This window comes from Aplidium turbinatum, chromosome 10 (genome assembly GCF_918807975.1).
Source record: "Aplidium turbinatum chromosome 10, kaAplTurb1.1, whole genome shotgun sequence".
NCBI lineage: Eukaryota > Metazoa > Chordata > Ascidiacea > Aplousobranchia > Polyclinidae > Aplidium > Aplidium turbinatum.
In genome coordinates, this window is record NC_137481.1 from 4,020,151 (window position 1) to 4,164,329 (window position 144,179).

The 144,179-nt window shown below is 38.4% G+C and overlaps 8 protein-coding genes across 11 annotated transcripts; 3 read left to right on the forward strand and 5 right to left on the reverse strand.

Moving 5' to 3' along the window:
* Positions 1-574: 574 nt before the first annotated feature.
* LOC145778359 (uncharacterized) lies at positions 575-33,882 on the reverse strand. 3 transcript variants are annotated; one of them, XM_082589832.1, is made up of 4 exons: positions 33,693-33,875; positions 2,371-2,479; positions 1,095-1,209; positions 575-804 (listed from the first exon to the last, which is right to left on the reverse strand). In XM_082589832.1, exons 1-4 carry the CDS (start codon positions 33,770-33,772, stop codon positions 746-748), a joined length of 363 nt encoding a protein of 120 aa, XP_082445958.1. In that variant the 5' UTR covers positions 33,773-33,875; the 3' UTR covers positions 575-745. The 3 variants fall into 3 exon arrangements, with proteins under 3 accessions (XP_082445958.1, XP_082445956.1, XP_082445959.1); XM_082589830.1 differs by lacking the exon at positions 33,693-33,875 and adding an exon at positions 3,569-3,725; XM_082589833.1 differs by lacking the exons at positions 575-804; positions 1,095-1,209; positions 2,371-2,479 and adding exons at positions 30,634-30,862; positions 31,235-31,346; positions 32,477-32,585 and having other exon boundaries at positions 33,693-33,882.
* Positions 20,167-23,270, reverse strand: LOC145778865 (uncharacterized). Its single transcript, XM_082590456.1, has 4 exons — positions 23,145-23,270; positions 22,177-22,381; positions 21,213-21,327; positions 20,167-20,425 (listed from the first exon to the last, which is right to left on the reverse strand). Exons 1-4 carry the CDS (start codon positions 23,210-23,212, stop codon positions 20,358-20,360), a joined length of 456 nt encoding a protein of 151 aa, XP_082446582.1. The 5' UTR covers positions 23,213-23,270; the 3' UTR covers positions 20,167-20,357.
* Positions 33,883-42,633: 8,751 nt separating the features above from the next.
* LOC145779125 (uncharacterized) lies at positions 42,634-45,282 on the forward strand. Its single transcript, XM_082590700.1, has 4 exons — positions 42,634-42,766; positions 43,647-43,728; positions 44,238-44,358; positions 45,064-45,282. Exons 1-4 carry the CDS (start codon positions 42,684-42,686, stop codon positions 45,117-45,119), a joined length of 342 nt encoding a protein of 113 aa, XP_082446826.1. The 5' UTR covers positions 42,634-42,683; the 3' UTR covers positions 45,120-45,282.
* A 9,005-nt stretch (positions 45,283-54,287) lies between these two features.
* On the forward strand, positions 54,288-56,704 carry LOC145777895 (uncharacterized). The gene is made up of 4 exons (XM_082589252.1): positions 54,288-54,420; positions 55,213-55,393; positions 55,819-55,939; positions 56,513-56,704. The coding sequence occupies exons 1-4, from the start codon at positions 54,338-54,340 to the stop codon at positions 56,551-56,553; spliced, it is 426 nt and encodes a 141-aa protein (XP_082445378.1). The 5' UTR covers positions 54,288-54,337; the 3' UTR covers positions 56,554-56,704.
* A 909-nt stretch (positions 56,705-57,613) lies between these two features.
* On the reverse strand, positions 57,614-69,894 carry LOC145778213 (signal recognition particle subunit SRP72-like). The gene is made up of 16 exons (XM_082589670.1): positions 69,761-69,894; positions 67,695-67,818; positions 67,119-67,239; positions 66,863-67,003; positions 66,594-66,781; positions 65,944-66,082; positions 65,282-65,413; positions 64,638-64,766; positions 64,289-64,387; positions 63,506-63,664; positions 62,565-62,668; positions 61,756-61,833; positions 61,155-61,328; positions 60,413-60,529; positions 58,383-58,472; positions 57,614-57,908 (listed from the first exon to the last, which is right to left on the reverse strand). Exons 1-16 carry the CDS (start codon positions 69,858-69,860, stop codon positions 57,740-57,742), a joined length of 2,064 nt encoding a protein of 687 aa, XP_082445796.1. The 5' UTR covers positions 69,861-69,894; the 3' UTR covers positions 57,614-57,739.
* Positions 69,895-75,716: 5,822 nt separating this feature from the next.
* LOC145778428 (haloacid dehalogenase-like hydrolase domain-containing 5) lies at positions 75,717-91,789 on the forward strand. The gene is made up of 8 exons (XM_082589907.1): positions 75,717-75,905; positions 77,784-77,984; positions 78,648-78,851; positions 79,328-79,548; positions 87,976-88,164; positions 89,029-89,119; positions 89,808-89,921; positions 90,299-91,789. Exons 1-8 carry the CDS (start codon positions 75,798-75,800, stop codon positions 90,452-90,454), a joined length of 1,284 nt encoding a protein of 427 aa, XP_082446033.1. The 5' UTR covers positions 75,717-75,797; the 3' UTR covers positions 90,455-91,789.
* Positions 91,790-92,009: 220 nt separating this feature from the next.
* Positions 92,010-103,734, reverse strand: LOC145777993 (dolichyl-diphosphooligosaccharide--protein glycosyltransferase subunit 1-like). Of its 2 annotated transcripts, XM_082589371.1 has the most exons (12): positions 103,475-103,734; positions 100,929-101,080; positions 98,142-98,352; positions 97,739-97,986; positions 96,990-97,144; positions 96,571-96,670; positions 95,971-96,109; positions 95,139-95,306; positions 94,722-94,790; positions 94,185-94,313; positions 93,103-93,273; positions 92,010-92,387 (listed from the first exon to the last, which is right to left on the reverse strand). In XM_082589371.1, the coding sequence occupies exons 1-12, from the start codon at positions 103,706-103,708 to the stop codon at positions 92,199-92,201; spliced, it is 1,965 nt and encodes a 654-aa protein (XP_082445497.1). In that variant the 5' UTR covers positions 103,709-103,734; the 3' UTR covers positions 92,010-92,198. The 2 variants fall into 2 exon arrangements, with proteins under 2 accessions (XP_082445497.1, XP_082445498.1); XM_082589372.1 differs by lacking the exon at positions 93,103-93,273.
* Positions 103,735-122,551: 18,817 nt separating this feature from the next.
* LOC145778204 (2-(3-amino-3-carboxypropyl)histidine synthase subunit 1-like) lies at positions 122,552-125,034 on the reverse strand. Its single transcript, XM_082589657.1, has one exon. It carries the CDS (start codon positions 124,984-124,986, stop codon positions 123,712-123,714), a length of 1,275 nt encoding a protein of 424 aa, XP_082445783.1. The 5' UTR covers positions 124,987-125,034; the 3' UTR covers positions 122,552-123,711.
* Positions 125,035-144,179: the final 19,145 nt, after the last annotated feature.

Sequence of the window (144,179 nt, forward strand, 5' to 3'; positions counted from 1 at the left end):
TGATTACGTTGCTGCAAGTTTTAATGTGAGACGTACAGGTTTAAATTTGCATTACAAGTAGTTGTACATTACAACTTGCATTACAATTTGCACCACAGCAATACGCTATGAGGCCAACAGTTCTACAGTTCTAAAATCAATACTAAGTCTTGGTCGTTACTCGAGCTCACTATAAGATTCTACAAGGGATTTTGAAGTTGTTCTTTAATTTGTGATTGTGTTTTTGTCTATGCGTGGCTGGCTCAGACCAGCCAAGAGAATTTAAAACGCTCCGTACTGGTGTTGGTCACTTAAGCAAAACATGTTTCACTGTTTGTTAATCTCACCAACCTGCGGTTGTGGCGAAACTCAGATTGCACTGTGCAGTTTTTGACCTGCAGGACATGTGGACGACATAGACCCTAACACTGAGACAGTGCGCTGGTTTCGGCAGTTGGAAGATGCTGCCTGAGTTGCAGCCTTATACGCAAGAAGAAGACTTAGCCATGGCACAATGAATTAGTTTTCTATCTCCAGGTGGCCTTTATTGTACTTATTTTGTTAAAGATTTTTGTTTATATAAACTCCAAGCATCTCTCGAAACATGTTTTATTAAAAGTTGTTATCCAGTTTATTTTAAACATAGCCGACCGAAACACGAAAATCGAACACAAAGGGAGACACTAGTGAATAACCGACAGCATACATTTCCAGTGATCTTGGATATACAATCGCAACAAAAAATGGCGGTTCATTCTTTGCTAGCTTATTCGATTTGTTGTCGTAATTCGTCGAGAGCATCAAATTCTTCGTCCATAGAGGAGTCTGGAAAAGTATAAAAACTAAATTGTTAGATTTTTATGTATGAGCAAAAAATAACACTCGAAGTTTTATTGTTTTCTTTTTCAAGACATTCAAACGATTTAAGTTTGCTTCTGCTCAGATTTAAAGAGATCCGATCGCCAACAATGCATGTAGACTATAATTGCAGCCTCCCATGGAGATTTGCATTCTTACTAAATTAGAAACGTGGTTATGACAATTTTCATGCGAAAACAAGGTTCAAGCATTCAGTTTTTCGGAATATGATATTTTTCTATAGTAGCCCACTTCACCTTTTTTCACTTGTTCGTTCAATTGCCCGAGTAGTTCAGCCGATGCATCTTTGCTGACGGTCTCTTGCAACATGGAATCCATCTCCTTCAAAAAAGCTTCGTATGTTTCGTCATCCTTAAAAAGAAAGATAGGCTATAAGTGAAAAGTATAAAATAAATCAACATGGCCACCTATCAGGCCGTCAAATTCATAACTGATAAAGCTGTCACTGCTCAGACGAGTGAAAGAGTTGATACGACACTCGAAAGAGCGCCGGTTCGACACCGCTCAAGAGCATACGGTTGTGTCTTTAGCAAAACAATTAAAGGCATTTACGAAGGAAGATACGAAGATTGGCTTTCTTGACTTCCGTCTATCTAAAGTTTCAACCAGTGGACGTATACCTGAATACCACGACGACTTATAAAACTACGTTAGATTATAGGTTTTGAACTAAAATTAGTCAAACGAAGCTGAAAAGTACGAAAATTGTACCGATGTATCGAAATACTTTGTCGTTTGTTTGAATTAATTTTTAAATCTTATTCTTGCGTGGTTCCCTAAAAATTTGTAATTAATACTTAAACAATAATTAAATCAAATATAGTTATTACTATCTGAACCCTTAACAGCCTATTTCACCTACACGGATCATCAGAAGGTCTTATTCAAATAGAATTATTCAAATATGATTCAAATTGGAATTATTCAAATAGGATTCAGATAGTAATAACTATATTTGATTTAATTCGCTCTGCTTTGCCTTTTTGCTTGGCATTGAGCACTTTTTGTAGTATTAATAGTTTTCATTGTTTTAAATAATAATTAATATTATGTAAAAAAAAGTAGCCTAATATTTAAAATATAGTTAATAATTCTTTAAAAAAAAGACAAATTATAACTGAAAATAGATACTTTATGCTTTTAAATGTCAGTTGTCTACAAATTTTATTACAGGAACTTAAGGGAAATTCAAAACAAATTTGCAAGTTTCATTGAAATCCGATTGCTCACTTGTAGCAGTAAACGGATTATTTAGATCAAATTTAATGTTATTTGACATTTAATTTAACTTTGATAGTTATTTTTCTAAAACAGTGATTTTTTTTCTTTTTTTACTGCAACATGAAATGTCTGATAACAATAAAACAATGCTTGTGGACTCAAAGTTTGCCAAGAAATATCAAACATTTCACTGCCACGTCAGTCTTTGTCTCTTGGGCTTGCAACTAGCAAAATTATCAATAAGTTATCAACTTCTTATTACTAACTTATTATCAATTAATTAACGCTTACCATTTCTCTGAGTTGTGGAATGATTTTGTCTGCATCACCACGAAGAATGCTGCTGAGCAAGAACCGTCCCCCGACCTTGGCCGCTGAGCCTAACTTTCGCTTGAAACGGCTGAAAAAACAAAAGTTTTAAAAATAGTCGTTTTTCTTATTAAATTTAAAACCTTATTTGTTGCTCTGCTTTAGAAATATCACGAGTTGTGTATCTTACTTGTTTTTTTTATCATTTTTGAAAAATGATTTTACACGTTGTTGTTCAGTATTGACAGCAATTTCAGTCAGCAAAATTCTTACATCATTACAATGTTTCGATGTCCATAGATGTATATTTGGCCGCCCTGTTACAGTAGTAAGCTCAGTGATTACGCGCCCGGCTCAAGATCACGCGACGCTGGTTCGACTCTCGGGGTGTGCTCTTGAACAACGCATTCTAAGGACTGCTCTCCATTTAGCGGCATCTAATGGATGGAATAATTCCCCGGCAACAAGACTTTAACAATCGGAAACTTCATTCTGTCAATCTCGGTAACCGGCCCTGCATCAAAAGCCTCTACAAGTATGCGAAACTACCAGGAATAACCAATCAAGGCTTTGTCAGTCCGAGGGTAAAGATTCAAAACCAACCAACCCACCAACATTACAACTTCCTTGAAAAAAGGAAAAAAAAGAAGTGTCCAATATTTAACGAAATAGTCTCAGAATACGTGACCGGGTATAGAAATTATCTCTCCTAACCCAAATAGCAAAATCTGCTAAAATCCGCTAACCAACAAGGCTTGGTTGATCAGGTCAGGTGGGCCACAAAAGGATGAAGATTTATCTTAGAAAATGATCAGTTTTGCTATCTGGGAAGCAAAACACAATGACAGTGAAGATTGACAGTTTTCTTGTCTAGTTCATACAGATTTCAATAACTAGATAACACCTTAGATGCAGGAAAAGCACAAAATATTATTCTATTTAAATAAGCTGAACATGCTATTACTATAGCGAAATCGATTCTTAAACAAATTACACTAAGTTGTTAGATTGTTGTGCAAATGCCAGCATTTGATGAATGCAAAATATCAGTACCATATTATCAGCTTCAGAAGTTTTTGATATTTCAACTAAACGCCATCATTTTTGCAGTGATGAAAAAAGATGGGTTTAGTTTAACCAATGTAAAAAGACTGATTTTACAATGTAAAATGAAACTCACCGCCACCCTCTTCTCCACCCGGCATCTGTGGATCCTATCACGAGGCAAATGCACAAGAGAGCTACCAAGAAAGCGCGCATGGTTGATGACTTTACAAAGTTTGAATGAATAAACCAAAACACGTTGATTTGAGCAATTTAATGAATGAAGTTAACCGCTCAGGCTCACGCTTATGTAGATTTCAAAAGGAAGTCAGGATGCTATCAGCTGTATGCGCTGAGTTTGTGCTTTTTATTCAAGCTTTTTACTTTTAAATGAATAAAATTCATTCAAAAATTCGACAGGTAAGCAAATTAAATTTGTGTCACGAAATTCTTCTAGGATGCCATTTTTCGTGACATCCTCTTCAACAAATCGTGAAGCGGAGCCCGTTTTCCGTATCTCGTTCGTGAAGGAACCCACTGTCGTCTATCGAACATTGTTTTCACACACATGTTGAAAATTTTAAGCTTCAAATCTAATAATGCCTTTTTGATACTTTTTAAACGTAAATAAATTGATAAAAAACACTTTTAAATGTTGAATAATAGTTATGAATAATTTATAAATAATAATGAATTATTAAATAATTAACTTTTTAATAATACAACAGAAATTGTGTATAATAATAATCAGTTTGCTATTGATGAAACCCATATTAAACCTACGCTTGCTCTAAATCACTTCTAAACTTCAAAGTCACATGAACCTCGCCTCCAGAACTAATGCCGAAAGAATAAGTTTTAAATTTTCACCAGGGCAACTCATTAACTTTAGTAGGCAGGCATTAAAATTGTCGTTTTAATTTAAAACACGCTTGTTATTTTTTACCCTTTGAGACAATAGATGTTATATCTATGATGGCTTATTCAAAAGCATGAAAATTTGATCACCGTAACAGTTTAAAGTGCCTCTGACAGGTAAATAAAATCACTAAACTTACCTAAGATACTAAAAAGATGACATTAACAAACTTCCCTCACTAGAAAATCGTAGAAAATATCAACAGGCTACTAAGTTACACGTTTGCAAACTTTCGTTGACATCGGCGAATCTGGCACTCATTCAATTGCGAAAATAAAAACGGTAACACCGCTGTGACGTCACCGTAAGCGGGAAAGATACATTCTTTCTCTGTGGTGACTTGGTAAGATATAGTACGGCTACTACAAAACGTGAATATGTGGGGCTCTGTTGGTCTAAAGCATGTGCAGATTAAGAACTACCTAAATGAAAAAGTGAACTTATTATTACTATCAGGTTTCGATCAAATAGGTTGAGTTGGTTGAGTTTATTTTTATCAAAGAGCATCTCAATTCAATGGAAATTGCAGTTTAATAGGGCTACAATTTTGATACTTTTTTATTTGTCCTAATCTGGCTATAGCTATTTGCAGAGTAACAACAGTATCTCACAAACAGTACCCTTAATTTATGGTTGAGGCAATGCTTACAAATTGCTGTTTATGTGACAGTGTCAGTGACAAAGACCGTGTGCTTTCTTTTCACGCTTTTCCACAAAACAAGGTGCTGAAAAAAAAATAGTCAAAGTTTTCTTCAAGTGTTCGAAAGTGGGATGAGCCATACAAAACTAGTCGTATATGTTCTCTTCACTTCACTGAAGATGATTTTGTTAATACCACTCAAGTAAAAATGAGCTTGAGCAAACTTTACATTTTGAAGAAATCTGCCATACCATCTAGCCTAAAGTTTTGTAATTTTTGTACGAAATTAGTTTTGGCTTGTTGCTCATGGCTTCTTGTTCTATGGCAACCTTGCCACCAGTGATACAAAACTCGACAATTGCAGAGAGCATATTGACTGCAGTACAGCAGTCACTTATTCAACTCTAGGTGGTGCGTTTGCCACAAGTGCCAGTCTATGCCCCAGCCCAATGAATGTGTATGTTCCCATGAAGTGCCACAGACGAAAGAACTTTTAAAGAAGGACGCCTCTAGTTGTGTTACAAATTTGACCAATTTTAAGGCACACTTACATCCTGCACTCCTGCAGTTCTGAGGACTTTGTTTTATGAGGAGCAGGAAGAACTGGAGAAAAAACAATAAACCGAAAAAAGAAAACGGAGACCTATCCAAAGAGTAAGGAAGGTTGCTACATTAGGCTAAAAATACCCTAAACGCTAAGGAATGCACACTAAAACAAGTGATATTATTTCCTTGCAGGCAGTATCAGTTACTTGCCTACAGGCATGTGTTGGAGTGGATAGCGTACTACAAGGTGATGCTCTCGGAAGCAACAATCGGAGTGTGCTGCCGTCATGCATTGTTTGGCGAATCCGAAACAATTTTCCAGATCCAGATGGCCGTTACACCGGATTTCAATGGCCAACTGAAGGCACATTATGAGAGAGAGAGAACTTTTATTTATGTTGAATAGTGATGATGAATTAAATATGAATGATGATTTGTACGATTTCTTAATTTTTCACTTCAAGTATATTTTAGGTTTTGTAGGAACGTATCCACTATCCAGTACAGTTTTATAAAACTGCAAAAAACAATAAATATTTGAAAAAAGCAACCGCTTGCACCAACCCCGACCAAACTGTGATCCACCAATTACATCTAGAAAACGTTTGTTCCATCCGTCGCGCTAACGACGCCCACTTAGGATGACGTAATACCACCAAAGTCGTCCCAGAGCAGTGAAATATGGAGTTTCGCCTGTGGTGGCGCTGCGGAACAGTCGTTTGATATAAATTACGCCCTAACCAACCGAGCTACGAGGTTAAGATTAAAAACTTCGCTAAGTATAATTCTGCGCTAGGAAATGCTTTAAAAAGTTACTATACTTGGATCCAACCTGTCAGGGGCACTTTAATACAAAAAGGCAAAATAAGTTATCATTAAAAGCAACGTTTGACCTCTTTCAGCCATATGCTATCTATTCAATGCAATAAAGAGAAGAATTCGTCAAAGAAACTTTGGAAACACTGGAGTACTCTGGAGGAAGAGAAGCCAATCTTTGTGTCTACGTTCAACCATGCCATCAAGTGTCTTGCCAAAGACACACCAGCTTGCTGTTGATAGGTATCGTTTCTCAGACAACAAAATGACATTGAGGCCATTGGTGAAGAATTAAAATTTTGTAACAATGTTGTTTTCGAGTGCATCTGTTGCTGCAACAAACGTCCCGGCTAATCCTATTTCACATTGTTTTCATCTGTGCAGACGTAAAATGGCGAATTTTGCTATCTGGGATAGTCTCGCTGTGGCTTCTTGGCTAAAGTCTGAAAGTATCATAACATTTGTCCAAGTAACCCTTTGCAAGACATTATGCAGCAATATGGATGTAGTACAATTGGAGATATCGCATCTGCACCGAATTAACCTGACGCTACAAGTCACTGTTACGCCACATGTACCTTATTACATGGTCTCGTCGTGAACGTGTTATGTTTGATGTGTCGTCGCCATTCCTTTTAGCGCATCTCCAGACAGCAAATTGATTGATTGTTTTTTACATTGACTCAACGTCCGCAGACGTTGTAAAAACAATCGATTTGCTGTCTGGCGCAACTTTTTACCAAAGTTAATATATTTTGCTGGTTAATTTCTTTGCGCCTGACGGTAATTTTGCATTATTTTTACTTGAAGGTATTCACTTGCGATAACTGACTGTAGTAGCACATGTTGCTGTTTAAATTTTAATACGTAAGGAGGGCTGCCACGGGCGACAGAGATATAAATTTGTTTGTTTTTGTAACAACCCGTTAGAGTGTATTTGGATTGGTAGCCACTTTAACAAGTCGAAATTCTGCCACTGAAATTGACTACAATGCAACCGCCAACCAATCAGAACGTGTTATAAGAGGCTACCGTCCAATTGTGACCCTTATAGCTCTCATCCAGAGAGTTAATGCTTGTTTTGAACTTTATTTGGAAATTACAGAAGAAAAAGAGCAATAGCAGAGCTGAGAATCGAACACGCGTCAATGAAATGACTACTTTCTGGCCCTAACCCTAACCCCTAAGCCAACCAGCTGACAAAAAATCCATCACTTAATTTGCTTTCTATGATCTTCTTTTCGCCATTTTTTACGTCACTTAAACCAGTGACGTTCGGTGGCTTAAACCGTTGGGAAAGCAACTTGTAAATATGCTGCAGCAAGGTAGTAGGCACGAAGGGCGTAACCTAACCGTCGGGCGAAGCCCGAAGGCGTGTTGCCGAAGGCAACACTTCCAGCGGGGGGTCTGGGGGGCCTCCCCCAGAAATTTTTGAAAAACACTTCCAATTTGGTGCGCTCTGAGAGCATTTTCAAAACAAATCAAACATAAAAATCTGTCAAATTGTGCTTCGCCTTTGTCGTGATCATACATCCATTTAATGTTTAGAAGTCATGAACAATCTTAATTTTAACGTTGCAGGACCAAAATCCAGTGTTAGACATGGAATAATAGTTGTCTAAATATTTAATTCGTCATGAATATTCATTCTGAGATATTCAGTTAGGCCTACACTACAAAAACTAACACTTAGGTCTAAACATTACTACCGCAAGCAATTTGTACAAAAAGCTGGATAAGTTTGCCTCCTGCGTATAGAAGCTTAACAAACTAAATATTGCACCCGCACCTGAACGTTCATTGGCGAAGTAACGTTACATCAACGCTGTAAAAAGGGCAAAGGCATGACTATGAAAGCTAGTAGGCTAAAGTACAGTACATGGCGAGGAGACATCAAAAAACAGCAACAATTATTTCGGCATTATGATGCTTGTGCGGTGTACCGTGACGAGCACCATTCTGACGAGTTAGTCTAGCCGCTCTAGCGAATGTATGCATTGACGTCACTGGGAAAGCAAGACTCACCTGGTCTCACCATAACACATCTGATTGGCTAAGCAGCTGGTGACGTTTTGCAAAACGAGTGATGATTGGATAAAACGAAGGCGTTTTTTGACATTTTTGAATTTGGGTAAGCAACTTTGATAGTTGCTTACCTTGGAGCCTCAGTGATTGTTTCTGACAGAAGCGTTTGCGTTAATTGGCATTTATAGGCAAGACATGCGGTTTGGTGAGGATTTAGACTACTCACTAGCGTTACGAGTAATTCTAGTCACGAATACAGTAATTTTCAAGTTAAAATAGACATGATAAAAATAATAAGAAGTTAAACCTAGAATTCAGTCATTATACTTTGCATAGTTTTCGCTCAGGTAAGCACTGCTTTCCTTGCTTTCCCTCACCGATCGTTTAAGTTAAACCGCAGCTTATGATTGGTTGGCGGTTTCATTCTAGTCAATTTCAGTGGCAGAATTTCGACTTGTTAAAGTGGCTACCATTTGGATTAAGGTAAATTGGTAACGACTAGAACATCACACAACTCAGGCGAAAGAGAAATTGAAAAAAGAAAACTAATCGAGAAAAATGATGGTTTGCGAAAATTAGAGAACTTGTATACCTGGGTCTGGTATATAAGACCCCCCCCACCTGAATTCTAAAAGTGGATAGAGCCCCTGCTCAACGTTCTTATATCTTTCAGAAATACCTCGTCTTCATTGTTGTCAACAGGTTCCCAATAATTTATTCCAAACATAAGCTAACGCTATGAATAAAACACAAAGCAAAAAGCCTTAACTGACAACAAATATAGCGTTTTAGATAGCAAATCAATACAAAAAACGACGATTGGTTTGCTGTCTAGATATTGATCTTTATGGAATTGCATCGAAAGTTAACAAGCTCGTTCCTTGCAAACTTATTCGATTTGTTTCCGTAACTCTTCAAACGCGTCAAACTCTTTTTCTATTTCCATTTCCGAGGAATCCATGAAAATAAACGAAAACTATTAGATTTGCAACCCACTTGCTAACGTCTACGCAGCGCAAACAGGGTAGTAGGAAAACCCACAAACTTGTTCAAGCTGTTCACGACCGTGGAGCAAATACGAGTAAAAACAGCGGTGGAATCGGTCAGGATGAGTAAATACAAATCCATTTGTATCAAACACAATCGCTTTCAAATACTTAAAAATAAAATACAGCATGTGGCAACTCTGCTTTTGTTTTGTTAACTTTGAATTTAAAGAACAAAAGGCAATAAAAGTAACGAATTATTGAATAACCTCCAGCGTAAGTATAAAATTATATTAAAGGATTTTGTTTTCAATTCAAAAATATTGTAACTTTTGAGGGGGTTTCAAATTGTACTTTCAGACTTTGAAAACTAACATGCGTCACATGTTGCCAAATTCTATCTGAAAACTCACATATCTCTCTCTCTGCTCATTTCCTCCATCGAAACGTAGCGCCTTAGATCTGAAAGGCGTCGGCACGATACTCGTGAAAAGCACATGAATGTGTCTTTGTGCCTAATACACTGGACAACCATGCCGTATTTTAAACTCAATATTCTATTTTGGTATCAAGCACATTATAACATTCGTGTTTTGTCGCTTTTACATTTTTTAAACCTCTGCTATGTTTGGCATATAATGTTTTTCGTCTTGATAGTCAGAAGTACAGTAAAAACAAACTAAATTGAAACAACCGACCCCATGACGTATGTGGCTTCTGCTTCCAGCTTCTATTTGTGTTGCTATTTTGCTGCTAAATTGCACTATATAGCCTATTGTTACAAAAAACACAATGTAAAAATGTTTTATTTTTACTGAATTTTCTTCGCTAATAAGTTGTTTCTCTATGCTGACAGAACCCTGCTAAAATTGTTCTTAAGTGTGCTGTTAAATTTTTGATCTTACCATAAACTTCTCGCAGATTTTAAAACACCATTTGTTTTTAGTTTTCGTTACAAGTCTGACAGTTGCAAGTCTCGGCGCTGGTTCGACTCTCGGGGTGCGCGCTTGAGCAACGCAGGTTAAGGACTGCTCTCCATTCAGCGGCATCTAATGGATGGAACAGTTCCCCGTCAACAAGACTTCAACAATCGGAAACTTCACTCTGTCAGTCTCGGTAACCGGGCCTGCGTCAGTGATTCAAAGCCTCTGCAAGTATCCGAAACTGCCAGGATTAAGCTCTTCAAGAAGCTTTCCCAGTCCGAGGATAAAAATTCAATCAATCAATCTTTCAAGTGGTCTAAAATCAATACCAAGTCTTGACCGTTACTGGTTTGGTTGGTTGGTTTTGAATCTTTATCCTCAGACTAACAAAGCTTTGATAGGTTATTCCTGGTAGTTTTGTATACTGTTTTTTTTTTTGTCGTATCCAGAGTTACACCCGGTGGTTGAAGATTTAGATTAAGTGGACGGGAAGGCGAGGAAGCCAATCTTCATGTCCACCTTCAGGCATGACTTTAAGTGTCCTGTCCAGACACAGCTGCATGCTCATGAGCGGTGTCGAACCGGCGCCCTTTTCGATTGCCGTTCCAGCGCTCTCACCACTCGGCTATGCAGCGACTTTCATATACTTGTAGAGGCTCTTGACGCAGGGCCGGTTACCGAGATTGGCAGAGTGAAGTTTTCCGATTGTTGAAGTTTTTTTGTTGCCTGGAAATTATTCCATTCACTAGGTGCCGCTGAATGGAGAGCAGTCCTGAAAGTGCGTTACTCAAGCGCACACCCCGAGAGGCGAACTTGCGCCGCGTGATCTTGAGCCAGGCGGGTAACCACTGAGCTAACGGAGCTGACAGCTAACGCAGCGGTCAGTCGGGCTCATAGTAAGATTTTACAAGGGATGTTGGAGCTGTTTGTTAATTTGTGATTGTTTTTGTTTGTCTATTATATGCTTGGCTGGCTCAGACCAGCCAAGAAAAGAATGAGTAACTTTAATCACCTCCTTCTGGTGTTGGTCGCTTTAAGCAAAACATGTTTCACTGTTGTTTGTTAATCTCACCAACCTGCGGTTGTGGCGAAACTCAGATAACACTGTGCAGATTTTTGACCTGCAGGACATGTGGACAACATAGACCCTAACACTGAGACAGTGCACTGGTTTCGGCAGTTGGGAGATGCTGCCTGAGTTGCAGCCTCATACGCAAAAAGAGTAAGAAAACTACTTTATTATACTTAATTTGTCATTTGTTCTTACAAACTCCAAGCATCTCTCAAAACATGTTTTATTAAAAGTTGTTATCCAATTGATTTTAAACATTAGGCGACCACGAAAAACAAACACAAATGGAGACACTAGTGGATACCCGACAACATACATTTCCAGTTATCTTGGATAAATCTTGGATACAATCGTAACAAAAAATGGCTGTTCATTCTTTGCAAGCTTATTCGATTTGTTGTCGTAATTCGTCGAGAGCATCAAATTCTTCGTCCATAGAGGAGTCTGGAAAAGTATGAAAACTAAATTGTTAGATTTTTATCTATGAGCAAAAAATAACACTCGAAGTTTTAATGTTTTCTTTTTCAAAACATTCAAACGGTTTAAGTTTGCTTCTGATCAGATTTAAAGAGATCCGATCGTCACAAAGCATGTAGACTATTGCAGCCTCCCATGGAGATTTGTATTCTTACAAAAATGGAGAAATGGTTATAACAATTTTCATGCGAAAACAAGGTTCAAGCATTTGGTTTTTCCAAATATGATATTTTTCTATAGTAGCCCACTTCACCTTTTTTCACTTGTTCGTTCAATTGCCGGAGTACTTCGGCGGATGCATCTTTGCTTACGGTCTCTTGCAACATGGAATCCATTTCCTTCAAAAAAGCTTCGTATGTTTCGCCATCCTTAAAAAGAAAGATATAAGTGAAAAGTATAAAATAATTCAGGACGTCAAAGTCATAACTGATAAAGCTGTCACTGCGTAGACGAGTGAAAGAGTTGATACGACGCTCGAAAGAGCGCCGGTTCGACACCACTAAAGAGCATGCGGTTGTGTCTTTAGCAAAACAATTAAAGGCATGTGCGAAGGAGGATACGAAGATTGGCTTTCTTGCCTTCCCGTTTATCTAAAGTTTCAACCACTGGACGTGAGGCTAAATACCACGAAGATTTATTAAACTGCATTAGATTTGAGGTTATGAGCTAAAATTTGTCAAATGAAAAAATGTCGAAAATTATACCGATGCATCGAGATTGTTTGTTTGAATTCTTTAATAAATCTTATTCTTGTGTGGTTCCCAAACAATTTTAATTAATAAATAATTACATAATAATTAATATTTAAAAATTAATTAATAATTTTCCAAAAAAAGACAAATCATAACTCGAAATAGATATAGTAATAAAAGGTTTCTGCAGACCCTTAACCTCAGTTCCGGCTTGTCGGTGTTATGGGAATTGCTAATCAGAGTTGCTAGTAGAAGGAAGATTGGTATTACAACAGCATTTAAACTGTCTACGGAAAGCTTCAAGTCAGCTTAAAATTATTTCAAACCTAGACTTTGTTTACATTTAATTTAAATTATTGTTTATTTATGGTTCAAAGTTTGAAACAAAGTAAGTGGAACAAAGTAAATGATAGAGTAATGAGTCTGCCTAGTTATGTGAGCAATCTGAATATATGCTATTATGATACCATAAAATTGTTACCATGTTGTCAAAATGCTTAAAGCATTTCCTATTTTGTTTGATAAGTCCATAGTTATTGTTGCTACTTTTACCATGTTATCTTGAAAACACAAACAGCACTATATGGCCCATGCATAAATTTTATAGATCTTTTCATGGGAAAATACCTTTTAATTTAATGCATTAAACGTAGTGGAAACATCAAACTTGAAGGTTGAAAAATGTATTACAAGTAGGCTATTCTACATGTTAAAATTTATAGATTAATATAGAATGAATTACAATTTTAATTTTTGTTTTTCTTGACTTGATATTGTAGTTACAGAAGGCAAATTTTTGCCTGTTGCTTCTGTAACTTTTTATAAATGTTATTTCAAAAAAGTCCCATCTATGACTACATGTACCATTGTCACTACTTTAAACTGTACTTTTTGTTTTATAGAAAATTGTTTGTTGATCTGTGTGGTGGAAAGCTTTCGCACAGCATAGAGCATCCATTGAGAAAAGAGGAAAAGCTGTTTTTATTTTTTTATTTTACTCATAATCTGAAGAATATTTACAACAATTTTGGAAAATGGAAACGGATGAATCTCCCTTGTGCTGGCCATGAGCACCTGCTTGGTCAGTCATGTATTGCAGAATTTCATCATGTGTCTCGCCTGTATGCTGTGGAAGAAGACACACCATTAAAGGTAGCAAACAAACTAAAGAAATCCTCATTAAATCCAAGCAACATTTCACGAACATCTCCACTGCATGCTTTCAGTAGGTTTTTAGTTAGCGTTCTTATAAATGGATTATTGTACAAATGTACAGTGGTAGAAAATGCATTCAATGTAACTTCTTCAAAAACTTGAAGAACATGTAATCAAGTGCAAAGAGCCTAATTCTGCATTACACAACTATAGTTGGTGAAAATTTTTTGTGTATTCATGTGCAAGGTTTGTGTTCATGTCAATGCTTTACTAGTTTTTTTGTGTGACCACAAACTAGTTATTTTTTGGCATGCAGGTGTTTTCAATGAATCAACTGTTCGTGGCTTGGAACAGCACAGCTTGTTCAGCATTTGCAGAAACTGCTCGATACATCAGTTTTATCACCAATGTTTGAAAAGTATTATCTGTTAAAACTTGTTTTAAAGGTATGTACATTGTACAGTCTGTGGATGTCAAAGAAACAAGCAGTACAGTGCAGATATGATAAGCCTATAAAATTTTGGTACTTTATTCAGGAGAGAAAGAAAGAGATCCTGTGTTCATGCTATTAAGCATCAGCCATGTCCTGGACGACAAGACTGCTGAGTGCTGAGTGACTGGTGATTTCCTGCCCTCCAATCTATCCTGAAAAGATCTGCTCATATGCCGATGATGAGCATCAGCCATGAACAAAATCATGTTGGGGTGCATTTTCATGAAGGAGGAAACAAAAATTTTGAAGATTTGTGGAACGTCTGGGCTTTTAAACAAGACACTCACAGCTTGCATTCAGTCCATGGGAGCAGTAGTTGAACTTGCCACCTACCTTCAAACCAATCATGGTATTGATTATCTGCTTTCAGGAAGATTGTGTGCAAGTGTTCTAAGTGCAAGTGATGTATAATCGCCAAGTCAGGTTTTTCATTTTAAGAAAAAGAAATTTTTTGTTTCAAAGTTCTAAAGATCCACATTTTCAACTGCTTCAAATTTTAATTTTTTGTCCTGAAAACACCAGGAATGGCATTTTAGAGCATATAAAAGTGCAAAATTTTCTGGGGGGGCATGCCCCCACACCCCCCTAGGAGGCTCGCGCCTTCGGCGCTCGTCCGTTCCTGCCACTCTATGACGTCACACTTAACATCATTATTTGCAGCGCCCCCATGAGCAAAAGGCACGAGCCGCCACTGGTTCAAACGTTATCTTTTGAAGTGTTACCTTGTACTTTATAATTGTTGCATATTCTTTTTTTAATGCTAATTTATTTGTGCTTTTATAGAGTACTGATGAAGCCGCCTTTACGGCGGCGAAAGCTCTACCAATAACTTTTTGTAGTTACCAAACCTGGTTGATTTTTTATTGATCGAAATTGATACTTTGAACTTTTAAATGTCAGTTGTCTACAAATTATATTACAAGAACTTAAGGGAAATTCAAAACGAACTTGGAAGTTTCATTGAAATCCGATTGCTCACTTGTAGCAGTGAATGGATTATTTAGATCAGTGGTTCTCAACCTTTTTGTCTTAGTGGACCCCTTTTGGTGCCTTCGAAGCAGTCGCGGACCCCTAAATATTTATATTTGAAACTTTAGTATATCGAGTCTCCTCATGGAATCATATGTTACATAAATTTCGAAGCAACACACTTAGAAGATTTTGCTGAATTCCCAACGCACTTGACGATTGATGAAATTATGTTATGACCTATATGTTGGCACACAGGATCAAACATCAGTAATCTATACTCATTTGATGTTTTTCTATAAATTTTATCAAAATTTAATAGAATACTTATGATCTTTACAAAGAATTTCTCTCTTTTTTCATTTGTAATCAATAATAATAATTCGTTATAATCAGTCATTGCAAAACTGTGAGTGGTAATAGACTGCTGACAAACGTTTGCATTTTTAAGTTAATCAATGATCAACAATCTGCTGTTTCAAAAGAATTAAGTCGAAGATACCCAACATTGCCTTATTAAAAGGTTTAACTCATTTATATGATATTTTTAGTTACAAGAAATCAAACCTTTGTGCGATGTCCTTTGCAATTTCAAACGACTCACCAGTGCGTTGAGACTTACAGTTTGAGAATCACTGTAGACTAATACATAAACAAAGCACAATTTTTTTTTATATTTTGTAATTTATCAATCATGCTGAAAACTCGGAAACGTTCACGGACCCCCTGAAATCGCTTCACGGACCCCTTGGGGTCCGCGGACCCCCGTTTGAGAACCACTGATTTAGATCAAATTTAATGTCATTTGACATTTAATTTAACTTTGATAGTTATTTTTCTAAAGCAGTGATGTTTTTTTTTATTTACTGCAACATGTTAAAGAAATGTCTGATAACAATAAAACAATGCTTGTGGACTCAAAGTTTGCCAAGAAATATCAAACATTTCACTGCCACGTTAGTCTTTGTCTCTTGGGCTTGCAACTAGCAAAATTATCAATAAGTTATCAACTTATTATTACTAACTTATTATCAATTTATCAACGCTTACCATTTCTCTGAGTTGTGGAATGATTTTGTCTGCATCACCACGAAGAATGCTGTTGAGCAAGTGCCGTCCCCCGACCTTGGCCGCTGAGCCTAACTTTTGCGTGAAACGGCTGAAAAAACAAAAGTTTTAAAAATAGTCGTTTTTCTTATTAAATTTAAAACCTTATTTGTTGCTCTGCTTTAGAAATATCACGAGTTGTGTATCTTACTTGTTTTTTTTTTATCATTTTTGAAAAATGATTTTACACGTTGTTGTTCAGTATTGACAGCAATTTCAGTCAGCAAAAATCTTACATCATTACAATGTTTCGATGTTATTGGATGTATATTTGGCCGCCCTTGTTAGCTCAGTGATTACGCGCCCGGCTCAAGGTCACACGGCGCAGGTTCGACTCTCGGGGTGTGCGCTTGAACAACGCATTCTAAGGACTGCTCTCCATTCAGCGGCACCTAGTGAATGGAATAATTCTCTGGCAATAACACTTCAACAATCGGAAAACTTCACTCTGTCAATCTCGGTAACCGGCCCTGCGTCAAGAGCCTCTACAAGTATGCGAAACTACCAGGAATAACCAATCAAGGCTTTAGTCAGTCCGAGGGTAAAGATTCAAAACCGACCAACCAACATTAAATCTTTCTTGTAAAAAGGAAAAAAAAGAAGTGTCCAATATTTAACGAAATAGTCTCAGAATACGTGACCGGGTATAGAAATTATCTCTCCTAACCCAAATAGCAAAATCCGCCAAAATCCGCTAACCAACAAAGCTTGGTTGATCAGGTCAGGTGGGCCACAAAAGGATGAAGATTTATTTTAGAAAATGACCAGTTTTGCTATTTGGGAAGCAAAACACAATCACAGTGAAGATTGACAGTTTTCTTGTCTAGTTCATACAAATTTCAATAACTAGGTAACACTTCAGATGCAGGAAAAACACAAAAATATTATTCCATTTGAATAAGCTGAACATGCTATTACTATAGCGAAATCGATTCTTAAATAAATTACACTAAGAGGTTAGATTGTTGTGCAAATGCCAGCATTTGATGAATGCAAAATATCAGTACCATATTATCAGCTTCAGAAGTTTTTGATATTTCAACTCGTAAAAGCCATTTTTGCATTGATGGGTTTAACTTCAACGTCTGCAGACGTTGATACAATGTAAAAAGTATGATTTTACAATGTAGAATGAAACTCACCGCCACCCTCTTCTCCACCCGGCATCTGTGGATCCTATCACCAAGCAAATGCACAAGAGAGCTATACCAAGAAAGCGCGCATGATTGATGACTTTACAAAGTTTGAATGAATAAACACGTTGATTTGAGCAATTTAATGAATGAAGTTAACCGCTCAGGCTCACGCTTATGTAGATTTCAAAAGGAAGTCAGGATGCTATCAGCTTTATGCGCTGAGCTTGTGCTTTTTATTCAAGCTTTTTACGTTTAAATGAATAAAATTCATTCAAAAATTTCGACGGGTAAGCAAATTCAATTTATATCAGGAAATTCTTCTAGGATGCCATTTTTCGTGGCATCCTCTTCAACAAATCGTGAAGCGGAGCCCGTTTTCCATATTTCATTCGTGAAGGGTTCCACTGTCGTCTATCAGGCATTGTTTTTACACACATGTTGAAAATTTTGAGTTTTAAATCTAAAAAGCTTTTTTTACTTTTTAAACGTAAATAAATTGATAAAAAAAAGTTTTTTAAATGTTAAATTAATAATTATGAACAATTTATAAGTAATAATGAATAATTAAATAATTGGTGGTTGGAATCGAACGCATGTCATCGAAATGATTGTATTCCATAGCCTTAACGCACTAGACCACGCTGGCTCCCATTGAACCTTTACCGATTTTACTTTCTACAGGAAATGTTTGCGTTTTTCTCCGTTTTAAGTGTAACTTTCTGATTGGTTGAAACGCTGTTCCTGTAACTGTTCTCCACTATAATTCAGCATATGCATATTGCATATGTTCAAAACAAAAAGGAAATTTAAACAAACAAATTTTACTTTGAAACGAAATTTTGTGTTGTTTGAAGATGTTTTCAAAAGGTGTTTTTATCCAATAACCAGAAGCTAACAAGTACCCGGTTTGTTATTATTATTAATATTTATTTGCGTCAGACAAAGTTGTCCATATCCAAAACAAAACAACGAAATAATACACAAACTGCAAATGCACAAAGGTCACAGAGAGCCACTTTGGATGTCGTCAGTTTAAAACAATTTTTCAAATTTTATAAAATTGGTTGTTTGGTTTTAAATCGTTATCTTCGAACTGACAAAGCCTTTGATAGATTATTCCTTGCAGTTTCGGATATTTGTATAGGCTTTGAACCACTGACACAGGGCCGGTTACTGAAATTGACAGAGTAAAGTTTCCGATTTTTGAAGTGTTGCTGCCAAGGAATTATTCCACCCACTAGGCGCCGCTGAATGGAATGTAGCTTTGAAATACATCCCGAGAGTCGAACCAGCGCCGCTTGATTTTGAGTCAGCCACTTAAACGCTAGTTAAGGAGAGCTTTTGTTCTTTTCAACAGAGCTGTGAAGACGGAGTCGGAGGGATTTTGGCATGTTCGGAGTCGGAGTCGTTAAATCAAGACCGACTCCGACTTGATACAAACGATGGACAGTCAAATTTTTTTAATTTTTTTCAAAATATTGTTTCTTTTTCTCTATTATGCACTCCAACATATTTCTAGAAAATATAAGTGTTTGTTCTTGTCATTTTATTTTTATGAAAGTCACCGTTTCAGTTTCAATCCCTACTTCAGTGAAGTAAAATTTTAAAAATAAAAAAAAACGTCAAAAATTTAAAACAACTGGCAACCCTTAATAATCTGGCAACACTGAAGCCGGATCGAAGTGGGCCAGTTATAAACTGAGGAGTTAGAGTCGTATATTTATCGCCCGATTCCACAACTCTGTTTGAACTGTTTTCTTGTAACTTTATTAACCAGGAGACCAACCTTATATAATTCCTACTAGGCCATTATCATGCAGAAGCCTTCACGAATTTAAAATTCTGAATTGGCGGCTTTTAGATTTTTGTCTGAAAATCTATTTCCAAATGTAAACTAGACCAATTGTAATTTTTTAATTTACATCAAAATTTCGTTAAATTTTAAGAAACATTCTTCGAATTTTTTTTAAAGAGATTTATACTAAAAATTTATATTACAATTCCTTGATAAAAGTATAGTCCTCGTTTCCATTCAAAGTAGGCTACATAACATCACTTTAAACATCATAATCTTTTGTTGCATTTTTCGTTTTTGCTGTAGTGAAAGTGTAGGCTATGAGTGGGATCTATAGCATGGTCTTCGCTGAGAAATCGATTACACAATTAACAACATTGCTTTGTCCTGTGCACGGGCACACTTATTCGTAATGGATAAAGATTTAGAGTTTAGGTTTTTAAACAATAAATACAATCAATACTAAAACAAGTGCTTAATGCTAAGCAAAAAGCCAAGCAGAGCTAATTAAATCAAATATAGTTATTACTCTCTCAACCCTTGACAGCCTGTTTCACCCTAAAAGGAGGATCATCAGAGTTTAGATTTAGGTACTTAACTGAGGACGAATTCCTCCCAGGGAAAAATTCCATTATTTTAAGAAAAGAATCGTTTTTGTTTCCAAGTTGACATTGGTTTTACCACCGAATACACCACTTCATATTATAGAGGGTTAAAAAATTTGAATTTATTTTTCTTATGCAATAACATATGTTGCTGGGTAGTTTAGTACGAAAGGAAGGCTGCCACGGGTGACTGAGATATGTGTTTGTTTTTGTAACAACCCGTTAGAGTGTGTTTGGACTTGGGATAAATCTGGCGATTTATTGCTAATAATAATAAAATTTGCAACTTTGTGCTGGCTATGTTTATAATAATAATAATGTTCTTGCAAAATGTGCGAGAAAGTGTCCAACCTCGATACCCCGTCTTGATTGTTGACAACAGGTTTACAATAATTTATTCCAAACATAAACGAACGCTATGAGTAAAACACAAAACAAAAAGCCTTAACTGACAACAAATATAATGTTTCAGGCAGCAAATGAATGCAAAACAACGATGATTTGCTGTCTGGATATTGATCTTGATTATGGAATTGTATCGAAGGTTTACAAGTTCATTCCATGTAAACTTATTCGATTTGTTTCCACAACTCTTCAAAAGCATCAAACTCTTTTTCCATTTCCATTTCAGAGGAATCTATGAAAATAAACGAAAACTATTATTAGACTTTTAACCGACTTGATAACGTCTATGCAACACAAACAAGCTAGTAGGAAAGCCCACAAACTTGCACAAACTGTTCACGACGAGTTGGTGTAAAATATGATATTACTTCTACTTTAATTTTTACTTAACTTAGATTCACTTGTCACTTGATGAAAATCTCAAATGTTCGTATAAAATGTGACGTAAGCAGAAAGTTTTCACGTGGGTGTTTAAAAAATGGCAGTTTGCCGAAGCTGTTTTGACGATAATGCGTTTCAGAAAGCCATAACAAACACTAAAAAGATTTAAAATATTTAGTTCAATGTTATGGGGGAGGGTTGATACTTTAAACCTTTCCATGTAGACTGCTATTCTGAACACAGATCACTGAAGTTGAAAGAAGCACTTTTACTGCGTCTGCTGTTTGTCGATGGGGAGGTTTCAGTTGAAAAAAGAAATAATGTTGAATAGATTGAAACATTTGGATTAAAAGTGGTCTAGCCTTTCCACGCATAATATGCTGTGAACAAAACAGCAGCCCACACACCTTTTTTTATTTATTTATTGATTCCTTTGACTAGGTTTAAAGAACCGTACCAGTTTGTTGTTACATGAATTTACAGTTTACATATTAATAAACTAAGCTGTAGCATAAGTGAATTTTAGTTTTTTAAACATTACAAAACTAATGCAAATGATTATGAATTTTAGCCTATGTTGCTCAACAATAAATGGTTCATTCTTTTAGGCTTTAAAATCTAATCAATTTGTATTTGACCTCTTTTCACTTCTTGGTCCAGTTGGAGCAGTATTGCAGCAGATGCGTCTTCGCTTACTTCATCTTGCAATACTTGGTCTAGATCTCTCATAAACTCCTCGTACTTTTCATTGTCCTGGACATGGAGAAATGAAAGAGTTAGTTTCCAGACAGAAAATCAATCGTTTTTTCCATTGATTTGTTGTTTTGGTTAGTGGTGAAGGAAGGAAGTTCTAGCTTCAGTAAGCTAAAGTTATCATTATTATACATTATAACAACGTAACCAAATATCAAAGATCTATACTGTTGCGATTCCGCAGTAGTAGCATTTACATTTGCCTTAAATTTTCTAACCAAGCAGCTCTTGACACAATCTGTCAAGAGCAAAATGTAATTTAATGACCCATTAAATCACATTAAATCACAACAAAATTGTGATTTAATGGGTCGTGTGTTTCCTGATAGCTTTGCACTTTTGAGTAATTTAACTTTTACCAACAGCTTGAAAGAGTGAAAGAGATTTATTCGCCTTTCAAATGCGTGTCGAGAAATAATGGACTACAAATGCAAAAAAATTAGCAACTGAGAGAATTGCCAGCATTGAACAAACTTGTCATTTTCTCATTAAGATACTGCTTGTCATTTGCACAAAAAAAAAGAATGTTATCAGGCTTTTATGATTATGACGTCAGAAACTTTAACTCCAATTGCTGTTACTTTGTATTGTTCTAACTCGAGAACGAGAGTGCATTTAAGTATTTTAATCCTTCGCATAAGATCCAATGTGAATTGACAACAAATTGCTGTGTAAAATAAAGTTAGTCTACGACCCAATCATCCATCAATTTGTTCCCGTAATAATTACAACGCTTGCAACACCAATAGCCTCTACAAATATGCGAAACTACCAGGAATAACATATCAAGACTTTGTTCAGTCCGAGGATAAAGATTCAAAACCAACCGACCAATCAAATGGAACTCACCATTTCCTTAAGTTTTTGCACAAGCCTGTCTGTGTCACCAAAGATTGCTCCAAGCAATTTTTTTCCAGCTTTCGCAATTCCGCCGGCCACCTTGCCGACAGTTTTAACTGCCTTTCCAGCCACCCCTGCTACTTTGCCGACAACTTTTCCGACAGCTTTTCCGACAGCTTTTCCAGTGCTGTGGTGCTCGCCATGCTCCTTGTGTCTGTAAGTGATAATCTTTTTTTAATGTTTTAAATTATTATGGTAATAATGTAAATAAAATTAGTAATTAGTCCCTTAGTCCACCTCTTAAGGGCGAGACTTAAGCAGGAACAAAACTGCCAATTTTTATAAGGTATTTGATATGACCCGACCGACAAAAAACCCTGGCCGACCTACAAGAATTATTATTGTAACTTGTTTTGTTCTTAAACAATTCTTCAAGGCAAAGCATGTACCTCATAAGTCTGATAAAACATTTATTTCAAGTAACGTATTTGTGCCTGTAAATAATTTTTTTACAGTATCCCGTACCAAAAGGCTACCAAAGCATCAGGATAAATCACAAAAGCGAATTCGCACATTCTCAATCGAACTTGAAGTAGGTTAACTTTGTTTATTTACTCAAAATAATCAACTTGCTTATTGATTTATGAAACTTGGCAAAAAAAAAAGTTTTCAGGTTAACAACACACTTTCGGTTTTGAAAATAAATTAAGGCTATAGATGCATTGCTAATCAAGCAGCAACAGCTAACCGGGTTCATTTTATTTCAACAGCTTCAAGCAGACAATTTTCTTGGGTTAAGTTCGAAGTACCAGAAAGGTTTTATGAGATAAATTTAGGCTATAAGATGGCTAACCAAGCAGCAACAGTGCAGCTTCATTTTATTTCAACCGCTTCAAGCAGAGGCTATTAACATTATTATACTTGAAGCAATATAATTTGCAGTAAAGTCTTAAAGTATTGAAACATATGAGACTTACCTCCACAACCATGCTTCGCTGAAGCCTATCATGAGACAAAGACATAGAGCAACAACAGAAGTTTGCATGATTGACAAATGTGAAAAAACTTAATGAAATTGTTAACGATTTGTTGACTTTAATTTATGAAATGGTGTGATGTCTTGCAAACTTCTAGTTTATGGAGTGCGGAAGCCAGGTAAGAGGAAGGTATTGTTTGGCTAATAGCTTATTGTTAGATAGCTTTTTTGCGTTCATTGTGAGTTTTTACTGAGTAAGAACATCATTCAATATTTTTGACAGGTAAGCAAAAAACGATTGTACCACGAAGTTATTCTTTTCCGAAATTGTGACGTCCTATTCAAAAAATCGTAGAGTGGAGCGATTTTCCTCATTTTACTTTGGCCATTGATTGAGATTCCAGTACGGTGTTTCTAGCGCTTACTTACGTGCGATTAAAGCCTTGTTGGAGAGCAAGCACATCAAATTGGCCGGATTTAGATAAAATTAATCCAAGAAAGAAACCGACCTAAATTAGAAACTTCCAACTTATGGCCGAAAACTATTGAGATTTCCGTTTGAGCCAGCAGAGAAATTATTTTGTCTAAATTTTGCTGGAAGCAAATAAGCAATTTTAAGAGCTAAAGATGATTTTTTTTTTCATTTCGATAAATACTCTTTGAAATTCAATTTTTGCGCTGAGAACATTTTTTGTTTAAATTTTGCTCGTAGCCAATATATTTTAATTAATTTTAAGTTAAAGTTCACTTTTTGTGTCTATTTCATTTTTCGAATTCGAAAAGCTTTAGATATGAAATCCGCCATGTATGAGATCCATCCAAGCCTGATGTCTGCTTTCAAGTCTTATTTCATTTATAGGTTCAGATTACTTTGAATTCATTTCGTTTCTGCGTATACTCTTAATCTTGAATGCATGTTGCCGAGTTGCCGAGTGGTGATAGCTCGGTAGGCTTACGACGTTCGAAAGGGCACCGGTTCGACACTTCTTAAGAGCACGCGGTTGTGTCTTTGGAAAGACATTTAAAGGATCTTGCATTTCAATTCAAATGTATTGTAAATTTAGACGGGGTTTTTAATTGTCGATACTTTCAGACTTTGAAATCTAACATGCGTCACATGTTGCCAAAATCTATGTGAAAACTCACATATCTCTCTCTGCTCATTTCCTCCATCTACATAGCGCCTTAGATCTGAAGGGTGTCGGCGCGATACTCGTAAAAAGCACATGAATGTGTCTTTGTGCCTAAAATACTGGATAACCTTGCCATATTTTAAACTCAATATTCTATTTTGGTATCAAGCACATTATTACAATCGTGTTTTGGACTTCTACGTTTTTTTGGACCTCTGCTATGTTTGGCACATAATGTTTTTCGTTATAGTTGCCAGAAATAAAAACAAACTAAATTGAAACAACTGACATCATGACGTATGTGGCCTCTGCTTCCAGCTTCTATTTGCGTTGCTATTTTGCTGCTAAATTGCACTGTATTGTATAGACCAGAGGTTCCCAAACTGGGGTACATGTACCCCCAGGGGTACATGTACCCCCAGGGGTACATTTCGACTTTTCAAGGGGTACATTAGATTAAGTATAAGGATGTTAACAGTTGAATTAAGAACTAAGTCAGCAGACTAGAATGCATGAGTTTCAGGTGTAGCCTAAGCCTACCTTAGGATAAGACTGAAAAGATTTAACATGAGATTGAAATAAGTTTGCAATATTTTTCAAAACTTCAATTTCCTTTTTATTAAACACTTTAATGTAGCCAGTTCTTTAATTCAGGTCTTCATTTGTTTTTAGGTTCAGTGTGCAATATAAATTCGCTTAACGATTAGCTAATCACGCTGCTGAGTTCAAAAACGTTCGATTGTTTTACTTAAAATCTTTGTCTATTTTCGGACTTTCTAAAAAGCTAAACAATGAGTGTCAAAAAAAGAAAATATTCGGAAACCTACTTAAAGTTGGGGTTTACATTTACGATAAACAATGGTTTCGATATACCAGTATGTGTACTTTGTCAAAAATCATTGGGAAATGATTCGATGAAACCAACCCTTCTCACTCGGCATTTGGAGAGAGCTCATCCGGAATTCAAAGACAAGGATCTTAATTTTTTCAAGCATAGGGAATCAGTGTTTAAGAAACAATTTTTTGTTTTTGTGTGCTTTGATTGGTACAAAATATCATGTATGCAGTCTTCTAATGCAGCTCTACTGTTAATTTGTTGCAATATCTAAACTTTCTAAAGCCAAAAATATGAGAAAATTTTGAGGGTGCACGAGCGAATCTATAAATTGACCAAAGGGTACCGATGAACAGAAAGTTTGGAAACCCCTGGTATAGACTATTGTTACAAAAAACACAATGTCAAAATGTTTTATTTCTACTGAATTTTCTTCGCTAATAAGTTGTTTCTCTATGCTGACGGTACCCTGCTAAGATTGTTCTTAAGTGTGCTATTAAATTAAATTTTCGATTTTATTGTAAACTTCTCGCAGATTTCCTAAAATACCATTTAGTTTTAGTTTTTGTTCCAAGTCTTGCCATTTTGTTTCGTCATCATTATCTATTGCGCCGCTTCAAGGAATAAATTAACTTTATTTGTTATCAGACTGAGAAAGTCTTTCATGAAACGCCATTCTGATTACGTTGCTGCAAGTTTTTGTAGATGATTTAAATGTGAGACGTACAGCTTTAGATTTGTATTACAAGCAGTTTTACATTACAATTTGCACCACAGCAATACACTATTACAGTACATTTATTTATATCTTCCAAGTAGTCTAAAATCAATACTATAGGTCTTGGTTGGTTTTGAATCTTTATCCTCGGACTGACAAAGTCTTGATAGGTTATTCCTGGTAATTTCGCATATTTGTCGTAGAGGCTATTGACTCAGCGCTGATTTAATTACCGAGATTGGCAGAGTGAAGTTTTCCGATTCTTAAAGTGTTGTTGCCGGGAAATTATTCCATTCACTGGGTGCCGCTGAATGGAGAGCAGTCCTGAAATCGTTGCTCAAACGCACACCCCGAGAGTCGAACCAGCGCCGCGTGATCTTGAGCCGGACGTGTAATCACTGAGCTAACCGGGCGCACAAGTCTTGACTGTTACTCGGGCTCACTATACGATTCTACTAGGGATGTTGAAGCTGTTTGTTAATTTGTGATTGCGTTTGTTTGTCTATGCTTGGCTGGCTCAGACCTGCCAAGAAAGAATAGTAGGGGAGGGTGGGGTAAGATGAGCACCTTTTTGTTTAAGTCGCTTTTACAAAAGAACGGTTTGTTTTGAAAATTTTAATAGGGTGAACTTAAAGCACTAGTGAATCAGCTACATTTTAGATTGAGTTTTATTACCTTGCAATTTTTACATTTGTTTATATTGATACTTATTCGCGTGTTGCGCAACTTACCCCGGCATAAATTGTATGGGGTAAATTGAGCAATGACCTGGGGTAAGTTGAGCAATTCGATTAAGTTGAAACATTCCCCTGTCAGTTTGTTTGTATAGTTGCGAGCAGGGCCTATGAGAGGGGGGTACGGAGGGTACGGCGTACCCTTGAGAGCCCAGACCTGTGATTGTTGGGGGGCCCGGAATTGTGATTTTATAGTTTACGCGCAAAAATGTTTGGTTAAAACCATCCTAAACGACTAAATTCAAGCATAAAAGTTGTTATTATTTAGTCCTGGGGGGGCCCGTAATGTAGCAAGAGGGCCCGGAAAGGTAACTAAGTGCATTGTGCGCAAATTAGGGGCCCAAAGTGGTGATTTAATGCTTTACGTTAAAAATGTTCTGTTAAAAGCACCCTAAATTAAATCATAAAAGTTGGTTATTGTCCTGTCCGGGGGGGCATAGCGTCACAGCAAAAGCAAGGTTGAGATTGCCTAACCCGCCAGATTTTTTTTAAAAAGCCCGGGTGTTTTTGGGTTTTTTAAAAACTATTTGAAAAAGGAAGTTTCACGCTTATTTTACTTTAAAATGAATTTAAGAGTTGTAGCAGGAGCCAGAGTCAATACTTTCGGAGCTGGAGCGGAGCCAAAGTAAAAAAAAGTGGCTTCATTCACCTCTGCTAAGCATGTGGTGAATGCAAAAGTTATTGAAGAAAGGTTATTGGTCAGATGATTAATTTGATTATGTTTTGACCTGATGTTGTGTTTGAGCATTGGTAGAGAGCTTGACTTGTTGTACGAGATATTATACATATGACACTCAGTAACGTTAACAGATTTAACATTATTTATTAAACACAAAATAAAAACAATAAAAAACTTCTAACTCCAACGTTTTCGACACCACATAGTGTCCTCATTTTGAATAATTATAGGCTACATCTAAGATAAATAACTAAGTTTGAAATTTTTACATTAAAGCTGTACAAGCGACACCTTTCAACAGCACCGTCAACAACTGGCAAACAAAAATTGTGTGTGACAATTCACATGATATGCACAACACAAAACACTAATTAAAAACGCAAAGCAAGATGGTAAGTTTGTGTAAACTAAAGCTGATCAAAAATTATTTAAGATCAACAACAGGTAAAGAGCGTTTAGTCAATCTGGCAAGGCTCAGCATAAAATCAAAGTTAGCCAGACAAGTTAACTTTGATAAAGTTATTAAAGTTTTTGCAGAAAAAAAGGCAAGAAAAATCTGTTTTGCTGAATAAATGAACTCAGCGATGTACAAAATACTGCTTTTGGTATATACGGTATATAGTTGACATGCAAGCATTGGCTAAGAGTTAAAGAAGACCCTGACAAAGTTTATTTTGGCCAAGTTATAAAAGTTTTTGAAAGAAAAGTCCAGACAAGCTGTTATGCTAACTAGTAACTAAATACCGATCATGAAGTTATTGTAGTACAAGTATTACACTATATTTAGTTTTGATTGTGGGCTAACTTGCAATCGTACCATACTACAGCTACTAATTTGATGCTCTTGAGCCTGTTGAAGCGTGAACTTTTGAAAGTACTTGAGCTGTTTTGCTTTTGGACGGCCATTCTCAATCTCAGCAAAATTTTGTGCATGTTCAAGTTAAATGACGGACTGATTGTTTAATAACTATATATAAATAGTGAATTTTTTATGTTCAGCAGAATTTGGATATAATGGACTATTCATGGGCAGCATTTTTTGTCCTTTCCTGTATCAGAAATCTGACATCTGTTACATCCAAATGCCTTGGAGAAAAAAAACTGACCAGAGTGTTGGTCCATTACATCACAGTTCTACAGTAATAGCACATTATACTGTTATGAAGTTGTTAAACTGTACAAATTATCCTCTTTGTACAATAGTAGCCTACTGGCTGTATGTGGTCCACGTCTTTTAGGTGCAGACAATTAGGCGCCGGTCAAATAGGCGCGCACACTGTGGTGTCAGGATATTTAGGTGCAGAGCATTGTGGCGCCCGGTCATTTATGTTCTGCAACGTCAAACTCTGGTAAGAAGATGCTATGTTTTAATGGAGTGAAACTATGGAATCAAATACCAAAAGAAATACAGGAAAAGTGTTATAATGCTTTTAAATTTAAATATATATATATAAATGTTTATTAATGAATTTGTACAATGATCACTCCTGAAACATATCATCTGCTTATTTCTCTGCACAGTTTTTTTTTTTATGTTGATGTATTGTGTAAAGTGCTGGTATTATGCTTATGTGTTAATATTCTTAATTTTGGGTCTTTTGTTTAAATGTTTGGGTGGCAGCTGACTTTGGTGACCTTTTGGTCTTTCGCTGCCATCCTTGTTGTGCGAATTATTTGTGTTTAGCCTATTGTGTTTTTGTATATTTTAGTTCTTTTCTTTTTCGCCAACAAAACAAAAATAAACTGAACTGTCATTATTCAGATGCATAGGAATAGAATTTAATTTAGAATAGGCCAATCCCATTCTCTGTTCCTATAAACTTGTATTTTATGATGCTCAGTTTTTTCTTATCTGGCAGCAGGGCAGGGTAGGCCTATATCATATAAGGTAAGTGACACATTGATCTTTTATATTCAATATTATTGTGCATAGCCTATTAAAATTAAGTAATAGGTTTATTGCAGTCAGATACTATTATATCGCACAGATGTCTAATTCTGCAGTAAAATGTTGTATGGTGTGCAATACGCGGTACGCCTAAGCAAACATCACGCGCTTTGTCCAAGACGAGGGGGGCCCGGAGTGAGAGGGGTCCCGGAATGACTCTTCGTACCCTTGATGAAAACTTCTCTCAGAGGCCCTGGTTGCGAGGCATTATGCTTTACAACACAACACTATTTTTTTATCCAATACGAACCTAAAAAGACACAAATTCAACAGTTCAAACATTAAATAAGCTAAGGCTATTTCTTTTGGGGTAAGTTGAGCAACTGCTCCAAGATACTTCAACTCGCATTGCACATTTTACCCCATCCTGATTTTTGTGACAAAATTACAAATATTTAAAAAACTACAAGATTAACCAACCTGAACGTTTTATTGAATATCCTCACACTTTATACTTACCAATACAAAGAAAACAGATTTGATTTACATAGTGCATGGCCACCTGGAGATGCGGCCTGATTTGTCACATTTTGCAGATTTTGATTACAGCTACTGCTAGTGCTTAACTGACATTTTTTGAGATGTTTTTACTTTTTGCGGTTTCCTAATGACAAAAAAATCTTTGTTGCCTTGGGGAAGCAGTAGCAAATGAGAAAAAGTAAGTTGAAAAACGCAAAATCAGACTGTTATTGAAAATTAACAGTCTGACTAAAATCTACAAAATCAAATTTTCTTTGTTTTTCAACATGTGAGGATGTTAAAACCTATTGTGTCAGCTGGGGAAAAGAATAAAGAAGGTGTAAAAATCTAATATTTAGAAAAATTTATTTAAACGTTCGCCCAAAGTTAGAAAAACTTGGAAATTTCTGCAAAATGTGATAAATCAGGCCGTATCTTTAGGTGGCCATGCATAGTGTAACAATAAAGTTATTCAGTTTTTGGCAAAAAAATAAAAATTTCGAATTTTCGACATAAACAATATAATTGCGTGCCATTGTAAAATGCAATTCTGAGTGGACATAACAGATACATAAAATGAAGTGGCATAATGAGTGATATATCCAGAATAAAAAAATAAAAATTCCGCCGACTCGTTGTTCCAAAAGCAGGGGTTGCTCATCTTACCCCATTGCACACTTTACCCCAGTCTCCCCTAACTTTAAAACGCCTCCGTGCTGGTTTTGGTCGCTTTAAACAAAACATGCTTTACTGGGATTTGTGTGTCACCCCAGTCTGCGGTTGTGGCGAACCTCAAACAGCACTGTATAGTTTTTTGACCTGCAGGACATGTAGACGATATAGATCCTAACACTGAGACAGTACACTGGTTTTGGCAGTTGGAAGATTCTGCCTGTGTTGCAGCATCATAAGCAAGAAGAAGACTTAGAAAACTAATTTGTTGTACTTAGTTTGTCAAAGATTTTTGTTTATACAAACTCCAAGCATCTCTCGAAACATGTTTTATTAAAAGTTGTTATCCAATTTATTTTAAACATAGGCGATCAAGAAAAACAAACACAAATGGAGACACTAGTGAATAACCGACAGCATACATTTCCAGTGGTCTTGGATATACAATCGCAACAAAAAATGGCGGTTCATTCTTTGCAAACTTATTCGATTTGTTGCTGTAATTCGTCGAGAGCATCAAACTCTTCGTCTATAGAGGAGTCTGGAAAAGTATGAAAACTAAATTGTTAGATTTTTATGTATGAGCAACAACTGACGAACAAACACAAAACGTGGTAGCAATCTGTCATAATTATGCGGGAGTGTGGTCATCAGACAAGATAGTGAGCGGGCAATGAGTAAAAAAATAACATTCAAAGTTTTATTGTTTTCTTTTTCAAAACATTCAAACGGTTTAGATTTGCTTCTGCTCAGGCTTAAAGAGATCCGATCGTCACAAAGCATAGACTATTGCAGCCTCCCATGGAGATTTGCATTCTCACAAAAATGGAGACGTGGTTATGACGATTTTTATGCGAAAGCAAGGTTCAAGCATTCAGTTTTTCCAAATATGAATTTTTCTACTGTAGTTCACCTTTTTTTGCTTGTTCGTTCAATTGCCGGATTAGTTGGGCGGATGCATCTTTGCTGAGGTTTTCCAACATGGCATTCGTTCGCTTCAAAAAAGATTCGAATGGGTTGTGATCCTTAAAAAGAAAGATCTAAGTGAAAAGTATGAAATAAATCAGGCGGTCAAATTCATAACTGATGCAGTCGTCACTGTGTAGACGAATGAAAGAGTCGATACGACGATCGAAAGAGCGCCGGTTCGACATTGCTCAAAAGCACGCGGTTGTGTCTTTAGCAAAACAATTAAACGCATGTCTGAAGGAGGATACGAAGATTGGCTTTCTTGCCTTCCGTCTATCTATAGTTTCAACCATTGGACGTATGCCTGAATGCCACGGCGACTTTTAAAACTGCATTAAATTTGAGGTTTTGAACTAAAATTAGTCAAACGAAGCGTGAAAGTATCAAATTTGTAGTAAATTGTAGTAAAAAAAATTAGCAAATTGTACCGATGTATCGAGATACTTTGTCGTTTGTTTGGATTCTTTAAAAAATCTTATTCCTGCGTGGTTCCCAAAAAAATTGTAATTAATAGTTAAATAATAATTAATATTTAAAAATAAGTAATATTTAAAATAGAGTTAATAATTCTCTAAAAAAAAGAAAAGACAAATCATAACTGAAAATCTAAAGATACTTTATACTTTTAAATGTCAGTTGTCTGCAAATTTTATTATAGGAACCTAGGGAAATTCAAAACGAATTGCAAGTTTCATTGAAATCCGATTGCTCACTTGTAGCACTGAATGGGGGATTAATTAGATCAAGTTTAATCTTATTTCACATTTAATTTAACTTTGATCTTTCTTTTTCTAAAGCAGTGATTTTTTTTCTTTATATACTGTAACATGTTAAAAGAAATGTCTGATAACAATGAAACAAGGCTTGTGGACTCAAAGATTGCCAAGAAATATCAAACATTTCACTGCCATTGTGAAGAAAGAGGCGTTCTTACCGGCTATCAGCACAAGGCTGAGCACTCACTAGTACAGCGAGCAGTTGCGATTTGCCAACCATAACAGTGTAGCTTCCACGCTAGCCATTCAGACCATCCAACCAACAATATGTTTCTCGGCAGCCGATTTGTACCAAGAATTGACAGCGATAGACACAGTGTTTCGCCCATGAGGCTGGGCTCGTCAGTATCGCACCAATCAATAAGTTATCTACTTATTATTATTATTATTATCAATTTATTTACACTTACCATTTCTCTGAGTTGTGGAATGATTTTGTCTGCATCACCACGTAGAGCGCTTCTGAGCAAGATCCGTCCCCCGATCTTGGCCGCCGGGCTCAACTTTCTCTTGAAACGGCTGAAAAAAACGTTTTGAAAATGGTTGTTTTTTTTATTAAATTTAAAGCCTTATTTCTTGCTTTGCTTTAGAAATATCAAGAGTCGTGTATCCTACTTGCTTTTTTTTAGCATTTTTGAAAAATGATTTTGCACGTCGTTACTCATTATTAATAGGAATCTCAGTCAGGCAAAATCTTACATCATTACAATGTTTCGATGTCGATAGACGTGTGTTTAAACTTAAAACAGGCAAGTTTTGTTGGTAGTGATATGTTTATTGCACAAACAATGATATATACACTTTTTTGAAGTTTGCATCTGCAATATAATTGCGCTGCCAACCATTATTTAATAGTTGATTGATTGAACCAATGCAATGCCAATTTTGCAATTCGCTTCGTCGACCGTACAACTTTGTTTTAGATGTCTCATTACATTGTAAATCAAGCTAGGCTTACAAAAGATCCAGTAAACTAAAAACTTTTTTTCAAAAATAGTTTAACGGGCAGAGATCTGATGTAGAAAACTGGTTGAAAGTAGCAACACAGCAGCTTTCTTAAAAAAAAGAAAAAAGAAGTGTCCAATATTTAACGAAATAGTCTCGGAATACGAGACTGGGTATAGAAAGTATCTCTCCTAACCCAAATAGCAAAATCCGCCAAAATCTGCTAACCATCAAGGCTTGGTTGATCAGGTCAGGTGGGCCACAAAAGGATAAAGATTTATCTTAGAAAATGACCAGTTTTGCTATTTGGGAAGCAAAACACAATCACAGTGAAGATTGACAGTTTTCTTGTCTAGTTCATACAGATTTCAATAACTAAATAACACCTTAGATGCATGAAAAACACAAAATATTTATCTATTTGAATAAGCTGAACATGCTATTACTATAGCGAAATCGATTCTTAAATAAATTACACTAAGTTGTTAGATTGTTGTGCAAATGCCAGCATTTGATGAATGCAAAATATCAGTACCATATTATCAGCTTCAGAAGTTTTTGATGTTTCAACTAAACGCCATCATTTTTGCATTGATGAAAATGGAATGGGTTTAGCTTCAACGTCTGCAGACGTTGATACAATGTAAAAATACTGATTTTACAATGTAGAATGAAACTCACCGCCATCCTCTTCTCCATCCCGCATCTGTGGATCCTATCACCAGGCAAATGCACAAGAGAGCTACTATGAAAGCGCGCATGCTTGATGACTGTATAATGTTTGAATGAATAAATCAAAACACGTTGATTTGAATAATTTGATAAATGAAATTAACCGCTCAAGCTCACGCTTATGTAGCTTTCAAAAGGGAGTCAGGATGATATCAGCTTTATGCGCTGAGCTTGTGCTTTTTATTTAAGCTTTTTACGTTTCAATGAATAAAATTAATTCAAAAATTTCGACCGGTAAGCAAACTGAATTTGTGTCACGAAGTTCTTCTAGGATGCCATTTTTCGTGACGTCCGCTTTAACAAATCGTGAAGCGGAGCCCGTTTTCCGTATTTCGTTCGTGAAGGAATTCACTGTCGTCTATCAAGCATTGTTTGCAAAGACATGTTGAAAATTTTAAGTTTCAAATCTAAAAAAGCTTTTCTTATACTTTTAAAGGTAAATAAGTTTATAAAAATCACTTTTAAATGTTGAATAATAATTATGAACAATTTATAAATAGTAATGAATAATTAACTTTTTAATAATATAACAGAAATTGTGTATAATAATAATCAGTAGGCTATTGATGGAACCCATACCAAACCTATGCTTGCGCCAAATCGCTTGTAAAGTTCATTGCCACATGGACCTCACATCCAGAACTAATGTCTGTAAAAATAAGTTTTTTAATTTTTACCAGGGAAACTCATTAATTTTAATAGACAAACATAAAACTGTTTAAAAGAACAAAAGCAACAACTGCATTGAAGTTCTTGTTGCCTTCGCACGCCACAGTCCGCCCCGGTAGCTCAGTTGGTTAGTGCGTGACTTAGTGAGCGAAAAAGCTTCAAGATCAAGCGGCGCTAGTTCGACTCGTGGGGTGTGCGCTTGAGCAACGCATTTCAGGACTGCTCTCCATTCAGCGGCATCTAATGGATAGAATAATTTCTCGGCAACAACACTTCAACAATCGTAAACTTTATTCTGTCAATCTCGACAACCGGCCCTGCGTCAAAAGCCTCTACAACTATGAGAATCAACCAGGAATTACCTATCAAGGCTTTGTCGGTAGCCACTTAAACATGCCAATTCCCGTAAGACCTGTAAGACACCGCCAAGCAATCCAAACACATGTTCAAGTGACAACCGTCCAATTGTCAACACTCTAGCCAGACTTAGACAACTACAATTTTTTTAGCTTTTCGAAATTAGATTAGAATTATAATTACAGCTATTCTAGTTTTTACAAATTAGACTAGACTTAAAATTAGAGCGAGCTAAGTTTTCGCAAACTAGAGTAAAATTTAAACTAGATTAGAATTAGTTTGATGCAGTCGTCGCATATCTTTGTGTGGTCTAGTGGGGTTAAGGCTATGGAATACAATCATTTCGATGACATGGGTTCGATTCCAACTACTGTCGTAATTCTTCTTTCTGTAATTACCAAACAAAGTTCAAAGTAATATCAACTCTCTGGCTGAATGCTAGAGGCAGACTTGGACAACTAGATAATTCTAGTTGCAAAATGTTAGTAATTTTAATTCTAATCTAATTTGGTAAAAACTTGTTTACTTTAATTCTAGTCCTAATCTATTCTCCAGTTTTGCTAAAAATTCTAGTTTTCCCAACTGTTTTTCAGCAAATCAAAGGAACCTCATGCAAAGAAAATGCAATAAAACGATCAAGATCAAAGTGTCATTCCATCGCTGAAGTAGCGAAGTCATTAAAAACTCGATTAACTCATCAATTCACCTACATCACAATGTCTATTATGACGTATATGGTTTTGGTGCAGTGATGGGGAAACGACACTTTGAACTAGAGTTGCCCATGAGTTGCCATATTAGCGTTTTTATCCAAATCGAAAAAGATATGCGACGACTGCATCAAACTAATTCTAATCTAGTTTAAATTTTACTCTAGTTTGCGAAAACTTAGCTAGCTCTAATTTTAAGCCTAGTCTAATTTGTAAAAACTAGAATAGCTGTAATTATAATTCTAATCTAATTTCAAAAAGCTAAAAAAATTGTAGTTGTCTAAGTCTGGCTAGAGTGAATGACAATTGGACGGTTGTCACTTGAACATGTGTTTTGATTGCTTGGCGGTGTCTTACAGGTCTTACGGGAACTGTCATGTTTAAGTGGCTACAGACAAAGCCTTGATAGGTAATTTCTGGTTGATTCTCATAGTTGTAGAGGCTTTTGACGCAGGGCCGGTTGTCGAGATTGACAGAATGAAGCTTACGATTGTTGAAGTGTTGTTGCCGAGAAATTATTCTATCCATTAGATGCCGCTGAATGGAGAGCATTCCTGAAATGCGTTGCTCAAGCGAACACCCAACGAGTTGAACCAGCGCCGCTTGATCTTGAAGCTTTTTCGTTCACTAAGCCACGCACTAACCAACTGAGCTATCGGGGCGGACTGTGGCGTGCGAAGGCAACAAGAACTTCAATGCAGTTGTTGCTTTTGAACAATTTTATGTTTGCCTATTAAAATTAATGAGTTTCCTTGGTATAAATTAAAAAACTTATTTTTACAGACATTAGTTCTAGATGTGAAGTCCATGTGGCAATGAAGTTTAGAAGTGATTTGGCGGATTTGGATTTTATTTTTGGTTATACTTGTGCGCTGATACCTTCCGATGGCCTATCATGAAACAAAGACATAGAACAGGGGTCACCAACTGGCGGCCCGCCACGCTGTTATGTGCGGCTCGCGGAAGGTATCAGCGCACAAGTATAACCAAAAATACTTTTCTTGAGGAGTTAAACAGCATGAAGGCAAAAAATAATTTCCGGGAAGCATATTTTCGCTTTGCATACGATTCTACCGACCGACCAATCAAATTGTAGTTCTAGGTGAGGGTCGCTTAAAGTTATTCCAATGCGATGTCCAGCCACGCTGTTTCAGTGTTTAGTTAAAACGTCTGTTTTCGAATCTCGAAAATGTCTGTGAGTATAGGGTTGCTTATTTTAAGTTTGTAAATGTCCTGTAAACACTAGTGTGCGTTTCACCGTTATTGGGTTTCACGAGCAGTGTTCCTTTATGCAAGTTTTTGTTGGCAAAATAGGTCGGTGTGCCAACTCAATTTATAATAAATTGGAAAAATATTATATATAAATTTAAAAATTTTTCTGGTAGCCTATTATGAAAGTATTTAGCTTAGTAGGCTACTGCAAAATGTTGTTAATCAACAATTCTTGCCATGCTGATAAGCACCGCAAGTGACAGTTATCTAATAATCAAGGAAAGACGGTTTTATAGACGCTCACAAAAAGGATGAAAAACCAACTCATTGCTTTTTTAGAGGGAACACTGTTCATCAGTTACGATAGAAACGTTTTTTCGGTGATTTCCACAAGCGTTTGTTTCATGGTGCCTGGTTTCTTTCTCCCTGTTATTGAAGCCTATTTTTCGATGATATGTTTGCAGGTCACTATTGTTGCCTGTATTGGGATGTGTCAAACATTTCCATGTTTACTGAAACTGTTAATGGCAAGATATTTTTTGTGAAGCGAAGTGGCAACACCACTCTTGCTTGGCGATGGGTAGGCACTTTAACATTACCCACTGGTCGAAGAGGTACGCAATCATGCGTGACATGTTCAATCAATATTTGTGTTTTAGTCACAATTTCGACTTGTTAAAGTGGCTACCATTAAGATCCTTCTTGCACTCAGTTCAGTTGCAGAAGAAAAAATAGTATTAGCAGAAGGTGGGAATCGAACCCACGAAATCGAAATTACTATACTCCTCTGCCCTAACCATTAGGCAACGGTGGTTGTGGTGAAGCATTCAGTTAAATTTCTTTGTATCAAAATTTTTGATCAGAATATCACGTCACGAGTCACATGACTGAAATCAGCTGAATCGCGAATGAACATGTCACGCATGATTGCGTACCTCTTCGACCAGTGGGTAATGTTAAAGCATAGTTAAAGCATAGATATCTGGTTAAAGTGCCTACCTTGGCGATGAATATTCTGATGAAACCGCTCGCCTCGCTATAAGTGTGCAAAACAAGGGGCCTCGTTTATTAAGCATTGCTAAAGAAGTCAAAAGGTGTTGTTAAAGGAGCTTGGCTTGGCAGTAGCGTTGTTTGACTAATTTTGTTGCTGCGGTAATCTAAGATAAATATAAACAACATGTAACGCTGGATACTAGGTACGAAATGCGTTATTTTCTATAGCATAAGAGTCAACCTAGCTAAAATTTTATTAGTGCGGCCTGCCACAGCTCTCCTAAGTGCCGAAGTGAGCCGCATGCAAAAAACGTTGGTGACCCCTGACATAGAGCAACAACAGAATTTTGCATGATTGATAAATATGAAAAAAATTAATAAAACTGTTAACGATTCGTTAAATTTAATTTATGAAATTATGTGATGTCTTGCAAACTTAAGAGGAAGGTATTGTTTGGCTAATAGCTTATTGTTAGATAGCTTTTTTGCGTTCATTGTAAGTTTTTACTGAGTAAGAAAATGATTCAATATTTTTGACAGGTAAGCAAAAGACGATTGTACCACGAAGTTATTCTTTTCCGATTCAAAAAATCGTAGAGTGGAGTGGAATTTTCCTCATTTAATTTGGCTATTGATTGAGATTCCAGTACGGTTTCTCTAGCGCTTACTTATGTGCGATTAAAGCTTTGTTGGAGAGCAAGCACATCAAATTGGCCGGATTTAGATAAAATTAATCCAAGAAAGAAACCGACCTAAATCAGAAACTTCCAACTTATGGCCGAAAACTATTGGGATTTCCGTTTAAGCCAGCAGAGAAATTATTTTGTCTAAAATTTGCTCGCAGCAAATAAGCAATTTTAAGAGCTAAAGATGATTTTTTGCTTTTATTTCGATAATTACTCTTTGAATTTCAATTTTTGCGCTGAGAAAAATTTTTGTCTTTAATATTTCTCGTAGCCAATATATTCTACTTAATTTTAAGTTAAAATTAACTCTTTGTGTTTATTTCATTTTTCGAATTCGAAAAGCTTTAGATTCGAGATCCATCCGAGCAGGGCCGTAGCCAGACCGCAAAGCAAGGGGGGGGGGCAATTTTTTTTCAGGGGGGGCCGAAAAAATTGAAATGGTTTTGGCATTTTAAGCTCTTAAATACCGGTATCCACAAAAATTGCAATATATCAGATTAGTGTTAAGACCAACACTGGTCTCTTATTTTATTCGCTAGTTAAATCACGGCAACCATATTATAATGACCAACACAACACAGCAATTGTTGACTTGTTCTATAAATAGTGGTACGGTACTTGTTATGAGCAAAAAGTTTAACTGGCTCGAAGAAGCTAGTGCCGAGGATTTTGATATATATGATTACATTCCGCCTATACACCCGTGAGCCCAGTAGCGGGGGGTCTGGAGGGCCTCTCCCAGAAATTTTTGAAAAATTACTTTGAATTTGGTGCATTCTGAGAGCATTTTCAACAAAAATTTGGGTATAAATATTACTGTAAAATGGTGCTGTCCGGTGGCATGGCAAAAGGATATCATGTTTTCTTGGGCATTTTTCGGTAATAAAGCTAAGTCTCTGTGTTTTCTTGTTGCTAATTCTTGGCTGAGATATTTGAATAGGCCTATTTGGTATTGGCAAAACTCGCTCTTTTAGTGCAGTTTCGTTTAAAATTAGGCAAACTTTGTTTTACAGACATAGAGACTGAAAGCATCATTTTCAATATCGTGACGTCACACGCGTGCCAAAGGGGAGGGGTTACAACGCCATGATTCAAGGAAGTAATCTACAATCTTCTTGGCAGTTTGAAAATTCTGCTGTGTCTAAAAGGTGTTAAGTTACTTTCCGTCTATTTACGACTTCCTTGTTTTTGTCTTCCCTTTCATCGATACCTGCTCACGAAATAAACTATCAAGACGTCAAGCAGGAAAACACAAAACAATTGAACAAAAAGCAGGTTTCATGGATTAAAACTTTCCAAGCGCAATAGACTTTAGAATACGGCATCATACAAAATAAATGCTTATCCAGCTGGATGGATCGGTGGATAGAGTTTCCGCCCAAAGTGTCTGTTAACATGGGTTCGATACCCTGCTGAAAACTTCACAAAAATAAAAAAAAATGCGTTCAAAAGTAGCCAAATAATATTCGTTTGAAGCTTTAGAATTCTTTCTATTAGTTTTGTTTTTCGTTTAAGATCGTCTCATTCGTTGCAGACCACATCCGAGCTTAATTGTAAAAGGAGAAAAAACAAACCGGCCTGAATTCAACTGGGTTTTTGAAAATATTTACGTACAGTAGGCCAGCTTTTCTTTATCTCTTCAATTTATTCACAGTAGGCTATGCTTTCGTCAGCTATTTTGTGTTTGAAGTAAACTTTAAGCCCAAGACCGCATATTTTTGGTCGGTTTTCTGTACCACTTGTGCCACTAATTTTCTGCCGCTTTATAAACTCCGTGTTAAGCTGCACAGTCTACTTAAGTCAGCTGAATATTTTATCTTCTATGGAAACACGATTGTACAAACATGGCAGGCATAAAAGATTTTGCATAATACTAGCGAGCTTCAGAATAAAACTTCAGTCTCACCAGGCGACAGCAAAGAGCAGTATCAAATAGAAGTTAAACACGCATTCTTGTGATCGCAGGAAAAAGCTCCATCAGCCGAATTGACAAAAACATGAATTGCTGTGACATCGTTCAAAAGAGATAGTGCCCAAGAAAATTCTTTATTGCAACTTTATGCAGATTACAATATACTGTAAAAACCTTAGATCAAAATACTTAGCCCTTAGCATACCGGAGAAATAAAACACGCTTGTCTGACAGAGAATGTTTGTATGCAACACATATCCAGGGAGAGCACAAAAAATCCAAGTAATATCAGTGTTTATTTTTTTTCTTTGATCAGCTGACCACTCATAAGTTACTGCTGCCCTTAAATGACTAACCACGTGACATGCTAGTTGATGACGTATTTATTTTACAAACGAAAACAACATGAAACACAAACAAAGCATCCAACCAATCGATGACGAATGTTTTTATGAATCTTGTTTGTTGACTTGGGAAGACCTGGTCTGTTTGTGGATTCCCCGAAGGTTCTTGGCTTCATTACAGGCTTGTTCGACTGCATTTCTGTCTTTGAAATTGTTGAGGTTTTCGTTGATTGATTGTTTGAATATTTATCCTCGGATTGAGAAAGCATCTTTGAGAGCTTAATCCTGGCAGTTTTGCATAGCTTACTTGTAGAGGCTTTGAACCACTGGCGCAGGCCCAGGTACTGAGTTTTGACAAAGTAAAGGTCCGATTGTTGAACTACTGTTGTTTGAAATTTTTTCTATTCACCAGGTGCCACTGAATGGAGAGCAGTCCTTGAAATGAGTTGTTCAAGCACACCGTAAGAGTCGAAGTATGATTGCCAGCATCCAACAAAGACTCTGTGAAGAACAACAAAAGCAATTATTACTGGATCATCATCACTGTTTTGAACAAACTAATTGGTGTTGAAAACGTTTTCAAAGATTGTTTCATAATATTGTGAGTCTCTATACAGCGTGAAATTAAAAGTTGTCTATTTGTGAACTGCTGTTAAAAGAAAATCGTTTTTCAATTTTAGTCACTTTTCAATTTTAGTTTGACTGGCTCATCTACGATATGTTGTAAGTCAGTAGCCTACTTTTGAAATATTTTTTTCCCTGGCCCTAATTAATTATTTTTTTTCTAAAATTACTTTCACGCCCATTGTATTCTTAGCTTGCCCTTAGTTCCATTGCAAAGAAAAGCTTCCGCGGCCCAAATGCAATGCCAAGGTGGCCCATAATTTGTTTTTAGACATTTAGAAGTTTCTAGTCCCATATCAACATTCTTGTGTTGTGTATTTGTTTTCGAAAAGATAATTTAAAGTTTTCACCCATCAAGGAGTCTGTGAAGAACGGCAGAAGCAATTATTATCGGATTGTTTTTATTAAGGCGATGTTTATTTTGATTTGAAAAGTTCTTTATGTTAATTTTGTTGAATTTAAACGTTGTTTTCTGCGTGAATGGAAGTTTTAATGCATTGATTGTGGTTGCAACGTTGTGCAAGGACTATCCCAGGTAAGTAGATATGGAGGAAGGAAACGGTTGCTTTTAGAAAACTAAAAGAAAAATGGACCACTTTTTGCTTTTATTCCTCATCCAATGTAAGGCGTTTGAATCAAAGCTGTGGATTGTGAGTTGTTTTAGTCAATTGTAGTCTTTCTTCTCTTCAGTGTGAAGCAAATTTCCAGTTACAATATAAAGTATTCAATATAAAGGAAACAAAACCACCTTAGAATTTCACAACTAAGAATTTTTGAAGGAGTTTGAAATTCGTTTATTCACTTGAATGGTTTCATTGTATTTCTGCCAAGCTTTTAAATTGAAGTCAATTGTTTTGTTTCAAAGTGTAGATTCAATTGCAATATTGTAGAAAATTAATCAGAGAATTTCCCAAAATTGAAAATAATGCTTAGTTGTTGAAGGCGTTTGTTTTACTAAAACTAAATTAAAGAAGATCCGTTCTCCTATAGGCTACTGCACCAACACAAAAGCACAACAGTTTTTAAACTCCCCTCTAAAAGCTATATAAGTCGACTTCATATTTTTATGTGCCCTATCTAGAGTAAGAGTTTCGATTTCACACTTTGACCAAAATTGTTGTTTACAAACGTAATCTGTATAGTCATGCAGTGAGAACTCTGGCAGGTTTTTTAAAAGTACGCCAGTAAAAGAGTATGCGGCTATGTAAAACAAAACACTCAATGGCATCCCTGAAAGCGAATACGAGTTACGACAAAAAATTAAATTGGAAACTTTGTTTCTCAAGATAATTAATGTCTGGTGTTGTAATCTCAGCAAATCTCTAAACAAAATTTTATTAAAAAGTTCCAATTACTTTGTTATGCTTGTTTTTTTTGTGTCACAGTAAACAAAATAGTTATTTGTAACTTTAAACTTACTAACTCCACTCGACATGCGTGTTTTTATTCTTGTTTTGTGTCTATGTCTTGCCATTGGAGGCAGTGATGCCAGGCCAAAACAAAAGCGATTTTGGGGGTGAGTTTTAAGCTGGAAATGCAGTAGTTTTTTACAAAATGATAATGTTAAATATGCAAGCTTTTAGCTCTTAGAAATTATTTGGTTGCAGTGGTACTACAATTGTAACATTTGAATTTTAAAACTTACTATAGCAATATATTTACAAGCCATAGAAGTTCTTCTGTTTCATTTGCTGCTAGGTAGTGCATATTGTGATAATAGTAATAATGTTTGGTTTGGTTTTATTTATGGTCGCTCTACAACGGCTATGACTTTATAGAGACCCGGCTCATTTTCAATTTTACATCAAGTTTTGCCATGTCATCACATTGTCACCCGACTCATTCTCACCGCGTTATGCAAGAAAGAATGCAATCGGTACAGTTTTTAAGTCTTCGGTTTTACCCGACTTGGAATCGATCTCAGATCTACCAGCACGAGGAGCGAAGGCGATAACCACTCGGCTACTGATCTAGTGACAGTTGGCGGTGCAATGATTGAAAGAAAATTTAATCATCCATGCAACCATCTTACCAACAACCCAACAAAAACTCTACAAAACTATTTATTTTGACGTAAATTTGGTTGATATATACACTATACAGTGAGAAAGCACAAGCTCAGGATTCCGGTTCAGGTACTGGTAGATATGAGATCGATTCTAGGTCCGGCCAAACCGAAAATTTTAACCACGATACCGATTGTATTCTTTCTTGTGTAACGCAGTGAGAATAAGTCGTAATAATGTAATGACATCGCAAACCTGATATACAGTAAAAAATGAAATATGAGCCCTGTCGCTAAAAGACCATAGCAGTGTGGTAAAGCGGCAATAAACAAAACCATAATATTGTCATTAGCAGGAAAACCACTACTTTTGTTGCTATTGTTGTTTTAGGGAATTGTTAAAAGGTATTTTGCCAATGCTTGGCGACGAAGACGACTTTCATGGCGACGTTGATGAAAATTCAAGCAATGAGGTGAGGCAAAGAGAGAAATGAATCACTTTTCACAAAAGTATCAATTGAAATAAAAACAGTGTTACGACAAATTGATATGATGTCGTCCATCGACAAATACGTGGACAAACGTCTTGGTTAATTGTTGGTTTAATTATTCTACCTACAAATCCTCACACCCCCTTCATTTTTAATTTTTCTCGAGCGTAAAAAGCCTCTTCTGAATTATGATCTTGGATGTTTTGTGTAATTGGACAAGCAGGCATTTAGGAAAAATTTCTTAGTTTTGGTCATGACTTCAAATGTCAAGAAACAAGAAACTAACTTCACAAGTTATTCATGTTCATGTATTTTTTTAATATAAAAACTAGACTATTTTTCTTTAAACCAGTTGATTTCCAAGTTTTAAAAATGCATTTCAAACTTAAAGGTATTCCAGTATCAATATTTATCAATATTTCTGCGACAATAAGTACAGAGTAATAATTTTGTCTAGAGTAATATTTGCGACCTGTTACCTTTCATTGCAGGAAAACAAAGAGTTTCAACTCTTTTTGAATACATTGAAGCAACTAGACCCAACGGATGAAAATGATGCTCAAGATAACGTTCTTGAAATGCTATCTGCATGGGATGAGATGAATGAAAAAGGTAGGCCATAAATCAGTAGTTCCCAAACTGTTGGTAGACTACTCACGGATACCTTATAAAGAATTATTATTCCCACCGGCCCACGAAGTTTCAAAAAGCTACTTCTGGTGCATGAATTTTATCATCCTACTGTTTACTCAAATTGATGGACCCGTTCACAAAGCCAAATAAAACCTTCTAGAAACACCAGTTTGAGAACCACTGTTATAGAGTGACCACTACTTATATTCTGCTGTACGTTCACACTATATTTCAAGTGTTAAGGTAACTGTTGTTTGTTGCCTAGTGGAAAGCTGAAGGTGGAGTCTTACACTTGATTCCAAAGATAAGGATCTCATAAAGCCTAAGCTTTTCGCACTAATAAGCGTAAGGTAGACGCTTCAGCAACCACATCAACCCAATTTATTACATTCTTGGTAGAGTGAGCATTTAACAGCCAGCTTAAACCGGGTGTCGAACCACGATGGCATGATTGGAAACTGAACGTATTATCCGCCAACTTTCTAGCTGATTACTTAAAATGTGCGCCTAGTTCTTTAAGCAGTGCTTGCAAAAAAACTTTTATCATCCTCAGAAGTTTCCGAATTGTTTTTTTTTTGGAGTTCTTTTTTGCTTAAAGTTGTGTAAATCAATTTTCTTTAAATCGAACTTCGTTCAGAATAATATTAATAATGTAATAATAATTTCTCTTACTGCTGTTCTCAGAGTCTGTGATGGATGAAAAGTTCAACTTTTTTAAAGACAAAAATGCAGTCGAATAAGTTTGATATGAAACCAGGAACCTTCAGAGAATCCATTAACAAACCAGGGTCTTCCCAAGTCAATAATCCAGATGCATGGAATCATTCGTCATCGATTAGTTGGATGCTTTGTTTGTGTTTCATGTTGTTTTCGTATGTGAAATAAATACGTCATCAACTAGCATGTCACGTGGTTAGTCATTTAAGGGCAGCAGTAACTTATGAGTGGTCAGCTGATCAAACAATGGAGTTGGATGCTGGTTTGATTGACTGAGGAAATCTTTATCTTCGGACTGGGAAAGCTTCTTTGAAAGTTTGATCCTGGCAGCTTTGCATACTTGTAGAGAATTTGAACCACTGACGCAGGCCCGGTCACCGAGTTTTGATAGAGTGAAGTTTCCGATTGTTGAAGTGTTGTTTTCTGTGAGCTATTCCGTCCACCAGTAGCCACTAAACGGAAAGTAGTCCTTGGAATGCGTTGCTCAAGCGCACACCCCGAGAGTCGAACCACCGCCGCTTGATCTTGTAGTTTCTTCTATGAAGACAGGCACCTAACCAACTGAGCTATTTGAGCAGATTTGAAAGTTTCATATTTCACTTTGGCCATTCTGCAAACTTGAAATTTAATTGTTAGAATAATCTATACACTTAACGTCGCTGAATGGAGAGTTGTCCCTAACGTACGTTACTCAAGAGAGCAGCCCGAGAGTCGATCCATCGTCGCTTGATTTTTCTCTTTTTTTCGTGTCAAAATTGAATGTTTATTCACTGAGCTCAGGGATTTCTAGAAGTTTCTAGAAGCTTCTAAAGATTCCTGACTGAATTATAATGGCAGTAGCATGCTTTGAGGATATTATGGTCGTGCAGAAAAACTACTCTTTGCATTTTCTTGTTCGTTCTAATGAGGTACGGTAATGCAGTGTCGTGCTAAGGCTATATTTTGTAGCCAACATTTACAGAACAGAATCACACATCATTTTAGGGCTCAAAATTCCAATGCTTAAACTTCCAAGGCAGGGGGGGCCACAATAACGGTAACAACATGTAAAGCCTGCTCTACCGGCTACCGATGGTAATGACAAATTCCAATGTGCTTGTCTGTTTCGATGCTTTCCCTCTTGTTTGGTGATAGGCGTTTTTTCATGCGTTTTTTCATAGCGTTTTTTCAAGGCGTTTTTTCATGGATACAGCCTCGTCCACAGTAAGCCTCCATTGTTTCCGATCGTCAGCAAGGATTGCCCAATGTCAAGTGCCCCAAATAAGGTGACTTTGTGGAGTCTATGATTGTCTATCCTAAAAAAATCACCGACCCAACGTGTTTGTCTTTTCAACAAAACGTTTCAATGCAGAAAGTAGGTTCCTAGTTGAGGACTTCAGTGTCACATAGCCCACTTGCTCCAGTGGATGTTCAGAATGAATCTGAGACAACGCTGCAGCGTTGTAAACGTTTCAAGAGTCGTACATGTTGGCGATATGGTAGTGTAGCCTACTACACCATATTGCAAGGACCTCAGTTCACCATCTATCAAGAGCACATTGCTGTCGTCGTCGTCGTGTGAGCCTCTGGGGCCGAGGGTCTATCCTTTTACCACCTCAGATTCACGATGTTCCCGGACTACACTGGAAGGCTACTAGAGAGCAGCCAGTTTTTGGTTTTATCATCCATGACACGCAGACCTTCCACTCCGTTGGGTGGCTTGAAGATGGAGCAGTCATTGATGATGTGGTCTGCGGTCTGTTCCTCGGCACCACATTCACAGGAGGAGGAAGAGGCCATTCCTCATTGGTGCATGGTTGAGCGGAAAAGCCCGACGACCGTACGGAGACGGTTGAGGCGCACCCATGCCTGTCTTGGTAGTGTTAGACCGATGGGGCGTGTGTCGGCGTCGGAGATGAACGAATAGAGTCTGGTGGCGTTGACTTCCATTCAGAAAACACATTGCTGTGTTTCAGCTGAACACTTAGTGTTATGTTTGAAGGTGGACATAAAGATTGGGTATCTTGTCTTCTGATCCAGGCTGTACTGAAAACTGAATTAGGCTTTTTTTAGTCGTATCCAAGGTTTGTAGGTCAACCAGCAGTTGAAGATTTAGATTAAGTGGACGGGAAGGCAAGGAAGCCAATCCTTGTGTCTACATTCAGGCATGCTTTAGGTGTCCTGCCAAGGACACAGCCACGTGCTCTTGAGCGATGTCGAACCAGTGCCCTTCTGCACGTCGAGTGAGGGCTCTCACAACACGGCTATGTCGGGCATTGGCTGAGTTTAACAGCCGTCGCCCTTGTCTTATACAAGCCTCGGTTACAATGTAAACCAGACTCCAATTCCATGTAGATGGTTTGGTTGGTTTTGAATCTTTATCCTCGGACTGACAAAGCCTTGGTAGGTTATTCCTGGTAGTTTCGCATATTTGTAGAGGCTCTTACGCAGGGCCGGTTACCGAGATTGACAGAGTGAAGTTTCCCATTGTTGAAGCGTTGTTGCCGGAGAACTATTCCATCCATTAGGTTGCGCTGAATGGAGAGCAGTCCTTAGAATGCGTTGCTCAAGCGCACACCCTGAGAGTCGAACCAGCGCCGCTTGATCTTGAAGCTTCTTCATTCACGAAGTTACACGCTAACCAACTGAGCTATCGGGGCAGATGATAACTTGGTTTTATTAGCTAAAACTAAGCACAATAATTAAATGAAACTGTTCAGTCTGGGGTGGCTCTTAATTTTGAAAGTTAGAAAATGGTTCGCTCTCACCCTTTGAGTTGGATCCAATCACTGAAAAAACCCACCATGCCAAATTTTAGGCCATTTTGATTATGTTTAGAGGTACTCCACGCATAGGCCTACTCAAAGTTTAATAGGTCACTAGCAGTGCCATTCCATGTCAATTCACACAGTCAAGAAATTCAACCGCTCCGATTTTCCTTAAATTTTACACACCTTTTTACTATCCTATATAATGAACAACTGCAAAATTTGAGGGAAATTTATTGAGAAACACGAGAGTTATGAAGCATTTAGTTTGGGGGGGTCTGCCGAGGGGGCACGATTTTTTATTTTTGGCTATGTTTGAGGCCCTATTACTGCTAAACTAAATTAGGTAACAACCCAAATTTGTTACAGGTGATAGTACTTCTGCCTAATATTGAAAACATAACATCGTTCACACTGTCACACTAAAAGGTCAAAGGTCATAGACATCCAAAGTTGGCCATTTCCAGCTCTCGGCTACAATTTTCCAAAATTTTGAAACCTTGCCAATACCCCATTTTTGATTGGTTTTGGCTGAAATTTGGTAGAAATGTTGTTTACAGGATTCTCTATGAACTGAGAAAATTGCAGTACCGAAAAAAAATATTAAAGGGCTTGGGAGGTATTTAATGTCAAACATGGGGCGAAATAAAAAAAAAGCAAAAAATGGGGTCCTTTTAAAATCCAGGTTACCCATGACCCCAGTGAAAATTTGCACTGCAATGTTTTTTTTAATGTTTGGCAGAAGTACTATCACCTGTAAAAAATTTGGGTTGTTAAACTAATTTAGTTTAGCAATAAGTTAATAGGGCCTCAATCATGGCCAGAAATAAAACAAATTGTGCCCCCTCGGCAGTCCTCCCAAACTAAATGCTTCATAACTCATAGCTTCATAACTCCTGGAGTTGCTCTTGTGCAGTCTTATAACCGACTGTTGACAAAAGATGAAGAGCAGCTGCAGTTTCCACTCGGAGTTTCGCTTACTTGTAGAGGCTCTTGACGCAGGACCGGTTACCGAAATTGGCAGAGAGAAGTTTTCTTTCCGATTGTTGCCGGAGAATTATTCTATCTATTAGATGCCGCTGAGTGGAGAGCAGTCCTGAAATGCGTCTGATTTACTTCAGAAGATCAAAGAAGATAGCTTGGTGAAATATGACTTTCGTGAGGTACTGAGTTTGTAAACTAGGCTATACCCAGTTGAACGAACTAGTAACTTTATTGTTTCCACCCCGATAGCTCAGTTAGTAGCGCCTAATTTTGTGAACGAATAAACTTCAAGATCAAGCGGCATCGGTTCGATTCTTGGGATGTGCACTTGAGCAATGCATTCTAATTAGGCTTGCACTTCATTCTGCGGCGCCGAGTGATAGAATAATTCACAGACAACAATACTTCAACAACAAGCCGAAGCTTCACTCTCTCAATCTCGGTGACCGGCTCTGCGTCGGTAGTTTAAACTTAAAGTCTTAACAAGTTCGCGCAACTGCTAGGATAAAGCATTCTCACTTTAATAATAATAATAACAATAGGATAAATATTCTCACAATCAATCAATCTAATAAACATTGATTTGTAAATGTTACCATAACGAGAGGTGTATACTGTATACCTCTCACGTTAGAACTGCAGCGTAAGCTTTAGCCTACCACTGCGTAATTTACTTGTGACGTTAATGTAGAACAGTATAGCCTACTTCAAATTACAAGTCTAAAAACAGATATACTATCAACTGTTTCTATATATTTATTCTTCTGATACACACTTCCGTACATCTAAGAATAATGCAAACAGAACATTGAAATTTTTTCCGTAACTCTCCACCAAAAAGGATTGAGAAAAAAACTGCAACAGGTGGCAACCAACACCTCGCATTCTCTTCAAAAGAGGCAGAACTTGGTGTCAAGTTATTTCAAACCAGTTGAACCGGTTAGCGATCACGTTCAAGCGCAGCGTTCCTACGTTTGAGGCCAACCACGTCGTGTGGACGACATATGGCTTCACGCTTCAGCAGCACCAATTTTGGTGATATTAACCAGTTCTTGTATATTGTATAACTATCAAAAGCAATTTACTTTAAGCCTATATGACTCAAATGGCTTGGTCTTAGTCAAGCTGTAGTCAGTTGATCACTCTAAGACTCAAGTTGACAGCTTCTCCACAGTGCGTCATTATCGCTGTTATAGGGCATCAGGCGAAAGTCAACAATCGGACTGTCTTGCAGCTCATAGGCTACATATTCATATCAACTTTATTAGACCTATATCTGTTTATACTACAGGCTAGGTGGTCCAACCCCACAAGCATCAGTTAGTTTCGGTTGTTCTAAGAGGAAAACGTTTCTCCTCTTCAAATATCGAAGACTTTGTGGAGGTAAAGATCAATTTTCTCACTGGTTAGAAGTGATATTGGGTCTTGAGTTCGCACAATGTTATTTCAAATTACAACTTCTGATTGTGACTACAAAAAAGATGAGCAAACTCTAACAAAAACATTACAGTGAAGTCAGGGACATAGCCAAGGGAGGCATGAGGGGACAATCGCTCCCCCTAAAGTGTTTTTATCTTGCCCCCCCCCCCCCCCCCCCCCGCGCCAAAAAAACATCATGTTTCAATGTTATTGATGATTATGTGTCTGATCTGATACAGACGTTGGCAATCATGGTCTTCCAAACTTCTCTGTCATTTGCCATCCGTATCAAACAATGCCAATGTTGTTATAACGTTTTAAAACCATTACAATTCTTGTTGGATGACGTTTTCCCCCAAAAGTATCTTTTTGCCACCACTCTAATAATTTTTCTTTCTAGCTTCGTCACTGAGGGTTCAATTCATCAACTCTGCATGTTACTCGATCTCTCTTATTTCGTTGTATACTACGTATCCATTTGTATGATTGATAAAGTGTAACAAAACATTACAAGTTATGCGCTCATCAGGCGTTGATACTGACGTGACAATTGATAAGTTTAAGTAAGAGAATATATTTTGTGAAAGGTTTTGTGACAAACTTTTATGAAGAAATTCTAACACACTGAAGAAAACGATTTTCTGCTATTTGCCAGCATTAAAAGAAAGGTTTGCACATTCCTTGGCAAAGAAGCCATCTGAGCACAGCTTTCACTTGCAATGGAAACTACCCAGAAAATAAAGGGAAAATCCGTTGCGTAATTGAAGACAATTGACTTCAATAGAAACGTTTCACAGTAGAAACAGAATGAGCCATTCAGAGAACAAAGAAATTCCTGAGACTAATATTTCTCTTTTCTGGTAATCTTTTGCAATAGGTGGGTCTACTTGAAAATATAAAAAATCTATTGTTAACTAGAAGGAAGTGGCTTTTTAGCGCAATTGTAAACTGTAACAGCATTGGAAAATTTAAGAATATTGTTTACAAACAAAATGACTTTACCGTATCCTGCAAACTTTTCCCGTGGCAGCGGATCGGCTCAACCACAAGGCATTGATAGTTTTCGCTTTGTTCCTCATCCAGCTCTGAAGCAATTTTTTATGAAAAGTTAAAAATTTGGTTTAACACAACACAACGTTTGTTTCTATTTTCTATAGGTTTGAGTTTCTAATAAAAATTTGCCCAATCAACCAGCGGAAAACTATCGAAGGACAACAAAACCTTTCGTAAATTCTTTTCTATTTAATTGAAGGAAATTGCTATTCACAAAAATCTAAATAAGCGTTTTTGCTATCTCAGCATAAATTTGCAATAAGCCTAATAATAAGAAAGCTTCTTGAAATCTTTGTAAAACTCCCCGGTTTATTGGTAGACTTTCTTAAACTTTGCAAAGACAATTTAAGCACAAAATATCTGCTAAACCGGCTACCCAAAATATTTTACGAGGATACCGTATAAACATCAAACCGGTAAACGAAGATATTTTGAAGCCATTTGGTACGTCGAAATAAAATTCTTTCTTAAACCAAGTAACTTCAACGAAACGTTAAAAATTCTTTTTCACGTCTTTATGACTTTTAACCATCAGGCTTACTGGGATATGTGAACCATAGCCGTAGAAGAGAAACATTTTGGGGGGCAAACAAAATTCGCCCAAATTTTTTCAGTGAAAAATACTTTTTAAAACGCAACATTACTCACAATCTCTGAGGTGGTGTATAGTCTAATACAAGGGTCGGAAACCTTTTTAGATAAAAAAGCCATAAAAGCTATAGTTTTGGTAATGTATTTCCGTAAGAACCATATAATGCTTTACCCCATAATAATTGTTTACACTATAATAATTACACTATAATATAAAGAAAGGATATAATGCTTTAACACGTAATACAACTGACATGTAGTGGTAGGTGATGGCCATTTCCGGGCCCCTAAAATCACTCCTAGTTTGAGGTCAAAGGTATCCTCTGAACCCTCCCCTCTGGACTCCCCCTTGTCAAACGCTACTGCACACCAGTAAACCATAAATTGTAGTGATAGCAGGAGAGAATGTAAATACAAGACTTGGTCTAAAATTGACCTCATAAAAAAGTGTCGAAGCTGGTTATGTTCGCTGTACCTTAATATGAACGGGATTTTTTCATTGCTGGCACAGTCCGTTGATAAACCAATGTAGATCTCCACAAAGAAGAATTAGTAAATAACAATTTTTGTTGTCATTTTATGCATTTTGTTGCTATTGCCTTTTTGACGTCAAACACCTCGGAGCGAAAGTTATTCACATAAACACAAGACGACCGAAAAAAGGAGAAGGGACTAGGGACGGATCCAGCAAGTAGCTCGGGGGGGGGGACAAATTCAACAAAACGAAATGATGTCTAAATTAATCCGACTTTCCAAATACACAGTTAATAAAGTTACTTTTTTGTGTTTTAGGGGGGAGGCGATCGCCCTTTTGGATCTGCCACTGTAGAGAACTGTCTGTATAGTTGGCCTGAAGCAAAATGTACCTTACTAAACAGAGGTATTTTTCATTGTTGCGCATCAAAAGCAAGGCTCTAGCCTTTTTTATTCCTTATACCATAAACTTTCAGTTACGTTGTTAATTCAACGGGATGTCGCATTCACAATTAATAGAAAAAATACTTCAAAAATGCCTAACTCAGAAGTATTGAAGTCAAAAGTTATTTGTTTTGATGAATAGTTTCATATAGCTACTCCGATTGTGCGACTTTTTATTAACTGCAACTGCTTCCACCACGTTAGAAAAAAACAGGCTCTTTCGATCATGTCGATTCATGATATTGCAGACAGTTAAAAAAGAAAGAAAAATGAATTATTGTTAAAAAAGAGTTTATTTTTTCTTAAATTAAACAAAGAATATCTTTTGTCAAGCTTTACACTGAATCAGCATAAAAATTCCACAATACTTACATTGTCTTTTCGAAGCTATATATAGGCTATAAATCTCCCATAATATTTCTGTACCGTGCCACCGAAGACAACAGCATCTGACTTAGAAGTGTAAGTAGGCGAATATTTGGTCAGTTTTTGCTGGATACCGATACATGAATCATGGCTACCTAAAGATACCGCCTGATTTGCCACATTTTGCAAAAATTTCCAGATTTTGCTAACTTTTGGCGAATGTTTAAATAACTTTTTCTAAAAATTATATTTTTACGCTTTCTTTCAGTGGCGTAGCCAAGGGGGGGGGGGGGGGGGGGGGGTGGGGGGGTTTGGGGGTTACAACCCCCCTTTGGCACTCATGTGACGTCATGATATTGAGAATGATGCTTTCAGTCTCTATGTTTCTAAAACAAAGTTTGCCTAATTTTAAACGAAACTCCATTAAAAGAGCGAGTCTTGCCAATACCAAACATTCAAATAACTCAGCCAGGAACTAGCAACAAGAAAACATAGAAACTTAGCTTAACTATTTCCAAAAAATGCCCAAGAAAACATGATCTTATCCTTTTGCCATGCCACCGGACAGCACCATTTTACAGGAATACTTATACCCACATTTTCGTTGAAAATGCTCTCAAAATGCAACAAATTCAAAGCAATTTTTCAAAATGTTCTGGGGGAGACCCCCCGCTGCTGGGTGTCGCCTTTGGCGAAAACGCCCCCTTTCACAATTCCTGGCTATGCTACTGCTTTCTTTACTGTTTTCTCTAGATAACACAATAGGTTTTAACATCCTCACATGTTGAAAAACAAAGAGAATTTGATTTCGAAGATTTTAGTCAGACTGTTAATTTTTCAATAACAGTCTGATTCAGCGTTTTTCAACTTACTTTTTCTCATTTGTTACTGCTTCCCCAAAGCAACAAAAAGCTTTTATATCATTGGGAGACAACAAAAAATAAAAAATCTCAGAAAATGTGAGTCAATCACTAGCAGTAGCTGTAATCAAAATCTGCAAAATGTGACAAATCAGGCGGCATCTCATGAATCAATAATAAAGTTATTATATAGTAATTAACAAAACAGTTTTAATAAAAGTTTTTTTTGCTTATTTATGTTTGTTTGTATCACAGTGAACAAAATAGTTATTTGTGACTTAAAGGTTTATAGTTCTATTCGACATGCGTGTTTTAATTCTTGTTCTATGCCTTTGTCTTGCAATTGGAAGCATTGAAGCCGGTCCAAAACGAAAGCGATTTTGGGGGTAAGTTTTAAGCTTGAAATTCAGTAGTTTGTTACAAAATGATAATACTCATAATAAAAATTTTCTTTGGAAGACACTGTCAGGATCATGGCTGTGAAGTCGGTTTAAAATCTTTACCTGTTTACGTTGCTGTTACAGTATGTTAGGTAGGTTACTGGTTACTGGTAAGTTACTGTAACAGTAGGTTACTGTTACTGTAGACTACATTGTTTTCTTTTCCCATTTTGACAATCATTAAAAGTGCTAACAATGAGAGTAGCCAGGTTCTATCAATGCCACTAGGCATCTCCAGTAGGCTACTACAGAATTAGTTGCCGTTTTGGTGCTAAATTAGCGTATTTAGAGTGATGCCAAAGTAATGTGGTTCGCAACAAAGGTTGAACAACAGAAAAATGCAATTGTAAACTGCAACGTGCTTTTACCATTGTACCGGATACAAATATTTTAAACCCGACTTGGTGGATCTGTGCACTTGGTTGCGTAAGATCATTATGGCAAGCAGTGAGTGACGGAAGATTTTGGAAAAAGTAGAGGAATTTTCAGAGTCGCCAAATAGACTCTGTCGCCAGTAGAAAACTGCATTTTATAAACAGCGGCCTAAAAACCATGTTACTGTTTGCTATTATAACTACCGTACATGATTGATTCGATGTAGTTTCACTTCCTTTAAGAGTGTTTTCAAAGCAGAAACAAAACCTTAACAAAACTACGTGTATTAGGCTATTATACTGTAAAATCAGTTGATAGCTACAGCAGAAAAACAACTAAATTTGATTTCAATTATATTTTTAGGTCGATGTTCAAATGGTTCAAACATGTACCAAAATTGATGAAGTCAACTAAGGCAATAAAAGGATTGAAAATAGGAGGAAAAATTCTTAAGCATCTACCAAACGCTATAAGCACAGTTCACATGCTGTCACGCCCAAATCAGTATGGTGACAACGAACTGGAGAAAGATCTTGACAATGAGGTGAGAAAACGCAGCAAAATCGTTTTTCACAATTTTGCGATAAGCCTATGGAAATAAAAACGCTGTATACTGGAGCTATTCTTCCGTGGCTCCAAGTGCGTGTTATTTAGAGAAATTGAGTGTTTGGCGTAGGCTACTAATTGTAGCCTACTGAAAAACCTAGCTGTTGTATAGCAAATCGACAACAATAAATGTAATTACAAAAATAGCAATTTCAGCTCAGTGTAGGATACGCTGCCGTCCGAACCAATTTTTGTGTTAATGCAGTGAATTAAAGATTCGTGCAAAATCAACTTCTAATCTCTGCCCGATAGATCTCCTTTCTAAATACAAGAAACTTTTCATCTTATCAATTTAGAAATTTAATCTATTTTAAAGTTGAAACATGTCATTTATCTTGCACAACAATGTACTCGTTTTTGCAGGGAGAGAAAAATTACCAAACCCTCTTGAACGAATTGTTGAATCTAGGTATAGAAGATGAGAAAGAAGACCAAGATAACATTCGTGACATGCTAACAGCTTTGGACGAACTTGAAGAAAAAGGTTAGTGCATTAATGATGTTATTAAACGTCTAATGGTCCACTGGAAACAGTGGTTCTCAAATCATGGACGATAGCTTAGTTCGTCCGCCCCGATAGCTCAGTTGGTTAGCGCGTGACTTCGTGAAAGAAGAAGCTTCAAGATCAAGTGGCGCTGGTTCGACTCTCGGGGTGTGCCCTTGAGCAACGCATTCTAAGGACTGCTCTCCATTCAGCGGCACCTAATGGATGGAATAATTCCCCGGCAACAACACTTCAACAATCGGAAACTTCACTCTGCCAATCTCGGTAACCGGCCCTGCGCCAAGAGCCTCTACAAGTATGCGAAACTACCACTAAGAACTTATCAAGGCTTTGTCAGTCCGAGGATAGAGATTCGAAACCAACCAAACCATGCCTCTTATAGACTACCTAACGTTTGCGTTATACTCTGAAGACTAACAGGCGGATTCAATTCCAAATCTTGCCCTATATTGAGATATAGAATATCTTATTTTTGCGAAACGTTTCTTGTGAAAATCCGATAATTAAAAACGGTCACGGTGGAGTGATTATTGACTTTGTTGTTCTTCACAGAGTCTTTGATGGATGAAAACCTCGATTCATTCGAAGATTAAAATGCAATTGAATCAGATCCATATGAAACCAGGAACCTTCAGAGAAACCAAAATCAATAATCAAGATTTCTAGAATCATTCGTCATCGATTGATTGCGTTGTTTGTATTTTATGTTGTTTTCGTTTGTGAAATAAATACGTCATCATGTTAGGTGGTTTGCAAAGTCGCTTGAGAGGAGTAGTCAGCTCACCAACGAACATGGCCAATGACGAATTTACTTGTTTGTTTTTGTTAATACGCGAGTGATTTTACTCCATGTGAGTAGCCTACGCTTCAACTTATCCATGAGGTTTTAGATAAATCATTTCGGTTTTCTTTTAGTAACCTTCATTAGATGCCAGGTGAAGTCTGGACTTTCGACACGTAACATCACTTGTCTCATTTCGAAGCGCTTTACGAAAGAAAACTATCTACAAATTCCCCGACATAACGTCGAACCAGAGCCCATAACAATCAGACCGTAGATGTAAACCAATCCTCTACTAGATGGTTGCCCACTTCAGCTCAATCCATTTTTGTAACTAATGACTCAACCAACATGTTCGCAAAGACGAAGTTGCAAGAGAATAGCATAGGCATAATCAAACTAAAGCTTTGAGCAAAATGGATCGAAAATAAATGTTTGATCGATGCCGTTTACTCCGCGTATAATTCAATAAAATGGAGGATTCAGTCGTTTCTGATCGACTAAACGTTTAAATAAATGTAGATTTACATCGTTATACAGTAGATTACCTCTACTGCTTTCAGAGTATGAATGTAAAAAGGTAGCAACTGGGCATGAGCTTTGATCTTCAGACAGCAAAATTCGTCACTTTATAAAGTCAGTCATGTAAAAATGACGGATTTTGCTGTCGGGAATCGTGCTGGGCAACAATAGGCCACAGTGAGACGGTTCTGGTACTTCTTTCAAAGAGGTGCGCACGCAGCTGTGTTGACAATTGACATGCTTGAAGGTTAAACCCGAAGATTGGCTTCTTTGCCTTGGTCCACACCAACCTAAACCGGGATGTGACCAACAACGAGCTCGAAACCAAACAATGACAGACGAGAAATCCATCGAGAGAAAGCAGCATCTTTATTGCGCCATCAAAAGCCAACAAACGTAAAATGCATTATATTTGACATTATATCAACGTAACATGAAGTGAACACCACCCATGCCCCATGTTGAAGCGGCCATTCCTACCAACCGCGGCCACCTTTCTTTCTCCTCTTATCCGCCTGCTTCTTTTTACCCTTGTTCTTGGTGGGTTGGGGGGAGCTGACGGGGGTATTTCCCTGACTACCCGACGTTGACCCAGGTTTCGAACCTTGAACCGAGGCTCCTGACGTCACTTTTTGTGACATGTCACTGTGGAAAGATTAAAGTTGAATCGACGTGTAAAAACGTTTTCGCTGTTATGTTAGATTCATTGATTTAATTTTTATCCTTGGACTGGGAAAGCTTCTTTGAGAGCTTGATCCTGGTAGTTTCGCATACTTGTAGAGGCTTTGAACCACAGACGTAGGCCAGGTTACCGAGATTGACAGAGTGAAGCTTTCGGTTGCTGAAGTGTTGTTTTTACTAGGTGCCACTGAATGGAAAGCAGTCTTGAAATACGTTGCTCAAGCGCACACCCCAAGAGCCGAACCAGCACTACTTGATCTTGAGTCTGGCGTGTAACCACTAAGCTAACGTCTGCAGACGTTGAATCAATGTAAAAGAAACGACAAATTTGCTGTCTGGGAAGCTACCTCTCATAATTGAGAGACAGCAACCACTCCACATTCAGCAAGCATTAATATAAAACCGATTCAAAACTGAAGACTAATCCTCAAAACTTACTAGTTCTCAGTGTTCCCAACATTGGATCCCTGGGTTCCTTTTCCGATACCTCCCTTCTTCTTGAACTTGCGTCGGCCTTTGTAGGTTGATCTGCAAACAGTTCGTTGATACATTATCGAGTTGTTGGCTAGCAAAATGATGGCAGCTTCTGTGTGAAGCAGCACAGCTGCAGAGTCAGTCCAGTGAGGAGCGGAGTGTCAGCTCTAGTCCAAAGAATTAAAAATGTTTAAATCTTATCATACCAGATCCCGACATCACAGCTAGCCAAAGCCGTGCGTTCGTTGCGCTGGTTTGTTTTTAGTTGTGAGATTAGTTAGTTTCATATGGCACATTTATATCTTTAGCTTAAAGTGCCCCTGACAGGTTGGATCCAAGTATAGTAACTTTTTAAAGCATTTCCTAGCGCAGAATTACACTTAGCAAACTTTTTAATCTTAACCTCGTAGCTCGACTGGTTAGGGCGTAATTTAATCAAACGACTACTCCGCAGCGCCACCATAGGCGAAACTCCATATTTCACTGCTCTGGGACGACTTTGGTGGTATTACGTCATCCTAAGTGGACGTCGTTAGCAACGGATGAAACAAACGCTTCCTAGATGTAATTGGTGGATCACAGTTTGGTCGGAGTTGGTACAAGCGGTTGCTTTTTTCGAAGATTTATTGTTTTTTGCAGTTTAATAAAACTGTACTGGATACGTTCCTACAAAACCTAAAATATACTTGAAGTGAAAAATGAAGAAATCGTACGAATCATCATTCATATTATTTAATTCATCATCACTATTCAAAAATAAATAAAAGTTTTCTCTCTCTCTCATAATGTGCCTTCAGTTGGCCATTGAAAACCTGTGTAACGGCCATCTGGATCTGGAAAATTGTTTCGGCTTCGCCAAACAATGCATGACGGCATCACAATCCGATTGTTGCTTCCGAGAGCATCACCTTGTAGTATCCACTCCAACACATGCCTGTAGGCCTTTTTACTTGAGTGGTATTAACAAAATCATCTTCAGTGAAGTGAACATATACGACTAGTTTTGTATGGCCCATCCCACTTTCGAACACTTGAAGAAAACTTTGACCCATTCTCTTCTCAGCCGGCTACCTTGTTTTGTGGGAAAGTGGGAAAAGAAAGCACACGGTCTTTGTCACTGACAATGTCACAAAAACAGCAATTTGTAGGCATTGCCTCAACCATAAATTAAAGGTACTGTTTGTGAGATACTGTTGTTACACTGCAAATGGCTATAGCCAGATTAGGACAAATAAAAAAGTATGAAAATTGTAGCCCTATGAAACTGCAATTTCAATTGAATTGAGATGCTGTTTGATAAAAGTAAACTCAACCTATTTGATCGAAACCTGATAGTAATAACAAGTTCACTTTTTCATTTCGGTAATTCTTAATTTGCGCATGCTTTAGACCAACAGAGCCCCACACATTCACGTTTTGCAGTAGCTGTACCATACTTTACCAAGTCATCACAGAGAAAGAATGTATCCTTCCCGCTTACTGTGACGTCACAGTGGTGTTGCCGTTTTTATTTTCGCAATTGAATGAGTGCCAGATTCGCCGATGTCAACGAAAGTTTGCAAGTGTGTAACTTAGTAGCCTGTTGATATTTTTTACGATTTGCTGGTCAGGGAAGTTTGTTAGTGTCATCTTTTTGGTATCTTAGGTAAATTTAGCGAATTTATTTACCTGTCAGAGGCACTTTAAGGGTCGGGAACCTTTTTAGGTTAGAGAGCCATCAAACCTACATTATTGGAAATGTATTCTCGTAAGAGTCATACAAATGTATTAACACTTAATACAACCAACATTTAATGGCAGCTGGTGAGTTATAACAGCGGGCCGCGTCTTCGCTGATGTTGCTTAGTTGCAAGTGCTTGAAATTTAAACGTGAACACGACTGTCAATCATCGCTTGATAGACCAGTTTGATGGTTATACTGGGCTATCAACGACTTGCTGGTTATGCTGGGCTATCAACGACTTGCTGGTTATGCTGGGCTATCAAGGTCTTACCTCTCTCTCAGCGCGATCCAACGTTCAGGATCGGGAACATAGTTTGGTTGGAAATTCTTGGGAGTTGGATTTTTCTTCTTTTTCTTTTTCGACTTCTTGATGGCCACAGTAGTCGCGCTGCAAACACAACATGCCGTCACTGATCTTACGCTTATTGGATCAAAGCAATTGACCATAAACAGTTGAGACAACTAAGTAATTGGGTTAAATAACATACGCAAAAAAATAAAAAAAAGCTGACGACAGTACAAAATTCAAACATTTTCTCGGTAGTATGTATTATAACCAGGAAAAATAACCAACTACACCCGAAGAAAATGAAAATAACTGGTAATTTGGCGGCGCAAACGTTTAATCTGCTCTATAGTCAGTGTTGCCATTTGTTTCAAACTTCACTATTGAACCACATTCCTTTGCTGTCTTTCAGCTGTTTATCATATGACGAAATCATTCCTTAAACGTCGTGGATGGATGGTCATTTATTTTTGTTTGGATGCGAAACAAAACATACATAAAACAAAAACGTAGCCTACAGTGTGCAACTGTGCATCCAATGAGCGAGTGCGAAAGACCGTAGCCCAAAAAAGGCGTAGAAGGTGGTCGAGTCTGTACTCTCTCATTTAACAGTTATATAAAAGCAAATATTGTGTTTTTAATTGACACAAGAAGAAGTAGGAAGAACAGAAAAAGCAATCATGCAAACCAATTGACTCTTAAGAAAATTTGTGATCTTGTCGTTCACCTTCCTTCAGATACCAATCCCGTTTTGGCCGCAGTCACTTTCTCTTCCACGGCATCTTTCTTTTCTTTTTGTTTCTTTATGTAACGAGGCGCCAATTGATTGGCATTCCTCTCCAATTCATCTACGTCCACATGAACGGATAGCTCCTGCAGGGAAGGCAGATCTTCGCTGATCCTGATGGCGGTCATAGATAAGGAAGAACAAAAACAAACAAGTCATCCTAACTCAACCAATATAACCAGTTTGATGCGGTTTAACCAGTCTGAATGTTGTTGCCGTTTCGACAACGTTATTGTTCATACTGTTGTGTTCACAACAACTGATTCGATTTCATAGTGACATATCTAAGCAATCATTTACTTCATTTTGAACATTACTTTTGGAGCTTTCAGAGCGTAAATACGTCCGAAAATCGATAATGCATCTCCAGCATATAAAACTGTAGCATGTTGACAGGTGTTTAAAACGTCATCTTAAAGACCCAACAGGTATGAAAATTAATACTTAAACTTATTAATATAACTGATAACTATTCAAATCAAGTAAGGTATCCTTAAAAGACCAATCACTGATATAAGCAAACAAAACGACATAAGGATACTGGTGAGCCTTTGATGTGTTGAATTGGGAGTAAGCGAAAATTAACTTTGCAAGGACTTTCACATTCTTCGGTTCTAGCCTGTAAATAAAATAGAGACCTGATTGAAACAGAAAAACATTCCAAATACATTAAATCAAATGTAGTTATTAGTTTCTAAACCCTTGACAGCCTGTTTCATCCTAAAGAGAGGATCATCAGAAGGTCCTTCATCATCAGTCGTTATCTCCGCCTGCGGCAGATAACGACTGATGATGAAGGACCTTCTGATGATAGGTCCTTAGCAGAAGGTCCTTATTCAAACAGAATTCGCTCTGCTTGGCTTTTTGCTTGGCATTGAGCACTTTTTGTAGTATTACTAGTATTTATAGTTTCAAATACATTATGTGCATGCGGTAGCGGAATTGACGGTAGCGGAATTGACGCGACAACGGTTATTGGTTCGGCGCCTTTAAAAACCAGGCGGCTGTGTCCTGACAAGACGATTAATGACATGCCTGAAGGTAGACACAAGGATTGCCTTCCTTGTCTTCTCACAGGCTTAATCCAAATCTGCAACCACGAGGCATGATAATCCTTGGAGCAGTTATCAATGTAACAAATTCCAGCATATTCAATTGTTTTATATTCAATTATTCATATAATTGCGGCTATTGACCGCACGATGTGCGTGAAAATTTACAACAAGGCAAAGTAGATTCAAGTACCTATAGAATAGCGAAGCTGTTGGGTTAAATGATGGAACGTGTTTGCTTAGATTAAGACTTCTTATACCTGACATAATGAGCATTATTTTTAATAATAACCCAAACCTTAGCATGTCTTCCAAAGTGACAGCAGCTTTGTGGGGGTTATTGTGCTTCAGGAGGAACTGTGAGTAATCCCACATCAGTGTTTTCAGGACGTTGGCAGGACTCTGCAATAACATTGCAATGACGAAGTGGAGTTCAGTATTTTTTAGTAAAAATGAATGGAGCCCTATTTATGGCATATGCATTTCGCTCAAGTATCTGAAGTGGGGTTGTATCATATATTATACTAGTTAATATTTTGGTGAAAGGGCTACTGTTTTTTAAACAATAAGCAAACCAAGTCAAGCAACAACTCGGCGTTTCCGTGTAGTATGCTTGACAATGGCTATATGCATAGCCGAAAACGATCGCAATTTTTGTTTGTACTAATTATTACACAAAATACTGTGTTGTTGCTTAGTTTCGTTTGCATATCACAGTCGCCATAGTTTGTTAAAATGAAAAAAATTTCGCTTATCGAAACGTGCCACCCGCTTCACATATGTCAACACCAATAGAGACAACGTAAAGGCATCATTGACAACAAGTAACGTTTTGTACAGTTCAAAATGGACATTGTTTGGCAAAGGTCCACACAGTCATGTTGTACCCAATACCGCCATCGTCAGCTCTGCAGCTAGTAGGGACACAAGCTGTCCTGGAGGACCGACAAGACAATATGAACACTAGCTCAACAAGAGTAAAGACGTTGCTCGGGATATGGCAGACGCGCAAACGAGAACTATGGCGACTGGATGGTGTGGACAATCATCCACAAAGGACGGAAAAAATGAGACGAGAAAGAGCAAAGAAAATAATAATTTTGATTAAGAAAACTCTGTTTGGACCGATTTACAACGGTATATTGTCCGTCCGTCACAAACAAATGGATTATTTATAAGGTCTTCTGCACGAGAAGCCACTCGCCAGCAGAGCGGTCACTTTCTCATGTGACTTCCTACCTTCTTCTTCTTGTGCCATTCGATCGCTTTCTCCATTAAGTTGGACACGGGGCCCGCGGGGTCAGGTCGAGTATTGTACAGCGCGACAAGGCAGGACACCATGGCAGGGGTGAAGCAGATGTCCTTCATACACTCAAGAATCTGGCAGCTTTTTGCGATCTGAAATTAAATTGTACAAGTTGAAAAAGGAATGCTGCGGCCTTTAATAAACACCATGTAGAATGGCATTATTGTATGTCACAAAATATTCAAGTCTTCTTCTCTCGTGTAGTCATTATATTTCAAGGCACCCGACGCTTAGCTCCTGCCTGTTGTCATCGTCAATGGACTAGACCTTCCATACCATGAGGTGGTCTGTAAAGCGAGTAATCCTTGTTCATGTGGGCTGCCGTCTGCATTTCACCAGACCCACATATAGCAGTTTTTGTCAAGCCCGAACACAATTCAAGAAAGCGTGTACAAATACTTAGGCAATGCCTGATATAAACTATGCTTGAATAATGACAAGGATATTGAAGCTTCAATAAAAAGGAATTCATACTTTTAAATCAATTTCCCAAAGTTTGGCAACCTTACAAATTGTACTGATCTTACAACATGGGAAACGGATGCACACTGTGAAGTGTAAAGGTCAATAACCAAGTGAGCGAGATACAGCGCGTGCACGAATTGTTTCAAAAACGTCAAATATCCGTGAGCGGTCCTAAGACGTAACTCATGTAAAACATAAAATAATTCATATATGCAGCAGCCACAGAGATGCACTCCACTTGTAAAGCTCACCTCCCCTTGGCCGAGCAGAAGTTGGACATATGCGAGCTTCACGTTCGTGAGGTCCAACTTAGCATATAGGTCTGGATCGGAGTGGCTCTCTATGAAGTCCTATGGAGGAGGAAAAGTTAGTTCCGGAGATGGTTTATTAGTTCTGGAACACACGCGGCCAGACTAAGCAGAATCCTCAAAACTTGTTTTGCAATCAAGACCAAATTTGTGGCAATATCATAATAATATCAATCCCTATTTGGTTGAGCCAACAAAATTATTAAAAGCTTCAAGTTTAGAAAAGTTATTTTATTGCTTAAAACCTCAACAAATTGATCCAGACAATATTTCACAAAACAAACAAACCTACCCTCATAAACTCAATTGCCTTTGATGCATTTTTCTCCCTGCAAAGCTGCGCGGCTTGGATGAGGCAAGGAAGATCACTGGTTTGATATTCCCGTTGGAGGACTTTGAGCAACTTCCTACATGGTTCCCACTGTTCGTGCAATCAAACCATAGTTACCCAAAATGCTCTATACACTTCGTGACACAAGACGATGAATGTCACTTCATTCCAGTGCATGCCATTCATTGTATGTTTCTAGTGAATGTCTTAAAAACCAGGTCGAAATATGATTTGCATGAACTTCACTGTCGATCAGATTAAGTCAAAAGTGATGGTGGACCCTTACATTGTCTGTACTTCCATACTCATCAAACAGTTTTAAATATTTCATAAGCAGAGTTACTACACTACGAACTAGATTCCTTTCTTTTCAGATGCTTATACTTGTATTTTACGTGCTGTCGTACTGAAAAAGAAAAATTAACAAAAACAACACCCAACTAAGAGCTGATGCTATTGCTAGGATGATAGCGAAAGACCACAGAGTCACCGAAGTCAGCTGGTACCCTTATACAAACATCAATAAGGAAAAAAAAAACAACAAGAAAAAACAGGATGATGAAAAATCTTGTTGGTGTTAAATCGAAAGTCATCATCGCACCCACCTGGTTAGAATACATGAACAATAAAGCTCGGTTGAAGTCGATCCTCTGCTTCTGGAATGGGACCAACTTTGCGTCAACACCATTCGCTGTTGTCGCCTTCATTTTCTTGCGGGAGTCAAACACATTTTGATCCTTTAAAAAAAACACTTGGAACAAAAATTACACGCCTCCAGACAAGAATAAAATTCCAGACCAGGCTTCTTTGAAACAAAACGAAGAGAGTTCTGATAACAACCGTGCAGCAACAAAAAAATAAATTGTTCGCGATGGAGCATATTGTAGCAGCCCCATATGCACAACTTAGCACAAGCTCATGGGTTTGCTTCAACGTTTCTCCATCAAGGCAGATGCTCAACAATGAATCATTTCCAAGACAACGTCACTTCAAAATAGTCTGATAAGCGCGGCTCGATGGCTCAGTGTGTTCGCGATTGAATCGGTAGTCATACCCTGTCGGTTATACCAAAGACTTTTTAAAAGAGGTACTGAATCTGATTCTTGCTTGGCACTCAGCAATGGAATGGATTCGGGTAATACTGCACTGAGTTGCGCCTCTATACGACTGCATTGACACTACCTGCTTTGTAAAGCGCTGAGGAGCAACATATTCTGCAATCAATACAGCGCAATATAAAAACATACGCATTATTATTATAAATGACCTTGTTGATGCTGATGATATTATTTGATGCAACTGCAACCAAAGCAAGATCGGTTGGTCGTAGCCGGATAGCTTGATTGTAGATGACTAAAGCTTCATCATCTTTGCCTTGTAACTGTAGAGCGTAGCCACGCTGAACCCTGAACAGACAAACCAGTGAAATGTAAGCTGGTTTTCGTAGGCACTTCTCATTGTTATTTACAACACTCTAATTTTTAACACAAAGTTTTTGTTGCAAAGTATTCATCAAATTTCATGGCCACATGGATACTTTTTAGTGACACACATTTGAGACATTTTACTAGCACACTAGAGTAGCACCCCTACTAGGTGGGCTACGTGTGGTCCTTTTCCACTTTTTGTGCAGTCAATCTGACAAACAACAATATATCAACTTGCACAAAATCAAAATTGATAAAAATAAACCTATAACACTTGCTGATGTACATTTTGTTGTAAATGGATATGGCAACTGATGATGAACAAATATGTTGGCACAACATGAAAGCAACTTTTATTATAGGAAAAAAAAACTAGTCTTTTTGTTCAGGCTAGTATTATAAAACATTGATCGTGAGTTCAAAGAAAATTGTTTAAAAAACTGAACAGTTTTACTTGTTTTGTGCAAAGAAATTTTGTTCACCAACAGACCTGATAACTGCCACCTCTGCTTCTCTTTCTTCCTCTGTCATCTCAGAGTCATCAGCAAATAGTTCATGACAAACTTTTTCTGCTTGTTCCAATGCTTCCTGGGCCTCTTTCAGTTTGTTTTGGCCCAGCAACCAACAACCACGATTATAAAGCTGCTCATAAGACTCGGCTTTAAATCCAAGATCAGTCTGAAAAAAATAGCAATATGATGATTTATATTCTAGTTGCGCCAACAACAAAAAGATAAATCAAAGCAAAGCATATATTACCTCTACTCCTTCAAATGTTGACAGAGCCGCATGAGCCGCAGAAAAATTAGTCATTCGCTCTTCTTCAAAATCATCAGAACAGTCTTTTATGAGCCGTTTGTAAATTGCAAGTGATTCCTTGTAGTGTCCAAGCTTGTACAGCTAGCACAATAATAAAAAGGTTGTAAAACTTAATGTTAAATTGTTAGGACAAAACTTCACAGCCTACTCTAGTACATCATAGCCAAGTTTCAGACATAAATAAGACTCTGCTTACCACTTGGGCTTTGAGCTCCAGAAGTCGCAAATCAGGTTCTTTTGTAATATTGATTGTTTCAAGAGCATCTTGTGTGTTTAGCAATCGATATTGACAATACGCTTTCTCAAAAACCAACAAACTGCAATTGATCAAAACACATTCAATGTCATCAGTCATCACACATCAAGCAGTTAATATTAAACGCAACAACAAAAATACAGGGCTTGTAGGTTTTATGCCGCCCGTGATTTTATGAGTAGCTAAAAACTTACAAGCACCAAAAATACCAACAAAAAGTAGTACAACACCAAATAACTAACATTGAGATTTCAATTGCATATTATTACCGCAAATAACAAGACAATGTGGTATCAGCAACAAAAATAAATAAAACAACATGCTTTATATAAATAAAACAACGTCTACTGTAGATTTTCTTCATGTGACGACGTGATGTGCTTGTTTCAAACTTAAGCCGTAGCCCGTAACCACATTTACTTCTACTGATTATGCAATATTACAACAGTAAACAATAAACAAGTATTATTTATTACATAACAAAACAAGTTCTTTATACAAAATGAAAGGACCTACTCTTGAATTGGCTCGGTATGATTAATAAATTTCAAACCCTCAGCAAATTGACTCATTTCAATCATACACACAACTTTGCAATGCATGGCTTCAACATCATCTTTGCCATCCTTGGTATGAAGAACTGTAAAAATTCAAGATAAACAAGATAATAATTAGCATGTTTCAATAGTAAAAACAGTGAAGCTGGTATACAAGTCCCTCCCCCCCTGGTAACTCATGACAAAGACAGGACTCAACCAAACATATAGGGTGAAACTACTTTACTGTTCACACACTTCAATCCACATGTTTTGGTCAATTCCTCCTTGTCATGAGTTGCCAAGGGGGGGGGGGGGACTTGTATACTAGCTCCAAAACAGTATATGTATATACATAGGCGCCTAAGCCGTGGGGGCGTGGGGGCCAGGCCCCCACGCATATTTCTGTGTGGGGGCAACTTTTTATGTTGCATTGATACATAAAACAATAGATGAACTAGCGATCGGCAGCAGGAAAACATTTTTAAATGCAAACCGCAACAGCTTCGCGATAAATAATCACTAGAGCGAGTAGCGATGCTACAATCCCACCCCAGACAACAAAATCTGTCATTTTTACATTGATTTAACGTCTGCAGACGTTGAATCAATGTAAAAATGACTGATTTTGCTGCCTGAGACATAGCAAAAATCTACCATTTTGCGTCGATTCAATGTCATCAAATGTTGAATGCACCCAAAAACAACATAATTTGCTAGTTGACGCAGCGTGCGTTTAGCTGCGCTCGCAAACAGACTCGATGTCGCTTTCGAAAGTCGAAACCTCTGCAGAGAATATTGTCGCTGCAGTGAATCGCTTGCTGTGAAAATGAACTTGAAGTCTCGGCCCGAGGTTACCACTAACCACCGGCGGCGAGCTATAAAAGAGGGCGCCATGCCACTAACCAACGTAACAAGGGCTGGTACAAACCGCATTGCGCACACGCGGCATAATCAACACAACAACGGACTCGCGCAAACTGCATGGCGCACACACGACCGTTGCCATAGAAACCCGATCAAAGGCGGGGAATATGCGCATTTTTTGTTTCATCTGCAACACGAAAACGGGCGTATTATTACAGCGAATTGAAACTTGAAAGCTGGTCAGCCATAAGTTGCGATATTGTAGTGAAAAGGGAGCAATGTCAAGTCGAAAAATTTAATCAAACAAACAAAAAAAACTTAATCAAACGTCTCTCCGTAACTATTTTTCAAGGGCTGTTTACGGATGTCAGAAACTTTTAAATTTATTCAAGGTGACGTGCTGTTGAATTGATGTAAACATGAATGATTTTACTTTCAACAGGTAGCCTATATTTTCAAGCGTATGATCAAGTTAGTATTTTCATTCCATTTACCTTTTAGTAAACCTTTTCGTCTCTTGTTTCATGCTAATAAATCTAGTTCGTTGGTAAACTTTATATTGTGCTTAGCTTAAAGAGTCGCAGTCCAGCAACCGCTAGCCAACGCAGACGCATAGCATGTGTTTTAGTCGAGTTTTGTTTATAATAATTAACGGTAGGTCGAACGTAGTGATAACTCCGAGTGTGGCAATAAAAGCAATCCTAGTGTGACGACATACCGTAATTACGTCATCCATCTGCGTGACATTTCGCTGAATTTACGTTGCTGCTGATGAAACACGCTTTCGCCCCCACGTCCAAAAAAATAGTTAGGCGCCTATGTGTATATATACAAGTTAAGTAAGATATTGAACACCAGTGTAAGTGCTGGCCGAGTTCTTAATGACAGAGTTTTTGTGATAATGGGAATCCCAACTCTTAAGTTATATTCTCAACTAGTGAACACGCAACACGTTATTATTAGCCTTTTTCTCTGGGGGCTATGGCAAAACCACAAATGTGGGTCATCAACATTGTCAAAAAATTACAAGGATAATGTGCCTTCTTGACTATACAACCTCAAATACGGTAAAGCCTGGCAAAATAATTAATTAGAGTTTTAATCATGACTGACACATGGTTGCAACACTGCTATTTTATAAAACGCATTATGTCCATAAAACAGCCTTTTTCAACTTACTTTTATTAGCTGCCTTGAGAGCCTGTTTGTAGTCACTAACATGGATGAATTTATTCAAGTCAGAATACAAAGATATTATATTGCTTTGCTGAGTAGCCATTTGCAACTATTTCTTTTGCATTCCTAAAATAATCTAAAAGATGAAGAAATTATTAAATAGACTCATAAAGTAATTTCATTGTCCAGACTAATTTCTATTCTGCTTACAACAGTGGCTCTCAACATAAAAGTTTTCTAGGGGTCAAGGCAAACATGTAATTTTATTATAACTTGTTAGAGAGCTGGTATACAAGTCCCCCGGATGCAACCTAGTTCGTACCCTGAACAGTTCGTACCCTGAAAAGATCGAGAGAAAACATTAAAAAAAGCGGAAGTCGCTGATCGCAGTTTCCGCAAACATTTTCCCTCTGAAAAGATTGAGGGAAAGATAGCACAAAGCCGAAGTCGCTGATCGCAGTTTCCGCTAACCCTAACCCTATCCTAATGCTAACCCTCGCTCATCGCAGTTTCCGCAAACATTTTTCCACAGTTTCCGCTAACCCTAACCATAGACTAATCTATGCTCTAACCCCAACCTTCGCTGATCGCAGTTTCCGCAAACATTTTTCCGTAGTTTCCGCTAACCCTTACCCTAACTCTAAGTCTCTAACCATAGAGTAATCTATGCTCTAACCCTAATCCTCGCTGATCGCAGTTTCCGCAAACATTGTTTTGCAATTTCCGCTAACTGCAGTTTCCGCTAATCTTTACCTTAATCATAGAGTAATCTATGCTCTAACCCTAACCCTCGCTGATCGCAGTTTCCGCAAACATTTTTTTGTAGTTTCGCAGTTTCCGTTAACTGCAGTTCCCGGTAACCTTTACCCTAACCAGTGGCGGTTCCTGGCCTGTAGAAGTGAGGGTGCTGCAAGTGACATGTCCCTGCAGAGTTCGGCGAAGGCAAACGTTCCGGCGGGGGGTCTCCCCCAGAAAATTTTGACAAATTACATTGAATTTGGTGCGTTCTGAGCGTATTTCCAGCATAATTTGCAATCAAAATAATCGAGCGAAAATAAATGCATGGCTACTGCACCTGAAATGAAACAAAGGCCTTTACAAAACATATACACAGCTCGGACAGCTGTAACTTCAGCCAGGGACACTATCTGGTAGGCTACTACACCTTGCCCCAAGGAGCAACGACAATTAAGAGGTAACAGTATTCTGTCTCAAAGTGAAATTTCTGCTGCTGGTTGCAGTTTATAGTAAGTACCCAAGAACCAGGACTACATCATATACGGTGATATTTAAAATAAACAATTTTTCTTTGTTTATTGGGGTAAAGTCACTTGAATTTACTTTATTTTGTTGAGCAGCCAACCACAGACTATAATAGTTTGGAAGATGTAATCAAACAGTAATGTCGAAGTGAATGAAGAGACCAAGTTCAGATAATATACTGACATAGTTCTCGTAAATTTTGCCTTGAATATTATCGTTTGACCGTGTTTTTCGATACAACCCTTTTGACGTACGAAGAAAGGCGAGGGCATTGCAGCAACAAAATTTAGAGAACAGCATGGCAATGACACACACAGCTAACTTAAGAAAATATCTTCATTTCCTTCCATATAGCTTCAGTCTTGATACTTATAAACATTCTGTTAAAATTTGATTCAAATCCAGTAAGTGGTATTAAAAATATTTGTGTTTAAAATTTGTGTATTTTTCACCACTTGGTGGCAGTTTGGGGAAAAACGGCCACATTTTCAAAATTTTTTTTTTGCTTTTTTTACATTATTTCATCTTCAAGCATCATTTTAAAAACAAGAAATGGGTTGTATGTTGAGAAATCCACATTTTAGTTTGTGCAGTAATGATGCAGTAACCCTCCTAGTGTCCACTTCAAAACAGAGTCAGCAATCCCGTTGTTCTCGATATCCCTGTTTCAGTTGCACCCGTTGAGTCTCTATGTTTTCTTGTTGCTCATTTATTTGTTGAATTCACTTTGTTGAATTTTTCCATTAGAAATAACAAAATTACTGCATTTTCTGAGTAAATTGCGGGCCCTGTGCGATCGCACGGTTTGCACACCCCAAAGACCGGCACTGACTACACACAACACAGACAGACAAGATGTCAAGAGTAAAACTTATAGCCTGAACTCACTAGGCTAACTGTTACAGTAACTAATGCGGTAGTTGCGCTAGGCCTATAGCCTGGTAACTGAGCTTATCAGCTAGGCTATTAACCAAAAACACTCGTAAGGCTTCCTCACAAGCCAGCCCCAAAAACCCTGTCAACTGCAAGCCATTTTGCATAGCTTTGAGCTTACCAGCTTAGGGTTTCCGAAAAAAAACTGATTCATGTTTCCAATTTAAATTTGAAGTTTCATAACTGATTTTCTTGAAAAGTTGAAAGTTTACGTTTACAAAAGTTTAATTTCTTGAAAGTTTACGCGGCAAGCGGCGCGGCTTTTTCATTTCAACTTTCCACGCGGCGCGGCACGCGGCGAAAAAGTCATAAGCGGTCGCGCACGCGGCGCGGCTTGCATCACTAATACAGTCTACCTCTCAGTGGAACATTCCTGATGCAGAGCTGGATTGTTACGATAAAGTGTTTAACTTGCATAACCTATGAGATCTTTCGTTCGTTTTTACGGGATGACAACTATACTAATTCGTCCATGGAATTCGAATTTACCCTATGTTTACCCTATGATCAAGATAAAAATGGGCAAAGACATATTGAAACCAAAACGCAGCAAAATGTCAGATGAACACTTTCAGATGCTTGTGTTTCTTCGTATAAATTCAAAATAAAACTTGTTTGTTTCGAGTGGTTTATAGGCTACCGTGTGAATGTTTGGCACCTAGCGAACAAAATGAGTTTACGCTAGTGTATACGCTGACGCCGCCAATTTTTTTACAAGTTGCGTTGACGCATGCGGCGTATGTTTTTTCGAACGTTTGCGTTTACGCTGACGGCGTCAATATTTTTTGTATGCGCGTACATCACTGCCAATGATACACGAGGAGGATCCACAGAGGAGAGGCTATACAAACTGGTATGCATATATCAACAAATGAATAAAAAAAATATCAGTAACCTCTCAAGCCTATGTAATTCTACACAAAGTTTGGTTTGGTTTTTAATCTTTATCCTCGGACTGACAAAGCCTTGACAGGTTATTCCTGTTAGTTTCGTACCGGTATAGGCTACCAGTAGAGGCTTTTGACGCAGGACGGTTAATACCGAGATTGATAGAATGGAATTTTCTGATTGTTGAAGTGTTACCACAACACTTCAACAATCGGAATCTTCATTCTGTCAATCTTGGTGATTAAGCCTGCATCAGTGGTAGCCTACAAAGCCTCTACTTTCTACAAGTAGGCTATGCGAAACTGCCAAAATTAAAGCTCTCAAAAAAGCTTTCCCAGTCCGAGGATAAAGATTCAATACGTCAAATATTGTTAATTTATCGCTGTTTCAGAGTAGCCTAGGACTGTGTCTTGCTAAACAACTTAGGCAACTAACTATGCTGGCATAAGTTACAAAAAAACGGAGCAGCTAGTGACCAGATGACTGCGGGAATTTTTTTTTTTTGGATTGAGAAAGCCTTTTTGATATCTTAATCCTGACAGTTTCGCATATTTATAAAGTTTTTGAACTACTGATGCAGGTCCGGTCACCGAGATTGACAAGGTAGGCACTTTGATATAGGCCTAGGACAGTTTTCCTTGCGAATCAGCTGATTTCAGTCATGCGACTCAGCACAAGATATCCTGACCAATCTACTCGAAGGATTTTTGATACAAAGAAGATTAAGTGAATGTGTCGCCACAAGCAGCGTGGCCTAACGGGTTAAAGCAAGGGAATAGTCATTTCGCTTGCGTGGGTTTGATTCCCACCCTCTGCGAATGTTCTGTTTTCTTCTGCAACTGAACTGAGTGCAAGAAGGATCTTAATGACTGTAGCCTAATCAATTGAGTTTATAAGGAAAATTGTCCCACCCACGTCCCACCTTTCTTAACCAATGCGCCGCGGCGCAATGGTGGTAGCTGGTTCGCACGAAAACTGTCCTATGTTAAAGTGCCTATCGATTGACAAAGTACCGTAGCCTATCTACTTTTACATAACAACTTTTGTAAGCACCTGTAAACCAAGAACCAATCAGAAAATGCGTTGTTCGTGATATCATTACGTAAATGGAAGTTGAAGGTAGAACAGAGAAAAATCGCAAACAGTTCTGATAGAAAGTAAATTAAGTGAACGTTCCGCCGTAGCCAGCGTGTTCCAGAGGGTTAGTGCTAAAAAATGGCCTTCCTTTGTATGACGTGCGTTCGATTTCCACTTCTGTCATAACTCTTTTCTCTTCTGTAGGCTAATTATCAAACAACGTTCAAAGCACTGATCAACTCTACAAGCTCACGCCCCTAGATTTGATCCGTTGTTTCGTGATTTTACCACAACACATGTTTCGTTAGTTCTTTCAGTTGTTTGCTGTGTTCCATCGGTGATTTGCAGCGTATAATGTTAGAATAACCGCAAAAGAAACATGACTGTATTGTGATTTTCGTGCCCTGGCCTGACTTTCAAGATTGAAAAAATGTCCGGCTTAAGACATTGAAATGACGTCATTTCGCGCATGACTAGTTCGTTATGAGAAGAACTTACATCATTATCTCAGAATCAGATCAGATTCATTCAGAACAAAATCAGATTTCTGATCAGTTGGTCTTGGAGAAGGGTTTCATGAAGCCACTGCCACGGTTTTGTCTTCAGATTTAAGGTTTTCAATACTGTACCATTTTGGCTTCTAGTGAGATTGAGTTACATGGCACTGATTTAAGTAAAACTAAATATGATAGATTAAGTGAAGTCCTTCTCGTCAGCTTAGTTAGTTATGGAAAGTACCTGACTCAAGATTAAGTGGTTCTTATTCTGCTCTCGGTGTATGTGCGCTTAAGCAACTCATTTCAGGACTACTCTCCATTTAGCAGCACCTAGTGAATGGAATAGCTCACAGATAACAACTATGGAAACTTTGCTCGGCCAATGTCTGTAATCGGCCCTGTGTCATTTGTTGAAACCTCTACAAGTACGCGAAACTGCCAGGAATAACCTATCATAGACTTTGTCAACCGGGGGATCAAGATTGAAAACCAACCAAGTTAAAACATTTCTACATGACCCCAACGTTAGAACTGTAGCTTACTATACTGTATTGAGGCAAGACAGCACTGTTATAATTCATCAATAAAACGAAATTTACCTTTAATTGGATGTCGCTGTTCATAAAAATGAACCTGAACCAAGTTTTTATTTTATATTTGTTTACTACCGGTACCAATCTTATTGACTTTATGCTACCGATAGTTCACTGGTCTAAAGATTTGATCCCATGCTTCTGATACAGTACTTATTTTTTTGTTGAAGTCCATTACCTTATCAATAGTGCAGATTTTGTTCTTTATTACATAAAAATTGGTTGATAGACTTGATGAGCATTTGGTGTGTAGCCATTATTTGAATTGCTGAAAAATTGAAAGGAAAGTGTGCAAAAACTGTACGCAGTGGTTCTTTATCAGGGAATAGCTTTTTGGTGTTATAACAATCTAAACAAATAAGCTAATGTTTATGTATCAACACCACACCATGCACTCAAATTTTCTTCAGAGGTTGAACGAGCTATTAATCAAAATATTTGTACTTAAATTTGCATGGTGCTTTAAAGATTTTGAAAATCGTGAATTATTGTCATAATTAAACATTTAAAAAAAGCTTTATCAATTTATTGGAATTATACTTTTGATAAGCAATATTTCTTAGGTATTTTATTTTATTCGTATTGTTTATATCATAATATTTGTACAGTACTATTCTTGCAACAGACAAAATAAAAGTTCTCTCTATTAGTGCTGTTATAAAATCAGCAAAGAATAATTTTTTTTTTTTTTTATAAATCACAGATCAGTGATCAGCCATTAGGTTGTTGCTAAAGCAAACCTACCGGTACCAATTTCAATTAAATAATTGTTTATATAATAAAAACGCAATGTCCGCAACTGTAATAACATCAAAAATAGCTTATAAAATCAGTTGCTGTATTTTACGGAGAACAAACTTACAGTCTTCATCAAGATTTCACACCTCTACTTATCAGGTACATTTCTGTTATTTTGTATGTAAATGGTTAAGTGGTATGTTAATTTGCAAAAAATATTATTGTTGAGGTAATATTTCAATGCAATACAGATGAACTTGGTTAATTGTATCAGCCATTTGCAAGATGTTTTGATACGGTTATTCGATTGATACATTTAACCAAGCATTTGCTCAAGAAAAGAGGTTTATTGTGAGCAGGCGTTATTGATGGAAATGTGCGTGTGCTATCTCGGTTGCATTGGGCTTCACAACTGTGCAGTGGTTTAATCTTACAACTGTTTGCAAGTATAATTAAACCTGGAGGAGTTTATTAGTGCTTTGTTATACAGCACAGTGCATTGCCAGCAATCAGTTGTACTATCAAAGTATTTTCTTGCAAACTGCGGCAGTTTGACTCCATTTATCTTTAACGATCTCCATGATGTATCACAAGACGAATCTTGACTGCCTGCATCTTTGTTTTTAGCATGACACTATTTGTAGATCTGTTAGAGTGTAATTATTTTCTTTGTTTGTTTCGCCTTAACAAAGTCCAACTGCGGAAACATTAGATCGTTGTGGCGCAATGTTTTGCGCATGAGATCACAGCACAGGATTACAGTCGCTTGTTTTTTCTTTTAATGGCATGCATCTGTCTGGTGAGCTGATTTTTTCACTTCATATTTCTGGTGAGCTGATTTTTTCGCTGATTTTTTCACTGTCAGACATTCAGACAATAATGCAAAAAAAAAGGAACAGTCTCCTTTTGCTTACCATATGTACCAGTAAACGTTTGTCACGTAACTCATTGTAATGATACAATTAAATGAATGAAGTATGCAAACGAGAAGCAAATTTTGATACACTTATGCGATATATTATTGTAAGTGGGATACTTTACATCGATAGTTTTACGTAACATTAGATAGGATTTGGTACGGGATTCTAAATTTTAATACAATATAACAATTGATACTTTTAGTTTTATGCCGTATGCGCTTAACCAATTTCGTCTGTATAACCATTTTTTCATTAAAAAATAGTTAAAATTGTTATGCAAATGGAAGTAATGTTTGTGTTTAACTGGTGTTTTAAGTGACTAGCCTATAAAAACTTAATTTTATTAAATATGACACAAGATATGCATTTCAAAAAAGTGTAAAGATTTTTTCGATGGAGTGGCCTATCAATATAAAGGCTTGACAATAAAGAAATGATGCTATCCTGCTTTTTTTTTTGGCAAAATACTAATTTTTAATGAAACAAATTTTTTGACTTGTATATATTATATATATATAATTATATATATTTTCTATGTTTCTTTTTAAATACTGGTAACTAAAGTCTAACATCAACTGATTTAGACTGTAATCTTGAATGTTATTGTTGGTCTCTTATTGCAAGTACAACTAGTTTGCAAGCTATGCAAATATTAGATGGTTTGATTTTAACCTTATTTTTAGGATGCCATTACAGAACTGAACGACATTAAAGTTTTAAATTTCCATTTTACAATATGTTTATAATCCATGAAATATTACAGCGTTTAGCAGTACGATATAACAATTTAATGCACACATATGGTAAATGTATAGATGAACAGTTTTTTGCTTCTAATGTTGTGTAGCCTGTTTTTATAGTTATAATATATAGTAGGCCTACAGGGTAATAGGGCAAACTTTTTACCGAAGTTCATCATGGACATCAGCCATTTTTATGTGGCATACTGTGAAACTACTTATATATATATATGTGTGGCACTAAAACTATTTGATTTATTTGCATTCGCCATTTAAAATTTGTTTGATATGGAGATCAGTATCTGAATTCTCTTTATCAGAGATATTTGGGAGCATTGAATTAGTTTAGAGCCTATATTTGTATTTTTTTTTATTAGGAACCACAGTTTGGTTTGTTGTTTGATATCGACGGTGTCCTGATACGTGGTAAGAAACCAATTCCGGCAGCCAGAAAAGCTTTTAAGAAGCTAGTCGACAATCGAGGAAAGTTTCGGGTTCCAACTGTTTTTGTGACAAATGCTGGAAATGCATCAGCTAATACAAAAGCTGAGCAGCTTTCTCAAATCTTAGATGTTGAAGTAAGTGCAACCCAATGTTGCAATTATATTTATTCTAATCATTTGGCTAGGCTACTCATCCGAGTTCAGTTTCATTGTATTTGTTGCATAATTTCTCTTCATCGTGACGCAATGTATTTAATGTTTACATAATATGTATGGTAACCTTCATACCAATCTTCTGCCTGTAGTCAGTCCAACTTCAACTATAATCCTGATAGCTCAGTTGGTTAGCTTGTGACTTTGTGAACGAAAAAGCTTCAAGATCAAACGGTGCTAGTTTGACTCTGGAGGTGTGCACTTGAGCATTATGAGCAACGCATTCTATGGACTACTATCCATTCAGCGGCACCTATTAATGGATGGAATAATTTGCCGGCAACAATCCGAAACTTCACTCTGTCAATCTCGGTAACCGACCCTGCGTCAAAAGCCTAAAACAAGTTTGCGAAACTACCAGGAATAACCTGTCAAGGCTTTGTCCGTCCGAGGATCAAGATTTACAACGAAACCAACTATGTTTGGAATGCTTTGTGTTTAGCACATATAATGCAACAACAATGGATCACATGGTTTATTGAGTCACAGTAGTTATAACCTGCTTAGTCAATATTAGGCTCAACCGATTTATAGGTTTGCATACGAAGTTTCAAAATGTTACGACAAAATATTATAACTACTTAGATCACATCTGGACCAGTTATGATGTCACATAGTCCACTTCGTATGTTCCAAGAATATCACAACAAATGTGTACTTCTTTCTGGCCAAGGGCCTGTGGAAGAGATAGCAAAAAAGATTGGTTTCACCAACACAGTCACCATAGAACAAATACGAGAAGCATTTCCCAACTTAGATATGGTAGACCATGCAAGAAGACCAAGAACAGTAAGTTTGCCTCATTGTATTTAAAACTTTATTTCTTAGTAAGTTTAACTTCATTCTACTTGCATTTGTACATCGATAGCATAGGGTTTTATTTGTATAAAATATCGTATTTATTTCGAAGTATAAACATGTCTTGATGATTAAAACATCTGGTAAAGCAATAACACGGTTAGTTTTATCAAGTGCTTCGAAAACAAAACAACTGGTTTGGTGGGCTGGATATAGTGCACACCTCTGTGTTGGTATCAGTAGACATGGGTTCGGTACCCTCTCCTATCGAACCAAAAACCTTTTGAAAATGGTACCAAACTTTATCTCCACTCTACACTTAGCATTTGGGAAATAGATGTAGATTGTTGAGCAATATAACACTCAAGCTGCATTGAAACTATGTACATTGTAACACACTGAGCGTGGTAAATAAATTTGATGAATATAGCGACTTTAATCATAGCACACATTATTGTTATCGCCAGCCTCCCGCCTATGTAGCTGAAAACTTCCCGAAGATCGACGCCATTGTCTTGTTTGGTGAACCAGTCCGTTGGGAGACCAACCTCCAGTTGATCATCGATGTTCTCCTCACCAACGGGAAGCTAACTGATCCCATTTGTGAGTTTGCCAACAATGAGAAGCACCTTCCCATCCTTGCCTGCAACATGGACCTTGTATGGATGTCGGAGAGCCGCATGCCAAGGTACCGTGGAAATATTCTGTTTCTGAACAACTAGGATAGAATGAGATACCGATCATTTTATTTGTTCAGAAACCTTAAGTTTTGACTTTAACTTGAGTATTGAAACATGAAAATGTTCCATTTTTCTGTCACAGCTCTAGTTTAGCAACCAACTGAACAGGCAATGTTTGCGTTCTTAGTTGTCATTTTTGTCACTGGTATATGGAAATTCTTATTTTTTCGTCATGGTTAGTTAATAATTCATCACGCTTCGACGTGTACTTTGTTGGTCAGGAGTCAGAAATGCACCGTAAATGTGTGACGTCACACTTTAGTTTGGAGAAACTTTCTTAAATTTGTTAAGTTTTTTAAGTATTTGGGAAAAATAAGTTGCGCGAAGTGAAGTTATTCTCAAGTTGTTTTTTTGATTCAGTAAATAAAACTGGCTGCGTTATCTTCTGACAGCTAAAATTCCCCTCACGTGATGCATCTTGTGAGCGTTGTGACGTTTTCCGATATTTGCGATGACGTTTTACATGGCCATCATACGTCATGGAATTTTCATAAAGTTTCGAGTTGATTCTTTGGTTTCTCAATTGTGTTGCGTTTGATATCAGCTGTTTATTTTCTGAGCTTAGGTGCTTGTTTTGAATCTTAGTTGCTATTGGCATCCAGGACAAAATTTAACCGTGTTTGTTTTCCAGAAACTTAACATCAACAGTAGTTTAAGTAAGAATTTAACGTCAAAGTTACGTTTTTGTTAAATCAACGTCTAAAGACGTTTAAAGTTTGTCAGGTCAGATGCTGCTTTCTTTCTGTTGTGCCATTTTCCGCTCAAGTACTTTCAAGATAACTCTTCACACTAGAACTGTTGGTCACTGAAGCGTGACGATCACGCTCTCAAGGTCACTACAATATTTGCAGCTACATTTCTGCAGATTAAATTGGCTTATGGTTGTGCTCTACGTGCATTAGTGCATTTATTGTCCAAACAAACTCAAGGTAAAATGAGTTCCAACATTGGCCTCGGGTCATTCAAAGCCATTCTTGTCACGCAAGTGTGCTAGGCTATCCTCACAATGACAGCCACTGCATTTCCCACAATGACTGTTGTCATGCTTACGTCATTTCCGCCACCAGCTCTTTGCTTTCCTTTGAATAAACTTGAACCTTGTGATTTGCATGTAAGAATTCTTCACAAGATCAAGCAGATACTGTCTCAACAATAAAGTTTCCAGTTGCCAAAATTGTTTTTTTTTTTACATTGATTCAACGTCTGCTAGCGTTGAATCGTTGTAAAAAGGACCAATTTTGCTGACTGGTTTGTGGCTTGTTGGAAACTCCCTCGCCAGTAGACCATTTTTTTTACATTGATTTTATATTTTTTGCATTTTCAGGCATTAAAGTAAAAATTGACTGATTTGCAGTCTTGGGTATGTTCTTTAAGTCAAAAATTGTTATTTGAAAGCGTACAAAATCTTTTTATAAGATTAAGAAGTGCTTCCTTACTATTTTTTTTTATAAAATCATCTTTTTGGGTTGATGTCTGTCAAGACAATTGATTCGTTTGGTTGTTTTTAATTCTGCGAGATGTACGTTCTTTCTCTTCAAGATAAATTAGCCACATCCTTCTTGAGGTCGTTTCCTCTTTTGCATATCATAACAATAGTATTTCAAAACTTTAGCGGCTGATATAACGTGCATGATCGGCGTAGTTATAGTGTAACAGTCTTAATCAGATGCACAATGAGCTAATTAAAGGCTGTAATGAAAAGAATTTGGCTATCATTATAATATTAAGAACCTTACATGAACGCGTTAAATATATATAATTTACATTTATAATTCATTATTCAAAAAGTAATAAGTAACATCTTCATTTAAAGTTAGTTTGCGTTGCACACGTCACGCTTGAGCGTGTTCTCTTGGTGGGCGTTACCAGAGATAAGTGGGCGTCGCACTTCTGATTGGTTGAAATTGTGGCCGTGTCCGCTTGGCATCGAAAACGTAACCAAGCACCCTTGTCATCTTTGCGAAATCTATTTATATAGAAGGCATTAGAACTAAGGCGCCACTTAGAGCAGGGGTTCCCAACCTGGGGGCCATGGCCCCCTAGTGGGCCATGAGCCTTTTTCAAGGGAGCCATGAAAAAATTTCAAAAATAATCATTTTTTTATATATTATCTCTAAGTCCACTCCAACACTATATAACAAAAGAAATAAATTAAAATTTAATAAAAATACTAGTACATTTTGTCCAAATCTTGGTGCTCAAAGCGAGCTCTTCAAGTTGCAAGAAGAGACGGAAACCCGATTGAGCTTTGAGAAAGATAGTTTGACCACATTTTGGGCAAAACTAAGCAAATTGTGCCCTAAGTAGGGGTGTTCAATTTCGATTATTTGAATATTCGAAATTCGAAATTCAGTTTATTTTCGATTTTCGAATTTCGATTTCGAATATCACAACTATTCACCAAACTGCAAAATGTGATTTTATTGAAAGAAACGACATGAAAATTCGCTAGAAAACGCGAAAAAAGCCAAGAAAAGAAAGAACACAAAATAACGTCTACAGCTCCAGGCCCATGTTGGTGTTTATGAACACAAGCTGATCGACATGTTCACCCGTCAGTAGGGATCTCAGTTTCGTGACGGTCAGGCCAGCTTTTGAAAACGATCGCTCCGCTGGAGCCGAGGTCGCTGGGATCCCAAACACTTCAAGTTCATTTTCACATCGAGCGATTCACTGCCGCGACATTTCACTGCAGAGTGCAGAGGTTTCGACCCGAAAGCGACATCGAGTATGTTTGCAAGCGCGTAAAGCTAAACGCACGCTCCGTCTACGTAGCAAATTATGTTGTTTTTGGGTGCATTCAACATCTGATGACATTGAATCGACACAAAATGGTAGATTTTTGCTATGTCCCAGGCAGCAAATCAGTCATTTTTAGATTGATTCAAAGTCTGCAGACATTAAATCAATGTAAAAATGACAGATTTTGTTGTCTGGTGTTGGATTGTAGCATCGCAACTCGTTCTAGTGATTATTTATCGCGAAGCTGTTGCGGTTTGCATTCAAAAAGTGTTTTCCTGCTGCCGATCGCTAGTTCATCTATTGTTTTATGTATCAATACAGCATAAAAAGTTCCGCAGGCCCGCAGCCAGCCGGGGGCCAGGGGGGGCCTCGCCCCCCCCTAGAAAAAAATTCGCTCCCCCCTTGGCAAAATCTCAACATTCTCGAGCAACAGCTTCAATTATAATGATTTTGCCAATTTAAATTTTTTCGGGCCCCCCTAAAAAAAAGTTGCCCCCCTTGCTCTGCGGTCTGGCTACGGCCCTGCTTCCACGGCTTAGGCGTCTATGGATTCGGTAAAAAATGGATAAAACTGCGATAAAGCTCACCCTACACTTTCTGCTATTGCACAACCTAGCTATCTTCATTCTTGAGAAATTTGGCATTAAAAATGCCAACCTGGCATCCCTGGTGCAGGACTGGCCGTTGGACCCGCGAGAGCGTGTGATAGTCACGTGATCGACGATGCGCATGCGTCGAAGTCTTTTTTCGCTTGCAAAATGCGACAAGACAGATTTCGCGCCACTCGCGTTACTTTCAACCGCGTTCAGCCGAAAGGGCGGTTATAATTTCGAATATGTCCGATACGAAAAACGAATTTCGAATATCACCATAATCGAAATCGAATCGAAAATCGAAATTGAACACCCCTAGCCCTAAGCTTAATGAAATTGTCATGCCATTGCTGTTGCCTCCCATCAACATATCTTTGTGAATGTGGGTTTTCAACAATATTACTTCTGAAGACAAAACAGCGCAGTGTCTTGGATATTCAACATGACATGCGGCTTGCTCTTTCCAGTGCCACCAAACCAGCAATTAAGACATTGTCAGAGAAAAAACAAGCTCAACCATTGCATTAACTGCATATGCAATAATAATAACTAATTAATGTACTATCATGTTTATTGTATCTTGTATTTATATCATTTTATCATTCTAACTACCGGTTACTGTATAAACAAGTTTTTTAATTAAAATGACGTCGATTACTCAAGTGGCAAGAATACGGTGCGATACTGATGAGCCCAGCCTCATGGGCGAAACACGTGTCTATCGCTGTCTATTCGATGCTACAATCGGCTGCCAAAATAACTTAAAATGACGTTTCTTAATTTTTTCAAAAGGTTGAAAAAAATAGGGGGGCCATTGATTTTTCAAAATTTTCAAAAGGGGCCACGGTGTAAAAAAGGTTGGGAACCCCTGACTTAGAGTTTATCCTGGGGAGGAAGACAAGCACCTTCACGTGGTCCCCCCCGTCAGTAACATACGAAATTATACAAAATACGTATGCGAAACGAAGCTTGTCAAACAAGAGCTAATGAGACTGTTCAGCGCAGGGTGGGTAGGAAAATGCCCTTTTCAGGGCACGGCAGTGCTCGCACTGTCGAAAAGTACCGACGACCCACCGTACTGCAGCTGAACACCGAGGGCATCACGGCCAGCAAGCTCAACATCATCGAGCACCTGGCCACCAAGCATCAAGCCCTCATCATCCTCCTCCAGGAGACTCACTGTACATCTGTGGGTAAGTTGGTAATAACCAACTTCACACTCGCAGGCGCAACCTGCAGCAGGAAACACGGCCTCGCCACGTTTGTCCATGACCGGCTGAGCTGGTCCTTGGTTGACCAATCCCAAGCTCAATCGGAGATCGAGTGGCTTTGTGTAGATGTAGCAGGCTACAACATCGTCAATGTCTACAAGCCCCCACCTTCGCGGATAACATCAACAGCCATCCCAGTGTTCCCCCACCCCAGCCTCTATGCTGGCGATTTTAACTGCCACCACACTGACTGGGGATACAACTCCATCAACAACGACGGAGATAGTCTGGCCGCTTGGGCAACCAACAACAACCTCGCCCTCTTACACGATCCTAAGGGCGCACCGAGCTTCCACTCCGGTCGTTGGAACACTGGCACGAACCCAGACCTGGCTTTCGCAAGTGATGACCCCGATGATCGCCAGCCGGACAGACGTGTGTTAGAGAAGTTCCCAAGGTCTCAACACCGACCCTCGCTAATCACGGCCCCCTTGCTTGCCACACCTATTCCGAGCAAGCCTGTCAAGCGATGGAACTTCAGAAAGGCCGACTGGGAATACTACAGCTTCCTCACAAACGAAGCTACGCAGTACCTCCCATCCCCACACACCATCAAAGTGGATGAAGCCTACCAGGACTTCTGTGATGCAATCATATCTGCGGCAAAAGACTCCATCCCGCGAGGTCGACGGAAAAACTACATACCTTGCTGGGATGTGGAGTGCGACAGGCTTTACCGCGACTTCCTCCGTTCCCCCCAGGGTACCGCCACCACCAACTCAGCAACAGCCCTGCTGGCAAGATTGGATTCAAAGAGGAAGAAGCGCTGGACAGAAGCCATAGACTCAATCGACTTCACGCACTCCAGCCGCACAGCTTGGAGTACACTCAACAACCTCACTGGCAGATCACGTGCCTCTCGTCGCCAATGCCCCATTTCAGCAAATGCCATCGCCTCACAACTTGTGAAAAATGGAGTGCACAGAACGAGAGACCGTGAATCAGACAAGTCCGTCCTCAAGGAAATGACGGACCTCTGGAAGGTCCCAACACCTGTCGAGGGCAACATCTCTGGTGAGTTTACCCCAGAAGAATTTGCCTCCGCCCTCCAGCACCTAAAGCCAGGCAAATCCCCGGGCCTTGACCACCTATGCCCGGAACTAATACTCCAAGCTGCCCCCTCTATGAGGTCCTGGTTAAAAGAATTCCTTTCCTGCTGCTTGCGTCACCTGCGCATCCCAAGAATCTGGAGAAGAGCCCTAGTGGTTGCAGTCCCAAAGCCGAAGAAGCCCCCAGGGGATCCGAAGAGCTACCGCCCCATCTCTCTGCTCTGTATCCCCTTCAAGATACTCGAAAGACTTATCTACGCCCGTGTCGAACCGATAATAGACCCTCAGCTCCCTCGGGAACAAGCCGGCTTTCGCCACGGAAGATCAACTGTAGACCAGGTCACCTTGATGACCCAAGACATCGAGGACAGCTTCTCGGCAAAAAAGAAGGCTGGCGCCGTGTTTGTCGATCTCACGGCTGCCTACGACACTGTATGGCACAGCGGCCTTACCTGCAAACTACTCCGTCTCCTTCCTGACAGGCACATGGTCCATATGATTATGGAACTTGTGCAAAACCGCAGCTTTACCCTTTCCACCGGTAGCGGCCGACGAAGTAGACTACGTCGACTCAGGAACGGCGTCCCACAGGGCTCTGTCCTGGCTCCCCTCCTCTTTAACACTTACATCTATGACCTGCCTGACACCATCTCCAGGAAGTATGCTTATGCAGACGATCTGGCTCTCCTGCATCCAGCCGGAGATTGGCAGTCAATGGAGAGGAACCTAAGCCAGGACATGTCAACTATATCAACATATCTCCAGAAATGGAAGCTACAGCTCAGCAAGGCAAAGACAGTGTCGGCGGCCTTCCACCTAAACAACAAGGAAGCAAAACGTGAGATCAACATTACCACCGATGACGAACACCTCCCCTACTGCGCCGAACCCACCTACCTCGGCGTAACCCTGGACAGGTCACTCACGTACCGACGACACCTGGAGTCACTGCGCAAAAAACTATCTGCGCGCGTTGCACTTTTGAGGCGGCTGGCGGGTTCCGGCTGGGGAGCTGATGCGAAAACCCTTCGCACAGCTACCTTGGCCCTTGTCCATTCTACCGCTGAGTACTGCGCACCAGTGTGGTGCCGCAGCTCTCACACCCGCCACATTGACACCGCCATCAATGACGCACTACGCACTGTGACTGGATGCCTGCGTCCCACTCCAACGGACTGCCTTCCCATCCTTGCAGGCATCCAACCTGCTGAGCTTCGCCGTAAAGGAGCCATGATTTCCCTTGCTCGTCGTGCACTGGACCCCGACCACCTCCTCCACAGTACATTCCAGCGCCTACCTGGAGGACAGCAGCGACTGAAATCAAGACGCCCATTTGTGCCCGCCGCACGACAGCTTCTGAACAACGTTGAAGATCTTGGAATAAGTGCGGCACACTGGACGAACTACACATGGAACATGGAGTGGCAAAACAACACCTCCCGACTCCGTGATTTCCTACCCGACGTCGATCCCCACCCTCCGGGAATGTCCCTCGCAAGACTTGCGTGGGTCCGGCTTAACCGCCTACGAACCGGCGTCGGTCGCTTTCGTTCAGACATGTGCAAATGGGGCCTGGCTCCCTCACCGGGATGCGAGTGTGGCGCCACAGACCAGACAGTAGATCATGTCGTCCATGACTGCCCAATCCATCAACCACCACATGGAGCGCTTGGACTGAAGGCCCTGGATGACGAAACTGTCGAGTGGCTGATGACATCATGCCCAAACATATAGTCCAGAAGAACAGCTCATACGACGAAGAAGAGTTTATCCTTGTCGAGTTTACATCTATTGGTTCACGGTTTTTTCTTTCGTCGTTTTAAATCACAAAACAATGTTATTAAACGTCATTTCACTATGGGATGATTTGTTTGTAGTTGTTCTAAATTGAAACCACTTCAACGTTTTGACATCGATTAAATGTTTTCCAATGTTAATTCAACGTGAAAACTGGAATTTTCATCCACTTGTACCGCTCAAAGCTCTCATTACAAGCCTGGTCTATATACAGCATTCCTTTATAGGGATGGGAATTCCCTTGTTTGTGTGACAAGCCTACCCTCATACAGGCCTGTGTAACTTAAAACGCTTGAAAGGTCTCTAAAACTGAGTTGAAATGCCGGCTTAACAATGATGCTACCACATAAATTTACAATTTTTTTTCTCCAACCGAATTCCTTATGTCTTTGGTGAACTCAGCAAGCATTGAGCGATGAGCGGGTTGGGCCAGGTGTGTATTATAGGCTAGCCGTGCCCTCGTGGTTTCAGGCCGTTTCGATTTTTTATAAACAGCCAAAAGTTACTTTTTAAAGTCTTCACAACACAGTGCTCAGTAATCCTGGATTCTTTTGTTGTCAGAAAATCTTTTTCAAATGCAGTTGTGGTTTGCTTTCCTAGCACAAGATCGTAAATAAAGTTGGTTGTAATCGATATGGACGCATTAACATCCACCAAGTCTATTGATTTTTTGTATAGTTAGTGTCGTTTGGAGCCTTTGTTGCGTGGCTGTGTCGTATAATGAAAAAGATCTTTCAATAAAAGTTATTTTGTCAACACTGTTGTGTGTGTTCCACAAAACTATTGCGGAAACACAGTAGAACCGCAGAGTTACCACGTAAACCAGAGTTGAATATTACAAAGCTTTTTTTTACTGTAATCTGTGCCGGTGCGTAAAAATAGTTTTTTGGAATAAATTTTTTTAAATTATTTTACTTTTGCAGGTTTGGTCACGGGACTTTCCTGCATTGCCTGGAAAGCGTGTTTAAAAGACTTGTGGGGAGGCCCTTGAGGTACACGGCGTTAATGGGAAAACCCAGTGAAACAACATACCACTACGCCGAGAAGTTAATAGTGCGCCAAGCTGCCGAAATTGGACTCAATTCCAGCATAAAAACTCTTTACGCTATCGGGTAGGTTGTTGTGATCTGATTGTCATACCAAGACAGCAAAAGCCGTCATTTTTACATTGATTCAACGTCTCGTGTCAACGTGTCAGCTGCATAGCCGAGTGGTGAGAGTCCTGGAACGGCAATCGAAAGGGCGCCGGTTCGACACTGTTCAAGAGCATGCGGCTGTATCTCTGGCAGGACACTTACGTCCGTCCCAATAGCTCAGTTGGTTAGCGCGTGACTTCTGGAACGAAGAAGCTTCAAAATCAAGCGGCGCTGGTTCGACTCTCGGGGTGTGCGCTTGAGCAACGCTCGATAAGGACTGCTCTCCATTCAGCGGTATCTAATGGATGGAATAGTTCCCCGGAAACAAGACTTTAACAATCGGAAACTTCACTCTGTCAATCTCGGTGACCGGGCCTGCGTCAGTGATTCATAGGAATCATAGCCTCTACAAGTATGCGAAACTGCCAGGATTAAGCTCTGCAAGAAGCTTTCTCAGTCCGAGGATAAAGATTTAATCAATCACTTAAAGGCATGCCTGAAGGTGGACACGAAGATTGGCTTCCTTGCCTTCCAGTCCACTTAATCTAAATCTTCAACCACCGGGTGTAAGCTTGGATACGACAAACAATGTAAAAATGACGGATTTTGCGGTCTGGGTAGCAGCATTTTTTTTCTTGATGCATTGCGTACTGCTCAAATAAACATCGACGTTTTGAGGTTTGTCGGATTATATTAAGAAGCAGATATTTTTGAACCTTTTGGCAACCCTCATCTGAAGATATGCATTCGACCATCAACGATAAAATATGACAACCAGCATGGCTTCGGTCTGTTTGGAACGAATAGTGCACGGTGTTTACATAACTTGTTTCTTTCCAGTGACAACCCTATGGCCGATATATATGGAGCCAACTTGTACAACAGACACTTACAACAGTTGCAACAAGATAGTGAGATAAAACAAGCACAGGTAAGAATGTAATTTGCATTTGTTTTGGTTTCCTGTCGGCTCTATTTTCTTTTTTTTGCGTATCCAGTGAAGTATTATTTTAAGCTTTCTAGGTCGAAAGCTAACACTGACATGCGGTGTCGAATGAACGGGCGCAGACATCTTATTATTTCAAATTACTGGTTTTCGCTCGAACTGATTCAGGTCTGAGATGTGCACTTTGTGAATATCTAACGATCGCCTGGAGCCGAATCAATTCGAAGTGTCCTCCTCTAACCTCGTAATTGCCTCAGACGTATTCATCAAGGCTGTTCAAATATCATGGGAAGTCGTTTTCTTGTTTTTTTTCCTACCGCTCAACAAATTCCCAAACATGGCCCTTGCAACTCTCCCATGAGCATCATGTGATGTTTGAACAAATGTGGCCCTCAACAAGTGTGACTTCTACTTAACAAATGGTCTTTCCCCGTGCTTGCTTAACGGCGGTTCTTGGGACAGCCCCTGCAATTACGTTACTACCTTGCTCATAAAGCAACAAGTTACGCGGCGCTGTAGTCACTGGTCACTGTTGTCGCGATGCTTTGATATCCACACTGTATTTTGAAAGCTGCCGCTGGAGCATGTTGCGTTGGCAGTTGTTAAAACTTCAACGTGAAACAGTGTTCTCGCCACACCACTGATATCTCTCATAGAAATTCCAACTTTTCAGGGGCAAGTTGAAGCTGGTGTCTCCGTTGCCACGCAACAGCAGCAAGCGCGCCATCAAGTGGAGAGCTGTCGTTCCATTCTCGTGTGCACCGGGGTGTACTCCCAGCTTCCCGGGGTAAGTACCCGTAGTGTTCACAACTCGATGAAACCTGCTAATACCGTATTTTTATGTCTTTCACTTACAATGCTGCCTGACTGCACCTCAGCTCAATGGAAACAAATTGTCCACATTTTTGCCTGAAAATAATTCTCCATTTACGCTGTTCAGGTAACATGTATTTTATATCTCTTACCTGCCAACTTTTTGACCATCACAATGAAAAATGTAAACTTTGTATCCCTTGAATTCAAAGTGAAATTGTTGTCATACAATAACACACCTTTCATTACCACATTGTGAGTGAGGATATTGGTGACCTTGACTATGTACATATTGACCCTGTTTGGTCATTGTATTGTTAGAAATTGATGTATAATGTGTTGATCTTTCAGGGGAGTTCGTACCAGATCCCTCCAGTGTTTCATGGCCCCCGGGACATGGAGTTCGACGTCTCTTTATGCATGCCCACTCATATAACCCAAGACGTCAACACAGCGCTCAACTACATTGGGAAGTGTGAAGGTTTTCAGTTCGACACCCCTGTGTGACGGCCAGCCACTTGCCTAAAGTATATGTTCTTGTGTTTTATCCCCCGCCAAGGCATTTCTTAACGTTTTTCTTAGCTGGGTTGGTACTCGTGTTGAAACTCAGCTCTGCAGTTTTCTGATGTTGTATGGACATTGGACAAATTAAGTGGACGACCTAAAATATTTTATTACTCTAATTATCATTACGGTACTTTAAATTTATTTTATTACTCAAAATCTTTTTAGTGAAAGAAAAACTGCCAGATTAATTATTAGGACAATTTTTAAATCGAAAAATAAAAAATTAACCAATTCGTTCTGCTACGTTTGCGCATTTTTTTCATTGTTTTTCTTGTGCAATTCTTATATTTTCTTAATCATTTCTTAGTTTTATGGATTGTTTTACATTACGTCATACAAGGCTTTGTATTTACTTTGAAAGCTATGTAACGCACTGAATGTCGCTCTATTTACATTGAATCTACATAACAAATCTTTGCGTGAAGGTTTTGTTTTGCCTCGTTTGAGGCTGACACAAAAGGCATTGTGCTACTGAGCCAAGGCTTTCTCCACTGTATGTTAATCTTGTTCTTTAGGAAAATTGTCCGTCTTGACGTTGTGTCAATATGCGGTTGCATCAAAATAACGCAAACAAGCGACAGTTTTCAACCCGTAAATCAGTCCTTGTTCGCATCGAACCAACTTTATTTGCTGACTGGGTTTAACGCTTGCTTCTTACTTCACCGACGTTATGTTCTTGGAATTATATGTTTTGTACTTAGTCAATTGTGTGGTCAAATGGTACTGCGCTTCTTTGTAGAGATAGGTTTTTGTTTCTGTACATCTGTTGTTTCTTAGTTCATTTGAAGTTATTGAACTTTTTCGTTCTCTTCTGTTTCAAAACCTTTGCAGTGGACAGCACAATCCATCATTTTTACATTGATTCAACGTCTGCAGGCGTTGAATCAATGTAAAAATGACGAATTGTGCAACCGTCACGACACAACAATTGACTTTGTATTTTTGAAACATTATCAAGCACTGCATGTGCGATTGCAAGTATCGTTTTTAACTTCGCCGCAACTAACAAAACTTGCTCTTTGTATTGATTCTAACGTTTTTGCTAATTTGGGTTTCATTCGATCCCAGCCAGCAAAAGTCGACGTTTTAGGTTGGTTTATATTTCAAGATGAATCGTCATTAAAACGTCGAGTTTTTGTAGCTGGGTTTTGAGCTTGGTGTCTTCAGCATTGCTGTAGTGCATGCACGAGTTATCATGCCCTCGCTTCTAATTACGTTCATGTTCTATTTGCATTTCATTTGGTAAGATTTTAATAAAACGGTGAAATCTTTCAAAAATCAATTGTGTCTTATATTAGAGTCAGGGTAAACGGCATGAGGATTTAGCATTTTCACTGCCTGTGTTCCAATTGGTTCGAATTTTTAAATGTCAAACTGCACAACTTTTTCACGCAGCCGCAGTGCCAGCTGGTACTGCCGGCGGTATGTTTGAGGTCGCTACCAAATATATCATTGTAGTCACATGGAAGTCTGCAGCGAAAAAAACACCAGGAAATAAAATGCTTCATGTTTTAATAGGCCTCACTTGGACAAACGAACGCAACAGCATAAATTCAAACAAACGAATTCATCAAACTCAATTAAATGTTCATTTTCCAGAACATTGGGAATTTAGCCGAAACACAAATAATTTCGAAACAAAATTTCTGTATTGGATACTGCTGTAAACATGGAGCTTCATGCATTATACAGCCAGGCTATCGGCAAGCTCGGTGGCTTGCTCCTTCAGATTGTCGAGCCCTTTCTGCAATTTGGTATCAGCCTCTAGATACTGGTTACGGTTGATCTTGTCATTGACAAGTTTCTCGCAGAGGACGACCTTCTGGGCGATCTTGTCCTTCAAAGAGGCGTCCACTTGGTTCAACTTGGCAACCTGTTGGCAACCACAAGATTAATAACCAATCTAAGGTTTGGAAAGAACACTGGAAATCAGACCGAGACCAGACAAGCTAAAATTTAATTTGGAAATGCCGGTGATTCACATTTGAATTGGAAGAACTTTAATATAAAGCCAAATTATTTGTGAAAAAAATATGAACAGCAGAGTAATTTTTCTAATGATGAATATTGTATATATGTGCTTGAAACTTGACAGAAAAGAAAACGATACTGAGTTCATGAAAGTTTTTTTACGTCACATGTAATTCTCGGACTCAATCTTGGAATGCAACACTTTGCTGCTGCATTTCAGTAGGGGTGTACTAACACCACATAGCGCCCTCGCATGTGGGGTACAACTGCCATGTTACATCCAAGAAGTTCATAAAAAACGTTAAATTTGGTACATACAAGGTGGGAGGGGCGGAAAAGAACAAAAGATGGCTCTGACTATGCAATATGAACAAATACATTTCACCACATAATGTACATCAGTTTGTGTTGATATTACAACTCGCACCATATTCGCTCAAGTAACTGCAAAAATGTTAATTCTAAACCAGCACAAGGGCTAGTCTTGCTGCTGCACACTGGTCTCTTCGCATAAGTTGACCTCCATAAAGTGTAGAGTAAGGTTTATACAGCAACTAGGTCATAAAATAAACCTAATATAACAAAGCTGTGCATCCCAACACTGAAAAATTTCTAACCGTCAAAAGGTTCCGTATGAGGAAATCTGTGTGGAGTGTGGGATCTGATGCTAGCTTCTTGGGAGTGATGTTGATTTTCTTTCCCTTTCCTTGCTTCTTCTGCCTCCCTTGTAAATCACGAACACCTGGTTTTTGTGCTATCTCTTTCTTCGGCGTGGCTGTTGCGTCACCCTATTGCCGAGAGAATGGTTTTACACTGAAATCTGACACTGTCCTAGGGAGGTGAATAAAATATTTTTCTCTTCAGGCTAAGAATTGCGAACCTCGAGTAATTTTTTTGTATCAAACTAACGTCTGGCAACATTCCTTAAAATCAGTTTTAATCACAAGCCTCTGTTTCGGTCAAACTCATGGAACTTCTGCCCAAAAGCTTTAAACCCGACTCCCAAACTCAAAGAAATCGTTGAATTCAAAAAATACTACGGTTCAGTTTAATATCATTAATTTAGGGAAACTTTGTAGACATTACATTTTGAATCTTCTGATGTAAAATGGTGGCTTGCCTGCACTGGTGAGAGATAATTTAATAGGGAATTGAAAGTCTGAAAATTTTATCCTTATAGATCTGAACGAAACAGCTACCTAAACAGCAAAGTCCTTATTACAACCCAAACAGATTATGCTTAGTTGGAGCACCTTAGTTTGGTCTCGAGCAAGTCTCAATATTTGGGTTTTGTCGCTTCTACTTTTGTAGACCTCTGCTATGTTAGGACAAGCCCTCTTCTTTTTATCATGGTCAACATTAAACTGAAACTAAATAGCTTCACTGTTTCGATCTTGTACCTAACGTTTTACTGCACTTGCTTTGGTTATTAAACTGAGAATTATAAAGATCTACATGCGGAAGAGTTGTGGGGGACATTCTTTTGGTCGAACCCGAAAATCTATACAACTCTAAATAGCCTCGTGAGTAGCCTCTGAATATGTCGGATGAGCAAAGACGGGTTGGCTTTCCTCGTGAGAACCTTCGATGTCTTTCTAATTCAGGGCAATACTTACAAACTAAAGTTTCACCTCTGCTTGAAACGAAAACCCGCTCCAACTCGAGCTGATTCATTCAGCCAAAGTATCGTTGTACAAACCTTGTCTGCCACATCGCCGTTGTCGTCGCGCAGTTTGGTGATGAGCTGGGTGATGATGTTGGTGGCGGCTTTGTGATCCTTCTCGATCGTCTTCTTGGTGGCGGTGAAGCCTGGATGGTTCTTGGACAACTTCACAAGAAAACAATTGTAGGTCCTTTAAGGATTTCGATCAACAGTCTCAAAAGTAGAACTATTCGATTATTTAATCGACTGCTTGGCGTTTAACGTTCCATTAAACTACGTCATCAATTTTTCGAAATTTCTTTACGTGTTGGAGCTTGAGCGAACATTGATTGTTGAATAAACGGCATGAGAAAAATCTCTTTGCAGAGAAATGTAGGTGAGGATTTTTTGAGGTTACATGGCTTTAATACACCGAAGGATTTATCGCAGGGTTGTAAGCCAGCCACAAACAAGTAATCTTAACAAACATTTGTAAAATAAACTATCATTAAAAAGAACTTAGTTTAAACAATTGTTTTTTTTTAATATGTTTCGTCATCACATTACAATCTTGTTAAATCAAAATAAACTCACCTTATACTTTGCTAAAGCAGTTTCATATGCTTTGTAGCATCCTTCACGTTTGGCTTGTTGCTCTTGCACCTGGCCGAGCATGAAAAGTTTTATTGGTTGGAACACGGACGATACGTTTATCGTCAGAATGGTAAAATTATAAGACAAAAATGAAATTTGTTGCTAATTCCACATTTGTCTACCTATCATCCCACATAAACAATAAATACTACAAAAAGTGTTCAATGCCAAGCGTACAGGCTGTTTCACCCTTATTGGGCTGTTTCACCCTTACTGGGATCATCAGAAGGTTTTTATGATCACACAAAATAAAGCATTGACCGTGATAATGAAACTAACTGTAAAACATCAAAATGTCACAGGCTATAGACCGAGTCCGATATAGTTCATATGAAGAACAGTTCACGACGTCCGTACCTTTTCGATGATTGCATTGACTCTCATCTTGGCTTCAAACGCCTGGTCGCAAGCGATGGAGAAGTCCAGACGGACAATAATGATCACTGTGAAGAACAGGAGGAAAAACGCTCCAACGATGAGAAGAGGCTCTTGCAGGAGAAGAAGTCGGTTGAAAGAGTATGACAGCTGAGAGCAATGGCAACAGCCTTTAGAACCAAAACGTGATGACTTCTTCTGTATTTGTGTTTATTCAGGAAGTAAAATAAAATTAGGCAGAGCGGATCAGGAAGGGAGTAAAACGTTATAGCTGGCTTTCATTTTGTATCAAAGTCCTGAACTCATCTTTTGAAACCACAAACAAATAAAACTAAATCTTTGCGGTTATGAAACAAAAATTATTACTGTAACCTCCCAAGAACCATGGAGAAAAGCGTAAAAAAACTGACCATGTCATAGTCTTAAGGTCCTCTGCGCATTATCTACTCTCGGCGCTGTTTATTTGCGCTGAGATCTTAACATTGCAGCAAACGTTTCCTTGAATACTTTTTTATGGTGGTATAGTGTTCTGATCCATAGACAGAACAGGCTGTTTAAAATACAGTTTTTCCACTATTCTTGATGGTACCCGGTCATTTGGTCGGCAGACATTTGGTCGACAGGACGTTAGGTCGACAGGACGTTAGGTCGACAGGACATGTGGTCGACTGGATATTTGGTCGAAAGAACGATTTATTTTAGGGTTAGGGTTAACTAACCCTAACCTAACCTTAACCCAAATGTCCTGTCGACCAAATGTCTTGTCGACCAAACGACCGGCAACGATTTTTGATCACCCTTATAGCATCCTTACTGTGAAATCTTCAATATGTTGTTCCACCAAGTTTGACTTCCTCATGATGACCACAGGCCTTCCTACAGTGTCCAGGTAGGTCCGGTGCAACTGGTCGGGTTGGCGGTCGACCGGGAAGGGCACAGAAACTTTGATGTTTCTAAATGAAGAACAGAATCATCATAAGTTTCATTGGAATGTCGACTTCTACTTACTATGGACCGGATAGACTAACTTATAAGCAAAACTTTAAAAAAGTAGCAACATTTAAAAATATTGATGGAGTTAAAATCAATTATGATAATAAGTTTGAAAGATGGCACTTGCTTGGCATCACTTTAACGGTACTGTTTGCGCCATTTTTCTTCATGTAAATTATTTTTGTTGCTCAGCTGTGTCTCGATATAAAGATGCTTACTATTGCGACCAAGGTTTTTCCTAAACATCAAACTTTTGACTAAAAGAACCATCATTCGTCAGTACCTTTGTTGCAGTGGCAGACAATATATTCCATTTTCAAACAAGGCAGGCAAAGTAGCCAATCGTGTAAACAGGAAATTGTAATAGTTGAATCATAACAACCACAGATATCATGTAGTACATGTACAGAGCTCGACCTACTTGGCTCCTTCGGGCAGGATGATCTTCAGCTCGAAGTCCTCCACCACTTGGTCGTCCATCACGTGATCGATGAAGCGCATCTTCAGCGCATGAAGATCCCCTTTTCAAAATCAAAAACATGCGTTACGTACGTCACAGTCGCGTGTGAATTTTTCTGTGACTAAACTTGACTTTGAAACATGAAAAAACTGATTAGACTTAGGGAACACATACATACAGCAAACTCTTACATCGCGTACAAAACACGGTCACAAAGATTCTTTTAGAAATGCAATGTGAGGCGCTACCACATTTTTGCTTCCATGCTCTTTACACTAAAATAGTTTCAAAGGTTCTTGTTTCAACTTTCAAGCAATGTCTTGACGCTTGCATTCCTGTAAAAGCACTGTATAAAAACACTATAGGCTACCGCACTTTACCTCTGTTGTAGAGATAGTTGTAACTGGGAAGATTATAGCCGATGTAATAGAATGTCTTCCATCCTCCAAATAGCGGAAATCGTGGACGGATCTCAAAATCCACCGACTCACCACCTTCGTAAAGATTCGACGTCGAAATGTTGCCGATTTCATCTCTAAATATTTTAACGAACCATAAAACATATGCAACAAGCTAATTAGCTATAATTGAAGGGTCTGCTACTATTCGGTGAGTCCGATTCGGTGAGTCCGATTCGGTGAGTTCCTAACCTCTAACCCTAACCCCTAACCCTAAAACGGCAAGGATAATTAGGCTATGGTACCCGATAATTTAAAAAAAAATTAAAAAAATCCCCCGTTAAGGGATCGGACTCACCGAATCGGACTCACCAAATCGGACTCACCGAATCGGACTCACCGAAACGGGCCATTCCGATAATTGAAAGACTTTAGAACAATTTTACATAACAAATTAGATGAAGTTAAAAAGCCAATTCCTTAAAGCAATACAACTAAAACTGAACTCAACATTTATATGTGATTCGTCACAAAAGTTAACGCATCTGTGGACGTCAAAATATGAAAACTTAAAAAGATCACAAAACACTTAAATCCTAGTCTTAAAAAGGCACATAGCAAAACTGTACAAGAGAAAATGACTGCTTAACAAATAAGAACAGAACAACTTATGTAAAACCTAAACCGCTTGAGAGCGGACAAAAGTGAATCTGTAAGAACATACTGCCAACCTGTAGTAGACGTCAGAGGCTGCTGCTGGCAGCAATGTCTTGAATGACTTGACTGAGGAAGCACCGCTATTGGGCATTCGCTGATAGTCGTATCTGCTAAATGAGCCCTTCAGTTTGGCTCCAGTGTGGCGGACATCAATTGATTCTTCAATTGCAATATTCCCCCAATGTGAGACTTCAATCACACGGGACAACTTGGATACAGTCAGAAAAGGTGAGTTGTTTTCGTAGTGAATTTTCATGGCATTCTGCAATACGAAGTCATCGTCTTTTATAAAATAAAGCAAGACGGAACTCAACAGCGAGTCAAAATAAAATTAAAAATTTTGAATGATACAGACATTCAATAAAAACACAGAATAAAAATCCAAGTACTTTGATGTTTCTAAATCCAAGTACTTACTTGGCTGAACGGTGCAACGTCCTCGAACTCTTTAGATTCTTCGTACTTGATAGTACTCTCTTCTTTGTCAGGGTTTCCATATTTAGAGTAGCTTTCAACAGTGCTGGATGGTAACTCTACTGTGGTTGTTTGAGCTTCGGTCTTGTATGGCGAATAGAAGAAGTGGTTCCCCCGAAACACCATCAATTGGTTTTGAGATTGGCTAATCTCTCTAAAATGGAAGCAATATAAAATTAGTGTCAAAATATGATGGGATTTTATTAGGCACACTGTAATAACTATAGCAGGGCTGCGATTTTTGCCTTTTTCGGTGACGAGGTCACTCGACACGCGCCATCACTATTCGACAAACGCCGTGCCTTACGAAAAAAAACGAAAATAAAAAGGAAAAAAACTGAGAGAGGACTAAACGTCGTCAGGTCGAGGAACAATCGGGGGGAGGGAGCATCACGTGATGCAATTATAAAAGTGCTGACTTACGTAGACTTTCTTGCGCCAGGTACTTCAAAGCAAGGTCGAAAAGCGACGCTTCACACGAGAAACTCCAAAGGCGCCAGCGCCGCCATTTTGAGCACTGCGGGAGAATGCTTTGATCGAAGTTCCAACGCCTGGCATCGAACATTTCGCCACACACGTTTCGTGCTATTCGACACAACGGGTTTCTTCAGATGAAATAACCTAGGCTACATTGAGTTTTGTCAACGTCTATGCCAGTTTGTATTTCGCCGTTTGAGCCAATTAACAATATTGCTCTGGTAAAATGACTGTTGGATACTTGCTATGAAAGTTTTTCACATGTAGAAAACAGCCTAGTTTCCGACCAGATGTTCAGAAATACAGATGAAAAAAGCCGCTATTTTTATGGAAAGGTCCAGAACATTTTGAACACTGCGGGAAAATGCTTTGATCGAAGTTCTAACGCCTGCCATCAAACATTTTGCCACACACGTTTCGTGCTATTCGACACAACTGGTTTCTTTTATAGATAAAATAACCGAAGTAGGCTACTTGTAGTTGTCAACGTGTTTGCAAGTTTGTATTTATGTCTGACTTATGCACTTGTTGTTCCAAGATTGCAAAAATGTTTTGCAATGTGAATAAAGAATAGTAGACAGATAAACACGGTTGCAACTCGACTTCCTTCCACTAAAAGAGTTTCTGTGGTTACGTAATGGGCGATTTTGCACATTCACAAAAGCACACCACCCAGCTAGCAAAACCCGTCGTTTTTACATTGAAACATCTGCAGACGCCAGGCGTTGAATCACAATGCATGACATGTATAAACTAGTTTGGTGGCTGGGAAGTCTGGACATCTGCAGGAAATTTGTCTCGCACCAGGCGAGATGCCATCCTTTGAAAGATTAAACAATGATGGATTTATGTAACCAGTGCATGATGACGAAAACAAATTTAAGATTTCCTTTCCGTTATATAACTTAAAGCAGGTGATTGATATAGGAGAAAATAATCGCAGAAGCACACAATAAAAGAACACAATAAAGCCTACTTATTACACAAGTTTTTTACATCAAAAAAATAGCCTAGTTTCCAACTAGATGTTCAGAATCAGAAACACAGATAAGAAAGGTCGCTATGTAATAAGAGTTCGCTTCTACAAGAATAGTAGGTAGTCACTGGGAGTGGACAAGGCAAGGTAATAGGCAAGTTGTAAGAACAGCATAGCTTTGCCCAACTACAGATAGGATAGTCCTCAGTTAGTCAGTATTCTATAATGACTAAAAAACGAAAGAATCCTCCGACAACACGGATGGCAAAAGCTTCGGTCGGTCTTACCGAGAAGCGGTTAAGGTTCAGCAAACAGCGAGTGAAGTGAGGATCTGTTCGAAGGAGCTATCGAGAGAAGCATTGCCATGCCACTTTGGAACTTATCATTCAGGTAAACTTCCGGCCAATAGCTTTTAGTAGCCTAACGTCGCAAAGCATTCTCAATTTTGAACATGTTTAATAGTGGTAAGCAAAAGCATGCTTAATAAAATGCGCCTACTACGTTTTCATTTTTCAACAATAAAATTTTATAGATAAGCCCGTTCAAGTGCATAAGGAACAATGCAGCGATACATTCTTTTCTCGACGTGACAGTGATAACGTTTCTGAGATTGCCCAAGCACAATCAACAAGCAGTTCAAGTTCGGTCGGTTCAACCATTTACGTACTAAGCGAAACTAAAGAGATGCCAAATGAAAAAATCTCTATCACGCCATAGGTTACGCTAGCGGTATAGCTTAAGGGTTTTTTTCTTTTGCGATCTTCAGTTTCGCGTTTACAACAGTTTTCTTCCTGGAGCAAAACAAACAATATACATGTCCGGTAGGTAGGCTACATAACTCAGCGCTGGATAGCCTACTCCTTTGCAATCACTCAACCAGCGTGCGATTAAAAACGTAAGTAAGTGACTCGGACGTACAGTACATCCACACAACTTGTGCGGTAATTTGCCACCAAGCGCTTATCTGACTCTTGTGACGTCATATTACTATTCGACAAATAAATGGAGAATTTTTGGTCGTTCGACAAGAAAGAAAAAATCGCAGCCCTGAATATATATTTGAATAACCTTGTAATAAGTGAAAGTGTGGCACTGACAAAGTGTCACAAAGTCCATATAGCAATCATTATATTTCAGTTTTTCATTTGCTTTTGTCTTCACTATTTTGACTGTCTACTGCTAATAAATTTTAATCGTTATTAAAAATACATTGCATCAATGCAAAACAAATCATGTTCAAATTAAACATAAAATATACTTTCTTTCAGACAATTTACTTTGGAAATGGGGTAACTGCATCGGCATAAACTTCTTCTGCCACATATCGAATTGAACCACCTGCTTCCAACTTTGACGGGAGGGTAACAACAAAAATTTTTTTCTCTGCATCAGACTCAACCATCTTGAAACGATTTGAATCATCTCCAGACTAAAAATACATATAAAAACTCAAGAGTAATCATACAAATTTTAACTTAAACGAGGTGTTAGGCAAGGAGACACCATCTCTCCTAAGCTTTTCACAGCATGCTTAGAAAAACTTATCAAAAATTTAAACTGGGAAGAAAAAGGTATCAAAGTAGATGGCAAATACCTATCCAATGTCAGGTTTGCTGATGACATCATTTTGATATCTTCAACACCCGATGAACTCCAAACAATGTGTTGACTGAACTCAACGAGACAAGCAAAGAGGTCGGTCTCAAAATGAATTTGACTAAACCACAAGTTATGTTCAATCACCATGTCAAAGGAAACCAAAACATTACATTAGATGAAGCCAATCTCCAAAACGTAAACAAATAACACTGGTCTACACGATTTTTGCTCTGTAAACTTTGAAAACTGATTTAGAGTAATTTTGGGGTGCTGAATCCGAATATGACCTCAGATTTATGCTATCACGTCAGGTTTGTGAGATATGATAACAGCATATTGTTACTTAAATTGTCAAAAGTGGAAGATTTGACGTTGCGTTTATTGCACATACACATTGTGCAAGATCCAGAAATCCAGGCCATGTGGTGCATAAGTAGCTGAAATACACCTACCAATTATAATTTTGATACCAATTTGTTTTCTAAGCAACATTATTAACAAGGCAGTAATAACAAGCTAAAAGGGAGGCTATAAGTGTAACTGACCCCCTCCCCCCGTCAATGTTTTGCATGAAACCACAAAGATTTAAGCAAGCCTATGGCAATGCTTGTTCAGTAACCATATTTAGGCTGTTTTGGCCTGTCTAACACTAACCTTTCGTTACAGCACTGCATATGTTGGTGGTAAACGCAACGCCAAATCTTCCACTTTTGACGAAAGTAGCAATTTGTTGTTATCATATTTCACAAACCTGACGTGATAGGATAAATCTGAGGTCAGATTCGGATTCAGCACCCCAAAATTACTCTAAATCAGTCTTCAAAGTTCATGGAGCAAAAAAAAATTCTTTTTTTGTAGACCAGTGTAATCATACCTTGGCCAAATAGTAACCACATCACCTGATAAAGAAGAAGAAATTAAAAGAAGAATTCCACTTGGCTGGCAGGCATTTGGAAGAGCGAGCTCAATATTTAAAAGTAAATTACCGATCTCAATGAAAAGAAAGTATAATATATAATCAATGCATTCTCCCAACAATGACATATTATACGGAGCAGAAACATGGAACTTAACGAAAGCACTAACACTCAAACTACGCACTGGGCAGAGATCACATGAAAAAGCACTCTTAGGCATTACATGGAAAGACAGGAAACCAGCCAAATGGATACAACAACAAACACAAATCAAAGATATCATTCAAACAATCAAAAGTTTAAAGTGGAATTGGGTAGGACATATCATGCGAACAACTGACAACAGATGGACAAGAAGAGCTACTGACTGGATACCGCTTGACAATAAATGCAAAAGAGGGAAACAGAAAACAAGATGGCGAGACAAACTCTACCAATTCGACAAACACTGGACACAAACGTGCAAAGACAGACAAAATTATAAAGATATGAGGAAGGCCTTCGTTCTGCAGTGGAACAACAATGGCTGACAATGATGATGATGATGAATTGTACAAAAATAGTTTATAAAAGCAGAAGCTGTAGTTTGTGTTGAGCAGTTAGCTGTAGTTCAATTTTATAACTCTGCCAAAACAGAATACTTTTGAAATGTATCGAATCAAGGTCCTTTGCAACTTTGCTCAAATGCTTTCTGCTATTGCACCATGTAAGTTGATGCAGAATCTGACAAATTACAAAGCTATCAAAGCCAACTTTATTTGCTGTTTAAAATCCGGCAATTAAAATTGGTGAGCCTTATATTTGAATGACAAGGGGACCATAATCCAAGAGGCTATAGCAACCATACATGATATGCAGCCACTGCATTTTTAACGATCACATTTTTTTCAAGTTATCAATAAACAAAAAACAATGCTTTGAACAAAGTGAAGAGGAAAAACACAATCTGACATGTTGATCAGAACTAGCATACAACAAACCAGAAGATTTCAAAAGTAATAAGGTATAATACTTACCACCCGTGGCTCAGTGGTTATCGCCTTCGGCTCTGGTAGCCCTGGGTTCGATTCCAGGTCAGGTCATACCAAAGACTTTAAAAAGGGTACCGATTATGTTCTTTCTTGCATAACGCAGTGAGGATAAATCGGGTAATAATCTGGTGACATATCACCCTCTTCCAATCTGCCTTGAGCCAGCATGAAAGCAGTACGGCTCATAAAATCGCATGGAACCCTGTCAAGTAACCCATGTTGATGCGCAATCTGCTGCAAGCGGAGATAGCGAATGATTATTATTAAGGTACTTACTTTATAAAATCCTATATAAGAAAGATGTTTAGCATGTGATGGATCAACAGTATACTTGAAGGTTGAGACAGTTCCACTGTTTCCATTCTTCAAGGTAATTGTTGTGGAGATCTTGACCAAGTGAGTCTTGAGGTCTATGACACGGTTTACTTCATCATTTCCTAATTCAGCATTTATTAATGCAATGCACAAAACAATAAAAAACAAATTTGCCAACTTTGCTGCGACCATCATCTTATTGCATACACAACAATTCAAAATTACCTGCAAAAATGGTGTATGTTGTTATGTTTTTGACCTGTTTATCAAGATTGTAATTAAAATACCTTTGACGTAGAAATTCAGCTAAATTATACAAACGTCAAGTCAATTTAGTTTGTTTCAATAGTGCCACATATAAACAAACAAGAAGAGTAAATAAAAAGTAAAAACAATGCATTGTAAGTTACAGATGTTGATAATTATGGCACAAACAGGATGGTAGCGAAAGGTCATAAGCGGTCATCTAGTCAACTACATACCACCCTTAGGGTGGTCCAAAAAAAACTTTTTTTGTAAATGTTAATGTCTCACCCTAAAATATTGTTACCATTGATGAGAAAATGACATATGTGAATTTTCATAAAGATTGGTTGATATTTAGAGGTTGCTACCGGGGTTCAAAGTTTTGTCGTTTGCCCCCATTTTAACGTTTTGAGAGGATATGATATGATACGGTACAGTAAAAAATACAGTACAGTGCCATGGTATATTGCAAGAAAAATACAGTTTAATAATTACTCTATAATATAGTCTGTTTATAAACTCATGTGTCTGTATTACGAATTATATACTGGTGTACATGTACGAAATGTGCGACTTTGTATAAGGTAAAGGTGAGTCCCATACTTGAATACAAGCATCGAGGGATGAGGTTCTCATTATACTAAGCCTTCGGCACTAACGAGAGTAGGGTGGCCAGTTCCTTTCTCTCGGCCGCCTTTACTTCAGCAACTACGCCCACTCAATATATTACACCCTGGGTAGAGGTGGGCGTGGGCGGTGTTTGTCAACAACCAGTATAAGCCGGGAGTCAAACCAGGATTGCATGATTGGAAAGCGAGCGCGTCACCGCTGCGACTTTGTATACTTGTGTTTAAAATTCAGAGACTAAATTGGACATTCATTAACAACTTTAGAATACAACAAATAAACTACATGTACAAATGTACATGATGTAAACTAATATACGTAGTACATACATACAGGAATTATTGCGCGAGGGTCTTTCTACTACAGTCTGGATATCGCTGACGGAGTGACGGTGATCGGCGACGACACGCAAAAGATACTGTTTTTGTTCTTCGTCACATGTGTGTAATGTGTTGTATTCCGTGATCAACGCCACTCCACGCTCGGCAATGTCACTTACAACCTTCATTTCACTCACAATTGCTCTCGCTCTTTGATACGCGTCATTGGTTTCCCAGTTATCTGGATCTATCTCCAAAAATGATGAAGACAAATTCAGAGCCTTAAAAAATCTGTTTGTATTTGATGTAACAAAATCAATGAATGACCATTTTATTTGAAAACCAAAGACTTGTTGTATTTGGCCTGCCGTCATCATATTCACGAGATAGTTCTCGAGGCGATATTTTCATGTGTGATGGGTCGTTCGACTGGTCCGGACATTCTACTCTTCAAGCGTTTTCAAATGAAGTGGTCATTCATTGCTAAAGATGATGTACAATGTGCGTGAACTGACGACGAGGCTTTAAAGCATGTGACAGACGTAGCAGATGCCATAAGAACCTTCGCTAATGAAAATTGTTAATACAGCAACATTGTGACGACTACAGAGCTCCTTGAGTTGACCATCATATTCTTGGGTAGAGTTCCTCTTCGTGGCATCAAAATCATGGCTCCTGGTGCCCTTCATCGTGCCAGGTGGATGGCGAAAGCCATCTATGCACTCAAAGTTGGGATGTACCGAAAACAGTACACGTTGACTAAAAGGGAGGATGTCGCTTTGCGCAATATCTGTGTGTTTGTTGTGAGAGTGTACGTGAAAGCTTGGTTTCTCGCCCCATAGCCGATTCTTGCACTATCTCAGGATCTCGCATTTCTCAACAACTCGATCAGTACAAGGATATTCATTCAAAGATGGCAAAGGCCGCAGTGAACAAGATGTTGCGTCATTTGTGGTACCTGGGAGAGGAGCTTATCGCGTTGGCATTCTTTGATAATTCTTTATCATCAGACACTAAACGGAAGATGATGACTCCAATAAAGACATGTGACGAAGGAGTACAGCCTAGTAAAAAAGCTGTAATTGGCCACAAAGAAATTGCAGACAAAAGTTTGAAAGTTTTTGCTACATCAAATACAAACCGATTTTAAGGCCCTGAATTTGTCTTCATCATTTTTGGAGATAGACCCAGATAACTGGAAGACCAATGACGCGTATCAAAGAGCGAGAGCAATTGTGAGTGAAATGAAGGTTGTAAGTGACATTGCCGAGTGTGGAGTGGCGTTGATCACGGAATACAACACATTACACACATGTGACGAAGAACAAAAACAGTATAATATCTTTTGCGCGTCGTCGCTGATCACCGATATCCAGACTGTAGTAGAAAGACCCTCGCGCAATAATTCCTATATGTATGTACTAAACAATAAAAACTATTAATACTGCAAAAAATGCTCAATGCCAAGCAAAAAGCCAAGCAGAGCGAAATAAATCAAATATATATAGTTATTACTCTCTAAACCAGTGGTTCCCAAAGTGGGCGCCAGCGCCCCCTTGGGGGCGTTGGCAACCATGAAGGGGGCGCTGGTTATAAAGTGGGCGATTGGGGGGCGCTGAGAGTAAATCGGAGCAGTTACAAGAAGAGGATTGCAAAGCATTTTTGTCATGTTTCGCTTCAAAGAAATACAAAAGAAGACGGTGACTATAAGAGCTCCGTGGCAAATATTGTGGTAATTATGTAGGCAACCTCGCTTCGCATTGCCTTACAAGTTAGTTGAGGTCGTAACGTAACGCATAACGCATGATAATTTGAAGCACTGCGATTACGCAAATCCGATCTTACAGTCCGAGAGTATTTTGATCTAGCGTTCGTCTTAATTTATCTTTGAAGACTGTCATCAAATCAGTGAATAAAATTAAAGCGCACACTGTGAATACACGCTTTATTCAAACGATTGTGCAATGAGAACGATGAAGCTTTTGAGCGCTTACTACTCCACACCGAAGTACGATGGCTTTCCAAGAGAAATTGCCTTGCACGATTTCATTCCCTGATTGAAACTATTGTGGAATTTCTAAATAGTTGTGACCCTGGCCTTGCGAATGACGTCCTGGTTGTGAGAAATAATATCGCCTACTTGTCAGACATATTTTCCAAATTTAATGAATCAAAATTATCCCTTCAGGGTAACGAAATAAGCTCGTGTTGTATCAGCGAAATTTAGCCAGACGAGAATTTTTCCAATTCTCAAGCTTGCATCAACTTGATACCAGTGACAGAGGCATATCCGATGTTGATGTAGAGACGTACAGCAATCATCTTGAAGAAGTCCACAAAGGCATGGGAGTTCGATTCCAGGATGTATTCCAGTTAGAAATCCATGACTGGATAATCGACCCATTCTGTGATATTTCCGAACATGGAATTCTTGAGGAGGAACTGATAAAATTGCAAAGCGATTTTGCACTCAAACCGAAGTTCAATATCTCGTATCAATCGTTCTGGCAACAGAACCAAATCAAAGAGAAATACCCTCACGTGCGGAATCGGGTCAAAGTTTTTATCATTGCCTTTCCCAGCTCATACTTGTTGGAGCGTGCTTTCAGTGCCGTAACAACGCTTCTGGATAACAAAAGAAACCGTCTTGGCATAGTCAGACGGGGAGACTTAAGATTATTCCTATCCAAAGTGAAACCCGATATCAAGAGGCTGATCTGCACCAACCTCATCCGTATCATTAGAATTGGTCTTTAAGTTGTAATGAATGGAGAATAACTTTGGTTTTACTTTTTTTTGTCAAAGGGGGCGTTTGATGCTCTGTTCGTTGTCCAGGGGAGCGCTATTAAAAAAAAGTTTGGGAAACACTGCTCTAAACCCTTGACAGCCTGTTTTAACCTAAAAGGAGGACCTTCTGATGATTACCCTTTTAGGGTGAAACAGGCTGTCAAGGGTTTAGTTTAGACAGTGGTTCTCAACCTTTTCTGAGTCATGGCCCCCCAGACTGTGGTTCTAAAAGACCATGGCCCCCTTGAGTGAAATAAAAATGTATTTGTTTAAAGAACAACGAAACGAAATCAATAAAAACAGTTAACAAGTGATTAAATGATTTAATGCTTTCTTTTTCGTAATAGACTACGCCAGTAAGTCAAGCGTATCCTTAATTGTTACGTTACAATCACAAAAGATGATGCAACATGCAGTGAGATAGAACATACGATGAAAAAACATGCTTTTAGCTAGCTTTACGTTACTAACACCTACATGAGTGTTTTTTGTGTCACAATTCTACGTTTCTGTCAATACATGTTATAATTCATTAATGAAGCCTTTTATCGTGGCTCCCCTGAGAACGCTTTGTGGCCCCCTTGGGGGGCCGAGGGCCACGGTTGAGAACCCCTGGTTTAGAGGTTAATAACTATGTATGTACTATGTATATTAGTTTACATCATGTATTATACATGTAGTTTATTTACTGTCTTCTAAAGTTGTTATTGATTGTCAAATTTAGTCTCTGAATTTTAAACACAAGTATGCAAAGTTGCACATTTTGTATATGTAGACCAGTTAGTATAATTCGTAATACAGACGTACATGAGTTTATAAACAGACTATAGAGTAATTATTAAACTGTATTTTTCTTGCAATATACCATGGCACTGTACCATATTTTTTTACTGTACCGTATCATATCATATCTGTATCACATCCTCTCAAAACGTTAAAATGGGGGTAAACGACAAAACTTTGAACCCCGGTAGCAACCTCTAAATATCAACCAATCTTTATGAAAATTCACATATATCATTTTCTCATCAATGGTAACAATATTTTAGGGTGAGACATTAACATTTACAAAAAAAGTTTTTTTTAGACCACCCTAACCACCCTATGACAATAAATCTATCTACTCATAATGTAAAATAATTTTGAGTATGCTGCTATTGATTTTCAAGTTGGTTGGGGGGAGGTCAAACCCTAGCCCGAGCAGGTAATGCATTACATTGCTGGAGAATTTCCTGTTTACTGGATCAATACACAGTTTCATAATGGTGAAGTCTTTAGCTATGACATTCATTCATAGCTTGTCACGCCAGTGTCGGAGCCAGGTAAGAGCATTGTTTGTGATGTTTTTGAGGTCGTTGTCATCACATGAAGGGCTAAGGGGGCAGTTGGTGAGGATGTGCTTCATCGTCTGATTGTCTAGGCCGCAATCACACGTTGGGTCAGGAGTCATCTTCCATCAGAAAAGATTGCTTTTATTTCTCCCGACTCCGCAGCGGGCTCTGTTTAGGCAGCACCACTCTCTTCTCTCAAGGGTGGGAGTTTGTTGTAGACTTTCGGAAGGACTTGGGATGGCAGGATGTTGTGTCCTATCGGGCTCAGAGGTCCACATTTCTAGTCGTGCAGCTGTCGCGCTTGTGTGTTCCAATGGGCCGACTTTGATGAAGCTTTTGCGTGATTTGAGTCTTGCTGGAATAAGTTTGTGTTCATAGAGAGGATGGCGTTGGTCGGATATTTGTTTTACTCTTTCCTTTTTTGTAGCGACTTCTCTTCATATATGAGGTGGAGCTATAGTTGCTAAGTTATAAAGGTCGGAGATTGGTGTTGGACGGAGTGTGCCAGTTATGATTCTACATGCTTGGTTTAATTCGGAGTCAATTACTTTGGTGTGGCTTGACCTAGCCCATACTGGAGCGCAGTATTCAGCGGTCGAATACTGTTTGCTTCAGTGTGTGCTCATCTGCTCCCCAGTTTGAGTTTCCCAGCTTTTGCAAAAAAAAAAGGCAGTGGCTATTTGACCGGCTCCGGTCTTTGAATCTGAAACACTATTTGACCGGTCATGACGTCACTGCATAAGCACTTTTTTCTTTTTCTCTTTCAAAGCAACAGACGAGAAGCGCCGATATAAGTTCTAACTTCAACACATATTCTTCAACTCAGTCCGTGGCGCGTGCGATACGTCTCCGGCTGCCGATCTAGAGGGGATGAGTTCGATACTATCCGGAAGCATTCCTTTTTTTCATTTTTTTTTATCTAAATTTTGACCGAAGCGCATTTTTGTGGTCAATTTTTAATTTGAGTAGCCTACAGCCCATTTTTTATGTCTTTTCAAATGTGAGTAATAATGTTGGAGTTTTTTTAATTTGCTGGAATTTGAGAATTTCTCTTGGTAATTTTCCGATCGTCATAAGTGAACGTGTGTTGCCGAACAACCCTACATTTTTCTCTCAAGTTAGTTATATACAATACTTCTTTAAAAAATGGTTTTACCATTATCATTTCTTTTAAAAGAAGTATTGTACTATATAACTAACTTGAGAACTATACTTGAGAACTATTAACTAACTTGGACTGTAGGCTACTCAAATTAAAAATTGACCACATAAATGCGCTTGGGTCAAAATTTAGAAAAAAAAAATGAAAAAAAGAATGCTTCTGGATAGTATCGAACTCACCCCTCTAGATTGGCAGCCGGAGACGAACCCTACGCGCCACGAACTGAGTTGAAGAATACGTGATAAATTTAGAACTTTGTCGGCGCTTCTCGTCTTTTGCTTTGAAAGAGAAAAAGAAAAAAGTGCTTATGCAGTGACGTCATGACCGGTCAAATAGTGTTTCAGATTCAAAGACCGGAGCCGGTCAAATAGCCACTGCCAAAAAAAAAAGCTATGACATTGAGGAACTACAAGGCTCAGCTAAACCAATGATTGATTGATTGACACTGATCATGATTATGGACACCAACGCATATAGCTATCAACGTTTTCGACCTATACAAGTTCAGTTGGATAAGTGACCGGCTTGGGTCTAAATTCCCACGATCAATCTGATTGCAATTCAATTATTCATTGCTGGCACGAATACGCGAACATTTACATTTTACAGTATGTCTAGCTTAGCCTTAAACTGCAATATAAATACTCGCAAGCCCGCAATTATCTACGCTCATGGTTATCTGGGCATCTGTGTGAAAAAATTGATGATCTTAATTTCCGTTTTACCAAAGCTCTGAAAAAGACATGACAAAAAAGCTGGTGAATCGAACCTATTTTGTTTGTGCTGCAAACTGCTGACCAATGCGCCACGTTGCTATGATGTTCACGCATCAATGATTGCGCCGGCACAACGATTTTCATTCTGTCCATATCGCCAAAATTAATTTTTCGAAATTCTCATGTAACCTACCGTATCTCAAGAGTACTAAAACTTCAAATAAACGACTACAGTATTCGATTATGCAAGGCCTGGTGCGTTGCGCTTGAAATGGCTTTGCCCGTGGTAGGATTTCTTTGTGGGGTTTTCTTTGCCTGCCTTCCTCTTCTTTGCTATGAGCTAAACCAGGGGTCGGCAAACTGCGGCCCGCGGGCCAAATGCGGCCCGTGGACAAACTTTTTGCGGCCCTCGATCGATCTTACTTTTAGTGCATAAACTAAAGTTTCATCATTATCTACGCATGACTTTATTTTATATCGTAACAAAAAGCCCTTTAACATGTGTCCCGACATTACTCGGTAACTCCCATGTACGCTACAAAATCTCTCAAAATTATGGTCTGACGTTACTCAAAATTATGTACCCCACTGTCGAGGAATGACGCAAGCGAAAGCACTCATTGATTATGTGTAATTATGACGTAACAGAAGCGAAACTGATTTATGCAGTAATTTTCCACGATTCAGTTCCAATTGCCAACTTTTATAAAGAATATGTCCATAAATCCACCTATCTTCATCTGTATGACAATACAAAACGTGTGATGTGCATGTTTGGAAGCACATATTGCTGTAAGCATCTTTTTCAAAAATGAATTACGCAAAGAATAATTAACTTCGCACTCGCCTGTCAGGTCGTCATTTGAATGACGTATTGCAAATATCATCAACAAAGTTGCCAGTTGATTTAAACACCTCGGCCATGACACAGAAACAACATCATCCTTCACATTGATAAATGATAAGTAAATAAGAACAATGCATTGCGTTGTAGGCTAATACGTGTTTGATAATAAATATAAAACGGCAACAAACACGTCTCATTGTGCAATAGACACAGGAATAGGAGTTGCAGGTGCGCCATGATTTTAAGGATAATGTGGCAATTGTCTATAGGTTGAAATTTATGCGGCCCGCACGTTACCGGAAGTTTGTAGATTTGGCCCAGTAGTACAGAAAGTTTGCCGACCCCTGAGCTAAACCCATCAAGATGTGATCCCCTCACGAACATCAGCACTCTTGATAACGCTGAACGCACCATGGCCGATCTTCATAGCAAATGTTTATGTACACAATTCTTAAAAATATCAGCTAAAGCTATAAAATCATTGGCTGTTGTTTTATTTTTGTTTGTAATATTTTCTTTTATTTCTCTTTTTATCTTAACTTTTTCTGAAGGGGTTGCGACCGTGCGAAATTTCTTTCAACTTAATAACTTACTTAGGTCACAAGCACGTTTTAACGTTCGCGTTTTGTCGCTTCTACCTTTTTCTCGACTTTTGCTTTGTTGACGTGTATTGTTTTTTGCTGTGATGGTCAGAAATAAAAACAGCTGAACTGAACTATAAGAAATTTTGCACTTCAATAAAAAGTATTAAGGTTATTAAACGTAGTTTAATATTTTTAAGTCATTGCCAGTGTTGAAGAACATTGTCAGCACCAAACCAAAGATGATTGATTGGGGGAATCTTTGTCTTCGGACTCAGAAAGCTTCTTTGAGAGCTTAATCCTGGCAGTTTCGCATACTTGTGGAGACTTTTAACTACTGACGCAGGGCCGGTCACCGAGATTGGTAGACTGACGTTTCCGCTTGTTGTTGTCTGTGAGCTATTCCATCCACTAGGCTCCACTGAATGGAGAACAGTCCTTGAATGCGTTGCTTAAGCGCATACCCCGAGAATCGAACCAGCGCTGCTTGTTTTTAAATCGGGTGCTTAACCACTGAGCTATCGGGGCTCACTATTGGGCTCAGTGCTATACTTAATCAATGGTGATGAGCAGAAAATTAAACATGGTTCTTAAACTTTGGTCATGCAACCAGAGTTTGATTACACATTTTTATTCAATTGAGACTTTTGCTGTTGTGTAATTGTAATTAAAAAAAAAGTTGGGTCAAATTACAATTACACTTGGTAAGTTGCACGCGTGATACCAGCAGCCTACTTTTGTTGAGCCGCCAATTGGACTTCAAAAGGGATTTCTACATGAAATTTCGTCTTTATTAAATAGGCTGCAATTCTACTTAAGACGAATCCAAGGAAATTACCAGTAATATTTGATATAAGAAAACTACCGTTTACTGTCGTGTAAGCGGAGAAAACTTTTTCTCTCAACACTGAAAAAATTCCAAGTCTGACTAATTAGATTGCTAGATGAAGACTTCCGTTTCTTCGACTTGTTGTTTTTCTTTAGCCAGTGCAAACAAACGGTATTTATCCAGAAATGTCTGCGTATAAGCAGGCACTATAACCAGGGCCGGATTAACCATTAGGCTAATAAGGCTATAGCCTTAGGCCCTGGAAAAATTTGGCCCTCAATTTTGTAGCTAAGGCTAATAGTGATACAGATCCAATCCCATTACAGTACAGTTTTTGCTTAAAAACGAATGACTGAGTTGAGTCAATACATATGAAGAGCCCATTTTCAAAACCACGTAGGCGCCACTTTTACCAAAATTGAGTTGGGAAGGTGGGGCAGGACGGGACACTTAACTTTAATCGATGTTTTGCAGAATTCCTTTTTATCAATATCGATAACTTTGGTATCATGTTATTTCTATTGCACACCACTACCAACCAGCAAGATACAAAGACTCAGTTAGTATCGCATGACCTTATAATTAACAAAAAAAAAAAAATTAATTTGTCCCATCTTGCCCCACACCTGGGGCAGGACGGGACGCGTATTGTTCATATGAGGAATCACCTGTAAAACCACAAATCTACTGATAATATCTTGTAATTTCAAAAATGACTTGCATTTACAGCACACGTAATTACATCAGGGCAAAATGACAGACTACTTTTTTCCATAAAAATCACATACAAAATTGCCACGCCCATTATAAGCAGAACAGATGTCCCATCCTGCCCCAAGCAGCTCTGTCCCGTTTTGCCCCAATGACTGACATTTTGAAATTTTCTGTTTGTTTATTATATATGCAACTCACATCTAAAAAGTCAGATGCCCCAAAAAGCACTTTTATTACTGTATCTCCAGACCACGTATCATCTTCCAAATTTTTCTGAAATCATGCTAAAATGTGAAAAGTTTTGGTAAGATTTCTTATAGCAACTAGCCTCTAATCAGTTATCTTGTTGCCACGACCACGTTTTTTCTCTGAACATCTCTTTTTTTTGCAAGTCATCGAGAATCATGGTGTCCTTTAACATCTAAATGGGTAGAGGACGCTAAAGCTAATACTTTTAAAAATATCCACGGTGTCCCGTCCTGCCCCACGTCCCATCTTGCCCCACCTTCCCCTATAGCAGGGCTTTTCAACCTGGGGGTCGCGAGCCGTTTTTCGGAGGTTCGCGAGGCGCTTGAAATTCCAGTGTATTGTTTTCAATTCATTTTTGCCAGAAAAGATTAAAAACTATGTTTTTTCGCAATCGCCCATTCTTCTACTTGAGGTTATTATATCGTTTACGCTTTCATACGAATAAGGGCAACGCGTGATGTTACTTTCTTGCGAAGTGATTCCAGGTGTTCCAGACAATTGTTCACTTAATCAAACGTCATATAAAAACCGTTCAGGTCTTCTGAATCTTAGCGTATTACGTCATGGAATTTTTCCTAAAAATGAGCCAAAATTGCACCATCGTTCGTAAAACTTGTGTCAAACCTGTTTAAACATGAAACATGGCATCACCACCTTTGAACACCTGTTTGAATTGCGTGACAATGTCTTTCACTATTGCGTCACAGTACTGCGTACGTGAGTTTGAGATATTGCTATTTATTCTGGTCATTCGTGAAATAGTTGCTTGAAGAGGTTAGTCGCACATTTAACTGTTTGCTTAGTGCTTGCTAGCTGGACAAAAATTCCGTCTTTATCTAAGTAGTTTGTATTGTAGTGACAGTTTTTAGAGGCGTACGGTGTTGCGTCCCATTTTCGATAACCGCGGGCTAATTTTACAGGAATACACTTTTTGAAAAGACGTTTCTAAAGAGTGTTTGTTTTTCGGTCATTACATACAGACGAACGGATTCGAGAATCTTACGTTACAATTTTCCCACGAAGAGATTATGGTTTACCGCTGTGACCACCAGGTACGAGCTGGGGTGCGACAGCAACAACTCTGCGCACCACTACCCTGGCACTTGTCCATTCCACCGCGGAGTACTGCGCCCCTGTATGGTGTCGTAATGCTCATACTCACTTGCTCGACAAACCCATCAACGACGCCTTGCGTATTGTATCGGGATGCCTGAAACCTACACCTCCTGAATTTTTACCAGTTCTTTCAGGCATCGCCCCTGCTGAGCTTCGCCGCAAAGCTGCCACACTCTCCCTGGCTCGCCGGTCACTGGAGCCACACCACGCGCTCCACAGCTACATCACCAGATCGGTAATAAAGAAATCGAGAAGCCCCTTTGTCGCTCAAGCACAAACCTTGCTGGAGCACAACACTAGTGCCTCATCCTGGATCGCCAATACCTGGCAAGAGGAGTGGACAGACAACACCTCCAGACTCCACACCTTTGTTCCCGACGCTGGACCCATGCCACCAGGAAAGGAGCTTAGCCGACCTGCCTGGGTACAGTTGAATCGCCTCCGCACGGGTGTTGGGCGCTTCGCTTACTTGATGCACAAATGGGGCCTATCAACATCTGCGGCATGCAACTGTGGTGCAGAGGAACAGACAGCAGATCACATCCTATACCACTGCCCGACGTTTACTCCTCCAAGGGCAGTTGGCCTGTCAACGCTGGAGGACTCTACAATCAAGTGGCTGCTCGAAGAATGCCCGGACATTTGACCCCAATGAAATGTAGTCCAAAAATAACCTCTCATACGAAAGAAGAAGAAGCTTTCAGACGTTGCAAAGGCTTTAACTATAGGAAAGCATTCGATATTTTTCACCCAGTTCTTGTAGGCTATGTTGTTTTGTGCAGACTAAAGTTAACCAGTAACAACGCTACGGTAAAAAAGCAAAATTATGTAGAATCCTATACAAAATATAGATTTCTCAGTATCGTTTTCAATGGTATTGAAAAAAATTAGTGTCAGCTATTTTGTTTGAAAGTTCTGTCAGCAACAGGTGCACGCATTGACAAACTTAATATTAATAGTTAAAAAATGATTACATTGATTGCTCTGAGGGGGTCGAGGTGGAAAAAAGGTTAAAAACCCTTGGTTTAGAGCAGGGGTGTGCAACCTTTATTACAGAAGGGCCAGATATTAATATCTGGGTGAAACCGCGGGCCGCACGTTTATTTAACATATGCTTTCTAGTAGTTGCAGGCACAAAAACTTAGTTTTTCTGTTATTCGTGTTATTCTTATGGCATTATTAGGGGACCTTATCTCTTTGAAGAAATAATAAGTTAAGACGCATAAATTTCTGAAGAAAACTGCTATTCAAATTTATTGTCACACTGACTTTAAACGAGTTCACTGAGAAATTTGCAGCTGGATTCTTTTCCGGACGACTTCTTCTGTTTTAGAAAAAAATTGTTCGCACAAATACGTTGAGCCAAAAAGAGCCATTTTTGAAGCCATGAATTTTTTCATTTATATGGAATGTCATCTTGGTTGAGAAGTTTTCGGTAAGAATCGCCAAGATTCATTTTTAAATACTTTGCTTTCAAATCCGTTTTCTCTTGAAGATCAATCAGTTCGTTGGATATCAGCTGGTGCTTTGTCAATGTCTGTGTTGAATGGCGAAGAGAATAAGATTTGAAGTCCTTGAAACGAGCCAAAAAATCATAGCCTACAATAATTTTTCAAATTGGTCCGCAAGTTCAGTTTTCTCCTCAGGATGCATTCCATAGTCTGTCAAAGTTGGAAAGTGGAAAAAATTTTCTGTCTGTATATGGGCTTTCCAAAGTCGTAATTTGTTTATAAAGCCTTTTATGTGACCATACATTTGATTTGCATACACTGATTTTTTTTCGCTGCAGTCTTGTATTGAGATCATTCAGGTGCGTAGTTATGTCAACCAAGAAAGCTAGATCGCGTTATCCACTTTTTGTCTTCCATTTCAGCTATTGGGGACCGTACCCTTTGCTTTAAGTTTCAAAAAATTCACGACTTTCTTTCCACAGTTTGTAAAATCGTCGCAACATGCATCCCTTTCTTAACCAACGCAACTCGAAAAATTACAGTAGCCTAGGGATCGTTCAAATATTACGTAACGCTTTTTTTCCGAATTTTTGACCCCCCTCCCCCATGTAACGCCAACGTAACGCTTTTTTCAATCCCCCCTCCCCCATGTAACGCTTTTTCACTACGAATTCAGCACAAAAAACTACCATTTCGTACTCGAAAGCGTTACGTAACGTTTTGCTTGAACCCCCTCCCCCCCGATGTGACGCTAACGTAACGCTTTGCATAAACCCCCCCTCCCCCTCGAAGGCGTTACGTAATATTTGAACGTTCCCCTACATCTTTATGTGTCGTGTTGAGACCATGCAGAAACTTTTGAAACTGACGATGGTTGAGCTCTCGTGCTCGAATGAAATTACTGCCTTAACCGCGGGCTCAAGACGTGTTTGAACTTCAAGGATTTTGCGCACAATTTTTGCTGGTGAATAGTAGCCTACAATTAAAAATAGTTATGTCATCATCGATTTTTCTCTCCTTCAAGGCAGACTTCAAGGGACCTATGAATCCAATGCCAGTTCCGGACATGGATCAAGCACCATCAGTTACGATTCCGCATAAGCTGGACAAGTCCAGTTCTAGCTTCTCAAAAGCATCAATTATTTCAGAAAGATGTCAGCACCAGTTGTCGTACCCTTCATTGACTATAGTGACAGAAGCTCTTCCGTTTCGTTCAAGTCTTTGAGCACTCCTTTTTACATATATGGCCATCTGTGTTGTGTCCTTCTGGTCCGTACTTTCATCGATCGCAAAACTCCATGAAACAAAGTTCTTCACCTTATCCCTGAGAGCGTCACTAATATCACAAGCAAGATCATCGATACGCCTCGCTATCGTCCACCGTGACAGACTTATTTTCTCGAACTCACTCTTCATTTTAGGGCACATTTCTTCTGCGACATCGATAAGACACTGCTTCACAAAATTACCGTCAGAATACGGTTTTATAGTTTGAGCTGTTCCCGGTGCAATTCTGTGCCTCTGATCTACTGACGTTCCAAATAATTAAATACAATCGGATTAGCGGTGGCTGGTGGGAGATTTTTAAAATGGTTAACAGAAGGTGCGAAATGTAACCTGCAATAATCCGCTCTAATGAATTGTTCGCAAGTAGACTACCAGACTAAACTAAATTATAAACACGTTTCGCAGGCCGCACAAATTTTCTTCGCGGGCTACATTTGGCCCGCGGGCCGCACGTTGCACACCCCTGGTTTAGAGTGTCATTACTCATTAGGTAAAGTATTTATTACCATAGGTACTAGGTAGGCCTACCTACTATCCATTTCTTTCTTTCCAAAATCTTTTCCATCTGTTTCAAATTTGACAATAAAAATTGTGAACCAATTAGGCCTATGCTCCATCATCAGTGGCGTAGCCAGGGGGGGGGGGGGGAGGTTTGTGGGTTTCAATCCCCCCCCTCCCCTTTGGCACGCGTGCGACGTCACGATATTGAGAATGATGCTTTCAGTCTCTTAATGTCTCTAACAAAGTTTGCCTAATTTTAAACGAAACTGCATTAAAAGAGCGAGTTTTGCCAATACCGGTACCAAACATTTAAATATCTCAGCCAGGAATTAGCAACAAGAAAACATAGAGACTTAGCTTTATTTCCGAAAAATACCGAAGAAAACATGATCTTATCCTTTTGCTATGCCATCGGACAGCACCATTTTACAGGAATATTCATACCCACATTTTTGTTGAAAATGCTCTCAGAATGCACTAAATTCAAAGTAATTTTTCAAAATTTTCTGGGGAAGGCCCCTCAGACCCCCCCGCTGCTGGGTGTCGTCTTAGGCGAACACGCCGACGGGCTTCGCCCGCCGGCCGTCAAACCCCCCAATTCAAAATTCCTGGCTGTGCCACTGGCCATCATTAGCCATTTTTCTGTTATGTTTATGTTATTTTGCAGTAAATAATTTCAAATTTTCATGTATGTATTTTTATTACTTTTTGTAGCTTTGTTTGCAAAAATAGGCCCTTCTCTAGTAAACAGCCTTAAGCCTGCAGTAGCCTACCCTTAATCCGGCCCTGACTATAACCCATCAATGCAATAAACAAAGCAAAACGAAACACATGATCAGGCACTGCTTTAACGCGTGACAGAAACTTAGGCCTACAAGAAATTACCTTCAAGCATTGCAGAGTGCAAAGCAATGTTGCATAACGCGTTTTCGAATAATAAATTCTCATTAGTGCAACTACGTTTGAACCCACCGTTACAATTTAAAACTCATTACATACAGGTATATTACAAAGATGAATTGTAGGCCTAATGTAATTATAAATTTTGAAGGTGTTATTGTAATGTAATTGAACTGAAAACCATGTAGTAAACTGATCCAATTCTGCAAGCTACCATGCTGAAGGTTGGCTACTGGTCGTGATGCTTTTTTAAATGTTGCTAAATTGCAATAATAGTCAAACATTGACACTTTGTTGCAGTTAAAAAGTGGCGCATTTCTATGAAATTGATAGAAAAACATGGATATGTCCTGACAGTAGTAACTTGAAACTTGTGGTTGTATTTTTTCGACATCATGCTTTTGAATACCCATTTTCAGGCATTGCAACCTCCAATTTGTCTAGTTTTGCGGGTCATGATCAAGGTCAGACAAGCCTTCATAAAGTCTGATTGCCACTGAAACTATCCAGTAACGTAGCTGGGGGGGGGGGGGGGGGGGGGCGGACCGCCCCGGGCGGCACTTTTAGACTACGATTTTTGATCTTGATTATAATCTGATAAAAAAACGCATTTCATTTTCACATGCTTTTTCTTGAAGGGGCGGTAAAATCTGAATCCGCCCCGGGCAGCACATTCCCTAGCTACGCCACTGAAACTATCCAGAATTTCCACTTTTACCGCGGAACTGGGCAAGTTTTAATTTCCAGTTAGGAGAAAATGTAGCAGTTGAGGCATGGTTGATTCCTTTTGATTTGATAAAACTTTTTCTCGAACCGTAGAAAATTTCATGATCAGATCACCGCTTCCATGCGTGATGGAAATGTACAATCTGCATCAGGCATTGCAGAGTGCAAAAACAGTGTTGCAGAATGCGTTTTCGAATATTAAATTCTCATCAGTGCAACTACGTTTATGAACGCACCAACAACTGTCAAATTTAAACTCAATACAATACATTGCAAAGATCACAAGGACATATTCTCAGTGTTCAATTGAATATTAATAATATAGTGCACGTGAAAGTCAAGTCAATGCAAATGTTACAACTTTTGATGCTCTATTGCGGAAAACAGTTTATGCCTTTGTGCAACGTTGTTACAAATCTCTCAATTCTGTTATCATAGCATTAATGTCCTCAGACGCTTTCTATAAAACGACATATTTTAAGCACTACAGTGATATGTTGCACAATGCACATGTCATCCAAGTGACTCCTTACGTCTTGTTTTTTTGTGTTTTGGCGTTAATATGGACAACTAAATAAATAAAAAATATTAATAAATCCAGAGACATCAGAAAATCACTTCCCGCATGCAATTCCAGACCGACATTTCTCGCTTAAGTTTTTTTTTTTGTTAAAACAGATTCAATGTGCAAAGCAAAGCACAGCAATCACAATGAACATCTACCGAAATATACTAATTTACAGTAGCCTACTTAGATAAGCAATGAAAATTAATAGACGCTATTGTTATTAATATCAATTCAATGTGATTTCACTGATTATAATACAATGTAATACAATAGCGTATCCAATTGACTAGCGACGACTTTTTAAAGTACACATTAGTTCGAAAAGAAATAAGAATTTATCAAAAATGTCAGTCATTTTTTTAGATTTCACCACTGGTTACATGACCATCTATGATTGTTACCTTGACAGAGTCAACTCTGATTGATCATATACGCCTTGGAGAGTAGCTAGTTTTTCGCTTTGAACATTAAGTAATGTCGGTCTGGAATGGCATGCGGGAAGTGATTTTCTGATGTCTCTGGATTTATTAATATTCAATTGAACACTGAGAATATGTCCTTATAATGTTTGTAATGTATTGAGTTTAAATTTGACCGTTTGGTGCATTCATAATCATAAACGTAGTTGCACTGATGAGAATATAATATTCGAAAACGCGTTCTGCAGCACTGTTTTTGCACTCTGCAATGCCTGGTGCAGATTTACTTGTAGATTTCCATCACGCATTGAAATTTGACACGGTGATCTGATCATGAAATTTTCTACGGTTCGAGAAAAAGTTTTCTCTGCCTATAAAGCGTTGAATGGTAGTTTTATCAAATATTTCTGGAAACTTCTTTGGTTTTGTATTATCCTTTTTATTTCGAACCGATTTCAACGGAATAAATAGGCTACTATTTCTACCGTTCAATGAATTGGTCGTTCCATTTCAGATAAGGGAACGTTCAAATATTACGTAACGCCTTCGAGGGGGAGGGGGGGGTTTATGCAAAGCGTTACGTTAGCGTCACATCGGGGGGGAGGGGGTTCAAGCAAAACGTTACGTAACGCTTTGGAGTACGAAATAGTACTTTTTTGTGCTGAATTCGTAGTGAAAAAGCGTTACATGGGGGAGGGGGGGATTGAAAAAAGCGTTACGTTGGTGTTACATGGGGGAGGGGGGGTCAAAAATTCGGAAAAAAAGCGTTACGTAATATTTGAACGTTCCCTAACTCAGTTGGTGAAGCGCCCGACTTTGTGCACGAAGAAACCGCAAATCAAGCAACGCTGGTTCGGCTCTCGCGGTGTGCGCTCGAGCAACATTTTCAAGGAGTGCTCTCCGTTCTATGGCTACTAGTGAATGGAATAATTTACAGACGTCACTTCAACAAGCGCAAACACCACTCCCTCAAGTTCAGTTTTGAGCATGGCAAGTTATTATAGATATGCCTACTGGAAGCACCAATTAACTTTTTTTGACATGCACATTCAAAGAAGCCGTGGAAAAACGTGGAGGTTCAAACTGGTAGGCTCGTACTCCAAACTGGTAGGCTATACAAAATGGACATCAGCCAAACGCGAGCTGAATGCAGGTGATACGCTAAGTTGTTCCAGTGAGGTCTAAGGCCTGTGGTACTTCGTGCTAACAGCTAGTAGCGTTACAAAGGGGGTAGCCTACTTTTGGACCCGAGATGGTTTCAAGGGTCTAGGAACGGAGAAACCACCTCGTATTTTTTGGATATTAAGCGGTTTTATGAGTTTTTTTTATTGTTGGGCTCGAGAATCTCATTGGTGGTCGACCTACATTATCCGCTCAAAAGCTAACCAAAACAGAACGTGTGCAAACGTTGAAGCAACGTCAACAAGGACCGCTTGATTGCCTGCGAATGAATGTAAATAAACATGTCTGAACAGTTAACACGTATCGGCGACTTGCACCTCCCAGAGATGGTACAGTAGGCTAGTCCTCGCTTATTAAAAGCCACCTCGGGACTGGACGATTTTGGGTTTATTAGGCGGGGACAAACTTTGCCACTCCTATGATCATCATACATTCAGTACTTCCGGACCGGACTAAATCGGCCTTAATAAGCGGGGACCATTAGGCTATAGTTAAAAACATTTGTTTTTGCATAATGCAGTATTTACTTAAGTGTAAAGAAACTGCATATTAATAAAGTCAAAACTTTACGCTCCTTTTGCAATATGCACTCACGTTCTTCAGCAACGTTTTCTTTAGTCGTAAGTCATAGCAATGCAGAAGTCGAGTGACGAAAATTCCCACTCCGCTACTGGGGAGATCGGTAAGCGGTGATGCTATAATTTTAAAATAATGATCTGGTCTTTATGATGCAAAGCAGGGTTGCCAAACTACTATACAACACAACTCGTAGCCAGGTCAGGCCAGTGTGACTAATTCAGTCATAAATGAGGTGTAATTATCACAGCCAACCGTATTCTGCAAGAAACACAATGAAATGCACTTGTCAGCAATTGGGCAGGATTCACATAAGAATAACCAGCTACCGTAACACCTTAGAACAGCGGTTCTTAACCTTTTGTCTTGTCGGTACCACCTTGAAATTACTAATCAATTCTCGCACCCCCTCCTAGGAGTGGCTGAAAAGTAATAGACGCCTACAGTGCGAATGTTTTGTTGAAACCTGGTGGAACAACTTTGCTTCTTACGTCATATAACAAACCTTGATAATTCAGCATCTCCGCACCGCCTAGGCTCAGGTCTCGCACCCCTGGCTAAGAACCCCTGCCTTAGATGATAAATTTCGAGCAGTTCCTTTCTCTTTTTCGTTACTTTTTTTTGGTTCGGTACGTTACTTTCGGCGTGTTAAAATATTAGATTACTCATCTTCAGTCTAAAGATCATGTAGTTCTACAGTTGTTTGCTAAATAACAGTGCATTAGTCTTCTGTAAATTAAACAAAATGCACACCCAGTTCACGATTATCTGTTCTCGCTCTTATTCCGCCCTGTGTTTGATCATACACAAAGGGCGGAATAACAGTACGAATGGACAATCATGAATCGAAAGCTTATTATATTCAAAACTTCAAACTGCATAAAATCGCAGTAGTCTGCTGTGACCCCCTTAGTACAGAGCAACACAAGTGAAACAGTAGTTGTGACACTGCTGCATAGAATAATTGTCGAAAACTTGATACTAAGATTACTAAACCAGGTAGAAGGCAGTACATGACAAGATAACAAAAACAACAGACAATGCATGCAAAAAATAATGCCGGTTAAAATATAGCTTTTGTACCATTAACAGGTTTTTTTCTTAGTTTTTGGGGAGGCCTATTTACAACATTATTTGGCGTCCAAGCTCCACTACTTTCATTCGCATAAAAGTCCATTGGGTAAACTTCCTTGTACTCCACTTGACCAAGTGCAACAGCCGCCTCATACGGATTTAACAATGGTTCATGGAATGCTGTTCCCCAATCAATGGATAACCTTGGACAGGACGTTTGAACCCAAACTTCAATATCTTGGAAGATTTTTAATTTATTGGGGTAAATTTCTGATAATAAAACAGTAATGACATCTTTACCAGCATTCTTAATAGATTGTTCTATATAGTTTAGTACTTTTGGTGAGCCTTGTCTTCCCAAGCTGCCCATGATCAGGCCCCATTTTTTGGCATGAGAAGCCACTTTTATTGCAGATTGCCGAGTGTTCAACATAGTTCTATGATCATAATACTCTCTTGTAAACTTTTTACTGTAAGGGTCATAAGCATAGGCAGGAACGTCTGGATTAGAAATCATTATTGATTCTAAGTGAAAGCGTCCATCTCCAAGGTAAACAAGAGCATCCGCATCAATCTTTCCTAAACGAAGTGAGGTACATCCCAGCACTTCCCCAGGTGAAAGAGGTTTACATTGAGGAATTATAACTTCGATTCCATGGCTTGACAGCTCAGTTTTCGTCGATTGGACAGAGGTGATAAACTGCACTGTACTAACAAGAATAAGTTTTGATCCGGTCTTAAAATTAAACTTCAATGTGTCGACGAAATGTGAGTTATCAATTTTTATATGGACAAAAACATAAAGCATTTTTATATCTGGCATATTGTTAATTGGAACCAAACAGCTGTGGCCATAGTGAACCATGAAGTCACAGCCAATAGATCGAGCAGAATAGTCATCGACACAGCATGCTCCGTATGTTACATCTCCCATAATCACTGTGTCAGCATCAGTAAAAGCTTCAATGATGTCCGAAATGATACATGAAAACATCAACAAGCCTTCAGGAAATTGTAAAGCTACTCGCTTTGCATTAGCTTGCTTCACTCGCCAAACAGTTTTGTAAATTTCAAATTCATAGTTATCTGGCAACAAAGAAACTGCTTGTTGAAGCTTTGAGTTTTTTAAGATCTCATCTGGAATGTTATTGGCTGAAGAGACTCTGGATTTAGGACCAAACCGCTTTCTTACTGGATTTGCTTTTACAACAGTGGTATTGGTTCCATTCGTCAACCCGTTCACAACTTCTCCATTAACTGACATTCTTTTAAAGATATAAACAATTCATTGAAGTTTGTAACATTATTACAAGAGTCACCTTTAAATAATAATAATCAGTCATGTTCACGCAAAAATATATCAACCTTTGTTTGCAGTCACTCAGTGCAAGGCTACTTAAATTTTGATGTGTCAGGGTCTCATAGTTCTGTCCCTTCCACATTTTCTAGATTGATGCTCGGTACTAATCTCCTTATGGCAGACTGCTGGTCTGAAATAATAACCTTCTGCACCTTAACAACTGTGCAATAATACAAACATCATGTGTTAAGAACTGCATTATCATAAATGTTTGTTGTATTTACGACATTTTTATGTGGAAAAATTTGTTGTGATAGACAACAATTTCATTGTACATGTATATATGTTTAACATGTCTGTTGTCAAATGTCACTAATTGCAAGATGCCTTTTTTGATGACTTTTAGGAAAAATTGTTAAGACACCTTTACTTATTAATTCAAGCAGGCATAAATTTGATAACTGGTTTACACTTTTGGCTTACCGTACATAATTAAAGCTTTTTATCAATAAAATATGTTAGACAGGGTCACCAAACTACCACCCATGGGCCAGATCCAGCCTGCAAGGTTCATCTAACCGGCCCACTGCACTGTCCAAACAATTTGATAAAGCACTTAACAACATTCCATCAAACATGAAAGCTTAGTGAAGTGTGCAAGTATTCAATTTATTGTTTTCCATTATTATTTATTAAAACTTTTTGAAAATAATTTTTCCTGAATGATCACATCTAGCCGAATTCGAATTCTGCTCGAATTTGAGTAAACTTCAAAGTTGTTCAAGAAAAAAACTTGTGGCAACACCTGTGATGGAACAATGCTTTTTTTTCAAAAGTTTTATTTCAACAACTACTGTAATCAAATAAATACTGCAAAGGTTGGGTGTTCATTAGGATTGTTATCTTCTAGCATTAGTTTTGTTGCAACTATTGCTAAGAAAAAAAAACAATAATGTATGATATATGTTTGAATAAAATTCTTGTTACATTCAGCAGGCTTAGCAACCAGCAAGGGTCCACGTCTTTTAGGCGCAGACAATTAGGCGCCGGTCAAATAGGCGGAGCACTGTGGCGCCCGTTCATTTAGGTGCTATTCCTAGTAAAGTCTGCAGATTGTATCAGCTTGGCAGGTAGGGCAATCAATGCTTTTCACACACAATGTTATATTGAACAGAAAAATATGTTGTTTGGTTAATGCGCGTGTGGAGATGAGGTGCGAGACAACGCTCTTCTACTCTTGATTTTGGCCTGTCTCCACAGGACATTTGCTATTCATCCTGAACACAGGTTGCAGCCAGATAGAAATTTACTTAATCCGTTATCTTTCGCAATTACTTCTACTCGGGATGGATTAATCGTGTGGCGAGTACGTATGTGACAATGCTCTACTACATCAATACACTTCTATAGGGCATGTGAACCCTGGCTACAAGTTGCAAGCATAATGGTGTGCGACTTTTCTCGTTATTAAACCTAGTCAGGGTTTTGACGGAAAACTAAGTTACTCTTCACTCAAGCCTACCACCCGCTTGAATATAGGCTACGCCATATTTTTTACTGATGTTTAGTGTAGTTATTATTTGACTTAACAAAAGTGAACTCAGTTATGTTCGAAAACTTGAATAATTTATTGATAAAACTTTCGCCGATGCAAACCTGGACTAACAACAAATAAATACCGAACACGCGCATTAAAATACAATATATTTTTCTGTTCAATACATAGACTCCTTAAGTAACGGACTGGAACCTCCCATGCTCGGGGTTTGTAACTTGAGTCCGAATGATTAACTTGAGTCCTGGCTTAAGTGACTTCTGGAGAAGCTAGAAACACAATCTTGGATTCTATATTAGGGTTTTTGAGGATGGCGAGTTCAATAGTGTTACTTTCAACAATACCTGAGGTCATTTTCAAGGTCAAAATATCATATTTTAAGGTCAAATTACAGAATTTTGGTCATTTTTGCCCATTTTTGCGTCTAAATCGTAAAGTAAAACTGTTTCAAAGAAGTCTGTGACGAAATATGATATTGTGCACCTACTGCATCTATTGTGTAAGATATTTTCTCTACACTGCGTAAGTTCTTTGAAGTTGTTTTTATTTATTTTCGGAAATATTTTGGTGATTTCATATGCCCTAGCAAAACATTGCGGTTCCAAGCCTTTGTGACGTAACAATTTATTGAAATCAAAGCTGTAATTTGCATGGCAAGACTGAAATGCGTTGCCGGTTTCATTTTGCTGAGTTGTTATCCTTTGTAGATGCACCTTTAGCTAGTAGTATGATGCTGCTTGTACTACTTTAGCTAACATTCAATTGAAAGCTTATGTCCTCAATGTAAGTGACAAAGAAAAGCCTTTGGGATGCCTCAGGGGGCAAGAAAAGCTTTCCAACTAGTGATAGACATTGTCTATTATAGTGTCATCTTGTTATGTATTGTCAATTTGTGTATTATATTGTAATCATTGACTCTTTTAGATAATAGCCATAGTGTTAAGAAATACATATGATGTTTAATTGTTTATGTAATAGCATATTTCGTCACAGACTTCTTTCACAGTTTTGCTTTACGATTTAGACGCAAAATTGGGCAAAAATGACCAAAATTCTGTAATTTGACCTTAAAATATAATATTTTGACATTGAAAATGATCTCAAACGATGTTGAAAATAACACTATTCAACTCGCCATCCTCAAAAACCCTAATATGAAATCAAAGATAGTGTTTCTAGCTTCTCTAGAAGTCATTTAAGCCAGGACTCAAGTTAATCATTCAGACTCAAGTTAAAAACCCCGAGATCGTCAGTTTCCAGTCCTTTACTTAAGGAGTCCATGGTTCAATATAACATTTTGTGGGAAAAGCATTGCCGGTTTAAGCAGCTTCACTCACGGAAGAAATGACATATTTTTTTGTTCAATATAACATTTTGTGTGAAAACATTGCCCTACCTGCCAAGCTGATACAATCTGCAGACTTTAATAGAAATAGCACCTAAATGAACAGGCGCCACAGTGCTCCGCACCTAAATATCCAGACGCCACAGTGTGCGCGCCTATTTGACCGGCGCCTAACTGTCTGCGCCTAAAAGACAGTGAGTTGCTCCCACCAGCAGCTCATTGCCAATGAGTGTGTTTTTCACATGAATGCATAGACTATTGCATAAATAATAATCGTGCACAATTTTTTCAAAAACATTTTTTTGGCTATTTTTACATGATGGAACCCATGTTTTGCCTATCAAATTGTTTTTTACCAAAAAGCTTATTTTTGCCCATAAAAACCCAGGCGAGCTGGCTTTTATTAAAAAAACCTGGGTTTTTTACAAGCCTGCCTTATCACTATCGAAAATTTACCAGAGAAATTCTCAAATTTCAGCAAATTAAGACAATTCGAACTTAATTAGGCTACTTATATTCGAAAAAACATAAAAATTGGGCTGGAGGCTACATTAGGCCTATTAAATTAAAAATTCACTACAAAAAAGTACAGTAACAATTGAGTCGCTTCGAATTAGAATTTAGTTTAAAAAAAGGGCTTCCGGGCAGTATCAAACTGATATCTTTCATAATACCAACCCAAAAACATTGCATGAGCCAACAATTCAGTTTAAAAAAAATCTTGAATTTAGAAGTTATATACATGTTATGTATTATATTGTATAATATATATATATATTCAGTCTTCGAAATTAGCCTCGGCAATTGCCGAGGCAGATGCATGAATGGCACATTAGCCTCGGCAATAAAAATGCCGAGGCCATACGATCGCTTGTAAAGACCACAAGATTACAAAAATAACCCTAATTTTCTTAGACCACACCAGACTAGAAGGTTAATTCAATCTTACTATTGCTTGATGTTTTTATTTGGGTTACTTTCTACTTCGCCGCCGCTTAGACACGTGCCCAGCTGGGAGAATTGAATCTTTTATAGAAATATCACCCTATTTGCATTGATTCAACGCCAGTAGACGTCAAATTATTGTAAGCATTTACTCCTTATCGCGCTTCGCCTTCCGTTATCTCGTCCAGCTGTATCAGAAACGATCGCGCCCGCTTTCACAACGAACCACACAACATCAACAGACGTCGAATACATGTAAGTAATAGGTTAACGCGTTAACCTTTAGAGTGAGCTTTGTTAATTGCGGTTTGTGATAGATGTCTGGTTGCGTAACAACAACAGGTGCATTTTTATGCGCTGACAATGCTCATGTGAACTATAAAAAAAGTTTGCAACCTTATAAAAACTGGCTTAATTGTTACGCAAAAGTTATTCTTTCATTGAATGCTTGTTCTTTACCAGTGTCATTGCCAATATAAATCATGGTAAAGGAAGATACAGGTAAAAAGTGGAATTTACCTGCTATAGGTTATGAAAGAGAGGGGACAGAAGGAAAAGTTAGTGTAGTATTTTGCAAAATTTGTAAACAATTTTATGACGGAAACAAATCGGAATTAGAAAAGCTACGGGGCCCAGTTAAAAAAGTAGTACAAAATTGGATAAATGGTACTTCGGCAGTAAAGAAAAGTTATGCTTCCGATCATGTGACATCGCGCGTTTATGAATGGGCAGTTTTGCGTCTTCAAGCGTCTTAAGAAATGATGTCGTCGTCGTGATTTGTTGTTACGCAATACAACCGGTCGGGAAAATTAAATCGATTTGTGCTGACTCGATCATTGAATCAACCCAAAATTAACATACTCCCCCCCCCCCCCCGTGAGTTATTTAACATGAATTATCGTAACAGCGTGCGTATCGCGTTGCTCGCTTTATCGTTACTTTTGGTATTATTACATCACAACAAATCAAACAATGCGGTCTTGATAGACTACTCTATTATATTTTTCGCTTCTTGTTTTACATGTTGTGGTAGCCTACAATTTTTTCGTAATAAACGTTCACAGCAATTGCCGGGCAATTTCAACTTTTGCCGTTTGGCCTCGGCAATGTTTTTGCCGAAGTAAAAATAAACTAATTTCGAAGACTGTATATTGAATATAATATATATATATATATTGTATAATATTATATTGTATTATATAAGGTATATATATATATATCGACGGTCGAAAACAAGAAAGTCGTAAGAGACATTTTGAGAAATTCCCTTTTTTGCATTTTCAAGACCTATGCACTTAGGGCTATCTACTACTATTTTACTAACTATATATAGTTACAGATATTAATGCTCAAAGTAAAAGCATTAACGAAATTTAAAAATGAAAAAAAAAATTGTTTTTTTGGCCTTTTACTCCAAAGTGTAAAAATGCACTTACAACTTTTTTGTTTTCGACCGTCGATATATATAAGTTACCTAAACAATTTTTGAATCATTGATCTTCTAATTTATTTTATTTTTCGTCATTAACATATCGGGACGAAAAAGATACTACCGTACTAACTACAATAGTCGATATACACCTATCAGCATCATCTATGTTCCAAAAAAGATGAAAAAAAGAATACCTCATGTTTGAGTGGACATGTGCGTATAGCCTCAGAAACTAAACAATGAAAACTATTAACCCTTTTGCTGCTATAGGTATGTCTAGTCCCTGTGCTAAGCCTTTTTTTAGAAAAAAATATGCATTTTGAATTGAATGTGCAAAAAGTACTACAAGAGCTTTTTTGAAAATTTCTTTTGTGTTTCGATTTAAAAAAAGGTTGGACTAATAAAAACAGGCAAAATTTTAGAGTTTTGCGCAGTTAGATTGTCACGTGACGTCATGGCAGCCATTTTGGATTTTTTTCATTTTGTGAAATTTGTGAAGAAAACGTTTTTTTTTGTAATGAAATGTAGTTAGAAAGTCTTTTTGCTTACTAAATATGAATAAAGATACACAAAATGAACAAAATCAATTACTGAATAACATTTTAAAAATGAAACTGGTAAAAAAAGTAATAAATTAAAAAAAAAAATTTTTAGAAAAAAATGTGCATTTCGTAACGAATGTGAAAAAAATAAGCTCCTATTAGAGCTTTTTGAAAATTTCTTTTGTGTTTTAGATTTAAAAAAAGGTTTGAACTAATAAAAAAAGGAAAATTTTAAAATTTTGCACAGATAGATTGTCACGTGACTTCGTGGCAGCCAGTTTAGATGCTTCAATCTTTAGAAAATTTGTAAAAAAAAGTTTTTTTTTAGTAAAATGTTGTTGGAATGTCTTGTTGTTTACTGAAAATGGATAAAAATACACTAAACGGGCAAAAAGAACCATAGAATACCATGTAAAAAATGAAAGATACATTGAAAAATAGTTAGAGTTTGTACATAGTGATTGTAGTCTTCTATCACAATAATGCCTGTCAATAAATGTTTATGCTGTCTTTCACAGTACAAACTTCAGGCTGTTGAGTTTGGTGAGAGCATAATTTAGACATTTACTCGTAGGCTATACATCTAATGAATCTCTGTTTTCTTCATCAGGTGCAGCCAGGTCCGGATTTAGGGAGGGGGCAGAGGGTGCAGGACACAGGTGCCCCGGGCCCCCTTTTGAAGGGATTCCGATGTAGAAAAAATGTGATTTTGTGTTGTTTTTTTTTCGGCCTGTGAAATTTCTGCAAAATGCTGTGCAGTGCTGGATGACTGCTACTGTACACGTAGAGGTGGTTTTTTGTGCCGACGGAGCTAAAAAATTTTTGCACGGGGGCCCCCAGATCTAAAAGTACCCCCGGCCCCCCATCAGCTAAATCCGGCCCTGGGTGCAGCTACAGAATAATCCAATTTTTTGTGGTAAACCCTAAACCAGTCTTTATCTGCATGCAGGCCTGGCTGGCTTGGACAGTCAGGGCAAACTTGGGCGGACCATAAGTGCGGCTACTTGGGCGGACCATAAATGGAGTTCTGAATGGAAGTCAAGCGCCACCAGACTCTATTCGTTCAGCCCCGACGCCGACACATGCCCCATCGGCCTAACGCTACCAAGACAGGCATGGATGTGCCTCAACCGTCTTCGTACGGGCATCGGGCTTTTCCGCTCAACCATGCACCAACGGGGAATGGCCTCTTCCTCCTCCTGTGACTGTGGTGCCAAAGAACAGACCGCAGACCACATCATCAATGACTGTTCCATCTTCAAGCCATCTAATGAAGTGGAAGGTCTGCGTGTCATGGATGATGAAACCAAAGACTGGCTGCTCTCTAGTAGCCTTCCAGTGTAGTCCGGGAACATCGTAAATCTGGGGTGGTAAAAGGATAGACCCTCGGCCCCAGAGGCTCACACGATGACGACAATCACCCTCTTCATCATAATCGGGAGACACATCCATGGATCTATCGTCAAGATGTAAATCAACAAAATCATTCAAATCACATTCCCAATCACTCCCTGGGCTGTCATAATCAACATGCGGAAACGAAACTTCTCTATCAGCAATATCAAAATTGTCGTCGCTGTCTGTGTCAGCAAAAATCTGACCTAGCACTTCCTCCGTATTGAATCGACTACCTCGCGCATTGCTCCCCGACATTTTAAAGTTTAACGTTTTTAAACAGCTACAAATAACTTCTAGTGCATAGAAACAAGCCAAGCTGGCGCGTGCAAGTCAATAACTAGCTTTAACAAGGTTTTAACTGACTACCCGGTATTACCGGGTACACGCAGTTCACTGACATGTTGCTATACCCGGTAACACCGGGTACACGCACTGAAAGGGTTAATACTACAAAATTGCTCAATGCCAAGCTCAAAAAGCTAAGCAGAGCGAATTAAATCAAACCTAGTGATTACTATCTAAACCAGGGGTTCCCAACCTTTTTTACACAAAGGCCTCCTTTGAAAATTTTGAAAAGTCAATGGCCCCCCTATTTCAGCCGCAACTGTTTACAACTTTACATAGAAATTTTGTATTATTAATTTTGAAGCAACCGGAAATTAAAGACCATTTCATGAAGATTTGGGCAAAATGTACTAATTTATTTTTATTTAATTTATTTCTTTTGTTATATATTGTTGGAGTGGACTTAGAAATGATAAATTAAAAAAATTATTATTTTTCAAATTTTTCTAAAGCCCCCTTGAAAAAGGCTCATAGCCCACTAGAGGGTCATGGCCCCCAGGTTGGGAACCCCTGATCTAAATCAACGGTGGGCAAATTGCGGCTCGTCTACATAAATTTTGTGGCTCTTGTATTGAATCGTAATATTACAAAAAAAAGATTATACTTAATAAATATGTTATCTCTCGAATTCAACCAAGCAGTGGCGTACCTAGGGTATGGCAGGCATGGCTCAAGCCATGGGCGCCACATTAATAGGGGTGCGAAAACTGGTTGGTAAAAATTAAAAAATTTTACTTACACTTTCTTCAAATCTAATTTGCGCCCAATACAAAGATCAAAAAGGAGTCTCTCTTTTACTGTAGTCAATGTTAAACAATGGAATTGTGACATTGCAATTAAGCAAAATTGCAGTCTGTTATAGTGAACAATGATGCCACAGCAAATTCGGATAAAGCACAAGATTTAAGAAAAAAAAGCACAAGATTTGGATACAAAAGCACAAGAATGCAAAATGGAACCTTTGCGACCCATTTTGTGCCAATTTGAAGAATAACATGAGCCTGAAATCAACATTAGAAAAAATACAGTATGATACATGCTTACTAATCACTGATTCTCTTTCGATTCGTGGTCTTTAATTTAATATCACAAATCTTTCAAAAGACTACATATCGATCAGTTTTGTCTTCTTGTATTGAACTTTTACAATCAGGATCATTCAACCATTGACAATTAAAAGGCTTTTCATACCGGTACCACTTTTTCTTTTTGGGATTTGGTGAATGATTGCAATTATTTGGTGCTGATGTAGGCTACGGTACACTTTTCTCTGATCTTGTTATCTGGCGATACAACCTCTGAGTCTGACGACAAACACATATCGTAGGCTTACTCTCATCAGATTAAGTTTTTAGCTAATCTTGTCAGGCTTGATAACTTAATGTGTAAAATTGGTTCAAAACCTTTTAGTTCCAGTCCTTAATTCTCTACCAAACTCAAACCACGGTAGCAACGATTAATTTGACTTTGATCACAAAACACAAGATTTAGCCAAAAATCTATCGGAAAGCACAAGATCAAAAGTATAAACACAAGATCTTGTGCTAAAACATAAGCCGTGGCACCACTGATGGTGAAGCCAAAACCTAAACTAAGTCTTGCTTTATGTTCTTATATCCTTATGTCAATATGTCAGTTCCCATTTCCTCACCTCACTGACCTCAGTCACGTATTAAATTTTAATTATTCAACCGTGACAACAGCTGTGACATATGGACTTCGTTCTCAAAATAATCAAAAGTCCTAATTTTGATAGGTCAATCATGGTCAATCAAATGGATGGACCCATTAGTTTAGAAGAATAAAAAAATGAAAAACTTCATCTTTCTATAATCTTTTAAAAAAATTATGTGGAGGGTTTTCAAAATTTTTATCCAACATTTACTTGACGCAGAAAGGGAAGAAAACGTATGACAGGTCACAAAATGTAAGCTTGTATTATTCAATGCAATTTTATTTTTCATTGCTGGCGCGAACATGTAGAGAACGATATAGTAAACACACGAATTTTACACCAACAAAAGGAAAAGATGACAAAACCAAACCGTTCAAAATATGCAAAATATGGTTTAAAACCCACCAAGGTAAAGCAACTGGTATAGCAAACATAGCAACTGTCTTTTTTTCTTGTTGTGTCTTTTACTCATGTAACTTGCCAAAAAAAAAATTTACTAGTCCATTTTTTTCCTTTTTTGTTTCTAAATGTATAAAACTTTTATTAAGTTGTTGCGACGGTGCCATATTTTAAACTGATTGTCCTGCTTTGGCATATCATGCCGCTATAACGTTCGCGTTTTGAGGCTTTTGCCTTTTTCTGGACCTCTGTTATGTTTGTCATATATTGTTTTTTTTTTTCGTTGTGATGGTCAGAAATAAAAACAAACTGAACTGAATTATGGACTAAGCTTACCAATAAAACAGTGTTTGAAAGCTTTACCAACATTATTTGATAAAACTATCATTCAACGTTTTATAGGCAGAGAAAACTTTTTCTCGAACCACTGAAAATTTCATGATCAGATCACGGCTTCAATGCGTGATGGAAATCTACAATCTGCATCAGGCATTGCAGAGTGCAAAAACAGTGTTGCAGAACGCGTTTATTCTCATCAGTATTAAATTCTCATCAGTGCAATTACGTTTATGAACGCAATAACAACGGTTAAATTTAAATTCAATACATTACAAACATTATAAGGACATATTCTCAGTGTTCAATTGAATATTAATAAATCCAGAGACATCAGAAAATCACTTCCGCATGCAATTCCAGACCGACATTACTCGCTTAAGGTTTTTTGTTGTTGTTGTTAAAACAAACTTAATGTTTAAAGCAAAAACAGCCAACACAATGAACATCTACCGAAGTATACTAATTTACATTAGGCCTTCTTACATAAGCAATGAAAATTAATAGACGCTATTGTTATTAATATCAATTCAATATAATTTCAGCGATTATAATACAATGTTATATAGTAGCGTATCCAACTAATTAGCGACGACCCTTTAAAGTACACGTTAATTCGAACAGAAATAAGAGTTTATCAAAAGTCTCAGTCATTTTAGAAGATTTCACCACCGGTTACAGGACCATCTATGATTGTTACCTTGACAGAGTCAACTCTGATTGATCATTCTTGATTGATTAACTCTGATTGATCATTGATCAAACTTCCTTGGTTTCGTATTATCTGAATTTACTAACATTACCGTACGTTTTTCCCTGATTTTTGTTGTTGACAAGTTGTTGGTTAAGTATGCAATGCAATGTAAATCATGTAACTTATGCATTTTATGCAATCTCCTATCCATCCACAATTTGGCCGGTGTTTCCAATGGAGTACGAAGATGTTTTTCATTGTAGTTACATTAAGATTGCATTTCCTAGCAAAAAGACATTTTAAATTCTCGTCAGGGAATAGGATGGGATGGAATGGAAGATGGAATGGAAGACAGATTTTGGGATGGAAGATAAAAAATGTCAAGGATGGAAAGAAATGGAAGATCTTGATGGGATGGAAGACAATCTTCCATCCCAATTTCATCATTAGCTTTTTAAATGCTTTATCAAGACATGCAAAATAATACGTTGCTTGCTGAAATAATTCGATTTTCGGTTTTTCATCCGATGATGATGACTTTAGCTTGTGCTTTTATTACATCAATTGTCGTGATGCTTCTCTAGTATTTTCGTTACTTTTTTATCTTCTCCAACGTAGACTACTACTACAGTTTCTTTAACTTTTCTATGTGTTGTTTCTTTCTGTATTTATAGAATCAATCTACGCTTCTAGTTCTAACACCAAACGGTACGTAATCCTTAGGAAAACACTGCTGTTAAATTTTTAGCTTAAACTTAGTCTATGGTTTTTAGGTTTATTTGTGGCATATTCAACGCGGAGATCACAAAATGTGAAAATGGAAGATTGTTTGTTTATCTTTATCCTGCATTGCGGGAAAGCGGACTTGAGCGCTATGCATCGGTGTACGCCTTCCGACGTACACCTGACCCACGTTGCAGCCGACGGCAATGTCTGTTTCCGGTTGTCTACTCTATTTATGACTTAAATTTGGTACTGCCCATTACTCGAAATCGATCACTACCCAGTAAACATTGATTGTTGGGGCAACATTGGCAAGAAGTTGGCCGCAACATTGGCAAGATGCAGACGCCAACGTTGGCAAGATGTTTTATGCACCATTTGGATGCATCTGGCCAGCGTTGGCGTCTGCATCTTGCCACCGTTGGCTTCTGCATCTTGCCAACGTTGGATTATGCATCTTGCCAACGCTGGCTACTGCATCTGGCCAACGTTGGCTTCTGCATCTTGCCAACATTGGCAAAATGTTTTATGCACCATTTGGATGCATCTGGCCAGCGTTGGCGTCTGCATCTTGCCAACGCTGGCTTCTGCATCTTGCCAACCTTGGCTTCTGCATCTAGCCAACATTGGCTTCTGCATCTTGCCAACATTGGCAAAATGTTTTATGCACCATTTGGATGCATCTGGCCAGCGTTGGCGTCTGCATCTAGCCAACGTCGACTTCTGCATCTAGCCAACGTTGGCTTCTGTATCTTGCCAACATTGGCAAAATGTTTTATGCACCATTTTGCTTCATCTTGCCAACGTTGGCATCTGTATCTGGCCAGCGTTGGCAAGATGGCTTGTGCACCATTTTGCTTCATCTGGCGCCTAAATTCTGGTTGACTTTTATGCACCATGACGCTGCTTCATCTGACCTATTGACTATTGTGATGCCCGCGCTTTGACCAAGGTTGGCCATGCGAAGCAAGCTGGTGCATAAAACATCTGAACAGCATTGGCATTTACATTTGCCAAACGTCTCTGTACCTAAACCTCGCTCATCACCAAAAGTTTATTGTTGAACCTAGCTAATCCTTGGGCGAAAGAACAGCAGCAACACGGATTTATAACCAACACTACTCCCTTTGTGACAAAGCAAAGTAACAGCCGAGCTTCTTATATTTTCACATTTATTAGAAACAAGCTACATCAAATCGTATTGACAGATGGATATTCATTGCACATCAGCAGCTTTTTCTTGCGTATCTTTATCATTCTGAATTCCTGCGAATGAAACAAAAATATTTAATTCAAGAGGGCTGTTTGGCAACAGTGTAGGATTTTGATCAGTTGTTGTCCAGGATAATACGAAGTTAATTGACAATCTGCAATATCAATGTAATATCCATGGTAATATCCCTCTCTCCAACGTGCGTGACAAAAAACTTATCATTCGATTCTGCGCCACGCAGAGCGATAATCAAGTTCCAATACATTCTAATTGCGTGTACAGATAGTTATTCAACAACTAAAGCAACACATTCGCAGTTGTCTTTCAAACATACAACAAGCTCACCAAAAGTTAGTTTTTGCCGTTTTCGGCCACCTTGCCTGTCCTTCCAATTTCGAAATCACTCTGAAACTCTTTATCAATTTGCTGCACGGCAGCAGCTTTGTCGTGCGCCATCACCATGTCTAATCATGAAAGTAAAAAAAGAAGTGTTAAATCAGCATATAATGCCGACATAGCCTACTAACCACCATGTTCGTTGTTCACATCAATGCGAGTACACCACTAAAACATTTTCATACATTACTCAATACTCTTCACAATTACATCATACATTAATCAAAAGAGCAAAATGGCATAGTTATGACATAATCATTTAGTCGTAGTAGAAACATTTATCCGTACTCACCAAGAACAACCTTTTTCAGATTCTTCTTTAAACAATCAAACGAGTGCTTAGGCTTCACGATGTTTTTTTTTTTTTTCTTTCTTTGTTCTCGACATGACTTGAACTGTGTTGTGTTCGATAATGATAGTTGGAATAAGTCCACTGATACAATCGCTTGCATTTTTGCCAACAACTTAACTTAAATTTGCCACCTGCAAAATGTAAATCGAATGTAATGACAGGGGTTTCATCCATCATATTAAAAAGCTTCAGCACTTGTTACAGAAATTTTCGACTGTTACAAATGACAGCCAACGTTTAAAGTTTTATTTGGGATTCCAGTCGTGTGTTGCGTATGTAGGTCGCAGTGTAGGCCACTGTAGGCTATGTTGTCGCAATGGGCGCAAAATAAAACATGTTATTATTATTATTATTCAGTTGACGGCAATGAAAGCTACATTTGCAAATACTCTACAACCATCACAGACCTATCCACACGACATAAAAATACAAACACATTCAAGCAGTCAGGCAAACACTGCCGGAGCAGCAAAATCAAAGATTGAGCAAAACCCTACACATGTTGTGGGACATCACAAGCTCTGCTACTTTGCTGATATCTTCTTAGCACTCATCTAGGAGCACTGGCACTAAATTTGTCACGAGAATATTTCATATGAAAGTTTTCCATTGGTCATTGAGTTTTATAACTTTCTCTAAATTGAGTTTTATAACTTTCTTTAAATTGTGTAAACGTAGCCTAGTGACAAAAACGACTTTACACAATTATTTCAGGTTCAATGAATAAAAGACATTCACTTACCAGATTTTCATAAACATTGTCGTAAGTCATTCCTATAGTTTCATTTTGATCATTTCTAAAACTTCTTTCGGCTCATTTCTAATTGATCATTTCTAAAACTAATATCTCAATTGAATTCGATTTTTTATATTTTCGATGCAAGAAGCGAAAATTCCTCTTAGCGCTGTTCACATAAGCATTGTGCTTTCGCCTCTCCGGCTCTACACGTAATTGTGTATTGCGCACAACCGCCATGCTTGAACAGTCGAAGTGAATCGAGTGACGTCATAATCCCTTTAGCAAAGGATTAAGTCATGGCCTTTGTCTTCCTTCATCAAAACAAACCAAGTTCTTCTGCTAAATTGCATCTCCTCACGTTGATATAACACATCGCCGCATTCTAAAGCTTTGTTGCCTATTTCACTTCAACACGTCATATTGCCCAGTCAAAGTTTAAGTAGTGACGTCATAATGAAGTTTTCACAACAATTATTGTGTCTGCAGTGTTTTTCTATGCACCGCGGGAGGAGAAAAACGATTTGCCGGATCGTTGAAAGTAAAAGTAGCAATCGTTTTGTGAAATCTCGCTTCAAGAAATTGAGGAGAGATTTCGACGCAACATGACTGCTCCTGAAGCTGGGAATTGCCCACCAGTAGCGGTGTCAGGGGAGTTCAGGGAGTACTTTTGAACTCGGGCCCTGGATAATGTTAAGAGCCCGTAACTTCTTCAAGGTGTCCGGAAAAACAAACAAACTACCGCGTATATTTAAATGTAGTGCGTTATTTTTAAAACTGTTTAGAGGCCCAAAGATCTCATTGGTACCGGGCCCAAATTATCTTCTCACTGGCCTGGTCTGTAGCAAATGATGGTGTACATTTGCATAAATTGAAAGAAAACTTTAGAGTAGTTGTTCAACTGGCACAACGTTGGCAACATTTCTAACCGATGCTTGCTCACAGAAACATATTTTTAAACAAAACCGCATAAAAAAGGTTTGTAGGCTATTGATATTTTTAAAAATGGAAATAAGTAATAAAAGCATAGGCTACACTTCTGACCAACGCTGGTCTTAAATATTCATAGTATACTTGTACGGTATCAGAAAATAATAACAGCATTGATAGCCTATTATTAAACTTGTAGCAAAATGATTGCATAGCCTACATTTGCATAATTTGAAAGAAAACACCGAAATTGTTATGAATTGGCACAACGTTGGCAATGCTTCTGACCGATGTTAGCCAATCACACAACTGTGTTTTGAAGCAATACCACATGAAAAGAGGTTTGTGTTAGTATTTTTCAAGTTTAAAACAAATAAGCTTAAACCTGAAATAAAATCTTTGAGATCTTTTTGAACGCTTAATAAGAAGTATTGAAATTGTTGGCGTATTGTTGGCAATGTTGGACGAAATTGACGACCTTGTGCCCTCACATCCAGCATATAGCCAACGTTGCAATTGTTTATTTTGTGGAAACGTGTAGGCTAATGGAAACTTTAAACTGTTTCGGTATCAAGCACGTTATCGCGTTCGCATTTTGTTGCTCCTACCTTTTTCTAGACCTCTGCTCAGTTTGGCATAAACAAACTGAAATGAAAGTACTTTGTTGGCAAAGCATTGGCTACTCTTCTGGCCAACGCTGGTCTTAAATATTCATAATATACTTGTACGGTATCAGAAAATAATGACAGCATTGATAGCCTATTATTAAAATTTTAAATTGTAGCAAAATGATGGCATACATTTGCATAATTTGAAAGAAAACACCGAAATTGTTATGAATTGGCACAACGTTGGCAATGCTTCTGACCGATGTTAACCAATCACACAACTGTGTTTAGAAGCAATACCACATGAAAAGAGGTTTGTGTTAGTATTTTTAAAGTTTAAAACAAATAAACCTGAAATAAAATCTTTGAGACCTTTTTCAACGCTTAATAAGAAGTATTGAAATTGTTGGCGTATTGTTGGCAATATTGGCAAAATGTTGGACGAAATTGCCGACCTTGTGCCAACATACCCAGCATATAGCCGATGCTGGCCCAGCAATCAATGTTTGCTGGGTAGGTAGAGGCAATTATCGTAAAGTTTCTTGCCCAGAGAAACAACAGCAATTGCGGGTGGCTGGAGTCGAACATGCAGGCTCTCGACTGCGAGCCCAACGCGCTAACCACTCGGCCACAGCTGCCGACAAGTTCCATTCCGAGATGGAATGGAACTTGAAGAGCTTTCTGAGATGGAATGGAAGATGGAATGGAAGAAAATCTCAGGATAAAAGATGGACAAAACGTCTTCCATTCTATTCCATCCCATACCCTAATTCTCGTTACAATGCTTTGCTGTTACTTTGCGACAGAAAACGGTATAGGCTACTTTAGGTCATAGGTCACTAGGTCATAGGTCATAGGTCACTTTAGGTCATAGCCTACTTTAGGTCATAGATGATAAAAATCTCTAAAAAGTCTGTGATTAATTAGCTTGGTATTAATTTTATTTATTAAACGAAATAAAATTTTGAAATACGCTGTGTCTTGCTTGAAGCACCCCTAAGCAGTCAGTATAGTCTCTATTATCATCATCGGCCATGCCTGTATAAGGCGTCGGCTATACCGACTACTGTGAGTCTCCACAACGATCGATTGTCCATAGTTCTTATTAAGTTTTTAAAATTTTGGTTTGTCCATGTTGAAAAAATTTTGACGATTTCCAAACGTGGACGCTTTTGGACGATTTCCAACCCCCGGTGCCTCTGACCAGGAAGTCTGTATAGCCTACTGTATAAGCTATCTTAAAATAAGCACTTTTACTCAAAGCCCGCATTGTTTTTTTCTTGATACTTTTTATCTTGTAGGCTAAAATTCTCATGCATTAATTAGCATTTCATATTTTTTCAAGTGCATAGCGAAACTGAATGGGGTTGTGCGACAGGATACCACGAAACCACTAGCGGCGGCAGCCGCGGTACAACTGGGCAGGGTGGCCAGATTGGCCTTTTTAAGGCCAAATTTCTCGAGTTTGGCCTTTTTTAAAGTCTGTTGGCCTTGGAAATTATTTGTTTGGCCTTTTTCTAGATTTGGTCTTAAATTTGGCTTTTTTTAAAATTTACTCTTCAAAATGCATAATAATCAATGTTTCTCATATATCGTAACCTTACCAGAGGGAACCATATTCACCATTGTTCAATACATGTTCTCTTGTTCTATGCTTGTTTGATAGTCGTAATGTGACGCCGGCGCCGAGTCAGACTGCGCTCATCCGCTAAGGCAGCCATCAGTGGTGCCAGATGTCACCACTGTAGCGGATTAAAACTCATCCGCTACAATCCTTTTATACTTGCTACCTTTTGGGCTACTTTCAGAATTATTTTTGCTACAATTTATTAAAATCTGGTACAAGTCATAAAATATCGATAAATATGAATTTTATAGATATTATATTATATGAATATTATAAATATTATTTTGGAATTATAATGTCAACGCTCAAAAGTAGGTAGCCTAGCCTATACAGAAACGTAACGTGTTCGCGTTTCAATCGATCGGTAGTCTAACACAACCGCCGGCTTGCCAGCCGAGTACTGTGTAATGTGCAAGGTGAATATATTGCCAAAGCTAAGCAACATTTCTACAGATGAAAAAACCAAGAAACACCTAAATAAAATACCAAACTCCTTTTAAAGTTCTCTCACTAAATTTGTCCATGAAGTCACTGATTCAGAAAAAATAGCAGAAATTGATCTAAGTTTAACCATAGCGTGCCATGCATCTAATCACTCAATTGATCACATTGGTGATGTGATGAAGTATCGTGTTAATATTTTCACTAGTTACTGCTGTAAAAACAAAGCCTAGAAACAAAACACAAATTCAACTATTGGAAGTTGTCATAAGAATTCGTTCTCACCTGTTGGACCACAAAATGTGTTGCAAAGACTTCAAGTGCACCCCAAATATGATTGAATTGCACAACAGTGCAGGGCCGTAGCCAGACCGCAGAACAAGGGGGGCCAACTTTTTTTTAGGGGGGCCGAAAAAAGAAAAAAAAGAGAAAGATGGGCAAAACATTATAATTGTAGCTGTTGCTCGAGAACGTTGGGATTTTGCCAGGGGGGCGAAATTTTTTTCAGGGGGGTTGAGGCCCCCTCTGGCCCCCGGCTGGCTACAGGCCTGCAACAATGAGAATTTGTATACTTCATCAGAAAATGAATAAACCAACTGAATGGGGTTGAAACACCTGAACTGAACTTTCTTCAAGAAATTCTTCAATAATCCAATAAAATATAATTAAATTTGTTAAATATATGTAATTATGTATATTTTATTATTTTTAATATAAACAGTATCAATTTGGCCTTTTTTATCTAATATTTTCCTTGTTTTGGCCTTTTTTGTATTATTTTGCATTAAAACCTTTTCATAGTCTGGCAACCGTAATTACAATGCTTATTTTATCTTGTTTGAGCTTGGCTAATTTTTGGCCTTTTTTCTACCTATTTGGTCTTAAGTTGGCCTTTTTTCTTGATGAGTTTCGCCTTTTTTACAAATTTCAGTGTCAACCCTGCAACTGGGTCCTTCTAGACGAGAACTAGCCTTGCACAGCATATAGACGATGCGTTGCACAGCGCTTGGTTATGCGTGGGCGAAAGAATAACTTAAAATATGATTCGGATATGCATTGTAGTTATCAAAACATGTTTGTTTTTAGAAGGTTGGAACGCAGAATGATACAAAAATAAGAAAAACATCTCATAAAGTTACAGAATTCTCATAAAGTTGCAAAAGTGCTTGTAATTAACTAAGTGTACAGTAGGGAGGGCCGTCGGAAACAGATTGCTTAGCAACTCGAGTTTCTTAGGAGGTTTGTCGAGTAAATGGCGAAATCGAAAACCATTTTTTAATTGAACGCTAGGAAGACGGTGCACAACACGGACATAATCGGTAAATCACCCCATTCCAGGGATATTGCCAGGGTTGCCATACTGTCCTTATTTCTAAGACTTGTCCTTATTTTGAAGAACTCTATCTTAGAAAATATTACTGTGCTTATTGCTAGGAAATGTCCTTCTTTTTGATTTGAGTCTTTA

Excerpts from the sequence above, each read along its gene's own strand:
- LOC145779125 (XM_082590700.1), top strand. The coding sequence starts at position 42,684 with ATGCGTGTTTTTATTCTTGTTTTGTGTCTATGTCTTGCCATTGGAGGC. Across the intron at positions 43,729-44,237 it reads ATGAAAATTCAAGCAATGAG|GAAAACAAAGAGTTTCAACT; the intron begins GTGAGGCAAAGA and ends CTTTCATTGCAG. Across the intron at positions 44,359-45,063 it reads GGATGAGATGAATGAAAAAG|AGTCTGTGATGGATGAAAAG; the intron begins GTAGGCCATAAA and ends TGCTGTTCTCAG.
- LOC145778213 (XM_082589670.1), bottom strand. The coding sequence starts at position 69,860 with ATGGCTACTCAGCAAAGCAATATAATATCTTTGTATTCTGACTTGAAT. Across the intron at positions 65,414-65,943 it reads ATATCATCAGCATCAACAAG|GATCAAAATGTGTTTGACTC; the intron begins GTCATTTATAAT and ends TTTTTTTTAAAG. Across the intron at positions 61,329-61,755 it reads AACACATCAAAGGCTCACCA|GATCAGCGAAGATCTGCCTT; the intron begins GTATCCTTATGT and ends GACCGCCATCAG.
- LOC145778204 (XM_082589657.1), bottom strand. The coding sequence starts at position 124,986 with ATGTCAGTTAATGGAGAAGTTGTGAACGGGTTGACGAATGGAACCAAT.
- LOC145777895 (XM_082589252.1), top strand. The coding sequence starts at position 54,338 with ATGCGTGTTTTAATTCTTGTTCTATGCCTTTGTCTTGCAATTGGAAGC. Across the intron at positions 55,394-55,818 it reads AGAAAGATCTTGACAATGAG|GGAGAGAAAAATTACCAAAC; the intron begins GTGAGAAAACGC and ends TCGTTTTTGCAG. Across the intron at positions 55,940-56,512 it reads GGACGAACTTGAAGAAAAAG|AGTCTTTGATGGATGAAAAC; the intron begins GTTAGTGCATTA and ends TGTTCTTCACAG.
- LOC145778359 (XM_082589832.1), bottom strand. The coding sequence starts at position 33,772 with ATGCGCGCTTTCATAGTAGCTCTCTTGTGCATTTGCCTGGTGATAGGA. Across the intron at positions 2,480-33,692 it reads GGATGGAGAAGAGGATGGCG|CCGTTTCAAGCGAAAGTTAG; the intron begins GTGAGTTTCATT and ends TTGTTTTTTCAG. Across the intron at positions 805-1,094 it reads GAACGAACAAGTGAAAAAAG|ACTCCTCTATGGACGAAGAA; the intron begins GTGAAGTGGGCT and ends ATACTTTTCCAG.
- LOC145778428 (XM_082589907.1), top strand. The coding sequence starts at position 75,798 with ATGTCCGCAACTGTAATAACATCAAAAATAGCTTATAAAATCAGTTGC. Across the intron at positions 77,985-78,647 it reads CTCAAATCTTAGATGTTGAA|ATCACATCTGGACCAGTTAT; the intron begins GTAAGTGCAACC and ends ATAACTACTTAG. Across the intron at positions 88,165-89,028 it reads AAAACTCTTTACGCTATCGG|TGACAACCCTATGGCCGATA; the intron begins GTAGGTTGTTGT and ends GTTTCTTTCCAG.
- LOC145778865 (XM_082590456.1), bottom strand. The coding sequence starts at position 23,212 with ATGCAAACTTCTGTTGTTGCTCTATGTCTTTGTCTCATGATAGGCTTC. Across the intron at positions 21,328-22,176 it reads TGCAAAAACTTAAGGAAATG|GACAATGAAAAGTACGAGGA; the intron begins GTGAGTTCCATT and ends CTCCATGTCCAG. Across the intron at positions 20,426-21,212 it reads GGACCAAGAAGTGAAAAGAG|ATTCCTCTGAAATGGAAATG; the intron begins GTCAAATACAAA and ends TTATTTTCATAG.
- LOC145777993 (XM_082589371.1), bottom strand. The coding sequence starts at position 103,708 with ATGATGGTCGCAGCAAAGTTGGCAAATTTGTTTTTTATTGTTTTGTGC. Across the intron at positions 98,353-100,928 it reads GCAGTTACCCCATTTCCAAA|AGAGATTAGCCAATCTCAAA; the intron begins GTAAATTGTCTG and ends CTTCCATTTTAG. Across the intron at positions 95,307-95,970 it reads AACATATTGAAGATTTCACA|CTGTCATACTCTTTCAACCG; the intron begins GTAAGGATGCTA and ends CATTGCTCTCAG.